General features: G+C 40.0%; 1 protein-coding gene across 1 annotated transcript; it reads left to right on the top strand.

Moving 5' to 3' along the window:
• Positions 1-60,120: 60,120 nt before the first annotated feature.
• gabrr2a (gamma-aminobutyric acid type A receptor subunit rho2a) lies at positions 60,121-132,960 on the top strand. The gene is made up of 9 exons (XM_086160830.1): positions 60,121-60,512; positions 74,492-74,598; positions 86,472-86,539; positions 90,588-90,811; positions 114,453-114,535; positions 124,939-125,079; positions 125,376-125,528; positions 129,152-129,360; positions 131,968-132,960. Exons 1-9 carry the CDS (start codon positions 60,391-60,393, stop codon positions 132,301-132,303), a joined length of 1,443 nt encoding a protein of 480 aa, XP_086016956.1. The 5' UTR covers positions 60,121-60,390; the 3' UTR covers positions 132,304-132,960.
• Positions 132,961-144,179: the final 11,219 nt, after the last annotated feature.

Here is a 144,179-nt window from a genome sequence, read left to right as displayed (position 1 = left end):
ATCTTTCGCTGTACCGCTCCCTGTTTGAGTGCTGTCAAAGTATCGCGACTCTAAAGAAAAGAGCAATTAATCTCCATTTTATCACAGATGAAAATAAAGTCGTTGGGTGACAGGGGATTGATTTGTGCCAAAATACCTAATTGTAGCAATAAAGTTGTATAGCTGGGTGTAAAGTGGTTTTGGGCTGGTCTAATTGATGGATATTGTTACTGTAGGCAGGGGGCATTCAGATCAATATTGCCTTGTCTTAATGTCGCCAGTTTGTTCTCGGTCATTGTATGTTTCAAAATCTCAAAGCTCTTTAAGCAAAGCTCCAACCTCAGGAGACATTAACCAGCTGCGTACAAGGTTCAGATGTTCTAATATTGAATCAACTGAAAAAGTGCAGTTGATGTGTCCTTTGATTCAATTAAATCTCTTGTTGACATATCTTTCCCTTGCCCATTGTGATGTGGTATGTTACCAGAAAGTGAAAATGATATGAATGCAAACAAGCATGCATCCACATATCACATTCCAACAGTACAGTAATCCTGTCATCATGACATGTTGATGGGATGTGTGCCAGCTAAAGATGTATGAGCTGGACAGCTGTCAGACACCACAAGAGTCCATCATGTCAAGTTGGAGCCAGTAAAGTCCATCAATCAGTGTCCAGAGCAGCTTGTGCTGACTTATATACACTGTAAGGATAATCTCACACTCACGTATTCATTCCTTCATGAAAATGTCGCACTTGTTTATGAAGAATTGACATCTTCTGTAAAATGAATGCGAAAGGAAACAGTTTTGAAGTAAACCCATCTTAATAAAACGTGTTTATATATATTTTTAAAATACTGTTTAATCTGAATTTGGTTCAACAGAGCCATTTATGTCGACAGTAACAGATACCGAGTATGAAACATGTTTAATCTGTTGTTTAAACTTAATGTTTGCCAAACCTCGAATAAAAGGTGAGTCTCTCTTGAGCAAAGGTCCCCTGTAAAGGCCAGGGTTTGCAGTCCTTTGCATTTTTTATTTCCTTTACTTTCCTTTTACCTTTTATCTTCCTTTACAAAAGAACATATGCTCTCAAACCTAATCTAAAAGAGGTTAACAGTTTGCTTGGTTTGCAAGTGTCCTGTAATTCAAACGCTCAACCAGACTGCTTGAAAAACACAAAGCGTGAAAGGGTTATTTGCTGTAAGTGGAGACCATTTCTCAGGGATATACAGTCACAGGAACTTATATGCTAAGTTTGAAATCGGTCATCCCGGTGGGGGTGCTCTGAGAATATGGGGTACCGAATCCTGTTATATGGTCTGTTTGGTCCCTGTATGACTGGTTTCCAAGTTTAGTCCACATTGCCGGTTGTAAATCGGATTTGTTTCTGGTAAGAGTTTGGCTCCGCCAGGGCTGCCCTTTGTAACCGATTCTGTTAAGAACTTTTATGCGCAGAAGTTCTGGGCACAGCCAGGCCAGTGAGGGGATCTGGTTTGGTGGCCACAGGATTGAGTCTCTAGTTTTTGTCGATGATGTGGTTCTGTTGGCTTCATCAGTCCATGATCTCCAGCTCTCACTGGAGTGGTTTGCAGCTGAATGTGAAACGGCTAGGATGAAGATCGGCACCTCCAAATCAGAGACCATGGTGCTCAACCGGAAACGGGTGGAGTGCCCATTCCGGGTCCACAAAGAGGCCCTGTCCCAAGTGGAGGAGTTCAAGTATCTCTGGGTCTTGTTCATGAGAGAGGGAAGGATGGGGCGGGGGATCGACAGGCGGATGGGTGCAGAGTCTGTGGTAATGCAAACTCTGGACTTGTCTGTCATGGTGAGCCAGCTGAGCCAGAAGGCAAAGCTCTCAATTTACCAGACGTTCTACCTTCCCACCCTCATCTCTTGTCACGAGCTGCGGGTAGTGACCGAAAGAACGAGATTGCGGGTACAAGTGGCTGGAATTAGTTTTCTGTGCATGGTGGCTGGATTCTACCTTAGAGATAGGTTGAGAAGTTTGGCCATCCGAGAGGGGCTCAGAGTAGATTTGCTGCTCCTCCGCATTGAGAGGAGTTAGATGAGGTGGCTTGGGAATCTGGTCAGGGTGCCTCCTGGACGCCTCCCAGAAGAGCTGCACCATGTGGCCAGGGAGAGGGAAGTCTGGGCCTCTCTGCTCTGGCTGCTGCCCTTGTGCCCCTGGAAGATGGATGGATGGGAGTAAAATGAAGAACCAAAAGGAAACCTAAATCAAATTGATGTTTAATACAACTCACATTGCCTTTTTTTTGCACAAGCACGATTGATCCTTCTACAAATCCAACATTTCCTGAATATAATTACCCCAAAATCCACAAAAATAAAATTTTAATTTGAATGGCTTTTGATTTTAGAAGTTCAAAATGGGATTTTCATACCAGACAAATGTAATTAAACACTCAACTGACTTCACTGGAGAATAAAAAAAAAAATAAAAATAAAAAAGAAAGACTTTTCAACTTCAATAACTGACCAAAACCATATCTCATGTCTTCAGAAGTCTTGTACTAAAATATTGACTACTCATTATAATATTCATACACTGTTACTTACTGACTGCCGAGGTGTGTGTAACCTTTACATTATACACAGTATCAGCAGCAGAGAAATGAAAACTAGTTTGGCAGCAAGAGAGTGAAAGGGTTTGATGCCGTATTAATGATCGTAAATGATGGATGCAGCACTTTATGTTGAGTTCTATTTCTGTGCGAAGCAATTCAACTAAATTCTGCGGGAATAAAAGAAACTTCTGAGCTCAAACTGTTCCTATCAAATACATGTTTATGTGTGTTTAGGTGTGTGTGTGTGCGTGCATGAAAGCAAGAATAGGTTGCTTTTTGATTTTCTTCCAATAATGCTCAGGATTATTTTAACGAATGTGTGTCCGTGGTTGCCAGTTTATGTGGGTTCCTCATAGCTGTTAAGTTTTACCCCAAGTTTTAAAGACACAGAAACTTCGAAATGTATCTTAATCACCTCAAACCTTGTGTTCCTAAAATAATTCCCAATGTTTAATTCACTTAAAGTTCTTCAGAATATTTCCGTATTCTACTGATATATAGCATTGACAAGTAAGAGCAAGGCAGGTGCATAATGTGTCAAACCAGGTTTCTGGTGTAAGTGATGTACAAAAATATGTCATATGTCAACTAAACTTCATTATGCATCATCATGATTTTGCGTGGGTTTGACACAATACCCTGGGGAACGCCATCAAGCCAAAGTTTAAGCATTCATTAACTTTTCATTATTTATCAATTCCGGGGCCCGGTCTTCCTCTCTCTCCTCATCAGCAAACTTTAAATGTGTGTCTTCAAAAGATGAAACAGTGACTGATGTCGCTGAAGTAGTAGAATAAGGAGGAAACAGAACTTTGTATGCAGTCCCCTAACTTTTGATCAGTGTTGCTCTTTTTATTTAGATGTATCTAACATTGGAAGGATAATATAATGATGGCAAAGAAAATCTGTCTCCCAGCAGTGGTTAGCACTTCCACCCCTCGGCAAGAGGGTGCTTGTTTGATTCCACTCATGTTCTCCCCCATGTCTGTGTGGGTTCCCTCCACTTTCTCTGGTTTCCCGCAGACTAAAAGAAAGCTGTTGGTTTATTGGAATCTGCCCAGAAATGTGAATGAGAGAGTTGTATGGTTCAGAGCATACGTGTCAAACTCAAGGCCCAAACTCCAGGTGGGATTATCGTTGGCTTGCAGGATAATATTCAATTATTAAGCTGGCCTGCTGATATTTTGCAAGCACCATTAATCATGCAATAGAACTCTAGTCCCACAACGCACGACGAGTGCTGTGGCGCGTCAATCGAGTAAGGGCAAGCCCGAGCCACACCCGCTTGTCAGCTGGCCTTGATGAGTCACCTGTTGTTAACTGTCAGCTAACCCTCATCCCCCAAAATTGACTAAACGTAAGGTGGACTTTGAAAACACAGGGCTTCAAGACAGGTGGGAAGCAGAGTATATGCTCGCGGAGACGGCAGCAGCACTGAGCAGCTGTCGTGGAGTGGACTTGAAGCGGTATGTGTAAATGAAATGGGCCTGCCGTGGGATAAACTTGTGGAACTAACAAAAGATGGAGCGCCTGTGACGTGCTGTCAAAAGAGTGGACTTGTGGGCTGTCTCTGGGAGAATATGCCCCAGGAATTACTCAGGAAAAGCTGCTTTTTGCAGCTCATTCTCATAACAATGCGTAAACTGCCTGATAAATGTTGAAGGCTTCCTTTTGCACCACATACAGACGCATTAGGAACCTCTTTCTCATAATTTTTCAATGGATCTGGAGCGTCATGTCTACATCAGCACTTGTATTTCTCTCTAATCATAACGAAAATAAAAGCAGTTAGTGTTTTGCACATTTGTGTTTTAAAGGAGAAATCACGTTCCTCCACTTACACAACATCAAACGATAAAGGGGTGCCTAATGCGATGGTATAGATGGTATATCGTGCATTGAAATGTATTGTGGAAAACTGGAAAAAAAATTAGATCCTTCTCCAGGATTGTCGAAAAATGACAAAAAAGGGGCGTCTAATGCGTCGGTATGAGGACACCAAGGGAAACTTCACCATTCATCAGGCGGTTAACACATTGGAATGAGAATGCATTGCTTGTAGAGCCATGAGAAATAAATGCAACTTATTTTCTTGTATTTAATGTTGTTATTTATAGACAACAATGTATACGCTTTGTCAGTTCAAGTTTCTGGTTTAGCATCAAGAGCTGAAAACTGAACTGTAACATGTTTTCTTGTAGTACTTTTTTCTTGCTATCGCAGGGCATGTTGGATTTTTCTTTAAAGGAAATTCATTTTTGGCTGTGGATTTTTTTTCATTAGAAATTACCCAGGAAATTCTGCAGATAGAGCCAAAAGATATTGTTGTGACTGATTTTTAATTTAGTTAATGTTTAATGTTATTTTAATAGGCAATCATTTAAAAGCTTTGTTTCAGGGTCAATTTGTGCAACAAGTTCATTTCAATAATTTTTTCAATGAACATTGAACCACTCCAGCCCATGACATGTACCGATTTTTAAATTTTGGCCCACTGTGTATTTGAGTTTGACACCCCTGGTTTAGAGCTCAAGGGTTGTACGTCTCTACAGTATATGTGGCCCTGTGAATGACTGGCGACGTGTCAAGGGTGAATCCTGACCTTCGCCTGAGGACAGCTGGGATCGGCTCTACTGTTCTCCAGTGAGTACAGAACACCTCTATTATAAGGCTTCTTATTAGTCAGAATGAGACAACATGTTAATGCATGGATGGCAAAGAGCTTAAGAGAATTCTCTCTGTGACTTGAGATGTGAGCAACCTTCTGTCAGGTACATTTTCCAGCTAAACAGAAAGAGTTTTTGCTTCTCAATTTAACGGTCTAAGTGCAAATATACGTCATTTCTTATGTGCACTATAAACGCGGTGTGTCTGTGTGTGTATGAATCAAACTTTGTGGTTGTCCGGACATTCATGTTCAGGAGGTGAGCTTTTCATACTTTTGCAAATAGTGGTCTTGAGTTTTGAAGCTTAATTTCATGAAATAATTATATTGGAAAACCCTGGTGTTAGTTCTTAAGATGCCCCGTGAGCGCAAGAACCAGGTTGAAACAGTCATTAAAACATAAATCGATAACTGTAAAAAATGCAGAATGTTCTTAAAATGACGACACGCTTTAATGATTACGGTGCATATTAGGTTTGAAAAACTCTTTTTTTTGATTTACAGATGTTTTTTTTTCTGTACTTCTTGTTGGACAAATTTAACTACTGATTCAATTTAGAGGATAGACAGGACATCATTATTTTCTTTTAAAATTCTAAGTGTCATTGAAATATTGAATCTGTTCAATACTGATGCAAGCATGCAAAAGGACTTTTTTGTGAAATATTTAATTTGATGTTCCCTTTAAAACAAAGTTGTTGGGCCACAATCGGTGCTTTGTCTTCTGTGTTGACAGATCTTTCTTCATGTCTCTGGAACCTCTGTACCAATTTCCCGAGGCTTCTTGGTCAAGCACACACTTTTTCTTGGCTCACAGTTGACTTGCTTTGTGGGCCAGTGTGTCAGTTCCTCTGGCAAACTGAATCTGACTTTTTTGTGTGTCCACTTGATTTGAAATGTCTTTAAAACAAGATGGATAAACATCTATGTTGGAGATTTCCAATATTTGGAAAAACCTTGATTGCAGTCACCTAATAACTATCATCATTCTCTGCCCTGAGTGTCTCAAAAAAAGGAGTTGTGCAGGATCAAGGTCAAAACAATCCTGGAGTCGGACCACTGTAAGTCACAAAAATCCAGCAAACTAATTTTTGATTGTGAACTCATAACCATCCATTCATCCATGTTCTACCACTTATCCTGCTCTCAGGGTCGCGGGGGATGCTGGAGCCTGTCTCAGCTGTCGGCAGGCGAGAGGCAGGGTACACCCTGGACTGGTCACCAGTAAATCGCTGGACCACATTTATAGACATACAACCATTCACTCACTCATTCATACGGGGCAATTTTCCCTAAGGGTAGCCTCCCTTCACCTCCAGGTGTCGAGACAGGTTATGACTGTTGTTTGTGGCTATTCACCCAACAACAGTTCAGTTTACTCACCCTTCTTGGGGTCCTTAGGGGGGCTGCTAGAGAGCGCTCCTACCGGGGACTCCCTTGTTCTACTGAGAGACTTTAACGCCCATGTGGGCAATGACAGTTCGACTTGGATGGGTGTGAAAAGAGGGGTGGAGCTGTCAACTGACGGTCAGACCTGGTCGACCCAAACGTAACGTGAGGGTCTGCTGGGAACGTCTGGCAGGGTTCCTGGTGAAGAGGGAGCTGAATCAAAAGGGGACGCTCTCAATTTACCGGTTAATCGACGTTCCCACCCTCACCTATGGTCACGAACCGTGGGTAGTGACTGAAGGAACGAGATTGTGAATACAAGCAGCCAAAATGAGTTTACTCTGCAGGGTGGCTAGACCTTCCCTAAGAGATAGGGTTAGAAGTTTGGTCAACCCGGAGGAGCTCAGAGGAGAGCTCTTGTTCCTCTGCTTAGAGAGGAGTCAGATGATGTGGCTCGCGCATCTGGTCAGGATGCCCCCTGGACGTCTCCCGGAGGAGGTATTCCATCTGGAAGGAGACCCCAGGGAAGACCCAGGACATGCTGGAGAGACTATATCTCCAGGCTGGCCTGGGAATGCCTTAGGGTCCCCCCAGAGGAGCTGGACCATGTGGTGGAGGAGAGGGAGGTCTGGGCCTCACTGCACCGGCTGCTGCCCCAACGATCTGACCCTGGATAAGCGGAGGAAGATGGATGGATGGATGGATGGATGTTTTATTCTAATTTATTTTTTTCGTCAACGGCGACAGACTGTAAATTTGAGTATTTGCTCAAAGAAATCTGCGATGTCTGTTTGATTCTCTCTACACGCCGCAAACTTTGAAGATGAGGCATACTGCTTTTTATGTAGATGACCGACATCTTGATTTGATTCAATGAAATACCATCTTGCTCCGATGATCAAACATAACTGTTTGTTTGCCTTGATTACAGGGACTGAAATTCACTGAGCCCGACTAACTTCAGATAGAAGAGAGTGCAATGCACCGAGCTGTCACTTAACATACTTGTCTTAATTTGAAATGCTTACAGACGTTGCTTCCAAGGAAATACACCTGGTCTGTGTAAACTGAAGCACAGTTCAGGCACCTGAAACTCTAATTGCTGGATACAAATGCAAATAAATGTTTCTTTAAGGGATTAGGGAGAAGAGTATTAATCTAGGGAAAAGGAATTCCTTACATAAACTCCTGCACGCATGTGCACACATGCACAAAAAACAAAATATACACTTGCAAGTGTAGAGCAACAAAGACAGAATAAAACCAGTGAGTAGAATTAAGAAGGACACAACTTAATTCCATGAAGGATGTACAAATCTTTTAGCAAGTGTGCAGGCTCAGGACAAGCCAAAGGCACCCATCCTACAAAGCGGAACACAAACTGCCTAATCAGGTAGCTGATTTCAAAGTGTAGATACTTGTTACCAAACGCAATCGTACAGCATGAGAGCATGAAAAATCTCCTCTGGCAGACATTGGCAAAGTATGTGTTCATTATTGTTAATGTATGTGGGCATAGGGATACTAGACTTCAAACAGGGGATATGTTTCGAGTAGCAATTTACCCACTATTGAGTTGAAGAGGGACCATTTATTGTCTTAACTGATAGTAGGGGCAGCCAGAGTCAGGTGTCATCCATTCTATTTCCATCATCAGTAAAAGCCCTTTATCACTTCACAGTTCCAGGATCGACTTTACCTGGTTCTTTTTTTGCATTTCCATTAGGGATAGTACCTGGTTATTCAGAGAGTAAAATGAAGGGTGTATGTATGAGGGAAAAGTTAAAGAATGTATTTGAATAGCAGGAAGAAGTCCATAATGATTTTTAATAGGTGTTTCTTCTGAAAAATGTCAGCATAAAAATAGCAAGGGTCTACAAGGGACAGACTAAATATTTATGCATTTATTAGATGCTTTGGTTACTCTTTATACCATATTTCTTTTAGAAGTGAGTTTTTGAAAGTACAATAGCACAAAAATCCATCAAAAAAGGTCAGACATGTCTGAACTGGGCTAGGAATCATGCAGAAGTACTAAAACAAGGCTTATCTTGTTTGACTTTTTGCACCAGCTTATAATAATCGCTCCGCCCTCCCTGCCTCACATTGATGGGTTGGACCTGCATGTGTTTGATGTGTGGCATCTGCAGATGTGGTGCTGCAGTGGCTTTCATGCACTTTCCGCTTTGAGACACAAAGCAGTAGAAACAACAAAGGCAAATCTGCATTGGTAGAAAAATCTTGAGAGGAGGAGGTACGCTCTGAAAAGGAGTGAAGGTTAGTCGCAGCAAGACAGAATATGTGTGAGAATGAAAGAAACCCAGATGGAACAGGGGGTGTTAAGAGTACTATGTGATAGGAGACTATCAGCCAGAATGAAAGGAAAGGTTTACAAGACAGTGGTGAGTCCAGCGATGCTGTATGGTCTAGAAACAGTAACAATGATGACAAGACAGGAGGCAGAGCTAGAGGTCACAGAGAGGAAGATGTTGAGGTTCTCTGGGAGTGATGAGTATGGATAGGATCAGGAATGAATCTATCAAAGGGACAACACATGTTAGATGTTTTGGAAAGAGGAGGGATAGTGAATATATTGGTAGACGGATGCTGGAATTGGAGCTGCCAGGCAGGAGGTCAAAAGGAAGACCAAAGAGACGATTTATGGACGTAGTGAGAGAGGATATGATGGTAGTTGGTAAGAGAGAAGGAGGATACAGAGAATTGGGTTTGATGGAGGTCGATTGGCTGTGGGGACCCCTGAAGGGAAAAGTCAAAAGGAAAAGAAGTTGTTGCATTCCATATATATATTTTTGTGTGTGTATTATGAGCGTTTTGGATGTTTGTAAGGGAAGGTTGTAGAACAGACGTCCTTCCAATTGAATGGTTGGCGGTTTGAGTCCTAGCTGTGTGCATGCTGCCATTGGTGTGAGTGTTTGTAATCCGATGTAAGGCAAATTTAGACCGCAAGGTGACGACAGTATGATATAAGAAGAGACCATTTACTATTCATGTATGTATGTATGTATGTATGTATGTATGTATGTATGTATGTGTGAATAGATAGATAGATAGATAGATAGATCTTTCTCATTTACAGGAAATTTTCCAAATTGATTAAAATTATAAAAATGAATATTTTCAGTTTGATAAAATATACATTAACTCGGAAAGGATTTCCAAACCAAAAAAAAAACAAACACAGTGAAATAAAAAGAGAAATATATTAGTAAAATAATAAGAAACCAAGTAAACAAGAAAATAATATAACAGTTGAATATCATAAAATTAGAGCTCTGATTGAGCACCAGTGTTGTTAGGATTGTAATTCTGTCAAAAATAACGACATCCACTTCTTTTGTTCTGACCTACCTGACTGTCTAACGTGATCGATATGGTAGTTGTGTCATTGGAGATAAATCAATAAAAAACGACAACATCAACTCCAGATTCTTTTACACCGCAACTGAGCAGATCAAAAGAGAGCTGAGTTGATGCCAGGCATCCTAACCATATTGATTTGATGTCCAGCTTTAGCGAGGAGTTAGATTGGACAAGGTAATGAATACTTGGAGCCTTTTCAAGTTGCCAGCCATCAAAGCGAATTGGAGGCAGAGGATGCCATCCTTCCTGCTTACCAGCAGTGATGTCTCCCCCTGTGAGAATGCTGCCAGCTTTGTAATTTTCTTTCTCAAGTACATTCAATCCTATCCACTATAGTCCACACTCATCCCGACCCGACAGTGTTCAATGCGAAGAAACTGATTGTATAAATATGTGTGCGTTTGCAACACAAACCTGCAACACTTAATGTAAACAATGAGTGTAGCAGCCTTTTTTTTAAAAAAAAAAAAAACAAAAAAAAAACAGAACAAAACAAATCATGAGATATTTATTGAGATTGAGAGGGTTTGGGATTCTGGTCACAATGTAAAGCCTCTGAGGAGTTGAGTGCCAGTTGCTTAATCAATGTTCAGACAGTCAAAGGAAAGTTTAATTTGTTTATGATGTGGACCTTTCTGGAATTTATGTCAGCATTGATCACTTTGAATGTTTTAAAAGTGTTTTAGCCTTGACGCTAATGTATACTTTGTCGATCAATTTGGTTTCCTCCAATCTCATCAAGTATGTCAGGAACAATTGCAGACTAGTATATATTGTATATATATATATCTTCTTCTTCTCCTTTTGGCTTTTCCCTTCTGGGGTCGCCACAGCAAATCAGCCTTCTCCGTCTAACCCTATTCTCTGTATCCTCCTCTCTCACACCAGCTACCTTCTTGTTCTTCCTTTTGACCTCCTGTCTGGCAGCTCCAATTCCAGCATACGTCAACCAATATACTCACTATCCCTCCTCTGTTCATTACCGAATCATCTCCATCTAGCTTCTCTGACCTCCTCTCCAAAACATCTAACATGTGCTGTTCCTCTGATAGACTCATTCCTGATCCTATCCAAAGTGGTCACTCCCAAAGAGAACCTTGGCATCTTCATCTCTGCAACCTCTAACTCTACCTCCTGTCTTTTTATCATTGTAACTGTTTCTAGTCCAGACAGCATCTCTGGTCACACCTCTGTCTTGTACAGCTTTCCTTTCATTCTGGCTGATAGTCTTCTGACACTTTTCTGCACCCATTCTAACCTGTTTGAACCCATCTCTTAACCTCTTTTCCACACTCTCCGTTGCTCTGTACTGTTGAAATCCTGAAATCCTCCAACCTCTTGATCTCCGCTCCCTGTAGCCTCACCGTTCCACCTGGGTTCCTCTCATTCACGAACATATACTTTGTCTTGCTGCGACTAACTTTCATTCCTCTCCTTTCAAACGCATATCTCCACCTGCCTAGATTTTCCTCTACCTGTTTTCTGCTCTCACTACAGATCACAATGTCATCTGCAGACATCATGATCTCTGGAGATTCCTGTCTTACCTCATCTGTCAGCTTGTCCATCACCACTGCAAACAAGAAGGGGGGCAGAGTTGATCCCTGATGGAGTCCCACCTCCACCTTGAACTTCACTGATACCCCTAACACACATCGCACCACTGTCTCACAGCTAGCATACATGTCCTTTACCAGTCTAACATACGTCTTTGCCACTCTAGATTTCCTCATACGATACCAGAGTTCCTCTCTTGTAACCCTGTCATATGAATTTTCTAGGTCTCTAAACTATAGAATGGATGGCTTGGCTTTCTGTGTTTTTGTGATTTTTAACCTTCCCACAAGTATCATTTCATTCAGGTTTTAAAAAATGTTTTTAGCGACAACAGTGGCCCTGTGATCAGCAGCCTATCCAGGGTGGACACCACCTCTTGCCAATTGAGAGTTGGGACTAGCTTCAGCGACCCCACAACCCTGACTGCAGGATAAGTGGAATAGATAATGAATTTTAGCAATGAGTTTGAAATTGTTAATTTTGGTTACTTATACTTGCAATATCTATGTTAAGTGTTTTGTCTTTTTGTCATTTGCCTCAGAGCTGGATAATGGTTTCATCAGAAACCTTAATATTACACAGCGGTATAGAAAGGCTCCATTGACTGAGACTTATGCTCACAATTATCCTTCAAACACTGTTTCTGCAGAGCAGATTAAGCATGTATGATAAACTTAATGTATCATAATAGCAGTGTATGTTCTGTATATTGTACTATAAGGAACTGAAATCTCAAGTGTCTTATACCTAATTAGGTGTAAGCTGCAAATTACAAAACGGCAATCAAGATTAAGAGCATTCAACATAATGGGAATCAAAAGCTTGAAAGAACATATCAGATGAAGCCGCCTGTACTGAAGAATCTGGATAAGACATTTGCCAGAAGAGTTTTGCTATTCAGGCTTTTTGTCAGGCTATTGTTTTTTTTTTTTACAAAAGATTGTGTAGTGAGTGTCTCCTGTCCTCCTCGACAGAATGTAATGTTTGTTCCCTCCACCCATCAGACACAACACATTACACAACAGAACACCTTGTAAAAAAAAAAAAAAAAAGAAAACAGCTGACTTAACTTATGTCGATCTTCCTGCATCCTCTACCAGCTACATTGCGCATAGTATTCCCATATTAAATCTGTAATCATTCTGCTGTCTAAGATCTACTATTTTGTATTATCTCAAAAACATAGATGCTGCTGTTGTAAATCCTCAGTGGATATGAAACAAAAAAGTGAACTTCTCTGTTCCCCCTACAACACATCGCACCACTGTCTCACAGCTAGCATACATGTCCTGCGACCGTCTAACATACTTCTCTGCCACTCCAGATGTCCTCTTACAAAACCCTCCTCTCTTGGCACCATTTATATATGTATATATATATATATATATATTCATATGCGTCTCAGCGGGTGTGCAGAGAGGGTGAACGATCCTCTCGGGGTGACATTCATTGTAGCCTGGGATATCTCGTAAGTGTATTTCCTGACTTTGAATAAACCATTCTTGCTTGATCAGTTCCTGACCATTATGACGTTCTTGCCTGAACGAAATCTGGACACACAGAGACAAAGCTCGGTCCCGTTGCGGGAGCCACAAAAATGGACAGAAGCCACAATAAATGCCTTTATAGCAAACATCTGCGACACATAAAAAACACCAATAATGACCTTCTAAACTTTCAGTATTATCAAGGAAAATAGCAGCATTTTACTCACCAAAATCTGATCATTTGTAGACAAAATCCATCCTCCTTTCTTCCCTCAAAAAGAGTTCAATTTTTCTGTTGTACAGATTATCTGTGCGCTTCGTCTCCAAGCACTCCCAGCAATACAATTTGCAGTGTACCTCGGAGCCTGTGAGCCAGGGGTGCCGGTCATAGTTCGTGGCTTGAAAATGTTGGACAAATCCTTTTCCTGGTTGTGACAGGTTCACTAGCTTAGGAATTACCCGACCTTTCTTTACTATGTCCAGGTTTTCTTCAAAACTCCATCTAGAAAATGGCTTTAACAATATATTAGTAACTAAATCTGGTTTTTCTCCTCCTGCAGCCATTGTGGGTTGACAATACCGATATTAAACAAGCACAACTATATTTCTGTTCGCAGCTGGCTAGTACACTTTTCCTTGCAATTACACTTGTCCCCTCTCTGACTATGCAATCAGAGGGTGTGAATACGCTGACGTTGCTGTAGCATGCTAGAAGGCTTTGATGTCGCCAACTCAAAATCTGATTGGTTGAAACAACAGCATCATCAACACTTATTATTTGCGTAAAGGGCTTGCAAAACTGATTGTGCAGGCCTCCCCCCCACAGGCAGATTCCTTTGACTTTGACCCTGCCTGGCAACAGATTATGGCTGAAGTGTGATTGGTTAATGTGAAAATGTATGTCTGGAAGCAGCACAACCAGGAGAAAAGCTATGTAAGGAAGTGAACAGACTATTTGGAATTATTTAATAAGTATTCATGGACAAAATATAAGTAATGTTTGTGATTCAGATATTTTTTTAGGCCAGTAGAGAAGGCCTTGCAGGCCCTGACGGCCCACTACTGCATTCACAACATGTAAGTACCGGCACTGCAACATGCTTTTCAAAGTGAAAGATATAACCATTGATTAAATGTCATTTATTAGTATTTATTCAAAGGTGGGATGTTGCACTCCTATTATATCACTGTTTTGTTTCAAGGCTGCTGCCACTGCTTCTGTGAGACAAATTTCCCTACAAACACAATCCTTGAAATCAAGGAGGTCTCTTAAGAAGTCTCCCTTCAGTTGGCTTTTATCACTTGTGGATTAAATGATACATAACTGCTGCACTGTGAGGAATCCACACCTTCTTCTTGTGATCCAACTATTTAGACAATGCAAGTTCCTAGAGGAGGAGAAATAAAGCCTTTTGCCGAAGAGGAAGTATATCACCTTGCGTGTGTGTGATACGAACTCTTAAATAAACTAACCATATAATGTAAATCTAAATGTATCTCCTCCTACCGAGCAAAGTTGCACTTTGTCTGTGACTTCTTAGCTGAAATGCAATCTCTGCGTTTATAAAACTCTATACAAGTAGCTATTTCTACTGAAGCATTTTTGAAAATATGTAAAGGCTGCCACAGCTGATTGAACAAAGTCATCATTGCAAATTGCAGGTTGTGATCTAAGCCATCTTTCATTGAGCGGTATCTCTCCTATATGGACCTACAGCGCATAGTCTTATTTCTTATATCCCTATTTTTAAATTGGACTCGGTTTTGATATCTTTCTCAGTAGTTACATTTCCTATCCAATAATGCGGAGCTGCACACCCCATTGTCATTAAATACAGCACTCCAAATGACAAAAATGCATTGTGATTATGAATAATTTTGTCAGCTCACTGGGCCATACAATGAGCTATACAAGTCTTGTCTTCAGTACAATTCGAGAGACTGCTGTCTTTGTTGTATATTAAATATTAAAAACTCCAAGATCATCCAAGTAAAATAGTTGCCAGAGGAGACTCTTTAGTGAAGGGTAATACAATTATGGACTCTGGTGTTATCTGTAATGCCAATCTGTAATGCTGTATAGTAAAACATTATAGTTCTCATAGTTTCTGTTGACCACATATTTAGTCTGCAAATCAGCTGTGTCTAACAGCAAGTGTTTTTTCACAATGTTTTGGTCACAAAACTGCCAAGAAGGTCCAACAATAGCATTCCCATCATGGGATGAGCAGCCAATACTACCATTTCGGCTGCTGAGGTGATTCTATTTTCTCCTGGCAATGCATATTGGAAGAAAACAGTCTAATTGTTTAAATACATGTGTGTGCACATGCGCACAACAAAAACTCAAACACAAACACCTGGTTTGCACTGTTGCCACTACCTACTGGACCACACATTATTGTTGCACTTGTGGTAAATGGGTTTTAATTCAATTTTATGATTTGCGTTGCAATTTAATGTCCAGAAAAATTGATAGCTCAGGATCAATTCTTCTTCAGTTGTTCCTGGACATGCTAAAGATGAATGCCTGACATATAATCCTGAAATATGGTGAACATTTTCCTTTTACCGTGTTTCATGAAATCAGTAATAGCTTTATTTGCATTTCCTGAATGGGCTATCATAATAATGTTGAATTCAATGTGGATTAAGAGACATCTTGCCAGTGGCCTTTCGCTTGATGCAAATCAGGTATGCCTTGAGCATGTGTGTCAGACAGCCCGAATAACTAGATATTACTCCCTTCAACCTTCCTATTACATATAAACTGATTTGTTTTTGCTCTATTAATCCCCAACACACACATCAATATCAATGACCTGCTCTTAAGATTAAATTTCTTACTTGACATCAGATCATACATCATTCAGTATCATCTCATTCAGGTTTTAAATAATGATTTGAGTGATAACAGTAGCCCTGTGATCAGCGGTCCATCCAGGGTGGACACCACCTCTTGCCAATTGAGAGCTGGGATTAGCTCAGCATCCCCACAACTCTGACTGCAGGATAAGTGGAATAGATAATTAATTTTAGCAATGTGTTTAAAATTGTTAATTGTGTTTAAACTTACACTTGCAATATCTATGTTAAGTGTTTTGTCTTTTTGTCATTTGCCTCAGAGCTGGATAATGGTTTCATCAGAAACCTTAATATTACACAGCGGTATAGAAAGGCTCCATTGACTGAGACTTATGCTCACAATTATCCTTCAAACACTGTTTCTGCAGAGCAGATTAAGCATGTATGATAAACTTAATGTATCATAATAGCAGTGTATGTTGTGTATATTGTACTATAAGGAACTGAAATCAAGAGTGTCTTATACCTAATTAGGTGTAAGCTGCAAATTACAAAACGGGGATCAAGATTAAGAGCATTAAACATAATGGGAATCAAAAGCTTGAAAGAACATATCAGATGAAGCCTCCTGTACTGAAGAAACCGGATAAGACGTTTGCCAGAAGAGTTTTGCTATTCAGGCTTTTTGTCAGGCTTTTGTTGTTTTTACAAAAGATTGTGTAGTGAGTGTCTCCTGTCCTCCTCGGCAGAGTGTAGTGTTGGTCCCTCCACCCATCAGACACAACACATTACACAACAAAACACCTTGTAAAACACACACATCACACATCATGCCAGCTGAAGTCAGTTTTAATCTTGGTGTCTTAACCCACTGACAAATGTTGAGAGACCTGAGGATCCATATTAGTTGACATATAGATACCGTAAAATCCCCGCAACTGAAACATGTTTGCTTTGTTGTAACCTTTAACCTGTTGTAACATCAAGAGTAGCTTAACAATTATCCCCTAACGAAATTCCGTCCCCCGAAAATGCCAATGGCAAACATTCTGAGGAGAATCTCGAAGGAGTTTCTCTTCTTTGTTTCAAATGATGCACAGTCCAGACTTTAATCCTTTGCAAAATGTCATATCTGCTTTAGGAATTTCTGTGCTAAAAAGCGAAACAAAACAAACTGAAACAAACCAAACCAAACCAAACCAAACAAAAGCCTCAGGTTATGTCATGAGTTTTTTTTTTTTTTTTTACTACTTTTGATTAAAACAGAAATATGTATCTTCAACGAGCAATCCTAAAAAGGGTTGTTTAATCCGAGTCAGTGGAGTGTCTGTGAACAAGTGAGTGCAATGTAAAGGAGGTTTGAAAAACTTGAAGAAAATCGAACATACCGGTGGGTAGACTAGATATGAAAGGGAGAGAGATGCAGACGTGGCTGGAATTCATTATCCAGGAGAGCTCACACCCAGGTGCTCTTGTTCTGGCTGATTTGGCCGCTGCTCTAAGGATACCATCGTGGAGATCAGGAAACCCACTGACTGAACAGTCCATCTGTACGGCCTACATAGCCATCAGGCAAGACGAAGTGTTGGAACACAATACCCAATCTGCTTGCTTTTGTTGTTGTTGCTGTCTGAAGGCTAGGGAAACAAGGATAAATGGTGTCTGCATTGTTTAGACAGGTTGCAGTAACAACAGGAATAGAATAAAATGATGATATTCCAATATATTTCCGTTGCTGCAGTTGACTGGAACTTCCTTTGGACAGAGTTTCTTTGAGTTAATTTTGGCAAGTTGGTTTTTTGGAAGGAACCGGCCTACTTATCGGGTGCAATGTTAATATGTGACATTATTAAATGTAAAACAGAAGCGAAATTCTTGAAGACAGTCCCTTTTAAGCTAATTATATTCCCTCTGGGACCAGAGGTTTTCAGTCATCAGAATAAATTAAGGTAGAATTAAATGTCGAGCTCTTATACTAACACTAATGGAAAAATGCCTGAATACTGACCTCATGTCTCAAATATAAGTGACTTTCAGGTCTTTACCAGATGGATGTTACAAATCAATTACATGTTCGTGTCTGCATCCCTATTTTAGCGTTTCAATTTTTCCAGTTGAGTTGCAGCCGATCTCCGAATATGAGTTCTGTCATGATCGGGTTCATGGGTCCAATACATTATGGGGGAGTTGATTTGTCAATCACTTCATTGAACGATAGGGGATGTTTCAGATCGACACAGTGAGCAACAGGACAAGTCATACCTTGCCTAAAATCATGGATATTAATGACTTCCCACACCAACCGGACATTCTTTCACATTAACTCAGTTATGTGTCATTGCTTTTATTCAGTGGTTTTCAACGTGCCATGGGTGTTAATTCAGTCAATCACTTGCTCTTGTTTCGCCCTCCTCCCTTGATTTATACCAACCTCTTCCCCATTCTGGTGGGTATATGTATTGTGAAGGCCTCAGCGTCTGTCACTTTGTCTTGATTGCCTTCCTGGCCTGTACTGAATTATTGGTTGTGCCATGTTCACATCCGTCAGGTCTGAAGTTTTTTCATACATTTTGAAAAATTTCATATATTCCCATATATATTTCATACACTTTTTTTTTCTCATTGAGAGACACTTCCTGTGTTCTTTATTAAGTGTGTTTTTTTGTGTGGTTGGGTTCTTGTCTAGTTACCCTTTTGTTCAAGTCATGACACAATACAATATAATATCAGAAGATTTATAAACTCATTAGATTACCTTTTTTACCATGCAGTTTCCTTAAAGAAAAATGTTGAAGAGTACATTTTTAACAATATGGACCAATGCCTACTTTATATTTTGTGCTCTTGTGTCAGGGAAAAACATAGCAGATAAAATCCCAGGCAACTACTCTCAGAGAACTTTTTGACTCGAAAGACAATATACATTCTTGCTGTCAATGACATTTTTTAGGGAAATGCTAATGTATGTCTGTCAACTGATATGGATGTGTGGAGTTCTTTAAGCTACGACACAAGGGGAAAACAAAACAAAAACAATTGTCTTGCTATATTGACAGACAATCCCAGATGAGAGGAAAATGTGATTGACATCCCCACAACCCTGACCAAATCCCTCTGTGCATACATGATAGCGTTTTAACTTCTTAAAACAAAACACTTCTCCAAAACTTGTTTCATGCATACTAGTGTTTAAAGGGTATCAGCTTATTTTTCTTGACAAAGGACAAAATTAAATTCTAAATCTGATCTCACTTCATCCTGATTTTTTTACCCATGGGACTCCTTTGCTGCAGTTATCCAGGGTTTACTGAGGCCTTGCAGCATATTGCCTAAGGTTCCATACAACTAAAATACTGTGCAAAGACTGTCGTTGGCAGAAAGTGCTCTCAAAAGTTTAGAGAGTTGTTCCTCTGTGCTGATGGGTTCATATTGTTCTGAAGCAGTTATATTGGACGAAGTAGTAATTTTCATATATTGAGGCCATGAAGAGTCTGTGGATTCTCTAAGTACCACCTCTCCATTAAACTTTAGATTGGGGGAAACAAAGCTTTTATGCAAATGACCATTTTTTATTTTTGTAGGGTTGGTCCGGAAATCTGCATCTACACAAGAGATTAATTTGCTGGAAAACCAAAGTTGAGAAAAATCTTGGTCTTCCTTGCACCGCAACACAACTATCCTGTGGTTGAGCACAGTGACAGCTGGTGTTGACCCAGGCCCCACATCTGTTTGGGAAGACATGTGTCTCGAGACACTGGATTTTCCAGATCTTTCACTGCATGACCTTTTACAACATGCAAACAAATTTCAAAGCTCTGAAAACCTGGGCTCTCCACTATATTTGACTCCAACCCGATGCTCACCATCTGTCTGGCTGGATATGACTATGACTGTTTCCAGCTGCTGCACAGAGGGCCCTACAGTTATATCCTTCAAGGAAAAGGTTATGGTTAGCTCTCGCGCTTGATCTTTTCTAGGGGAAAAGTTATGGGTGTGCAGATGATTGAAAATGCATGATACAGAAAATCTACATAAAGTAGAATGCTCTGAGAATATGTGATTTTCATTGACAAAACCAGTAAAATCATTTTTTTAGACCGTCTCTTCCTGTATAGACCTCAGGGAGTGATAATTGACCTTTAAAAAAATCACTGTTATCCTGTACCTTAACCCACCTTTCAATTATATTTGCATATTAACACAGCATTTCCGCCTCACAGCAAGACCTATCCTTGATTCAATTCCTGACGGGGCCTTTCTGCATAGAGTTTGCATGTTTTCCCCCTCTTTGTGTGTGTTTCCTTCCACAGACCAAAAACATGCAGAAGGTTTATCAGTGGAGACCCTAAATTGCCCAGAGGTGTGACTGAGAAAGTGAATATTTGCTTGTCTCTAAATGTAGTCCAATGATTGGGTGGCAACTGGTCCAGGGTGAATCCTGCTTCTCGCCCATGACAGTCGGGCCATACCCCTCGCCCCCACAATGACCGTGAGAAAAGGATTAACAATATAGGTAATAGATTATGATTGAACAATATTATTTGAAACACTGTGCTCATACTATACATGAATTCAAAGGCACAGATTTAAAAATTACAATAAATTATTTGGACAACACTTTTTCATCACATAATGTAATACATTACTTGAGTTTTAAGATCATTTTAGGGTTGATTATGTTCTCACAGGCACGACTTAAAAATGCAGTTACCTTGCTGGGTTTATTGTAATAAGATGAACCATCAGAGCCAGGTGCAACTGGGGCAATCATATCCTGTAATCCATTTTTAAGTCTTTTTTTATCCTTCTCACAGGTGTTTCTGGATGCCGGGCAACAAGTAGTGATCCCTTTTGACCCGTCATCGAGCCTGGGGGAGTATGTTATCAATCCGAACACATGATTGGGCAACATGCTACAGCTTTTTCTAAGACTCTGAGACAGCGACACGCCTGGACAAATTGCTGTCACACATGGACGATTTGGAATTGGAAGTGGATACTGAGATGAATGGAACTCACTCATTGATTCAACCTTTCATCAGAAGAGCAGCAACACAAATACAGGTACATTTTGTTAAGAGGAAATGGTTGTCATCTCAGGTTGATGGGCTAGTGGGTATTAGAAGCCAAGATGTTTGGTTAGACAACAGACATATCTGGAATCCCTAAAACTTGCCCAGTGTATACCATTCACCTGGAAATACCCCTCTACCCTTTGCACGTAAACCTGAATCTATAAGCGAATGATATATCATCTCTGCAGATAGCCCAGTCCAAGTTATAGAGGGTTTGTCATTGGTCCTTAAATTAATCATCGGGGTATTGTTAGCGGAACCGGAGTATCTTCTCTCATTTGCATTGTGAGTCATGCAGTATACACCTTGGTGCATTCCAATTCAAAATTATGATTCTGAGAAATGTTTCCTTTCTTCTCGTCTGTAAAGAAATATTCCTCTGAAACAAACCAATCCTAACTAACTCCTGGTGAATTATCTTTCCTGAGAATTGGTTGTATTACTGAAACACAGACATGATTACAATCAATTCTAGTAGCGTTTACAAGATGCTACTTAAAAAAGAAGAAAAATCTTTGAATTGAACACACTCAGATCTTTTTGTTATCCAGAACAACCTGGATTTGATATTGATTTTTTTGAGGAAAAGTAAAAAATTAAAAGAAAAAAAAATATGATTACAGATGAAGCTCAATACCACATCCATATAAATCATAGTGATGGTAAAAAATGTGAAGGAAATATCTTTGTAGTCAATGTTTGTCTCCCCTAACCTATTTAGGCATAGTTCAATACAAACATGGTCAAGAAGGTCTTAAATTCCCATTTACCGTATTTTCACGACTATAAGGCGCACATAAAAGTCTTATATTTTCTTCAAAATGTGCGGCTGTGTGCATAGTAGAGAATACCATGAGAACATTATAGGGGAAATTGTTGGCGTTGATTGTATACAAAAGAACGGGTATGTGTGTTATGCAGAACATCGTTGTTTTAACCCAAAAGCCGGCATCATTTCCAAGGAGCCGCGCGGCACGGAAAGTGACTCTGAGAGTGAAGAAAGTGAATCTGGCATATTTGATGGAAATTTAGTGCAGCTGATCAAATCAGAAACAGAGGATGAGGACTTCGATGGGTTCGAATAATGACGATTACCGGTAAAAAAAAATGTGAATACCAAACTCAGTTTTACTCCCGCTCTATTTTTAAATACACAAACTTTAATGCTTGTGTGTTTGTTGTTATTGTAAGGCGGACTTAGTAGAAGACACCATGAGAAAGTTAAAGGGGGAAGTGTGGGTGTGGATTGTATATAAAACCCACGCCCTATAATCAGGTGCGCCTTATGTGTGTGTTAAATAGAGTAATGGCACACATAACTGAGACTGCGCCTTTTAGTGCGATGCGCCTTATGGTCGTGAAAATACGGTACTCAAAAACAAAGCAGTGTGGAGTTTCCTGCATCGGCCACAATTAATCATGAAGAAGGCCATTGTTTTCAAATGGAATTCAGATATGTGGTATAAGTGAGATGGAAAGGCGCTGCAGAGTCCAGTGACTTCATCGTGGCTCAATCCCTTGCACATTTACCAAGCCTGTGTGTGTATTAGGTACTCAGGATAAGAGCATATTCCCTTTTATGAGTACACCATGAAGTTGATCAAATATTTAGTGATGGGGAAATGGAGGGAATACCCCTCAATTTTCTCCGTAATAGCTTTGGAGGAAAATGGATGAGAAGCTGATTCAAAATATTCTAAAAAACAATGCAGAGAAGATGCTACACCTGGTCGATGGCACTAGTTGTATATAACTGACCATCAAAAGTCATGAATGTAATGGTATTCAATTGCATTTATTCTCATACGAAATTAAGGATATGTGTTATTACCCCATGCGTGTATAATCAACCATGAAGGCTCCTGCATCTTCAATCAAAGGCATTGTTAGTTCAAATAAATGGGAATCTAAAGAAACCTAGACAGGTATATCATTGTGAATGTGTGACTCAGTGGTGTGGTGGTTCATATTTGAACATCATTATATGTATAATATTAAAAAACACATTTGACTCAGAAGAATCAAAGGAACTGTATATGCAGCCAAATCCTGTCTGATCAATGCTAATTTTGTGTGAGCGCTTTGGTCTGCTCTGAAGAGAACACATAGAAGTCTGTTTAGTCACCAGCATCATGTCCATGACCATAAAGAATCGATTCTCAGACTGAAACATTCCTGTATGTAGGTTAGTCGAATTATTTTGGCATCATTATGTGGTTCTAAGTAAAGCAGGGTGGTATTTTGTTGCTAATTGATGGTGTTACTGCTCTAAATGCTCTATAGGGTGTGTTGTCTTCTCTTCTGGTACTCAGAAAAGGCCGTGTTCTAAAAATAATGTTCTAAAATAATGCGTATCTAGTATGTGTGGATGAATTTTATTCCATTTATCAACTTTTTTTTTTTTTTTTTTTTTTTTTTTTAAACCTGAACAGTGGCTGAGCAAATGGGAGATACTAATCAACTAATTTAGTCTATTAGATATTTTGATGTGTAAAGACGAGGTTGTAAAGCTCATATTCAATTATATTTGCTGTTAGGCTACGCTTCTCAACTAACATCGGACATTCAGCACGAGGTATGAATTTAGCTTCTGTTTACAACACCTTCACTGAATAACTTGTTATAATGAGATTCAACGTTCACATGCTTTTGCGGTTGTTCTGAAAACTTACCTCAGCAGTCTGTGTCATTCTCACTTGGAAATGCCAGGAGCTGCTGTCAGTAGTTGGGTTGATAACAGCAATTTTGAAGTAGAAAACAGTATTAACCCCTACTCATTCTGTTTTCCGTGTTTTCATCAAATGTAACAGACTTTTATAATTTGATTTTAACAGATTTTCCCAAACCATCAATGTGACAAACAATCTGGTTCGCTGAAATAAGATGTTTTCTAGTGCAAAAAACTTTTGTGGCCAATGTATACAATATAATTACAGTTTAATGCTAATAAGATCAGCACTTGAATAATTCTAACATTGGCACAGCTTCAGTCATTGACCACAGTCAGTTATTATATGAATATTTTACAAGCTCACATCACCTAAGGAATGCTAAGAAATAAAACTGCACATCCAGCTGATAAAAGTTCAAGTCTCTCCCTTTGAGCAATCATAATTGTTGTCAATGCAGAGGGAGCACAGTGACTTATACATTTTAATCTTGCACTCTACCTGTGACAAATGGTCCTTTGAATGTTGAATGTGTTATAAAATAATGTTTAGTCAGGACGTTTATTGTGTATTAGATCGCTGCTTCACAACACAGGTACACTAGTATGTGGCTGCTGTGAAGACATGGTAAGATATGGAGCCCTGCAGGAGGCTACATGAGCTAGTCAACTTTTTTGGCATGTACCCTGCAGGAGCCTTCATCAGCCAAGGCCACCAGGGCTGTAGTTGTTCTTCAGGCAGAGAGCCACGGCTCAAATCTCTACATATCACAGCTGGAGGTCAGCAGTGACTCTTCTGTTGGCATTGTGTGGAAGCTGAACAACAACTCATCCTTAGTCTGCCATGTTTAATTCCCGGTGATATGATGAAGTGCTGTAATTTCCTTTTTCATTTCACCCACCATTCCTTAACCTTTCCTTATCTGCCTCTTCTTCCACTTCAGGCATCCTCTCAATTGTGACTTAGCTCTGGCTCCGGTGTGTTTTTTTGACAGTGATATGAAGATGTTGTTAAGTTCGAGGATGTGGTAGTAAGGATAGACATGTTCTGTGTTTTTAATTATTTAAAAAAAAGAAGCACTAGAATATTTTCTCTCAATTAAGAAATCTGCTAAGAACAGTATTTTTCTTCCATTTAAATTGACTTATTGCTTGACTAAGCCCATTACTGTCAATTTGCCTATGATTCACAAGCAGGGATATCAACAGCTACACTATGTGCACTATTCTTCTTCTTCTTTTGGCTTTTCCCTTCAGGGGTCGCCACAGCGAATCAACCTTCTCCATCTAACCCTATTCTTTGTATCCTACTCTCTCACGACAACTAACTTCATGTCTTCTCTCAGTACGTCCATAAATCTTCTCTTTGGTCTTCCTCGAGACCTCTTGCCTGGCAGCTCCAATTCCAGCATCCGTCTACCAATATATTCAATATCCCTTCTCTGTACATGACCGAACCATCTCAGTCTGGCTTCTCTGACCTTCTTTCCAAAACATCTAACATGTGTTGTTCCTCTGAGAAACTAATTCCTGATCTTATCTATCCTGGTCACACCCAAAGAGAACCTCAACATCTTCATCTATGCAACCTCTAGTTCTGCCTCCTGTCTTTTTGTCATTGGAACTGTTTCTAGTCCATACAGCATCGCTGGTCTCACCTCTGTCTTGTACATCTTTCCTTTCATTCTGGCCGATACTCTTCTATCACATCGTACCCCTGACACTTTTCTCCACCCATTCCAACCTTTTTGACCCCTATAAACAGAATAAAACAGAGCAGAATTTTGCTTCATGCAAAAATAGATCACACGAATTAAGGTGTCTCAATGGACCTGACATTTTAGCGAAAGAAAGAAGTAAATATTCCTTCTGATCCATAAACAATGTGACATTTATCTCAGATATGCAATTGCTCTTAAAGAAGTTAAATTTTTATTTTCAGTTTCATATTTTTGGGTTGTTTCTCTGTTCGCCAGTGGGATTTTGACTCTCAGGGCCACTGAGGTACAGTGCAGGTGTCATTGCTGCTTCGTAACCAAAGCAATTTTCAATTTCTTACCCTGAAAACTGTGTCAAGACGTATTTTCTCAGAGGGCATAGGATGCTCTCTAGGTGGTTTTGTAATCAGTCATTCATTTATTCTCTATACCACTTATCCTGCAGTCAGTGTCACAGGGGGCTTGCGCTTATCTTGACAGGTTTGATCTGAGACCAGTCGCCAATCAATTACACAGAGACAAACAATTATTCATACATCTGGGCATTTTAGGGCCTACAGTGTTTTTTTGCATTTTGTATAGATTTGAATAATAGTAGGAAGAGTCTGCGTTTTCCTATAGGAAACGCAGAATCTGGGGAGAACATGCAAACTGCTGTGAGGTGGAGATGCTAACCAGCACATTGCTGCCTTGGTTTTGTAATATAACATAATTAATTTGCTTGAGCCTTTTTGTGATCTGAGATGCAGTTGGTGACAAGTAGTATCTGGATACTTTAACTCAAAGTTGTGCCAAAGTCTAAGCCTGAGGGGGTTTCTCAGCAAACTTCTTCTGTCAGACACTGCCACTCGGCCAAAAAAAAACTGGAGAAACTTTTTGTCTTGCGAAAGAGTTTTCAAACTTGTTTTATTTCCAACAAGCCCCGAAAGACAAGAAAAACATAATTCACAGAAATCTAAAATGCCTGCTCCACAGATGATACTCCCATCTGTCAGTGGCATTGGTCGAAAATGCACTTCCAACCATCAATTTTGCACTTAGGTGGAAACCAAGTTTGATCTGCATATGCCAATCTGAATGTGGTGCTTTGCAGTATTTTATAATGCAGTGTAATGCAGTATTTTGAACCCTCCAAATAAACAAACACAATTTGCTGTCTTTAACCTTACCTTCAAATTCCTTGCCTGGTTCACTTGTGCTGACGTCCAGGTTTTTAAATCTTCCCTTTTCTCTGCTTTTTCTCTCATCCTTTACAAATTTGAAATGTCAGTTGGCTGATCTCCAGAGCCTGCTCTGACCTTTCAGGGGCTGTTCTCAAACCATCTTATTCAGATCACATCTCTGGGAGTAAAGTGCTCCAGCAAAACATTTATTTTACTTTTTTTTTCATTTCAAAGTCACCACAGCATTAAAAAGAGAAGATTGGACAAACACTGAACTCTAGACACTGCAGTACAAATGAACTGGAAATTCAAATCAGCCTCAGCCCTGATCTTTCTCCAGCTATCATCAGAAAATAAAGACTGAGATATGAAACAACCCCATGATTGGTAGAGAGACAAGAGATTATATCTGGGGTGTCGTCATCCTGACAGGCTCAGGACAGCAGTATGATTATCAGCCAAGAATCGGCTTCCTGGCTCAAAGCAAGTAAAAAGCAGATTAGGGACCTTACCACATCTCCTAATTGGCTAATCTGGGGTTTCTATTCATAAACCTCCGACAGCAGTTGAGTGTCTAGAGCTCATTCAGGTCATTTCTTTAAGTGATGTATTATTCTTCCTTTTAACGATTCGGATTTAAACAATACAGCGGTTGTCTTCGGATTTATATTATTCCCATATATGCAGTAATACAGTATCTCTGGAGTAAATCTATTGAGGATACTTACAAAATAAAAATAGACCTATTAAATACCAGGCAGGGCTGAAAGTTTGAGAAGGATAAAGGTTTTGATCTTAAAGACAAACAGGTTGCCTCCGTTGAAGCAAACTGTTTCCTGAACATTCCTGAAACACAACAGGAATTCGAAATGATTATTCAGTCATTGAACACCCAGAACGCATCAGCATCCACAATAACCTACACCTTCCATAGGCTTCATAACCAGGCAATTCCTCATTAGATTGATTTGAATGTAATTCAACATTTACCAACACATACCAACCTCATCTCAGCGCAATGTAAAAAATTTCAGTTGGATCATATTTTTGATGAACTCTCCTCATCCAAACCGTAGGAAGCTTTGAGAGATTTTTGAGAGATTAAATCAACTTTGTAGCTCAAGTGTTTTTTCTTTTCTTTTCTTTTCTTTTCTTTTCTTTTGAGATGCACTCAGTATATGATTCTTCTCCTCTTGAACTGACTGAAAGTAACTGAAACCTTATTGAGGTAAAGTGTTTCGGATGGTTTTTGAATGCAAGACAACCTACTTATTTTCACATTCCTATCTACAGGAGGCATGGTTATGTAGTGATTAGTGCTTCCGCTTCTCTGCCAGAAGGTCCCTGGCTCAATTTCAAAATTGGGCCTTTCTGTTGAGTTAACATGTTTTCCGTAACCTAGTCTGCAAGGGTTTCCTGCTGGTTCTCCTGTTTCTTCCCATGATCCAAAATCATGTAGTAGGTTCATTGGAAACCCTAATTTGCCCAGATTTGGGAATCAGAGTGTGAATGGTTTTGTCTCCATATGTTGCCTGGCAGTTGATTGGTAAGGGGTCCAGGATTTTTTGTGTTTTATCTGTTTATTCATGCACAACAGTCAGGAATATTTCTCTTCTGTGATATCTCTCTCTGTTTTGATTTGATTCTACACCCACTTGCATGTTTGTGCTATCCAATTTGGGCCATTTCATCAACATTAAGTTGAGATATTGAGTGTCAAATTACATACATAATTGTATAAAGACCCCTCTCACATGCTCTCTTAAGGGCTCTCCAGAACAGGTATATTATTGTGCAAAGCAGAACCTGATTTGTAACTTTGGATTTGAATGCATGATAAATAAATACAGCTAAATAAATACAGTCTGTATTACTGCAATTATCCCGGCAGTAGAAGCTGCCTAATTAGCAGCTTCACAGTAGTTGTTCTTCCTCCCGTCTGTGTCTCCATGTACTGGCTTGGATGATTCCCAGTGCAGGCTATCCCTTTGAATGCCTTTTGGGTCTCTTTTATTTGCTGGTTTATATTTAAATCAGCTGGTATTTTGGTCACAATAAATAAATAAATAACAGGAGGTCATTTTGCCATGCCTTAACAACAGCTTTTTGATTGTACTCCAGGTTGTTGCAACCAAGCTAAAGGAAAGCTGTACAAAACAGTGGTGAGCCCAGACATGTTGTGTAGTTTAGAGATGGTGGCATTGAGGAAAGAAACGATAAAAGAGCTGGAGGTAACAGAAACGAAAGGAGTGACAAGGTTGGATATTATTAGGAATGAGTTCATCAGAGGAACAGCATGTTAGATGTTTTGGCAGTAAGGTCAGAGAAGCCGCAGTGGTTTGGACATTTATAGGTATCTGGGTAGAGGGAATGCAGAGGCTGGAACTGCCAGACATGCGGCCTTGAAGAGGATTTTCATTGTTGGATTGAGAGAAAAGAATACAGACAGTAGGATTAGATCTATCTAACATTATCTAATCATAATTCTAATTTACGTATTTTAATGATACACAAGTACAAAATCACACTCAAGGAACCAGTATTGATGGGGCGGCCAGTGTGTTTGTAGATATTTTACCCCAGTCAGCTATCAGTTTTCCTCTAATTGGTTGGGATTGGGTAAGGGTCAGCTATTAGACTGATCAAGTTAACCGAGACATACTTTTTGCAAGCAACTAACTCCAGCTCTTTTGGGTAGCCAAGGTGGTTAGAGGCCAAATGAGCTCATTCCTTCAGATTGTTTTACGGCAAATTAACATTACGGCATTGACAATACAACTTATTTGCCAAAAAGTGCGATCACCCAGTTGATGAGTTCTACCGCACTTCGGTGCCTTTAGCTAAGTCAGGTTCCTTTTCTCTTATCGCATCGCCCTGAAAGAAGTGGATAAAAAGTTTAAAGTTTATCTGGTGCAAACATGAGAACAAAGGGAGAGATCTAATTCATCCCAGATACCATAATGTGATGTTTGCCTGATTTGATTTGTGCAACAGCACTGCTGGAAACCCTGTTTCAAAGATCCCAAACATCAAATATCTGACAAAAACAACATAAAGAGATTTTTTTTTTACATCTCCATGTTGACAAATACAAAGTTATGTGCTGACAGTATTTATACTGATCTGGAATACTGAGTCCGCAGGCGATACCTGAAAAAGATCTGACACAGGTTGTTACTGACAGTGAGATAAGATATACTGATTAGTTAAAAAATGGGTGGCATGGTCATGCAGTGATTAGGATTTCTGGTTGTATTCCGACGGGGCTTTTCTGTGTGGAATTTGCACATTCTCCTGTGTGGGATCCCTCTGGGTTCTTTGGCTTATTCCCACAGTCCAAAAACATGCAGTAGATTTTTTGGAGACTCTAACTTGCCCTATAACATATAAATGAAAGTGAATGGTTTCAAGTCTCTATATGTGGCTCCTCTCCCTTCCCCAGCCTTCAGTGTGGGAAAGCAGGATTGATAATGACTGAATGAATAAATAATTAATGGAATAAGCCGCTGAAATACTTTCTGAACTATTTGTTAATTTTCAAAAAAATCAGATTCATTTTTAATATTCTACAGGTGAGTATTTCAGTCTTGTGTGTAGTTGTTTTTTTTATTCTAGCTGCAATGTTCAAAGTAAAATCACTGATGTTTGGCGAGAACCAAAATATTTTCTTTTCTTATTTTCCCTTTTAGTTCCAAAATGTTGAAGTACCAACTCTTGAACAGGATTGAAGCAAAATCTTTATCCGACTACATTAAACTTTATGATGTGTCTCACACCTACCAGTGGTCTCACCATCACCTTCTTCCTCTTCTTCTTCTTCTTCTTCTTTTTCTTCTTCTTCTTCTTCTTCTTCTTCTCCTATACCTTCAGGGTTCTCCATAGTGAATCAAACTTCTCCATCTAACCCTATTCTCTGTATACTCCTCTCTCACACCAGATCCTCTCTCACAACATCCATAAATCTTCTGTTTGGTCTTCCTCGAGACCTCCAGCCTGGCAGATCCAATTCCAGCATCCATCTACCAATATATTCACTATCCGTCCCCTGTAGATGACCCAACCATCTCAGTCTGGCTTCTCTCACCTCTCCAAAACATCAAACATATGTTGTTCCTCTGATAAACTAATTTTTGATCCTATCCATCCCCGTCACTCCCAAAGAAGACCTTTGCATCTTCATCTCTGCGACCTCTAGTTCTGTCTCCTGTCTTTTTGTCATTGGAACTGTTTCTAGTCCATACAGCATCGCTGGTCTCACCACTGTCTTGTACACCTTTCCTTTCATTCTGGCTGATAGTCTTCTATTGCATAGTACCTTGACACTTTTCTCCACCCATTCCAACCTCTTTGAAGCCATATCTTCACCTCTTTTCCACACTCTCCGTTACTCTGGACTGTTGACCCCAGATACCTGAAATCCTCCAACTTCTTGATCTTCACTCCCTGTAGCCTCACTGTTCAACCTGGGTCAACTCCTCCCTGAAAACCATACAACACTCCAACCTTTTCAGCTTCCACTACTTTGTCCTCTGCTCTGTCTTTGTCCTCTTGATCTTCCTTGTCACCAGAGTCATCCTACAAACGACCATCCTATGCTGTCTGGCTACACTCTCACTTACAACTACTTTGCAATCTCTGATCTCTTTCAGGTTTCCTCGTCTACATATGATGTAGTCTACCTGCGTGCTCCTGCCTCCACTCTTATAAGTTACCCTATGTTCCTGCCTTTCTAGAAAAAAAGGGTTCACTACAGCCATTTCCATCCTTTTTGCAAAGTCTACCACTATCTCTTCCTCTGCGTTCTCATCCTGTATACCAAATCTGCCCCTCACCTCTTCATCCCCTCTATTGCCTGCACCAACATGCCTGCTGAAGTCTGCAGTGATTACCACTCTCTCATCCCTGGGGATATTCTGCATCACTTCATCTAGCTCATTCCAGAACTTCTCCTTCTCCTCTAACTTTTCCCCTCCAGAACATTCCTAACAAACTCCTCCTTCAAGATAACTCCTACTCAATTTCTCCTCTTGTCAGTACCATGATAGTACAACTTATAGCCTGCTCCTAAACTTCTAGCCTTACTACCTTTCCACCTGGTCTCCTGGACACACAATATATCCACTTTCCTTTTCTGCATTGTGTAGACCAACTCACTACCTTTTCCTGTCATAGTACCAATCTTCAAAGTCCTTACTCTCAGTCCCAGACTCTTGCCTTTCCTCTCTTCTCTCTTCCTCTCTGTGGCTTGCGAATATCCCTTCTTCCTTTTCTTCTTTGTCTTACAGTAGCCTGGTCATTTGTACCAATGGTGTTCATTGTTTACCCAGGACTTGACCAATTAGGTATGATCTGGTTATTAGGTTTGATTCACATGCTTGTTTTGGCAAAGTTGTATACCGGATACCCTTTCTGATGCAACCCTCTCCATTTATCTGGGCTTCGGACCAGCTCAGGGAGACACTGACCCATGCCCCCTGGAAGCTGGCTCAGCGAGACACCAGGCCTTGCTGCTCTGAGGCTGCATTGGTCTAACCATCATCTCCCAATATCCCAAATGTATCTGTTCTGTCTCTCTTCTATCGGCCACAAAAAAAATTATAGATATGTTTTTGGTATTTTTACAACAATGAAACACATTTTAGAATAACTTCTTTGTTAACTGCATGTGAAACAGGTTCCCATGAAGCATTAATGTAATCTAAAATGTATTTTAGAGAATTGGGTATAAGAAATTAAAAGAAAAAAACGGTCTTGAATTAAAAGAATCAAAAAGGAATAAAAATAAATTAAAACATACAAAAGCCTCTTTTATAGCTTTAGAATATTTCCAAGGTTCACAGTCAGGAAGTCTAATTTACTGGTGGGACGTAGGTTGTTCTGTCCTTGGTGGTCCCATCGACCCCGCCATCTGAACTCTGTCTTTGCAGATCATTGCAACAGATCCCTCAAAGCACTGTTCTTGATTCACCAGCCAGGTTTTTTTTTCCCATGCTTTATAACCTGGGCAGGATTTTTGTTTACAAATCATGCAAGTACTCACAGTAATCACACACAGTTGCATTGGCTGAGTAATAGTAAGCTTGAATGTGAGGTTGATAGTTTAAGTCAGCAATAGCCTTGATTTCAGGAGTCTCCATTATATACATTTTCCTATCTGCTGAAAAAAAAAGAAGAAAGATAAGAAATGTATGTGGTAAGACATAATGTTCTGCTACTTGATATGGATGTCTTAAAGGATAAAGCAAAGTGCATGTTTTTTTTCTGTTGGATTGCTTAATATTATTTCTTCAGTCTTAAACCCTTCTGTCCTGATGTGATCCTCAGATCAAAGATTCACTCTGCTACATGAATCACAACTTAAAATGCACATATTGTGCCATTTTCTAAGTTAAGAAATTAATATTCGTAGTCTTCGAACAAATGCTATCACAGAAAACACATTCAGCCATTTTATCTCTCTCAACCATTACTGATGAAGACATCTTGTGATTGATGTGATCAGTCAGTTTCTTCCATTATTCTTGAAATGTCCTCCCTCTTACCATAATTAGAATCCAAAGTCATGGGTAAATTCTAGCTTGATTCTCTATATGGTCTGAGAGAAACCTATTGGTCACTGAGCTGTAATTTTTCTTTTTTTTTTTCCAGTTTCTTTGCCCATCTAATATATGTTTCACATCAATCATATGGAAAAAAAAAAATCTCGGAAATTTCACATCTGAATTCCTAGAAGAAGTGATATCATTTTTGGTGGACTTCCCACCAGCAGAAAGATAAGTTTGGTCAAAGGTCACCCTTCCCTGTACTCAATTCCTGCATTGCACTTGTCAAGTATTTGTAATTTTAATCGCCATGGGAATATCAATCACTTCCGAGAAACTCTTATGTCTAGATCAAACCCATAATCAACAGTCTTCTTCTTCTTCTTTTGGCTTTTCCCGTTAGGGGTCGCCACAGGGAGTCAACTTTCTCCATCTAACCCTATTCTCTGTATCTTCCTCTCTCACACCAACTACCTTCATATCCTCTCTCACTACATCCATAAATCTTCTCTTTGGTCTTCCTCGAGACCTCTTGCCTGGCAGCTCCAATTCCAGCATCCGTCTACCAATATATTCACTATCTCTTCTCTGTACATGACCGAACCATCTCAGTCTGGCTTCTCTGACCTTCTCTCCAAAACATCGGACATGTGCTGTCCCTCTGATAGACTCATTCCTGATCCTATCCATCCTGGTCACTCCCAGAGAGAACCTCAACATCTTCATCTCTGCAACCCTTAGTTCTGCCTGCTGTCTTTTCGTCATTGTAACAGTTTCTAGTCCATATATCATCGCTGGTCTCACCACTGTCTTGTACACCTTTCCTTTTATTCTGGCCGATAGTCTTCTATCACATAGTACCCCTGACACTTTTCTCCACCCATTCCAACCTGCTTGGACCTGTCTCTTCACCTCTTTTCCGCACTCTCCGTTGCTCTGGACTGTTGACCCTAAGTACCTGAAATCCTCCAGCTTCTTGATCTCCACTCCCTGTAGCCTCACCGCTCCACCCGAGTTCCTCTCATTCACACGCATATATTCTGTCTTGCTGCGACTAACTTTCATTCCTCTCCTTTCCAGAGCATACCTCCACCTCTCTAGATTTTCCTCTACCTGTTGTCTGCTCTCACTACAGATCACAATGTCATCCGCAAACATCATGGTCCATGGGGATTCCTGTCTAACCTCATCTGTCAGCCTATCCATCACCATTGCGAACAAGAAGGGGCTCAGAGCTGATCCCTGATGGAGTCCCACCTCCACCTTGAACTTCTCTGTTACCCCTACAGCACACCGTACCAGTGTCTCACAGCTAGCATACATGTCCTGCACCAGTCTAACATACTTCTCTGCCACTCCAGACTTCCTCATACAATACCAGAGCTCCTCTCTTGGCACCCTGTCATATGCTTTTTCTAGGTCTACAAAAACGCAATGCAACTCCCTCTGGCCTTCTCTGTACTTTTCTATTAGCATTCTCAACGCAAATACTGCATCTGTAGTACTCTTCCTAGGCATGAAGCCATACTGCTGTTCACAAATGCTGACTTCTGCTCTGAGTCTAGTTTCCACTACTCTTTCCCATAACTTCATTGTATGGCTCATCAACTTTATCCCTCTGTAGTTGCCACAATTCTGCACATCCCCTTTATTCTTAAAAATAGGCACATCACACTTTGTCTCCATTCTTCAGGCATCTTCTCACTCTCTAAGATCCTGTTGAATAATCTAGTCAGAAAATCTACCGCTGCCTCTCCTAGACACTTCCACACCTCCACAGGTATATCATCAGGACCAACTGCTTTTCCACTCTTCATCCTCTTCAATGCCTTCCTCACTTCACTTTTACTAATTTTTGCTACTTTGTGGTCTACGATAATCACCTCTTCTACCCTTGCCTCTCTTTCATTTTCCACATTCATCAGTTCTCCAAAGTACTCTTTCCATCTTCCCATCACTCTTCTAGCATCTGTCAATACATTTCCCTCTCTGTCCTTTATCACCCGGACCTGTTGTACATCCTTTCCATCTTTATCTCTCTGTTTCGCCAACCTGTATAGATCATTCTCAAACTCCTTACTATCCAACCGAGCATACAAGTCATCATAAGCCCTTTGTTTTGCCTTTGCCACCTCTATCTTTACCTTTCGCCGCACCTCCCTGAACTCCTGTCTGTTCTCTTCAGTCCTCTCAGTATCCCACTTCTTTTTCGCTAACCGCTTTCTCTGTATACACTCCTGCACTTCCTCATTCCACCACCAAGTCTCCTTATCTACTTTCCTTCCAGATGACACACCAAGTACTCTTCTACCTGTCTCCCTGATAACACTAGCTGTTGTTGTCCAATCATCTGGAAGCTCACCCTGACCACCCAGACCCTTTCTCAATTCCTCCCTGAAAACCATGCAACACTCCTCCCTTTTCAGCTTCCACCATTTTGTCCTCTTCTCTGCCTTTGTCCTCTTCGTCTTCCTTGTCACCAGAGTCATCCTACAAACCACCATCCTATGCTGTCTGGCTACACTCTCACCTACAACTACTTTGCAGTCACTGATCTCTTTCAGGTTACCTCGTCTATACAAGATGTAGTCTACCTGCGTGCTCCTACCTCCGCTCTTATAAGTTACCCTATGTTCCTGTTTTTTCTGGAAAAAGGTGTTCACTACAGCCATTTCCATCCTTTTTGCAAAATCTACCACCATCTGTCCCTCGGCATTCCTATCCTGGATACCAAATCTGCCCATCACTTCTTCATCCCCTCTATTGCCTTCACCGACATGTCCATTGAAGTCTGCACCAATGACCACTCTCTCATTTCTGGGAATATTCTGCATCACTTCATCCAACTCATTCCAGAACTTCTCATTCTCTTCAGATTCACATCCCACCTGCGGGGCATAGCCACTAACAACATTGAGCATCACACCTTCAATTTCCAGTTTCAGACTCATAAGTCTATCTGACATTCTTTTCACCTCTAGGACGTTCCTAACAAACTCCTCCTTCAAGATAACTCCTACTCCATTTCTCTTCTTGTCAGTACCATAATAGTACAACTTAAAGCCTGCTCCTAAGCTTCTAGCCTTACTACCTTTCCACCTGGTCTCCTGGACACACAATATATCCACCTTCCTTCTCTGCATCATGTCCACCAACTCTCTACCTTTTCCTGTCATAGTCCCAACATTCAAAGTCCCTATTCTCAGTCCCAGGCTCTTTTCTTTCCTCCTCTCTCTCTGTTTCCGAACACGCACTCCTCCTCTTCTTCTTGTTCTTGTTCTTCGACCCACGGTAGCCCAGTTTCCATTAGTACCCTGTAGGTCATCAGTACCAATGGCGGTCGTTGTTAACCCGGTCCGCGACCGATCCGGTATGGTATAGTTTTGGTTGTCTCGCATATTTGGTTTTGGCAAAAGTATTACGCCGGATGCCCTTCCTGACGCAACCCTCTGCATTTATCCGGGCTTGGGACCGGCACAGGGAGACACTGCTCCGTGTCCCCCAAGGCAGGCTTGGAGAGACACGGGCCAGTGCCGCCCTGAGGCTGCATTAAACCCATAATCAACAGTGTGATTGTTAATTTTTTTTATAACAATCTGCATCAGTCTCACTGTATATTATTTATTACTCAGATCCAAACACAAACTGTTTCTACCAACTTTGTAGATATGAGTTTGGAGGTTGCAGATATATTATTGTGATATAAAGCATAACAGGATAGTAGGCAATAATTTTGTTGTAATTTTGTTGTGTTGTGTATCTAGCATATAGCCCGACTATATTATGTGCACTGTGACACCCACATTGTAAATTACAATAATGGTCCACCATCTTTGTTTGACATAGATTCCTTCTGCTTGTGCATGGTTCCATTAGTTTCAGATGGGGACAGTTTAACCTTCACTTGACTCCCCATGCATGCAGCTTGATTGACACCAAGAGCACAGACTGAGATGACAGCTTTTTGCCTCACTCTTGGCAGTAAGTTGATAAAAGCTGGGTTTTAGAAAACTCAATTTTTTTTCTTTTTACTTCTTTTGTTCATTGCTGTGACATAAAGGATTGAGCGGGTGCTTGCAAGGCCATTTTATAGGAGAATCCCATTGTGGAATATTATTTGTACTAAGCTTGTTACGTTGTACTGTCGGCCCCACGTGAAATACAAGACTCCACACCAAACAGGGGGGCCACAGTAGTAGCCTGAAACTTGACTTGGTATAAGTTGACAGTTTAGTATTGAAAGGCATGAAGTCTGTGTGCAATTGGCCCTGAAAGCGTGCTGATTCCGAAGCAGGCAAACAGTCCGTCCTCTGCGCTAGGGTGCGGTGTCGGGAGAACATGTGCATCCACTGAGGTTCTGGCAGCAGGTGAGCTCGGGGCAAGGCGGAGAACACTTGCATCCAACTCATAGGAGAGGCCCAGACGGAACCGGTGCTGGCCATCAAGACTTGGTGGACCATGCGGAGAGGCGGTGGCATCTGAAACTCCAGGAGGGGCCCAGTCAGGACTAGGATGGGGCCTGGACAAAGGCCAGGGAGGAAAGTGCAGGTAGTCAACACTCGAGGGGCCAGAGGGCAAGGTGGAAAGGCGTTGGCCTGGTGGGGATCAGGAGGCACAAGGGATGCATCTGAGAGCAGGCCTGAGTGGAGTGGAGGGAAGGCGCCAGAGACACAGAGTGCGTGAGGGCCCATAAGTAGAGAAAGCGAGAGAACACTGGAGACAGACCTGAGAGAAGATGAGGATACATGAGGAATGACCCAGCATCCTGAATGGTCATAGCTGATTTTTTATTTTTCTAAATCAGTCACTTGGCCCATTTTAATCTGACAGCATATTTAACATATTCTATTGCTTGACTAAATTCTTAAATGTATAATGTTATGAATTGTAGTGATCTTGTAGTTATAACCTTTGTGACTGGCAATGCTTGAAGTAGCAAAGCAGAGGATGATGATGATGATGATGATAAGATGAGAACACCATTCCTGGTTATAGTTGAAGATTTTTTATAATTGCAGCCTTTTACATGGTAACTCTTGTAACTCTACCATGTGTATGTGTATGTTGAGACCATTTACCCTTTATTTCTTATGATTTGGGGCTGGACTCAAGTGCCAAGTCAAGACTCAAACAAAGCACTGAATGAGCAGTTACTTGTACAGGTGACAATAGGAACCCGAAAAGCTTAGTCGAGGGGACCCAGGCATTCACTGATAAGAATTATTTGATGCTTAAAACAATTGTGTGTCTGTCTTTTTGCTAAATAAATCAGTAATATCCTGAATTAGACAATGAAGTAATATTTACATATTCTACATTGCTTCACCAATCTGCTCTTCACATTGTCAAACAATGTTAACAAATAATTCATTGAGTTGGATGAGCTTGGACCAAAATATCTTTAGTCAGTTAGATCTTTGGGTTACTGTTAATCAAAAATAAAATGGAAGTATGGCTTAATTGGATGAATTTTAAATTTATTTCAAGCCACCTCATCTGATTCCTCTCAAGGAGCAGCCACTCTACTCTGAGCGCCTGCCGGATGACTGAGCTTCTCACCCCTATCTTTAAGGGAGAGCCCAGACATCCTGCGTAACTCATATTAGCCTCCTGATTCCGTCATCCTGTTCTTTCGGTCACTGCCCACAGCCGGGGACCGTAATTGAGGGTAGGAACGCAGATCGACCGGTAAATCGGGAGCTTCTCCTTTTGCCTCAGCACCTTCTCCATCATGACAGACTGATCCAGAATCTGCATTACTGCTGACACTGCAGCGATCCATTTGCCGATCTTCCACCCCATTTTTCTCTCACTCATGAACAAAACCCAGAGATACTTGTGGTAACACCAGAGAGGGCACTCCATGAGGAGGACTCCAGGAATACTCCAGGAGTACAATGGCCTCAGATATAGAGGTTCTGCTTAATCCCAGTGAGAGCTGAGCACTGTGGGACTCCCCCAGACTTTTCCAACTGACCCATACAAACCCGAACCAGAACCACTGGTACAGGTCCGACCCCCTGGTGCTCTCCATTAGCCCAACCCCTGGGCTTTGCTCTGGATTGGTGTCCTTCATAAGGTGGTCTTATGAGCTGCACTTTATCTGGTCCCTTTACCTACAAACCCCAAATCCAAATGAAGTTGGGACGTTGTGTAAAACGTAAATAAAGATTAAATACAATTATTTGAGAATCATTTTAAACCAGTATTCAGCTGAATACATTAAAAAGAGAATATATTTAATCTTCAAACCGATAACATTTAATGCTGTTTGCAAATATTCACTCATTTTGAATTTGATGCCTGCAACACATTCCAAAAAAGCGGTGATAGGGGCATGTTTACCTCTGTGTTACATAACTTTTTCTTAAAACAACAATCAATATGGCTTTTGGAGCTGGGACACTAAGTGTGTATGCTTTGTAAGTGTTTTATCTCCCATTCCTATTATAGGTACAACTTCAGTTGCGCCTTGTAATGCGCGATCTTTATCGAGACAAGTCTAGACTGCAGGTAGACCAGTACCTGCACTCTTTTACTGTGAAGCCACGCTGCAGTAATGCGTGCGGAATGTGGCTTGGCATCGTCTTGCTGAAATAAGCAGGGGCATCCCTTAAAAAGATGGCGCTTGGATGGCAGCATATCCATCCATCCATCTTCTGCCGCTTATCCTGCACTCAGGGTTACAGGGGATGCTGGAGCCTATATCAGATGTCATCAGGTGAGAGGCGGCATACAGCCTGGACTGGCCGCCAGTCAATTGCAGGGCCACATACAGACAGACAACCATTCACTTACTTATACGGGAAATTTTTCGAAATTTTTTCCAGTTAATCTGCTGCATGCTTTTGGATAGTGGGAGTAAAGTGGAGAATGTGGAGGAAACTCATGCAGACATGGGGAGAACATACAGACTCCAAACAGAAAGGTCCTCATGTCAGAATCGGACAGAAAAGGGTCCTTCATGCTGTGAAGCTGGATGCTACCCACCGTGCCACAGATGGCAGGATATGTTCTTCCAAAACCTGTATGCATCTTTCAGCATTAATGGTACCTTCACAGATATCCAAGTTCCAAATGCTATGAGCACTAACACACCCCCTTACCATCACAAACACTGGCTTTTTAACTTTGAGCTGATAATCTGGATGGTCCTTTTCCTCTTTAGCCTGGGGGACATGATGTCCATTATTTCCAATAAAAATTTGAAATGTAGACTCATCAGATCACAGCACACTTTTTTCCACTTTGCATCAGTCCCTTTCAGATGAGCTTGGGCCCAGAGAAGCCAGTGGCATTTCTTGGTGTTGTTGATGTATAGCTTTCACAAGGTACCTTTTGCAAGGTACAGTTTTAATTTGCATTTGTAGATGTAGCGATTAACTATTTACTGACATTTGTTTTCTGAAGTGTTCCCAAGCCTGCGTGGCAATATCCTTTACACAAAGATGCCGGTTTTTAATGCAGAACCTTCTGAGGGACTGAAGGTCACAGGCATTCAACACTGGATTTTGGCCTTGCCGCTTGTGCACAGACTTCAAATGTTGTTCTTAAAGTGTTGGCCTATTTGCACATGCAGTTGTTCTCAAAGTGGTGAGCCTCGCTCCATCCTTCCTTGTGAAAAACAGCCTTTCGGAGAGATGCACTTTTTATTCCTAATTACGACACTCATCTGTATCAAATTCAATTGTCCAATTGTTAGCATGAACATTAAATATATTGTATTTGGAGCGTATTCAACTGAATGAAGGAATACAGTTATTTGCAAATTATTAGGGGCATGAAGCCCCTAACAACTGAACTCCTGGGACCAGTAGGACACACAAACCCCTCCACATTGGTTAAGTTGCAGCTTAAGGAGGGGATTCTTTTTCTTTTTTTGTCATCATATATTAATTGAATTACAAAAATGTAGCATATTAGTTTTGGCATTTGATGTCTTTGCACACATCAACAAAAGTTTTATTTTCCCCCCTTTTTTTCAATATATACATTTGTACATTGTCCTAACTGTTCTGGAGTCTGGGCTGTAGAAAGCTGTATGTATTGACAATGTGAATCATTTTAGCCTTTTGCTACTTGGAAAATCAATAACCGTAAAAATGAATTTTTGGCTGCTTGATGTTGCTTGCTGTCCCTCTTCATTTTTGGTTTATAGCAATATTCAGTTTTTTCTTTTTTTAAAAAAAACATTGTTTGTTTGACCTCAGATGCCATGAAGAGTTGTAATTTATGGCTGTGATAACTACTCAACAGCAATGTTGCTTTTAGACATTTAGAGACATTCATTTGCCAAAAGAAAAATTAAAAAGGTGTGATTGAACACACATACAGGTGAAACTGACCCATAAAAACACAAGAACTTAGTCAGCATGAGAATCCTCTTATCAAACCCTCCTTAACTACCCATAGCTCTTTTCTAGCTTGTGGGCATAGTAGAATAAATAGGAAATACATTTGTTTTTATGTTCGAAGCTTTTAGTCTTCTGTTAAATCTCTCATATACAAACATTATAGTTTTACTGGAACTAAGTACGCTATTTCAATCATGGAGACCAGAATGTATCATTTGGTGGAGGCTGGACATCCACCTTAAAGGTACAATCAATTCAATAATTTCAACTCTCAACAACACACACTAAGGACAGCAGAGTTCAGTGTATGAGAAGAGACTTGTTCATCTCTATTGTCACAAAGGCAGGTATATTCATCCTTACCTGACACAACACATATGTTGCAGGAGATGAATACACCTGTGCATCAACAGAAAAAAAAAAATGTATATCTAGAATATGTTGATGCCATGCACCCGTCTTTTCCCTCAGTAATCATTTGGCTTATCTTCAATCAAACTTTTGAGTTTCTTGCAAAGTTGTTTGCTCAGACTTCACTCATAACACTTCCCTCTGTCATCTGCACAAGTTCTCTGATGAGTTTGCGATTGAAGGCTTTGTGTCAGAGGGGAGTGAGCTGGTATAAGAAGTCATCATCACAGACTTTGCGGACTGATGTGAGGAGAACCACTTGCTCCAGAATACCAGTAAGGAGATTGTCACTGACTCTCCAAAAACCTACTCCGCACACACCGGGAAAAAAAAAGGGAGGAAATGAATCTATGCATGTATATGGTTCTGAGATGGCTGTTTGGTAGAGTGGTCACTTCTGACTTCCGACTACTGGTACTTCGGATCTTTGGTGACTGAATTGCACTTGCAATGCACTTAATTGAACCGCAAAAGCGTCTGCCAAATTACTGTAATGTAATGTAATGTAATACCATGGTAACAACAAACTTGACCAGACAGACAATACTAATGCTCTGTACAAGAAAAGCCAGTGTTAATGCACTACTAGATGCATATTTTTTGTAAAGCATTATTTTATTGATCTATATGAATTATATGGGTAAATCTTAGTTGTGAATAGTGTTGTATCTGTTCTTGTAAATAGAGTTTGTGTCTTTGTCTGTTACCTGCTATTGCAACATTTTAATTTCTTCATGCTGGGACCAACAAAGTCTTATCTTAAATCTTAAATCACATGCATACACATTCTTCCTATTTATGAGTCTACTCATTCTTATAACTCATGATAGCTGAATTAAAGTTGTGAAGGAGAGAATAGAATTGAACATGTTGGTAGATAAAATCATTATTCTACTTTTATGGCAGTTTTCAGGTTGTAGGATTTTTAGAAAAGACTAACTATTTAGTGCAGCAGTTGAACTGATTCCAAGTCACAAATTTGTGCTTGTGTGAGTATTCCTTCCTGATATAGAGTCAAGTTGGATAAGAAAAATGTGTTTCTTTTTTGTTGAAAGCTTTTAACTTAATGTGTGTTACTTTTAATATGAAAAGGGTATTGCTTTGGGTCCTTGAGCAGGTTGCATCCCTATTGATTGCGGATTTGCACAGGACGTCCATGTGTATTATGTGTTTCTTAGTCTTGGAGTGATGTTTATCAGCAACACCATACTATAGACTGTTTAAAACAAATAGGTTAATATACAAAGTGGTTTTATACCACCCATCATATGGACAAGAATTAAAAAGGCAAAAATGAAGATTTATGCTGTGTTCAAATTTTACTCCCACACCATTTTTCCTAATCTGTTCTTTTCCTTTTGGCTGCTCCTTTCCAGGGTCACCACAGCAAATCAACCACCTCCGCTGAACCCTATTCTCTGTATCCTCTCTCACCAACTAACTTTATGTCACAAAGTTTCTCTCTGGTCTTCCTCTAGGCCTCTTTATCTCCAAAGCATCTAACATTTCAACATTTTTTTCTAATATGTTAACTTCATGAAAGGAGTCGAACAGTCAAATGTTGGTCATCTAAAAAAGGGCAGGAGAATCACCCAGCCTTTTTAACCTCAGTCTGCGGTCTCGGATTGTCATAGGAATTGGTCAAAAAAAAAAAAAGGCCAGATATTGTGGCAATCTTCGGACTGTCTTTGAGTTGTCAGAGCAAAGACATATGATTCTTTAAAACGAAACAATTTACATGTCCCCAAAACTACAGAAACTGTAGCTTTTTATAAAAACCAAGATTATATGTTTGTGTTCGCTGCTTGTAACAATTTGAAAGAACACCATTAAGTTGAACGCTGACAACGTCAGCTCACAGCTTATCGCTCTCTCTTCAGCTCCATTTGAAGAGACAATTACCCAGTGGTGGCTCAAAAAATAAACCACTTCAAGTCAGGAGGGAGAAGCAGACAAGTTCTATAACATACAAGAATGGAGTAGTGTTAACAGAAGCCAAACGTGCATCTCTTCACTTTCCAAAACAATATTGCCAACATATCTCTGTGAGCCGATGTCTTTCAAAGACATGAATCATTTATGTTCATTAGAAAGATTACAATTTCAAATGTGACAATGAGATCCAGATATATGGAAGTCATAAATACAAGTGTCCTATCGATTGGTAAAATAATGCAGACCCAAACACAAAGGAAGACAGGAAATGGAGACGATGATGGCCCTCTTAATTCATACATCACAAAAGAAAAATAAGGAGCACTGCCAAAAAGAACTGAAACCAAACACAGGATTATCAGTTGAAAACAGAATTTAAAACATTTATTCAAAGAAGTCCATTGAGAACTACGTAGTGTATGTCAATTGACAATACTCAAGAGATTGTTACGATACAAGCTCTTACAAATAAACGTACACACACTAGACATCATGGCAGGATCAAAATCGTTAAGAAACAAACTTTCACGAAAAAAAACTATCTAATATGCTGATATCAGACAGGGGAAGTAAGGCACAACACGACATCCAAAGCATTGAAACAAGTAACTGAATGAGGGTTCAACACAAATACTAAAAATAGGATGAAAAACCAACATAAATACATGTATGCCACAAAACGTCAACAAAAGACAAGAACTGACAAAAGCACAATTTGACATAGTGGGAAAGCGGAAAGAAAAATCAAGAAAGGTAATGGGCAAAGCATAAACTAAGTAATGTAAATTAGGCTTAATTGGATACTATACTTGAGAAGTGAAATTGTCATAACATAATTAGTCCAATACAAAAATGTAGCTACCCAATTAGAATATGACTTGGAAAATTTCCTTTTGTCAAAAGCCCAAACGATTTCGATGCATTTTTCTTAGTTATACCATTTGAAGCAAATCAATGACAAAAAAGCTCACAATGACGTAACATGTTCAGGCAGCTCATTCACTCAGTAATATTCCCATAAAAGATTTACTCCCTTTTTTTTCCAAATCATTCAAAGTAATAGAAACACAATTAATCAACAGTCAAAGCACCCTGGCAAAGCTACCATGCTACTCCTTGCCTCCTTGCAAAAATAGAAGTAACAAGGTTAGAATTATTGCACAATTGGAAAGCCCCAGACACCCACTCACTGACAGGCTGAAACTACAAATATTTTAAATCCAAGTGCCTTTTCCCAAGCCACTCTCGGAAATTGTGTTCGCTTCGGTATATTCGACACGTCTCTGCTGCTCAGAGTAATTATTTTGAACATCACCACATAAGTTTTGGTTTTAATTTGATAAATTCCAATTTAAATTTTTTTTTTAGTTCAAACCTCAGATACACTCCCTTTTTGCCAAATTTTTCTTTGCCATTTTGTGACACATTCAGAACCATGTTACTGATGTTCAGTCGTTTTTTTTTTAGTTTCTCATTTATCGTCCTTCACAAACATTGTAGCAGTTTAACAAGGTAAAATTTTCACATGGAAGTTTATTTTGCCAAAATATCCTTCCCCTGGTTTTAGATAGTAGAAAGTCAACCTTCTTTCTTTTGTTCAGCTGCCTGTACAAGAAACATGAGCACTACAGTCAAAAAACGGAACTCCAGCTGACAATTGAATTATAATTTACCATTATCTGTCAGCTGCTTGTATAAGTAATAAGAGGCACAGTATTTCATCACAATACTTTACAGTGAGGTGAAGAAATCTGGGTCTCACTAACACTTTCTACCAAAAAGTTCCCACTGAAATAAATTCCACTTTAAATTTAAAATGTCCATGACTATGAAAAGTATCATATTCTAATTCTAATTTATTGGAATGTGTAATAACAAAAGTCTTATAACAATTTTCCTGCTGAGAAAGATTTACTGTATGGCCTTGGATCTACACCGACTTTCTAATTGTCTAAATGGGCCTGGATTTAACATCATGCAACTTCGAAACCAATTTTTTAGGACCTTCTGCTGGCCATCTTTCATGATTCTGTTCAATCATCTTCTGCTACATAGACTTATTCAAAAATAAATGAATAAATAAAAAGAGCTGTTCAAGACTCGCTCAAGGACAGTGTACTTGTGACTGCATTTCCTACCTGTTGAATTAGAGAGTACATTGTAAATATGTGAAATAGTGCTTGCACTGTGGTTTTCTTCTGCCTCACAGCAACGGATGGCAAAACTATAAATGAAAGTAACTTGGATGTGTTTGGTGATGGAAGCATTGCAGCTAAATTAACCAGAAGGGTTCATCCTATTTTAATATGGACATGCCAGACCAAAGGTTTTACATAATTCATCCCATCCCAAGACAGCACTGGCACCAATCCAGATCATGCAGTGGCTGATTGAGGGGATGCCGTGCTTGGCGATTGGCAGTGAAATCCAGGATAAGCTCCATTTCTCTGAGGTAGCACAGCGGGTGATGGGTGAGTGGGTGATGAAGGAAATTGGATGTTGAGTCAGTGATTGCTATGTGAATCATCAACATCGGGATGGATCTGCATCTTCTGCAGAGCTCGTGGTGAAATATTATCTGGGTGGTTCCTGTGTTTGGGATTTGCATTGGGAATATTTTGATTGAGTAAAAGAGGGTGTTCTGTTTAATAGAAAGGCAAAAAAGATTCAAGTTTATCTGACCCTCAGTTTATCCCTTATTACTTTTTGCAATGTAAAGATCTACCAAAAAAAAATCAAAGTCTAGAACACCAGTTGAATTATTGTCTTGAGATGCCCAACCATGATCAAGAGCATTGTTTTTTTTCCAGATGAGAAGAGTAATTCTTCAACTTAATACCAGTCACATTAATCCATTTATGCTGCACTCAAAATTGAATTTTTAAAATATACTCCAGATCCAGTTAATCAAATCCATCGCTGTAAGAGCCGTAAGAAATACTTTTTGTTATAAGTACGTAAAAATGAATAACCAATGGATTTGTGAAGACGTCCTGCTTTATTATTAAAGAAAGGTAAAACAGAGATTTATTTTAGTTCAATTCAACAAAACTGTCTGGTTTTTTTGCAGCCGTTTTCAGTTTTCTCAAAACAGCCACACTTTCCCCTATTTGAGTTGTACTTTACATCAATGGTGTCCTGTGTTACCACTAAACTGGATCATTTACAAAATCACTACAAACCTTTAATATCCCCTACCAATACTACTCATTTACATCACTGACTTACAGTCTAATACTTTAAGACCTTTTACATCCCAGCCTCCACTAACACATTTCTTCCAGGATGAAACCCAGACACCAGCTAAGATCCTACAAAGTCTCCTTTCCATCTCAGCACTGTTCTGCTGCTCTGCTCCCACAAGCCCATATAAGGTGACTCTCTTTAACTGATTAAAATTACACTTTAGCGCCACATTTAATCTGCCATATTGATTTGGATTCCTTCTGGCTGCTGTTTGTATACTTTTTTGGGGGCATTACAGGGTTACCTTGGGTGTCTTAAAAGGCGTCTATTGATTTATAATGTGCGAAAATGATCATCAGCCCATTTTCAGTCCCTAATTTCCTGATCACAGGATCAGGTAGGATTGGAGTCCCAGCTATCATCAGTCCAGGGTTGGGGTTGTTCTTCTTTGATTGGACTCATGTCAGTCACATCGCCACCAGCAGGATTTATAACCTGCTTCACTCTCAAATGCAGGAAAGAAGTAACAGCACAAAGCACCCCACCTGTAACACACCGAAAACGTGGATATAATCATAATTATCCTTATAATCATCACTCTGCCCAACTATGAAATGTCATGGGAAATTCTTGAAATGACTTGGACCTCAATCATATAAAGCATAAAATGTTATTTATTATATTGAATTACTTGACAGCAACATAATGCAAAGACAATATATACAGATTATCAATAATAGAGTTATCTATATCAGTAATGCCATGTGATGATTGTTATTATTCAAACACAAGTCCTTGCTAGACAGCATATTATGGTTGGTACCAAAAAAATATCAGAATTTTTATTGTGGACAATGGGTCCCTTTTAAGATCCTTTGACAGTGTCACAATATAAAAGAAATTAATATTCTGCATGTCATGTCTTGGAACAGCACTGCCCATTTAGCATTGTTGTTCCTTTGGCCTGTTCTTATTTACAACCTTCCCGAATATGCAAAGCGGTTGTGATTTGCTCACTGTGACAAAGGAGGAGGAAATCAGATGAAATGGGTTGTGGTCCTGGACTGAAATGAAAGTGAGAGCATAATATTCCCCTGGTTCCCAAGCTACACAAAAAATGGTTTATATTACCATGTGTTAATTGACATATCTTTATGATTGTTGTGAAATGATCAAAAGGGTTAATATGGTTTAAAAAACAGCGGAAGAATATCTACAACATCTGAATTTTTTGACATTTTCACAAGGAGTAAAATAGGATATTCCCATCTATCCATTTAATGCATTTATTCAATCTGACGTCATTGTTAAATGTGATTTGACAAATTTAAACTTTTTGTGTGTAGTAAAATATAACATTTTATATCAAGGATTTTTTTTCTCTGCTGTTAGTATTAACATTGATTTGTTTTCAGAGTTTTTAAAGATATGTCTTTGACATCTGACACCTGTAATGGAAGTGGTACACAGGGAGTTACTCTTTTATTGGCATAGATTATTTGAATAAGATTTGAAACATAATTTGCCAAAAAAAGGTCATATTTAACTTATTTCTGACAACTACATGAATATGTCACCACTCCATATTATTCTTCTGGTATTTGGATAATCCAATGCCGTAAGTACTTATATTTCCTAAAGTACTATATTTTCCTAAGTACTATATTTCCTTTTATTACCTCTTGTAGGCTTAGAACACAGCAAATATGCTCTGGCTCCATTTTAGGAGGTGCAAGCATCATAACAGCCTGATATAATATTCTTACTTGCAGGATTATGGGGATATTTTTCAGAACTGATTCCATTTTGATGAAAGCAGGCACATGTGTTACGGCACTGTTTTCTGTTTCTGACAAGCAGGGATCTCTGTTGTCAAAAGTATCGTCTAAGGTGTCGTGCAGTCAGGCTGCAGTATAAGCACCTCATAGTCACATAGTAGATAAAGAAGTCAAACACATTCGAGGGTGCCTTATGATGCTATATAAAACTTTGAAAGAGGTTTTAAAACTTCATAGATATCAATATCTCTCTACCATATGTCAAATGAAAGACTGTTGTGATTTTTATTTTTACCACCAGATATTAGTCTTACGATCCCTGACAAAAGCATTACACCTGCGATTTCAAATTGACAGCACCTTACCGGGACCAATGGGGATATCAGGCAATGTTGTTATTTGAGACCAATGATGCTGTTTTTGTGTGTGTATGCCCTCATTTCAAATAGCTTGAGAGTTGCTTATCGGTCTTTTGCCCAGTATGTACCAAGATTAACTTTTTTACATTTTTTTTAATTGATTGTCTATTACAAATGGGATAATGTGATTTGGCCTTGGAAACCAAGAGCTTCAGAGGTTCTACAATAGTTTAATACTTGACCTTAAACTACAGTATTATAACAACAATACACTGGGGCTTTTTATTTGGAAAAAAATAATAATGGGAAAGTTGTTCAGTCTATGAAAGAAAATGAGCAAATTGACTTTGTCTGCTTTCGATAGTAGTAAAAAGGCTTTAGAATCAAGAATGAAGAATTAAGATTTTTAATTGTCATTGTGCAGGCACAGTGAAATTTTGCGATGAAAGCTTTAGGTTTTGATCTAAAGCTAGTAATATCCATTTCTACAATGGTTAAGCAGTTAATAAATTGATGACAAAAATGAAAAAAATCAAAATTTTGAAGTTAAACTAAGAATCTGCACAGAAGCCTTGAAACAAATAGGCATGTACTTTTGAATAACATCAGGAATTTAACTCCTGGGGTTAGCTGTAGAGTCTGATAATTGTAGGTTCCCATCAAACCTTTATTCCCCATAACGTAACATTCATTTTTGGATATATGAAATATAGCCAGCGTATGATGAAATGGGTGCTGAAAAACCGATTGATGTCTCTATATAATATAAATCAGGGCATGATGATATAAGCCTCACAAGTTAGTTTCAAAGATGGCCAGAAACCATCACGACTAAACTACAGCACCTATGGCATTTAAGACATGCACTTATAAGTGTTTGCATTGCGCTTTTGCTATTATCTTAGAAGGACATTAAGATGTGTTTGTTCTACAAATAATGGTATTATGATAACAAGTATTATTATTATTCATCCTTCCATCCATCATCTACCACTTTTCCTACACTCAGGGTCACAGGGATGCCGGAGGCGGGGCTCCCTGGATTATTATTATCATCATTATGAAGGCACTCGAGGAGCTATACCATAGGCAAAGTATGCTGCAGGAAGAACAACAACGACTGACTTTTATTTTTTACAGACATCCAAATATTCAAATAATGAGTAGGAGTGAACGGACATACTAGCTTTTGACGAGAGAAATGTTCATCAAATGTTGAAAAGAATATCAGTATACATTGCAGAACTGACAGGAATAGTTATTGCATTGTTGTAGGCCGAAGAGGCCAAGCCAATTAAATGTGTAACACTTACACTCTATTGCTTTAACCAGTGTGAACTGTATGCCAAAATTTCTTGGCTGCAGCTGATGTGTTTTTATTCAACCTACATCAATTTAGAAGATAGTCACCTTTGTTTATCTTGGGATAGCCATGATACTAATAATTTGCCAAAAAAAGTGACTTTTTGAACAAGTGCTTTAGGAAACAAGACCAAAATATCTGTTTGGCCCAGCCAACAAGGCTAACATACAAGAATAAAGGGAAAATAATAAGTTGTGTGACAATATGTTGTTTTTCGGAAGAAAAAGATTCTTGAGTCTCATTGCATTCATACACAGTAAAATTTTGTTTGATAGTCCTCCTTTTCTGCTGCTTTCAAAAGGGGAATGGATGTATTATAACGTAAAAAGTATAAATATTTTGATTAATAGCAGCAGATTAAAGCAGTAGCCCAGTTTTTCGGAGGGTCCGCAGGAAAGAGGGTCTCTTCTGTGTCTCCTTCATGAGCTTCATAGGCTGTCTCTCTGTCATCGGTTAGTCCCACCACGGCCGTTGTGTTGTCTACAAACTTGTATAGATAGTTTGTGTTGTGATTTGCTGTGCAGCTGTGTGTGAAGAGCAAATACAGGAATAAAAACATCTTGAAGTAGGATCTAAGTTGAAAGAGTGTGAAATATAGATTTTTTTTTTAAGAATGCTGGCAGAGAAGGTCAGCAGGAACTGTATTGTGCCTTCGTAAAACTAGAAGAAGCATACAACAGGGTTGTTGGTCATAATTTTGCTTAGTGAACAGGTGTATAATTTTTTTTTTTCAAGATGTATTCTGTGAACAAAATCCGTCGTGCCTGAATGTTTGATGGTTGACTTGTGGTTGTTTACGCTATAAAGAAATGAATTTATTCATTTTTTTTTATTCTACAGCATTCGTTTGCCAAGCAAGGTGATCTTTCAATCATCTTTCAGAAATCTGAAAATATTTGCACTGTGTGAATGATCATGGTGTTTGTTTGTTTTCTGTTCTCTTTGCTCTTCAACCACTCTAAAGAGAAGGTCAACATTACAGAGCTCAATTGAAAGGCCAGCAGCACCGGCTGCCTGTCATTTAAATGGCTTTTATTGCTGTGAAATTATTTTGCTGTGATATTTCAGCACTAAGACCAATTCTCACATTTAAATGTATTCATGAAAACGGTAGAAAGTGCAAAACTTGAGTACCTTTTTCCTGTCTTAATGGTATTTGCCGACACTATTTTTTATTTTAATTTGGTCCATTTGTGAAGAGGTTAAGGGAGGGTCAATCTTACGAATTGTGCAGGTTTTTCTTACATTTCAGATTGTTTACGTCTCTGTTACAGTGGCAAATGACCACCCTCGCTTCAACAGAATACTTTTATAGTCCTGCTTTAGAGTAAGAATAATGTCCTAAAGCAGGAATGAAAATGCTGTTCACCAAAACTGCCTGTAAAGCGAAGCAAGCAAAGTCTATTTCTGAGTATCTGTTTCTCCATTCCTTTATTTTGGTGTAGCTTTATATGATAATACAAATCCTCTAAGCGAGGGTTTTCACCAAAGTTAAATTTGAAAATATCCTGTATCATGGAAAGTCACAAAATTTAAGTTGAAACTCTGAACTTTCAAAGAATATTTGGCCAACAAGCAGATTCCTATATTAATTGGACTACTGCTCAAGATTGAGAATATAGAGGGTGGCAGAGTTCAAAGGTCTCTGGTTTAATTCCAACAGGGGACCTCCCTGTGTGGAGTTAACATGTTCACTTCATCTCTGCGTGGGGTTCTGGTTTTCTCCTGCAGTCCAAAAACAAATAGTAGGTTCTTTGGAGACCATAAATTGCTTATACATGTGAATGATGGAGTGAATGTTTGTTGGTCCAATCAACTGACAACCTGTCCCCCTTGAAACTGAGTGCAGGATACCTCCGGTAGATAGTAAATGGAAGAAAATATGGAGATGCATTTTTCCTGAATTAGCATTGCATTCAGTAGGTGTTCATGGGATTATGGTATTGTTTACATCCGTCCATCTGCTAAATATCATATTCAAACACACAAAAAAAGGGGAAAAAAAAAGATAGCTGTTGGTGGTGGCAACACTTGCTCAGTACCTCGTGCTGAGTTGTAACCCAAGGTGTTTTTCAGCATGAAATTAAGCTCCAATGTGTGCATCTCATATGGCAACCTCACCAAGCGTGTGTGTGTATATGGAGCGGCAAATGAAACTACATTTAAACAGTGGTGCTTTAAAAAGAAGCAAAGCACTAAATAAATTCATCACCTTTAACCTCTCTAAACTGAGAAAGACTGAAAAACATTCTCACGCAACTTTTTTCTACCGAGAGCAATATTCGCAGCAACATCACCCATAATTTTATAACCCTTGTGTGTCTATATTTGTCTTGCATTGCAACTTTGGGAGGTTGATTTGAATTTTGCCAGTGTTTACTGACATCTTTTTAGAGGGAAGATAGATCGATTGGGGAACACTTGTGCTGGGTAAAAGAGGGCATACCTTGTCACAAAACAAGGAGCAAAAAGAAAAGAAATATAGCCACGACTTACAAATGCAGCTTGGCATAAATTAACTCATCATTAAATCGTTAAACCTGCATGGTATATCTGTGTGGCTCTGTGGCCCATTTCCTCCAGGGATTTTCCTCCCAGCACCTGATATATTTAGACATTGAGACATGACTCTTTGAACAAAAGCCAGCGGGGAAAACTCATAACTCTCGACTAATGTTCTGTTTTCATTCTCACACCGTTGGTGGCTTTGCTCTTCCACTTAGGTCCAGCCATGAAATAAAAGAATCAATAAGTATTTTGTCTCCTGGGAAGGAAAAGATCACCAAACTATCCAGCCATATTCTTCCCCATGACTGCCTTAAACTCTCTCTCTCATATCCTGTATGTGTGTACATACCTGCCATTGAGGAAAAAGATGGTAAGCATACATATAAACATCTATATATATATATATATATATATATATATAGATATAAATATTACACTCACCGGACACTTTATAAGGTACACCATGCTAGTAACGGGTTGGACCCCCTTTTGCCTTCAGAACTGCCTCAATTATTCGTGGCATAGATTCAACAAGGTGCTGGAAGCATTCCTCAGAGAGTTTGGTCCATATTGACATGATGGCATCACACAGTTGGCGCAACTTTGGCAGATTTGTCGGCTGCACATCCATGATGCGAATCTCCCGTTCCACCACATCCCAAAGATGCTCTATTGGATTGAGATCTGGTGACTGCGGAGGCCATTTGAGTACAGTGAACTCATTGTCATGTTCAAGAAACCAGTCTGAGATGATTCCAGCTTTATGACATGGCGCATTATCCTGCTGAAAGTAGCCATCAGAAGTTAGGTACATTGTGGCCATAAAGGGATGGACATTGTCAGCAACAATACTCAGGTAGGCTGTGGCGTTGCAACGATGCTCAATTGGTACCAAGGGGCCCAAAGAGTGCCAAGAAAATATCCCCCACACCATTACACCACACCCACCAGCCTGAACCGTTGATACAAGGCAGGATGGATCCATGCTTTCATGTTGTTGACGCCAAATTCTGACCCTACCATCCGAATGTCGCAGCAGAAATCGAGACTCATCAGACCAGGCAACGTTTTTCCAAACCTCTGTTGTCCAATTTCGATGAGCTTGTGCAAATTGTAGCCTCAGTTTCCTGTTCTTAGCTGAAAGGAGTGGCACCCGGCGTGGTTTTCTGCTGCTGTAGCCCATCTGCCTCAAAGTTTGACGCACTGTGCGTTCAGAGATGCGCTTCTGCCTACCTTGGTTGTAACGGGTGGTTATTTGAGTCACTGTTGCCTTTTTATCAGCTCGAACCAGTCTGGCCATTCTCCTCTGACCTCTGGCATCAACAAGGCATTTCCGCCCACAGAACTGCCACTCACTGGACATTTTTTCTTTTTTGGACCATTCTCTGTAAACCCTAGAGATGGTTGTGCGTGAAAATCCCAGTAGATCAGCAGTTTCTGAAATACTCAGACCAGCCCTTCTGGCACCAACATCCACGCCACGTTCAAAGTCACTCAAATCACCTTTCTTCCCCATACTGATGCTCGGTTTGAACTGCAGGAGATTGTCTTGACCATGTCTACATGCCTAAATGCACTGAGTTGCCACCATTTGATTGGCTGATTAGAAATTAAGTGTTAACCAGCAGTTGGACAGGTGTACCTAATAAAGTGGCCTAATAAAAAGTGAGTGTATATTCGCCAGAGCAAATCAACCTTCTCCATCTAACTCTATTCTCTGTATCCTCCTCTCTAACACCAACTACCTTCATTTCCTCTCTCACTACGTCCGTTATCTTCTCTTTGGTGTTCCTCGAAACCTCTTGCCTGGCAGCTCCAATTCCAGCATCCGTCTAACAAAATATTCACTATCCCTCCTCTGTACATGACCGAACCATCTCAGTCTCGCTTTTATGACCTTCTCTCCAAAACATCTAACATGTGTTGTTCCTCTGATAGACTCATTCCTGATCCTATTCATCCACGTCACTCCCAAAGAGAACCTTTGCATCTTCTTCTCTGCAACCTCTAGCTCTGCCTCCTGTCTTTTCGTCATTGTAACTGTTTCTAGGCCACACAGTATCGCTGGTCTCACCACTATCTTGTACACCTTTCCTTTCATTCTGGCTGATAGTTTTCTATTGCATAGTACCCTTGACACTTTTCCACCCATTCCAATCTGCATGAACCCGTCTCCACCTTTTTTCCACACTCTGTTTTCCACATGCTACTCTGGACTGTTGACCCCAAGTACTTGAATTCCTCCGACTTCTTGATCTCCACTCCCTGTAGCCTCACCATTCCACCTTGGTGCCTCTTATTCACACACATATACTCAGACTTGCTGTGACTAACTTTCAATCCTCTCCTTTCCAGGCATACCTCCACCTGTCTAGATTTTCCTCAACATGTTCTCTGCTCTCACTTAAGACCACAATATCATCTGCAAACATCATGGTCCATGGAGATTCCTGTCTAACCTCATCTCTCAACCTGTCCAGATGGAGGTGATCCCAGATGGAGTCCCACCTCTACCTTGAACTTCTCAGTTACCACTGCAGCACACAGCACCACTGTCTCACAGCTAACATACATGGCCTGCACCAGCCTAACATACTTCTTTCCCACTCTAGATTTCCTCATATAATACCAGAGTTCCTTTCTTGTAACCCTGTCATATGCTTTTTCTAGGTCTACAAAAACACAATGCAGAAACCCCTGGCCTTCTCTGTACTTTTATATTAGCGTTTTCAAAGCAAGTACTGCATCAGCGGTACTCTTATCAGGCATTCTTCAGGCATCTTCTCACTCTCTAAGATCCTGTTGAATAATCTAGTCAGAACTCTACCGGTGCCTCTCCTTGACACTTCCACACCTCCACAGGTATATCATCAGGACTAACTGCCTTTCCACTCTTCTTCCTCTTCAATGCCTTTCTCACTTCACTTTTACTATCTCTGCTACTTTGTGGTTTACAATAGTCACCTCTACTACCCTTGCCTTTCTTTTATTTTCCTCATTCATCAGCTCTTCAAAGTACTCTTTCCATCTTCCCATCACTCTTCTAGCATCTGTCAATACATATTCCTCTCTATCCTTAATCACCTTGACCTGCTGTACATCCTTTCCAACTCTATCTCTCTGTTTTGTATCTGTATAGATAATTCTCTCCCCCCTTACTGTCCAACCAAGCATACAAGTCATTGTGTGCCCTTTGTTTTGCCTTTGCTACCTTTATCTTTACCTTACACTGTATCTCCCTGTACTGCTGTCTGTTCTCTTCAGTCCTCTCAGTGTCCCACTTCTTCATTGCAAACTGCTTTCACGTTTTCACTCCCGCACTTCCTCATTCCACCACCAAGTCTGCTTATCTATTTTCCTTCCACCACTTTGTCCTCCTGATCTTCCTTGTCACCTGAGTCATCCTACAAACGACCATCCTATGCGGTCTGGCTTCACTCTCACTTACAACTACTTTCCAGTCACTGATCTCTTTCAGGTTACCTGGTCTATACAAGATGTAGTCTACCTGCGTGCTCCTACCTCCGCTCTTATAAGTTACCCTACGTTCCTGTCTTTTCTAGAAAAAAGTGTTCACTACAGCCATTTCCATCCTTTTTGCAAAGTCTACCACTATCCCTCCCTCTGCGTTCCTATCCTGTATACAAAATCTGCCCATCACTTCTTCATCCCCTCTATTGTCTGCACCAACATGCCCATTGACGTCTGCACTAATTACCACCCTCTCATCTCTGCGGATACTCTGCATCATTTCATCTAACTCATTCCAGAACTTCTCCTCCTCAAACTCACATCCCACCTGTGGGGCATAGCAACTAACAACATTGAACGTCAAACCTTCAATTTCCAGTTTCATACTCAAAAGTCTATCGAACATTTTTTTCACCTTCAGAACATTCCCAACAACCTCCGCCTTCGAGATAATTCCTACTCCATTTCTCTTTTTGTTAGTACCATGACAGTACAAGTTCAAGCCTGCTCCTAAGCTTCTAGCCTTACTATCTTTCCACCTGGTCTCCTGGACACACAGTATATCCACCTTCCATCCCATTTTGACTTTCATTTATAATTTTTGTGTGATTTTGTTTTCAGCGCATTCAACTATATAAAGAACAAGGTATTCAGTAAGAATATTTCATTCATTTAGATCTAGGATGTGTTATTTTAGTGTCCCCTTTATTTTTTGAGTAGCATATAAATAAAACACACACACACACACACACATACACACACACACACACACACACACACATATATGTACTATATGGCTGAAAGTATTCGCTCACCCATCACAATAATTGGAATCAGGTGTTCCATTCACTTCCATGGCCATAGGTGTATAAAATCAAGCACTCAGGCATGCAGACTGTTTTTACAAACATTTATGAAGGAATGGTCGCTCTCAGGAGCTCAGTGAATTCCAGTTTGAAACTGTGAAAGGATGTCACCTGTGCAACAAATCCAGTCATGAAATTTCTTCACTCCAAAATATTCCACAATAAACTGTCAGCTGTATTGTAAGACCATGGAAGTGTTTGGGATCGACAGCAACTCAGCCACAAAATGGTAGGCCACGTGAACTGGTGCATAGCGTGAAGTGGTCGCCATCTTTCTGCAGAGTCAATCACTACATACCTCCAAACTTCATGTGACCAACAGATTATCTCAAGAACAGTGTGCAGAGAGCTTAATAGAATGGGCTTCCATGGCCAAGAAGCTGCATCCAAGCCACACTTCAACACGTGCAAAGTGTTCGATGCAGTGGTGTAAAGCACGCCGCCACTGGACTCTAGAGCAGTGGGGACGTGTTCTCTGTAGTGACAAATCGCACTTCTCCATCTGGCAATCTAATGGACGAGGCTGGGTTTGGCGGTTGCCAGGAGAACGGTACTTGTCTGTCTCCATTGTGCCGAGTGTGACGTTTGGTGGAGGGAGGAATTATTGTGTCGGGTTGGTTTTTAGGAGATGGGCTTGGCCCTTTTGCTATAGTGAAGGAACTCTTAACACGCCTGACTCCTACTAATGATTGTCAGCCCTGTCCACTGATAATCGGTGTTCTTTTTGGCCCCAAAGGCCTACGCCTTCCTTCTGCTTTAACTCTGCTTCACCATTACCACAAGAAGCAATTTCAAGGTTCAGAAGTTGGGATATAAGTTTGGCCAAATTTCTATGCCTGGACAAAACAAATTAGAAGGGAAAGGTCTAACTTGTAGACAATGGATAGAATAGCAAGAGAGCAATTTGGACACTTATAAAGGTCACCGTATAGTTTACCATCATAAAAGCATTTCCCTGTTCTCATTTTCAAACTGATGTCATACAATTTTTATTCAAAAATGACAACGGAATTTAACATCACATCACAACAAAAATTGCTAACTAAATACACACCATATTGGTAGTTGAAAAAAGTTGAAAACTTCCTACAGATGATGCAATATCATTCTTTGTATTTTGATGTATATGACCTGATTTGGAAGTATGATTGTGTGCTTAAAATGTGTGCTCCTCTGGGAAAAGTTACATACAATTTTCAAATATATAGGATCGATTCTGTGCTGTGAGGGGTAAAAGCGGGAATAACAAAGTTACAAAGCCAAAGTTTGATTCTCTGCTGTTTTTAGCAGTGAGGCAAACAGTTACCCAGATGACATGGCTTGAATTTTTGCACGTCACCTCGTGCCAAAAAGCCAAAAACTGTCTTCCTCCCCTTGCAAAAGAGGTGCCCTTCAGCAGACCAGGCCCATCCAAAATTAGTGAGTGACACTAATTTTTGTGTTCCATACATTTTATTGTCTTTAGTTTTCCCTATAAAGTAGAGGGACCACAGTGGGAAATGCACTGTATTGTTTTAGTAACAGCTTCTACATTTTAATTGCTGTGTCTTAATTTAACATCGTCATTGAAGAAGCCGTCGCAGGGGCTTTGTCCGAGCGCAAAGGAAGTTAAGGTGATCCCTGCAGATGGTGTCTTATCACCAGCTAGCCGACTCACCCGGGATCAAACAGTGCAGTAGCTCACATCCCAGGAACATGGAAAGCAGATCTGTTGCCAGTGATACTGGTCCAGCCTCTCTCTCTCTTCCTCTTTCACCCACTCTCTCTCTGGGGAAGGGTGTGATTATAAATTAAACCAACAAATAAAAGTACCGGTGATGGAGTGAGCATCATCGGGAAGAGTCAGCCACATTCTATTTTTAATTCATTTTTCACATCCTTTTTGTCCAGCACATCTCTTTAGGGATTAATCTGAATTTAATGTAATGTTACAGTAACAGCTGCTCAAGCGTCATGCGGTTGCTGCTACACCGAGGAACACTAATATTCCCCTGACAATGTAGCTTTCTAACAGATGACAGAGCTCCTTAAAAAAATCATATATTCCGGCAGAAAATGTAAAATAGTAGGCAGCACTTAGGGAAATGGAAGGTTTAAACCAGGACCCAGGTTTGTTTGGGTGAAAATACACATTTTAGATTTGCTAAAATTAGTTTCCTAACTTTATCTTTTCTTTTTCATGCTACCTGAGTTTGATACTCATCTTTGTCATGTTGTTGCCAAAATCCCTGTTTTACTTCTTGAAGCTGTTTTTCCCCACTTTAGAAGATACTTTATGAGAAAGAGGCATCACATAGTAGATGTTCTGGAGATAAAGTCAGACTGAAATGGTTTGGACATGTCCAGAGGAGGGATGGTGAATGTGCTGCTAGAAGGATGCTGAGGCTGGAGCTGCCAGGCAGGAGACCTGGAGCAAGACCAAGAGGAGATTCAGTGATGGAGCAAAAGAGGACATGGAGTTAGTTGATATGAGAGAAGAGGATGGAGAGGAAAGGTTTCGATGGAAACAGATGATTGACCCCTCTGTGGAGCAGCCGAAAGGAAGAGAAGAAGACTTTCAAAGATTTTTTTTTGGGGGGGGGGGCCTGGCTTGGGAACTGTGTCCAGATGCCCACCAGCGCTGTGCAGGAGAGCCTCCATTGTGGCTCCACCACCATGCTCCCCTTGTTGAGTGAAACGTGAATCCTGAGATGAGGTTTATTTACAAGAGAGAGGCATAATCCGCCTCTCTTGTTGTGTCATGCCAGGCTTCAAATAATCCCGTGTGTGTGTGTGTGTGTGTGTGTGTGTGTGTGTGTGTGTGTGTGTGTGTGTGTCACCCTCGGAGTACAGGCTGCAGATGTTCTCTCTCCCTCACTCTCTCCCTCTCTCTTTTTTTTTCTCTCCAGTGGGAAAAGTGCAGACAGAGAGTGGATTCACGCACACTCACTGACTCACGCACACAGAGTCAGGGACCTCCACAGACACGCGCGCTCGCTTCCATCCCTCCAGCCTGGTGCGGCGGTGGACTGTGATGCCATGACCGAGGAGCCGTCCATCCTCCGCCGAGCACCATGCGCTGCCGGCCGGTGAGCGCTGCTGGAATGAGAGGAGCGAGGGGAGCTTTTGAGGGACTCACCTGTGGATTTGTGTCGGCAAGATGCCTTATCTGACTAGAGTTCTGATCTTACTCCTGGGTCTGCTCGTTTCCGGGGAATGCTGTAAGCACGGCCACCGGGTGCGGAGATGGACCGGCGCCGTGGAGAGCCAGAAGCACGGCACGTAAGTGGACTTTTGGAAAATCCCCAAAAAGATAAATAAATAAAAAAACAAACAAAAAACTTCATTAAAATGTATAAAACGGCGTATCGTTGCAGAAACTCAATGCTTAGAAAGATTTACAGATATTTTGCCTTTTTTTTTTCCTTTTTATGACTTGATCCGGGGACGCGCGGCAGCTGAATGATCAAGTGAAGCTGAACTTGCGCACTACGTGCACGAGGTGCGGTCATATGAAATCTTTGCAGGGTGTCACTTTGGTTTACTGACGCGCAACAGTTTGTGCGGAACAACACTCGGGACGCCTGTCGCATGTTGGACTGCCGGTTATTTGGCTGCTGCGGCTGTTCGGTGACTTCAGCCCGACCCTCCTCCTCCTCCCCCTGTCAGTTTAGAGATCAGTGTCTTCGTCGCTGATCCTTCTCTGATTTCATCGCTTATATTTCGGAAAGAGCAGAGGAGTGACATCTGTACAACCGCCCGCGGAATAATCAGCTTTAAAAAAAATGTTTCCAATTTTTTTTTTTGTACCCTAAGACCCTCTAGTGGCCGGTGTTTGTCCTGTGCCTTTGACATTGATAGAATCCCTCCATGCGGGAAGCGGTGTAATCTGTTACTTTGCTGTCTTATATCTTACTCTAAACCACCATCTCTCCCTTTTGAATCGATATCTATTTATCTTCAAGCACCCTCTGTCTTTCAGTGCTCCTCACCTAAGTATTTTCCCGATGCGATTTTAGATAACTGATCCACAAGGCGTTTCCTTCTATACCTGTGCAAAAATGACCTCTAGCTCGTGTCTTTGTTTGGTTTTCTTTGGTTTTTGTGCAGAACTAAGAATGTAAGCAACAAGTCCTCCGACGCTGATGACCGGACACAAAAGAACAGTGATTTTCCTCTTGACGGATTAGTGTGGGGAAATGTTGATGTTGTCTGATGTGTCATCACATTAAGGTCTCTTTATTGAGTCCAAATAACATTGTGTTTAGATGCTGATATTAACATGGCCAATCGATGCTCAAACAACCAACAGAACAATGATATAAATAGATAGTGATATATTTTTTTACACTTAATCCCTCGCGGGAAATTGTTCTCTGCATTTAGCTCATCATGGATGAGCAGTAAACAGCCGCTTGGCGACACTTGGGGAGCAGTTAGTGTCTTGTTAAAGAACACTGAACAGGCCAGGAGGAAGTTGGGAATTGAACCAGCAACCTCGACCGGCTGCGCCACCTTTAACTCAAAATGTTTCACACTGAAAATAAGCAGCATGTGTTTTTACATGATCCCCTGCTCCAAAGTCCAGTGTTGGGATTCATCCACCTGATCAGATGTGGACATCAGACGATTTTACACTCTAGGAACATTTTGCAGTTCCTGGAAACTTTTCACTTTACTTTGTGCACAATTATTAGGCAAATTATTATTTTGACCATGTCATCATTTTAGCCATAATTTCAAACTCTATGCTGTATAAACTTAAATTCTTATTTGATTTAATGGTGATGTTTATTTGTGTAACGAGGGACAGTGTATCCCAAGGAGATCAACACCCTATATCAAGGTGTGCATTATTATTGGGCAGATTCTTCTTAGGAAAAATGGGCCAAAAAAGAGATTTAACTGACTCTGAAAAGTCAAAAATTGTGAAAAGTCTTTTAGAGGGATGCAGCACTCTTGAAATATTTAAGATATTGGGGTGTGATCACAAAACCATCAAAGGTTTTTTTCTTGCAAATAGTCAACAGGGTTGAAAGAAACGTGTCAAAGAAAAGATGCAGAATAACCATCAAAGATTTGAGAAGAATCAAACATGAAGCTACCAGGAACTGATTATCCTCCAGTACTGCCGTATTCAACAACTGCAACCTATCCGGAGTGCCAAGAATTACAAGGTGTTCAGTTCTGAGAGACATGGCCAAAGTAAGAAATACTGAGACCCGACCAGACCTCTGAACAAGACACAAATGTTGAAACGTCAAGAATGGGCCAAGAAATATCTCAAGATTTTTTAAAGGTTTTGTGGACTGATGAGATGAGAGTTACTCTTGGCGGACCAGATGGATGGGCCCTTGGTCGGATCAGTAAAGGACACATAGCTGCACTTCGACTTAGACGCCAGCAAGCGTGGTGAGATACTGGTTGGGCAGGTATTATTAAAGATGAGCTAGTTGGACCTTTTCGGGTTGAAAAAGGACTCAAAATCAACTCTCAGATCTACTGCCAATTTTAGGAGACACTTACTTCAAGCAGCAGTACAGGAAAAAGTCTGCATCTTTCAAGAAGACTTTGATTTTTATGCAAGACAACGCTCCAGCACATGCATCAAAGTAGTCCACTGGCTGGCCAGTAAAAGCCTTAGAGATGAAAAACTAATGACATGGCCCCCTTCTTCACCTGACTTAAACCCTATTGAGGACTTTTGGGCCCTTAAAAAGGAAATTTACGGTGAAGGTAAACAGTACACCTGTCTGAAAAGTGTCTGGGAAGCTGTGGTTGCGGCTGCACAAAAAGTTAATTCTGGCCAGACCAAGAAAATGACTGGCTCCGTGAATGGAAGGCTTGTGATTGTTATTGAAAAGAAGGGTGGCTATATTGGTCACTGAGGATTATTTTTTTTTGAAATTTCAGAATGCTGATATTTAAATTTTGAGTTTGTTTATTATTCTCACTTTCACAGGTGAAAATAAACCCTATTGAGATGGAAAAATCTTAGTTTTTCATGTAGTTGCATCATAATTCTGCACACAAATAGTTGCCTTATAATAGTGTACATATAGATATTCTCTTAAGAGAGTAAAAACTTAACTTTTATTCTTAGATGTTCAGGTTCGAGGTTTATTAACATTTTGGATTGACCATGTGCACTGTAGTAGTACGATAACAAATTGAATCCTAAAAAATACAATTTGCCTAATAGTTGTGCACCAATGTAGACTGTTTTTTGGGACATCCAGAGTGCATAAGAACCAGGGACCTCAGAGCTAAGAACCATTTTAGCTCCTACACAGAGGCAGGGTGTTTTTATGGTTCCATAGGAACTCCTATGACATTGGTAACTGCTGGACCTCATAAGCCTCGCCCATTACCATACACTTCTTAATTAGTTTTTAAAACTATTATGGTCAGTGGTTTTCTCTGGCGAGCGCCGCGGTGGCACAGCGGTTAGCACTTTGGCCTCACAGCACTTGTTCAATTCCGACAAGGGGACCTTCCTGTGTGGAGTTTGCATGTTCCCCCAGTGTCTGCATGGGTTGGATTCCTCTGGGTTCCCTGGTTTCTACCCACAGTCCAAAAACATGCAGCAGGTTAATTGGAAAAAAACTTGGGAAAAACTGCCCTGAATGAGTGAGTAAGTGAATGGTTGTCTTTCTATATATGTGGCCCTGTGATTGACTTGCGACCAGTCCAGGCTGTACCCTACCTCATAGACTCAAGCATCCCCTACGACCCTGAGTGCGGGATAAGTGGCCGACGATGGATGGATGAATAGTACAGTGTTAGCTGATGGCAGGTTTTCCACATGGCGTGCAGGGAGGAAATAAAAACATTACAACCTATTTGATAGTTCATGATTATAATTCCTGCCATACAGAACATGAATGCTATTGAATTCTGAACGCACAGATAACATGCTTTCAATGTTATCCGTCTGGTCTTCCTCTTCATCGCTGTGCTTTTTCATTTTTTTTTGAGTGTGGGGCTTGTGGTACATGTTGCATATGCTTTGAGCGCATCAGTCCTTAGTGTAGTCCCATAATTCCTGTGTGAATGCAAAACAAAAATATCCCCTGGTGAAGCGAGTTCTGAGAAAAAAAAATTGAGCTGAGCAGTTCTTTACCTTGTTCTGTCTGAAAATGTACATTATCTGATTTCCTACATTTCCATGGATACGACTAGGTTGAAATACAAAACATCATCAATCTTTGATTTCATTTTATTTCATTTTGTGGCCCTTCTGTGGGCATCAACATGACAGTACATATGGTCATTTAAAGTTTTTATTTCCAATTGAAATATGCTGCCATATGCTGGAAGAGGTCTCGAGGAAGACCAAAGAGAAGATCTATGGACGTAGTGAGACAGGATACGAAGGTAGTTGGTGTGAGAGAGGAGGATACAGAGAATAGGATGGAGAAAGTTGATTCGCTGTGGTGACTCCTGAAGGGAAAAGCCGAAAGAAGAAGAAGATTTCTGATTGTAATGTCATAATGCCAAACAGTACCGTATTTCATAAATCTGGAGTAGAACCTTGAATGTAGTGTAGCAATTAGCTTTCCATTACATAATATATGACAGCAAGGTTATCTAATCCCTGTCTGTCCTACTCCTTCGTCACTTGCAACAAAGCTCAGACCACAAAGGTTTAGTTATTGACAGTCAGTAAACACTTTTTTTACTGCTCAAGAACCTTTGTTTAGCTAAAAATGTGAACTGGTTATATGATAACATTAAATTGTGAAGCAGATTTCGGGCTTGCTTGTTCATGTGTCTTTGGCACAGTTTGCAATATGAGCTGCTCCCTAATTTGCCAAACCAATAAGGCTGGGAGACAATTCTTGCTCTCATCTTCATTCTTCCCGCTGCTTTTCCTTTACTTTCACCGGTTGTTTCTGTTATTTTGCTCAAACCCCTCAAAATGTTAGACCATTACTCCAGACTGTATAAACAAAGATCACGCTTTTTACAGTTTCATCACGTAAAGCAACCTTTTCAAAATAACACCATACTTGGTTTCCAGACTGAAGACAACCACATTAATGAATGTCTATCAAACATCCATATATGTTTGTGTATCTATGTGAAATTACTTTCAATTAAGATTGTCACAGATGTTTTGTACCTTTGCCCTTTTCAATGCTCCTAATTACAGTGACATTTTCTTGCACTTTTGACCCGGTGATTTTTTTTTTTCCCCAACAGGATTGTCTGAAATTTAAGATAAACTGCCTCATAAAGTGTTTTTAAGAAAAGAAAGAAAACGAGAAAGGCAAAAAAAAAAAACTGTCATTGTGAGTCACTGTGGAAAAAGCCAGGGAAGATGAACTGCATCCTCAGGATCTCTGCCAGTCTGTATCTGGCTGGGTGGGGACATGGTGGCCTATGCAAGTGTTTGGTGGGTTGTGATGTTTGTTTGAAATTATTTTATCGATTACATCTTTGACTTTAGATTCTTAGTGTCTGTCTTCTAATTTATAGTCTATCCATCATAAATCCGTTTTGTGTCATAATTTCACGGGCAAAGGATTTTTCATTTCTCCTTTGCTATGAAAAATGATTGCCAATGCTGGATTTATTCCCTTCAAAGTGGCTATAATTATTTTAATCATTGTTATGTATGAATTTGAAGTATTCATGTGTTTTAATTCGACCCACAAAGACTTTGTGTCTCCAAAGTTGCTCTCACTTAGAGAAGTTCAGATCCACTGTGTCGAGAAACACTCCATATGAGCAATGAATGATGTTACTTCAAAACAACCACAGCTTAACTACAACTTAAAAGCGTTTTGTCAAGGCTGCGTTTGTTTGTGCTGCTTTGAAATGGCCAAAATAGATCTATTAATGTAGCTTTAACTTGTTTGGTTTCGCTTTTAACAGGTTGTTTTGTCTGACTGTTTTGTGCCACAGTACCTGAGCATGAAATGATGAAAAAGAAGGTCTTTTAAACACATTGTAAGGACATTTTGAATATTGGCCTGGTCAAATGTATCAATTTTTACTTGAGATTAAACTGAAAGGATTCTTTTCCCAATTTATGTTAGTCAGATCATCCTTAACTGAGGAGGGTTCAAGCACAATATTCTTTAGAGGTGCTCCGTTTGGTTTTGTCTAACCTCTAGTGTTATTTTTGAAGTAGCTCAAGGTAGTGGTTAATGGACTGTAAAACACAACCCGTAATTTAAAATGTCAACAGACCGTCTCCAGTTGGGTTATTCCTTTTCATCAGGTTTGCTTTGTCAGACAGGTTGAGTGGAGTGCACATTGCGCCATTGTAACGTTAAAGTATTTTTTAGGTCAGTCCTGTAATTCAATTATCCATCAAATAGAACTGGATGCATACAGGCTGCACTTTCTTGTGTGAAAGTCTGGGAAGTCTTTCAGAGAGGATAGACGGATGAACTAAAGTGTTATTCTTGCCAAAGCATCTGCTTGTATCTCCTTGCCATGTAATGATAGATATATGGACCGTGCCCAAGGTATTTTTGCCCCATTCTCTGCTGTGCATTGACTGTTTGGCTTGGATTATTTTATTTTTAATTCCAGATGATTGGCCGCAGTGTGGTGCAGCAGTTAACACTTCTGCCTCACAGCAAGACCCCTGGTTCGATCCCGACGGGGGGCCTTTCAGTGTAGACATTGCATGCTTCCGCTCACAGTCCAAAAACATGCAGTAGGTTAATTTAAGACCCCAACTTGCCAAAACGTGAGAGTGAATGGTTGTATGTGGCTCTGTGATTGACTGGCAACTAGTCCAACCAACTCGACCAGCCGTCACCTTCGAAATATATAAGGAATGAATGAATGGTTGGCGGGCTCACAATACGACAGTGAGTGGCCACAGAAACCTACTGAATGTTTCACATACCTACCAAAGGTCAAGTGTTTTACTTATTTCATTCAACTCAATATCCATCTTCAATATCAATAATGTCACTTTTTTTTTTTGCACAACCACGTCCTAATTTTTTTTCTACTCTCTGCAAGTGAAGGCTGGTGCGACAGAGATCTGTCTTCAGCAGGGATGTCAAACTCACTTTGCTCCGGGGGCCACAAGCGGTCTCATTTGATGTCACGGGGGCCGGACCGGTAAATAGTGTAATTACCAAGAAGTAACACTAAGTACAAATGTTTCCTTTGTTTTGGTGTGAAGGAGAACTGGTACATTACAGAAATCTTCATATGTAATGAACTGTTCCCTAAAAAAATAGATGACAAACAACCTGAGATTCATTAAGAAAAGTGTAATTTCAACAACACTGTGCGTCAATTCTGTCTTCTCAGTTCTCTGTGCATTTTGTTGTATTTTTTAACCATGACTAGTCTCATATTGGCACCGAAACTTGCCGCTTCCACACCCAGCACTAAAATTCTTATCAACCTCAGCAAATGAAAAAGAAGTGGACAATTTTTCTTCGAAAACCCTATACTTCATGTCCACTTTTCTCTTTTTTGACAACAACATCTTGCCGACTAGGGTGTCAGGGCCAATGGAAAAGCACGTAAATTTCTAACGATACGACAAAATGCTATTTACAGACCCGGAATCCGCATTGTTGCCAACTGCTGAAAGTTGTGAGTCCCACAGTGTCGTGCCATGTTGCTAATATTGACTTAACAGTGCAACCTTAGCAGACAATATAGGAACTGCATTTTTATTTAAAAAAATTAGTTCACTTATGTATTTTTTCAAGTTATAAATTTATTCCACGAGCCGAATTGGACCCCCTGGTGGGCCGATACTGGCCCATGGGCCATACGTTTGGCACCTCTGGTCTACAGCATCAAGCTGCAATTGAAAGATTTTTTTCAAAAAGGTTTTATCCAAACAGCACCACAGCAACCACTCTATTCGATATTAAGCACTGCCACAGAATTGGTCGGCACCTGGAAGTGCTACTCTACTCTCTCTTCTCCAGCCATCAGAGCGGAGAAACATTGCTTCCTTTACAACACTGGCATGATTTAATGCCCAGGGATGCGTCAGATCCATTACAATTCTAATCACAGTTTTTCTTTGCAGCCAAGTAGGATGACACCCCCCCCCCCCTCAATTAGAGGAGTAGAATCTTTAAAGGTATCTCTCTGATTCTGCTTCATTTTGTTACTGTGTGCATGTCACTCTTGTTTGGGACTGTGCTGTTTTGCATAGCCTTAATGCAAACAAGATCAGGCACATAATTATTAGTATGACATCAACCGTGAGGGTTAAAGTGATTTTAAACATGACAATGTAATAAATATTTGACTTAGAAGTATAGTATAGATTTATGTGGCAAATAGACAACTGGCAGGTCTTTACTCTTATTGTTGTAAGACTTTACATATGGAAGTGAAACACGTCAGTGACTGGAAAACAAGAAAGGATTAACTATAAAATGTAATGGACTGGATGTATTGTGGGTATGGAATCATTTATGATAACATGGTAAGGATAGATTTAGAATGCAAATTAGTATTGACTGTCAACAACAAAAACAACCATCAATATATACAAATATATGTCTCACAGTTGTTAATGTCAGGTACAGGTATTATTAATACTTGTACTTTGCAATACCATATTACAAATACAACAACACCCCCACAGACAAAAGACTGAGAGGCAAAATGCTGAGGAATTTAAAAATCTAGTCGCTATGATAAGATTTATCAAAAACAGAATCAGACATACCGTCTGTCCATTAAATTTACTCACTACTACACTTCTGTGCTGCTGTTAAAAGCCGCCATGTACATTTTCACTCATAAGCATTAAATTAACCAATGGCCATAAATGCAGGTCAACAGATGAGCTCAGTATTTGTCAGCATTGCTGTTTATTAGTTCTGTTGTCATGCAAACAGAATGCTCTCCCATTGCTCTCCTTCCTGCATAGGAAGGAGAGCAATGGGAAAATGAAACAGTGCATGGGGCTATTATGATGAAGAGATATAGTCTGTTTGATGCCTCAGCATTCAGAACACCAGCAGCTTAAATTTTTTACTGAGGGGAAGAAACCTGCAAGCACCGATGCCACAGGTTGGAAAGGGACACAGAGTCTCTCTAGATTGTGACAGTGTCACATTTCTTGTCAAGATTCACTATGGCACCTCCATATTGCACATCAACTAGGCCAGGGGTTGGCAACTTTTACTACACAAAGAGGCATTTGGACCCATTTCCCACAGTAGAGAAAACACTGGGAGCCGCACAAGTCTTTTGAAATTTAAAATGAATTTTTTGGCTTTATATTATGTATAAACAAAATGTGTGTCATATTTTTTTTATACCCACGGACAACTGCAGAGAAAACGAAATTGGATTTCTGCATGCAACAAAACAGTTTGAAAATTAGACGTTGGGTTGAAGGTTACTTTTAAGCAATATACTCAGTGTCTATTTGAGTTCTTCTCGTATTTAAAAAAAAAAAAAACAAAAAAAAAAACTGAACTTGAATTATCCACCGGCAACAAACAAAAAATGCCGTCCTCTCTCTGTGTGCTGTCATTCCTTTACTGGTGCATACAATCTCTTATGTAGACGTCGCAAGATTGAAATAATCTTCTGATTTAAAATTGCATTTTGAAAATGAACGAACTAAAATAAAATACATTTTAATTAAATTCTCGTTAATTATTCTCAACAGCACAGGGAACCGGGTTGCCGACCCCTGCACTCGGCGCATACCTATAGTTAAACCAAAGAAATGACATCATAGTGTAAATTTATATGTTGTTTTGATATTTTATTGTATCCTTGTTTTGATATAGTACTTTGGTAATCTTGGAGGCAGCTGTAATCGGAAGGTTGACAGTTCAATGCTCGACTCCTCCTGTCTGCATGTTGAAGTGTCCTTGGGCAAAGGATTGAACCCAAGTCTGGTTTGAAGCTCTGCTACCATCCACATTTTTTTGTGGATGGATGAATGTTGTCTTGTCGAAAGCGCTTTTAAACTACAAGGAATTAAATAAGCTATATAAATGTAGACCATTAACCTTAATCTCCCTTTCTTTGTTGGGGCATGATATTGATCGCACGTATTTCTTTCTTCAATTTTGGCTCCTCCCTGTCATTCTGCATCCTAAATGTACTGTATGTGAGGTCCTCATCTTCAGTGTATATTGCAGTTTAAAGATAGCATTCATGTTCTCATGAATCATGGGGAACCACTCGATATATGACTACCCCTCTTGCATTTACTTAATGTAACGAGTCAAATTATAATCATGTTTTTTGTTTTCTTTAATTATTCATTTATTAATTCTTCTCATTTATTTTTTCCCCCCATCTGCATGAGCTCACAATACACTGATTAAACCATAGACTTGCAGTAGATTGCTGATTAATTTGCATCTATTTAGAAATTTTCCCCTGGAGCTGCTATCCACTATTCTTGGCCTGTCAGTCAGCCTGTCGAACATGTCAAGAAGTACTTACTCTTCAATGTAATCCTGATAGTAATTGATTAGACAGTTACCGGATAAGTACTGGTGAAAGTTATGCAGGGAATCACAAGTGAATCGGAATGCTTGAAGAAAGACAGACAAGGTGATTTGGACATAGCAGACTGAGATTTATTCCAGGCAGATTAGAGAACAGAGCTGGAACACATTTCCTGCCAGGTCTACTTTGTATGAATAAGAATAAGAACAACTTTATTTATTCCGAAGGAAATTGTTGTGCCAGAGTTACAAGAAATATATAACAATAATAAATAATAGTAGAAAAATTGTATAAACAGTAAAAAATAAGAGAAAAAGGCAGAATAAGAAATACAAATAAACTATAAAGTGTCTTAAATAACAAGTGAAAACCATAAAGTGTCTTAAGTAACAAGTGAAAGATAAGGAGTGCACAAGAGTATGAAAAAAGTATTGTACATGTAGCTATTATGAAATATTGCACAGTTATGAACAAATATACAGATAAATTATTACAGTTTAAATTATTAGAATTTACAGTAATTGGTGAGGGTTTTTTTTTGTTTTTTTTAAGGTTTTAAGATTTTGAGATTAAGACATTTTAAGATGTCTTGTCTATATCCCCAGTTCTTAGTTTTGCTTGTTCATTGCCCATGATTCACGCTGAAAGGATGTTGCCGGGCATATAAATAAATTCAATGTGTTACTTGACCTCTGTATGTGACGTTTGGAATCTTGAAGAACATTAATCAATATTAGTTTCAGCCTGAATCCTGACTTGAAGCTCAACTGTAAAAATTATCAATTGAACTATTCTACTTTGCCTCATGTTTAAAATTCACATTTTTGAGCCATTTGGATTGCTGCAGGTATGTCTTATAGATGCAATGTATGTTTTTTTTAATCCAAGTTTGAGACAAGTTCATAATGCAGTTTTGGACAAAAGGCGCAGATCTGAAAGTGGTACACAAACAGTAGAAATTATTCTGGGGATATAATAAAAAAAAAGTCTTGCTTTATTATTTTTTGCTATACAGAAGTTTAATCTGTTGTAATAATGTAAATTAAATGCGTGGTGCAGACCGACCTTTGCAGAGAGTGTTGATGTTAAGCTCCTTCTTAAATACAAGTTGAACCAGCTTGGCTTTGTGTATTTTTTTCTCTCTTGGCTTTTTTGAAAGCGGTCAGTAGCCTGGGCAACAGCGTGAGATATTTTTATAGCTGTATAGCCAAAAACCTCTCTATTGTCTATGATTGGTTTTATGAATTGGAAAATATTCTGTATTTCCCGTAGCTGAGTCTATATCAAGATATTTATCACTTTCTGGGTCACAGTGCAAAAAGTGAATTTACCATCTCAGAAAATCTGTAATCTGTCTCCAAGCACATGGCTTGGGATGATGGCTGCTGTCAGATAAAGGTTGTGCTGCGTGTTTTTTTCTGCCTTAGAGTGAGTTAGAGGATGCCTCAAAAACGCAGTGCTCTATAGCCCTTTTAATAAGGACCTGTGTTCATCTTGTCTTTGCTTTCAGTCACTGATACACACCATTCAGTAGCAAATTAAGCACCACATACACATTGTCCATGCTATTTTTTTACTTCCCAACTTTTTTCAGTTTTCAGAAAGAATAACCATATAAATCTATTTCAAAAAGAGATTTATTTCACTAAGTTTGGTTCAAAGCTTTGAGCTAGTTGGGTGTTCATTTTTCAGCACACCGGTCTTCAAGGAGTTCATGATATCTTATGCCTCGGAGCATGGTTTGGTACAGCATGGACTGGAAATACAGCCCAGTTGCTGCCAACTATATTTACTAGTTAGTTTAATGTATCAACTACAACTAGCCCAGTATCTGCTTCTACTGAAGATGGTACTGAGCAGCATCTTCTCAGGTGGTCATGTAAAAAGAATTGAGGTCTTCCTTACAATTGTTTTACAGTATTGATTCTGGCATTCGTTTTTTGTGCTCATGCCAATGAGTTAGGATAGGAAATATCCTTTGGGATTTATAACATCATCCATCTTTTCAGCTTTTCCTAGCCAGCAGATGTGTTCCAATCTGGCTTTGCACAGCTTCCCAGTCCCACGTGCAGGACTGCTGTGTGTATCATCCTTTGAGGGTGTCTAATTTATTTATTTAGTTTTTGTTTTTTGTCTCGTCAACATTGGACTTATAGTGAAACCTGTCATGGTCAGATAAATAGCTTGATGAAATAATTGCCCGTCAAGCTGAAAAGTGTTTGTATATATTCCTTTTTGGGGGGGATATTTATTTTCAATATCATGTTCATTGGCAAAGAGCATGACTTCTTTGTCAATATCATGTTTCTTGTGGCTCTCTTCACTTCTAATTTTACAGTTAAAAATACATTCAAATGAGAACTAAGACTGGATTCAAATCGTCCAATTTCGCTTTCAGTTTTCAACATTAGCAAATTTTATTCTTTATGGAAGAAATTCTACATACTACAAACTTTTCGTTTTTTCACTTGCTTCACTCAGATGAAGCAAAACAATCTAAAACTCAAAAATGTCTTGAAGATCACAAAGATTAAGATGTGGAAACCAAAAGGTTAGTAGCATACCTGTCACAATTCCTCGGGTCCCCGGACCAGTGGCACAGTAATCACAGCGGTTATCCTCCGCACCTGGAGGCCACGCCGCACCTGAGGGGAATCAACTAATCAGCCTGAGTATTTAAGGCCGACCCAACGTTTCAGTGATCGTCCAGTCTCTTTCGAGAACGCTTGAGTAAACCAACCCGCAATTCTACATACCTGTGTCTGGCCTCCTTGGGGAAACCGTAACAGAAGACCGGACCGAACTGCTCGCCCCTGGCCGCAGAGGGCCGCTGCCTCACCCTTGGCCTTCCTAGTTCCAGCGTGTCAACACTTCCCGCGCCACTTCCTGGTTCCAGCGTGCCGACGCCTTCCCGCGCCACTTCCTGGTTCCAGCGTGCCGACGCCTTCCCGCGCCACTTCCTGGTTCCAGCGTGCCGACGCCTTCCCGCGCCACTTCCTGGTTCCAGCGTGCCGACGCCTTCCCGCGCCACTTCCTGGTTCCAGCGTGCCGACGCCCTCCCGGTTCCAGCGTGCAGATGCCCACCGAGCACAGGCCACTACCTATGCCGTGGGGCAGAAGGTGTGGTACTCGACGCAAGCTCTTTGGAGGAAACTAGGGCTGAGATGTATCGGCCCCTTCATGGTCTCCCACGGGATCAGTCCGGCCCTGGGGTTGCTGTGCCTCCGCCATCGCCTCTCCTGGACGAGGGCCCCATCTACACAGTCCACCAGATCCCCTGGTCAGCCTGCTCTGCATCCCCATGGTCGCCCCCTTGTCCATGGAGGAGGAGGCTGGAGGGAGGGGTACTGTCACGATTCCTCGGGTCCCCGGACCAGTGGCACAGTGATCACTGCAGTTATCCTCCGCACCTGGAGGCCACGCCGCACCAGAGGGAATCAGCTAATCAGCCTGAGTATTTAAGGCCGACCCAACGCTTCGGTGCTCGTCCGGTCTCTTTCGAGAACGCTTGAATAAACCAACCTGCAATTCTACGTACCTGTGTCTGTCCTCCTTGGGGAACCCGTAACAATACCATTCAGTAATTGTTGCCCCTCCTGAAAGCTTTGGTTCCAAATCTTATCACTGATCAAGATAATAAATGTAAAACTGTTTAAATTTTTGAAGCAGGCAGAGGACTGCTATCATCCAATTTGACGACAGAGATTTATCTTAAAGATAAGTCAATGGGCATACATATTAGATTCACCTTTACTTCTGATTTATCTAATGAGTTTGGTTCTCGTTTGTTTGGAAATACCTTGTGGCCACTGACCTTGAATGTCCTCCTCCTGTAGCTCCTTGGCCAAAAAGCCTCCAGATGTGACCAAGTCTCGCAAAATGAAGACAGAGCACCTGCTCAAAGTAGATGATCATGACTTCACCATGAGGCCGGCATTTGGGGGTAAGTCCACAATTCTTTTCCTTTCTTGCTTTGCACTGTTATTTTCACAGTGATGCAGTCCAGGAAGAAATACCAGTCTGCTCTAGTATACTGTGAATTCATTTCTGGCTGTTTCTGTTAAGCAAAATCTAGGGAGAACTCAGGAATAAAACAAGTTAGGATTTTACTGGGCTTTTGGTTTGTTTATCTTTGCTACTCCAAAGCCTCAGGTGACCATGATTATACCACCTGAATATAACATTCTTAGACACAGTAAAGATTCTACTGACAAATAAGAGGTCATTTAACACCTGTCTTGTCAGGTGTAGGGGAAAAAAAAAAGCCAGACCTTCACATGAAAGCAGGAGGTGAAACTAAGAGCTTCTATTTTGAACTGATCAGTAGAGAAGTAGAGGTACCTGATTCATTATAAATCAACTTCTGACCTTGTAACTGTAGTTGCTCAAATTTGAAAAGCAAACACAGGCCCACAGGAAGGGCCAAGGGATTCAGGTGCAGTGTGAGCCGGGTGTTGGCTGGAGATTGGGATCTCTGCAACCCGATCCGGAACTACAGAAGCTGGCTCTTGGGACATGAAATGTCACCTCTCTGTAGGGGCCTTATAAACTCTGCCTGAGCTGATGCGAGGCTGAGAGATTCTGACTAGATATAGTCCAACTCACGTCGACACAACGTCTTGAACCCTTGTCGAGAGGGGCTGAACTCTTTATTCCGGAGTTGCCCCCGATGAGAGGTCGGTGTGGGCATATTGATTGCCCTATTTTCTGCACATTGTGGTTCAACCCGGTGGACAAGAAGGTAGCCTCCCCTTTCAGATGGGGGGACAGGTTCTGACTTTTGTTTATGGCTAGTAACAGTTCAGTTTACCCACCCTTCTTTGGGTCCCTCGAGGGGCTGCTAGAGGGCTCCTTCTGGGGATTACCTTATCACACTGGGAGACTTCAACGTTCATGTGGGCAATGGCAGTGCGACTTGAGAGGGTGTGATTACAAGGAATGGCCCTTCTGATCTGAACCCAAGCGATGGTTTGTTGTTGGACTTTTGTGCTAGTCATGGATTGTCCATAACAAACACCAATTTCAGGCACAAAGGTGTCCATATGTGCCCTTGGCACCAACACAACTCAGGGCGCAGTTCTTTGATCAACCTTGTAGTTATATTGTTGGACTTGCTGCCGCATGTACAGGACACTCAGGTAAAGAGAGGGGCGGAGGTGTCAACTGATCCCCACCTGGTGGTGCGCTGGCTCCGATGGTGGGGGAGGATACCGGTCAGACCTGGCAGACCCAAACATAACATGAAGGTCTGCTGGGAATGTCTGGTAGAATCCCCCTTCAGAGGGAGTTTCAACTCCCACCTCTGGCAGAACTACAATAACGTCCTGAGGGAGGTGGACGACAGACATGTTCCGTGCATCCATTGTTGAGGTGGTAGACTGGAACTGCGGCCGTGAGGCAGTCGATGCCTGTCGGGGAGGATACCCTAGACCCTGCTGGTGGACTCAAGCAGTGAGGGATGCCATCCAACTGAAGAAAGAGTCCTATCGGGCCTTTCTGGCCTGTGGGACTCCAGTGGCAGTGTACGGGTACCGGCAGGCCAAGCAGCATGCAAGTTTGGTGGTTGCCGAGGCAAAAACTCGGGCGTGGGAGGAGTTCGGGAGATGGAGAATGACTTAGGGCGTCGAGGAGATTCTGATCCACCATCTGGCAGCTCAGGAGGGCACTGTGTACAGTGGGGAGTGCTCCAGGAGTATGGGGAACCGAACCCCGTCATCCGGGCTGTTTGGTCCCTGTATGATCATGTCGGAGCTTGATCTGTATTGCTGATTGTAAGTCAGACCCATTTCCGGTGAGAGTTGGTCTCCGCCAGGGTTGTGCTTTGTCACCGATTCTATTCATAACTTGGGCAGAATTTCTAGACACAACATTGGCATTGAGGGGATCCGGTTTGGTGGCCGCAGGATCGAGTCTCTGCTTTTTGTAGATGATGTCGTTCTGCTGGCTTCAAAGCTGAGTGTGCCATGGTACTCAACGATCACAGAGTGGAATGCCCACACTGGGTCAGGAAAGAGTTCCTGCCCCAAGTGGAGGAGTTCAAGTATCTTGGGGTCTTGTTCATGAGTGAAGGATGGATGGAGCGGGAGATCGAAAGGCGGATCCATGCGGCGTCTGCAGCAATGCAGACTCTGTACCAGCCTGTTGCGAAAAGGGAGCTGAGCCATAAGGCGAAGCTCTCAATTTCCTGGTCGAGTTATGTTAGCACCTCGCCTATGACCACAAGCTGTGGGTAGGGACCGAAAGAACGAGATCGCTGATACAAGCAGCCGAAATGAGTTTCCACCGCATGGTGGCTGGACTCTCCCTAAGTGATGGGGTGAGAAGTTAGGTCATCCGGGCGGAGCTCGGAGTAGAGCCACTCCTCCTGCGCATAGAGAGGTGTCAGATGAGGTGGCTGGGGCGTCTGGTCAGGATCCCTCCTTGATGCCTCCTGGGGGAGGTATTCCAGGCATGTCCATCTGGGAGGAGACCACAGGAAAGACCAAGGACACGCTGGAGAGACTGTGTCCAGGATGTCCGGGGAACACCTTGGGGTCCCCCAGAGGAGCTGGACCATGTGGCAGAGGAGAGGGAGGTCTGGGCCTGACTGCCTTGGCTGTTGCCCCTGCGACCTGACACTGGATAACCGGGGGAAAAAGGATGGATGGGGTTCATACCCCATGATGTGTAGAGGTGGGGAAAAGAGAGTGGTGTTTTATGTTTGTAATGTTGCATAATGACACACATGTTGATATTACACAAAGCTATATCTACATTTTTGCTTTGGATTAAAGTTCTTCTGGGCCCTGTTAGAGGATGAAACCATCACTGACAGAGGTAAAATCTACCCTATTAAAACGATTCAGAGAAAGGCAGTGCTTGTAGAGCAGGTCATGCTGGAAATGGGACTAAAAATAGCACAAAGTCCCAGCAGAGGATTCCAGGATAAAGAGTCTCATCCTCCCTCATCTTTCCGCACAAAGGGCTGCCCATACAGCTGTGGTTAAACCCTTTCATTCATTTTCTCTTAGCGAATGATATTTTAAGTTGTACTCCATCGTTTAGTTGAATAACATTCAAAAACTGAAAATTAAAAATGCCCCTGCATCCCCCTCCCCTGCTTCAAAGAGCCATGCCAATAACAGTCTGAGCAGCAGCAACTTGTTATCCAAATTATAGGCTTGATGTTGGTGAGTGTAGTTATAAGCTTGCATCGTGTGCCAGTGTTGACTTCCTGTTTTCCTGCCAAAATTTCTGGCATAAATTACTATTTAATTTGTCTGAAGCTTGTGTAGACAATGCTTTACAATTTTTGCATGTTTATGGGAAACAGTATCATAGTCATGGATGGATCTGACAGCATTGAAACATTGCAGTGAAAAATCTTTTCAAGTCATTTTTAAGACACCCTTCTAAGTTCATTGCTGATTTGAATGAGTCTTGGTAATGGTGTACCTAATTGTTTCATAGTGGTGATTTTGAAAAGCTTTAAAGTATCTAAAAGTTGAATGCTAAGAAAATTTTCCTCATCCTAAGGAAACTAAGAGTGTCATCACCCTTAAATAATTAAATGGAGTTAACATTTTCAAATAATGAATTGTCTTCTTTATTGCTACCAAGTAAGTCTAAACTCAGATGATTCTAAATCAATTTTATTTTCAATTAACATTTTGCTTTGTAATTGTAAGGGTGTTTCAAAGGTGTTTAAATTCAAGCAGTGCCTCTGAATTACAGGGTGTGATGGCTCAATGAGCACAATACAGCAAACAAAAATAAACCCTGCTGTTAAGTAAATGCTATGTTTCCCCCAGGTCAGGCATTATTATGTAAGTCTTCAGCGTACTAAATGAATTCCTCCCATGGATCTTTGCATACTAAAAGCCTGAAAAGGTTATCTTCTTTGCAGCATTGAAGTCTGGAGCTAATCTCAAGGGAACACGGCTAATAGATTTTGAAATGTATCTCACTGCGAAGTTGATGAAAGAAGGTGGTTATAGACCGACTCTTCACTGGTTTGGTGGTTTTAAGCAGCTTACAGTAGGAGAATCTGAATATTACAAATATCAAATTGTTTCATTGGATATGTCTATAAAAGACCCTTGCAGCTTGAAATGTTTCCTTACTATCCTCCAGTGATTCAGTGCGGAGACAACTTTGCATTCGAGAAAAAGTCAACAGGAAAAATCCTCCTTACTCTCTCATAACAATGTGAAATTGAAGTTCTCTATATGGAAATGTAAGCATTCTATTTAAGCTTTTTTTCTGAACCCAAAATGTTGACTTAGGGAAAATTATAACCCTGAAAATAGGGGAATCAACCAAATTGTATATTTTTATGGAGACCATGAATAACAATGGAAAATTCCATTACTATGTGGGCAGTGAATGCTCTCTCTGTGTCTATACATGCAATATATCATCATTCCGTGTGCCATCCCTTCGACAGGACCACTCATGATAATGATTGTCCACATGTTTAGAGAGATCTGTCTCAAAGTCAGATGCTGGTCGTTGGTCAGTGGATGGAGGGGAGGGGGAGCGAAGGGGAGTGTGGCTAACATGTGGGGTGTATTATTGCTCTTAATCCACGGTAAGAGACACATTAAGCTCGTTAATCCGTGCAGTAGGGAAAGGGAGAGAAAGCCCTGCAGCAACATCATTTGATGTATGCATTCAGAGCGATGTCATATTTTGATCTGGTTACTGTATACCAAAGCCACGGTGTGCTTTTCAGAAAATGTGATGGCTTAGCGGTGTTGTGGATTTACCAGAGGTCACAAAGTCAAGAGGGTGTGTTGTTTTCATGCACCCTATTACATTTATATATCCTACGTAAAGGCATAAAATACCCGAAATGTTCCTCTTCCTTTCATAATTTGACATTACTGGTTCAAATAAAGATGTTACAGCTACAATATCAAAGGTTATCCATCAGTCTGTGCGGCTAAACTTAATGTTATTTTAAGATTTTTAGATTAAAATGAGTTTGTAAACTGTAAACTACACTCTAGTCATGAACGAAAGCTCTAATAATCCTGCTTGACAGTGAGATGTGAAAATATGAGGCATTTAGCAGCCCAAGTGCTGGGATTCTAAAATACTCAAAAACCCAAAGAGACAATTGTGAAATAGTGAGATGGCCGAAATGTGGAGAGCCACTTCTCTTCTATAGGATATGTGAATAATTTATCAGGTTTATCAAGCCAGGTGAGCCGCTGTTCAACTGCCTTTTAGAACATTATACCGTCCCCAGTCTCTCAGAATGTTAAATCATTGTGACTTCAAGCTTTAAACCATCTCAACAGGCTAAGAGTTTATTGACTGATTTTTCAAACACCCTACCTCTCAACCAACAGTGTGTGGCCTGGCATTAATAATGTTTTTTGAATGGTAGGAGGCAGGTAGAACAGGTTCATGTCTTGACTTAATGTTAAGTACAACATTGGTTGCAGAAACTTAATGAAGCAAAGTGGGCGGGTATCTCTTATCACCTTCTGCATGTGTATCATGTTTAAGCATCCTGTCAACCAGAATTTTCTGCCTATAACTAATGACCAAAAAAAAAGTGAAGAAAAACTGAAAACAAGTTTAAAATGAAAAATGTTGTTTGTCACCACACCCATTGATTTTATGTGCTTCTACAACCAAGTGCATGGATGTAAAGAAATGCCTCCACTGAATAAAGCTCATCAGACACATGAGCAGTATTTCTCATGAATTTGCAAACTGAAATTGGCAGCCAGAAACTTAATGTATGACCTGGAATTAAGAGTATCTGATTGGTTTCCCCCCTACATTCTAAGTGGATAGGGCAAAGCTTAAACATATGGCAAATCTTAAGCGTAACAATAAATAAATTAGAAAAAATCCCAGGTCTCACTAGCATGAACACAGTTGATGACACATCTGGAATATTGAAGAAGAGCACAGAGTATATATCTACTGTATGTTAATGCAGTATATGGATTAATAATCACGCTTACATGAGAGGAGTAAAACTTTATTCATTTTTTTCATATTTGAATTATTTCTATCTATTTTTACTATTTCCAACTTAAAGCTGTAACAAGTGTTCTGTAATGGGTAGAAGGCCCATATAACTTTTGGATTTATTGGCGTGACATGAGATGACTGCAATTTAGCCTTAGCCACTAGCCTTAGTAATGCTGAAAAGACTATAGAGTTAGCATAGCTTCTCCAGTCGGCCTTGCAGTCCACTACTTCCGCAGTGATGAGCAGATTAAGCTGGCAGCTCTTCCTCCTGCTTACAGTTTAGATTAGCACTGGCACCAATCTGTTACGCCATCAGACAGCTGTTATCCCACAACGTCCCAACTGAGGTTGGGAATATAAATAGGAAGATTTCCAAAACTAGCCGTAGAAGTGCGTTCAGCATAAGTGAATTTGCGTAAAAAAATGTACATATTTATAAGAATAAGAACAACTTTATCTATCCCGAAGGAAATTGTTGGGCCAGAGTTTCAAGTAAAAACATAACAATAATAAATAATAGTAGGAAGGAGGGAGAATAAGAAATACAAATAAAACCATAAAGTGTCAAAGTCAATGCTATAAATTGTTGTAAGGTCTTAAAAAGTACAATTTATGAATGAAAATTGATACCGAATGTGAACATTCCTCTTGTTTAAGATTAAATCCGATAAAATGAAGACCTAGAAAGGTGGCACTTTATGGCATTGTACATCTTAACCCTGGTTTGGAATTCCCAAAGGCATACCTGTCCCATCTCATAATTTCTAATGATAAAAAAAATCTTAAATATATATATATATAGAGAGAGAACACTTTGCATCAAAGTGCTGTATAAGTGAGAAGAGACAACTGGGGTAGTCTGGCAAATATAGAATTCTGCCAAGCTCAGATTTAATTTTATCATGCAGAAGCCTTTAGCCCACTTCTAGCCATTTGAATGCCCTGCTGGTCAGCCATTGAGGAGTTGGCGTTTACACCCAAAAGATGTCTGATACTGGTGCCAAAGTAGTGAGAACAAACTGGGTTGTAAATAAAAACACCTTTAAAAATTTGAATGATAGCAGCATTTGTCAGCAACATTTTTGATGGCGGCTACTAAGGAAGACTGCGGCTCCCTCGAGAGGCAGTTCAATTCCTGGCTACTCCTGTCTGCAAGTGTGCTTGGGCTGGAAACTGAACCACAAGTTTCTCCTGACTGAGCAGTTAAGTGCCTTGTATGGCAGCTCCGCCGCCGTCGGTGTGCGAGTGTGAATGCAATGTTGTGTAAAGTGTTTTGATACCGCAAGGTGTCAAAGGGCTTTATAAGTTGAGAGCATTTACCACAATTACCACCTCTGCATTTCAACTTTGTTCAGTTAGATCAAAGTTGTCTTTTCTCTCTGGTATGGACTACACAAAAAGTACGAGGCCTCTTTTAACAAGCTGAACTCATAGTTACACTTCATACTTGACATCAGATGGAATTTTCTATTGTTGTTGTTGAGGTACAAAAACATGGGTGACAGAAGGTAAGGTTTTTAAGTAGAACAGCTGAGTTGAGATGTCTATCAGCTGCCTCTGTCTCTGTGCTTGTCAAAGCCCCTTCTCTAACGTCGTTTTCATGGAAATGCGACTTAAAAAATGCAGATGTGGGACAGAAATTAGAGTGGTAGACTAAATTGAATATCAAACTACAAAACGAATTGTAATGAGGATATTGTTGTTCACAGGTTTGGCCATTGCTCTGTGAGATGATGGCAGGTGGGGGCGAGTTCGCACACACTTCAAACCTAGAGATACAGACAGGCATGGCATAAGAAACAGAAATTTGAAAGTTGAATGGGCGCAGACATTTAGCTGAACAGCAGCCATGGCATGTTTGCAATGGTTAGACAAGCTTTTGTGTGCAGAACCTGTGTTTTAACTGTACTGATGAAAACTCATCCTCTGATATTAGGGAACCATTTAAATTCATGTGTCCATTATAAAAAGGATCAACTTGATCATTTCATGTTGTCGTCATTTTGATACATCTTGTATGAAATCCCCATCTGCAAAGTACTCTGAACCAAATGTAATTACAAAGCGCTAACATAAGTTATCACTAAACTGTTTGGGAAGAAGGCATCTATCTGCCCCAGGCAGTTTAGCCTTCAATGTGTACTGTGTGGGGTGTAACATTGGCATGGACTGCAACTTTATTTGAAGTGACACATTTGTTAAGTCTTAAAAAGTTAAATTTGACATTATCGCAGCCAGGCACGATGCCGTCGCAGGTGACAACGTTTTCGGCAAGAATCCCAGATGCCCAAAATCAGCTTTGAAAACGGAGCAGCATGTAATCCGACTCGGATCTGCATAGCTCGGAGAACACACCAAGTTTATTTGTCAGCTGCTGCCAGCAGTATGACTCATCCTGTTTCCTGTGCTTAAGTAGCTTGTGTTGATGTGCGGTATTTTTATCATGTTGCTTCTTTCATTAGCATACAAATAAAGACAATCTTAACATATACCAGCAGCTGTTATCTGTCCCGGCCATGGCAACTCAGTGGAGCTAAATTGTATCTAAAGACCGCACCTATTCACACCCTCCACCACTGGCTCATTGATTGACACATATTTTTCACACTGTGGGCACCAACTATATCTGAGTATAAATGTTGTCTGTTGCTCTTCATGCTTTTTTTACCGCTGCGATTTTTGCTTTTTATTTTGACAATAAAAATAACAATTTCTTAAATCCCATTTTTAACTGGCATGTGGCACATTATTCTTGGCAAAGAATTTTAGTAATTGGCACTTTTAGTTTTTATTTGTTGCTTCCAAACATTATAAAGATGGGGAAGACATGGAATTTTGCATTCAAGGGCCAATTAGAGGTTTATTGTTATTTAACTATATTTCAGTAAGAAGGGGAACTGGTTTGTATGATTTGTTGAATATACTTTACTGTGACAACAGTTTGACTGAAAGGTATCAATAAGTATGTTTGAGACTTTTCAGAATATTCAAATTCATGTTTCTCTGAAAAGCTGCGTTTGGGAAAAGTCGCATTTCAGCGCATTCCAGATATTCTATTCTCTGACTAAAACTGGGTATAATAATTGCTATCCAGCAACTTTGAAATCCAAGTAATAAATACAATGTTAAGTGTTAACAGGTAAAAGTCATCTCCTACCACAGCTCCTTGTCATCTGTGAAGGCTTGTCTATGGCAATTTCTTCCAACATGTCTTGGTAAAAAAGATTTAAATAAAATATGTAATATATAAAGTGCCCTATTAATTATTCACAAGCTTATTGAGCGCACGCTGCATGCACTGTTTTGGAATAGGCTTTGTGGTAAGATCACCTGTCCTTCATGAGAAGTAATGGGAAATGTGGAATGCTGTCAGATTCAGTGTAGCTCTACGCTAACATTCCTGCTAAACCCGTATTCACACTGTTTCAACTGAACAGTCTCCAACACACAACCTACACACTGAGCTTTTCTTGAAGGAGGTGGTTAATTGAGGTTTAAACACCTCTTAAGCATTCAAAAATTAATCCCAAATCCCTGATGCTTACACTCAGTGGGCAGTGCCTCGGGCCCACACAACCAGTAATATAGCAGTGTTTGCAAACATTCTCGGCTTCATGTTTACGCTTCATGCTTACATTGACAAACTGTTCTTGTGTCATTCCCCCATTTCATTCTATTTTTAACTGCAGCTGTAGATGGTGTGTTCCAAGATCATTATTATGCAATTATCTGCAAGCATGCTTACCTCTATAAATACACAAAAAAAAATATTCAAACTTTGACAGTGCCCACAGAAGCCCCGTAACAACCCACATCTGCTTGAGTAGCACATTTAAATTTTACTCCAATGGCTTGGAGGAAAATGAAACCCTTTCCAATTTTTTTCAAAATTCCAGACAAAATGAGCAATCAGAAATACAGTATTAAGAGGGATCTCTGACCTACATGGGAAAGGAAACCCCCTATCTTGTAAAGCTTAAGTATTTTTTATTGTCGATAAAGGATAATACACTGAAATGTATGAACACTGACCTTAAAATTGCTAACTAACTCAACTAGTCATACAACACTGTTGGATTGCATGTACTGTTTTTGTATAATCCTTGTCCTTGGCAAGGCTTTCCTAATCTCAACAGTACATGAGAAACCAAAACGGTCAACAAACACATTCTAAGTGTACAGGAATGAATATACAAAGGTGATGATTTGGAAAACTCAAAAAAAACACCAATATATAGACTATGCACATACCTAAACTTACCTAAAGGATTTGCCCTTTGAACCAGTTAAGACTACAAGATGCCAAGAATGGAGAAAAATATATGCAGTTTTCACAAATGCCTGATAAATGTACGCTATACACCGAATATAAATCATGGTCAAGGGTCTTAGTGTCAAATCTATGGACTACATCTATTTAGAAAACTTGTATTTTGAAAAGAGTGATTTTGTATTTCTTGTTTGAATTTGTTCCATTCATTTTAAAAGCTTCGCATAGGCACTTATGGTATTTGTATTATTCTTCAATATGTGTTGTCATCTGTGAGCTTTACCCACCATCTGTGTTCGATCTACTCTCATTATGTGCATATTGCATGCTGTTTGTGTGTAAACCGCCGTTGCTCATTTTCGCTGGGAAGAATAGTAAATCACTCTTTCTTAAATGGAGACCTTGTCATGTAAAACCTGGCCCCGAAGCGCCTGACAACCGCTTGAGGCCTTTTGGACATGGCTGGGTTGTATTTCCTCATAGAAGAATACTAATGTACGATGGTATCATGAGGAGCATTTATCTGCACTGTGAGAAGACCAGTGACAGACTTGATGCCATTGTTTCACTAAGTGAGGAGTAATCCGAAACACAGATATCCCACCGCTAACCCCCATCTGAATGGCTTTGGTGACTCTAATCTAGCATTTAGCGTCTCTGCTAATCTCTTTGGATTACTGACTGTATAGACAAGTGATGCAAAGTGGTTCAAGTCGCTTATAAACTGTCCCTTTCACTTTGCTTTTCTTTGTACAGTGCAGGGATGGTGATATGTGAGAGGGTCACGTGTAATGCTGTTATCTGTAAACAGTGGTCATAGGCCATGGCATGAGATAGTAAAGAGATAAAGTATACAGTTATAGTGTGAGAGAACATTAAATGAAAACTAGTGCTTCCACTTGATGGAGTTCTTGCTTTACGTGACCTTTGAAATGAACCTCAGTGATTCAGACACAACTTGACACCAAGTGTTAAAATATCCCATGTGGAGAGAGTCTCAGCCACACCCTCTATTCAGAATCATATTTATCTGAAAAGGCTGGTTTGGATAAGAAATGCTTGCACAGGATGTTCTGTGATTGTTCTATTAAATAGCTTGTATGAAGACTTTTGTCCTATCGCCAGTTGTTTGGCATAGTGTGTCGTGACCCCTCGTTTGTAGTTCCTGGATGCTGCATAAGTTAAATCCGAGAAAGGGAGTGGGAAAAATATCAATATTAGTTCACAAAGATGTGAATTTATTTATGTGAGTCGAAGTAAGAGGAGAATCTTGATTCTAGTATTCTTTTCTTGATAGTGACAGAAAAAAAACCTAGTCTATACTTACAATATAATGTAAATATTATCTATATCTATGTCCTGATTTAATTACAATATGAGCATCAAGTAAAGAAACCATCGGAAGTGTCTTTTTGTCTGCAATAAGGATTATACATATATTTTACTTTGAGGGATGCAAATATAATCCTTGCTAGCTTTATTAATCAAATGGAAAGTCCCAACTGTATTCGAATAGTAAATTTTCCAAGTTCGTGTTGTGCTGGTTTTTGAAATGTCGCTCTTTTTTCCAATAGGTCCTGCCATCCCTGTAGGAGTGGATGTTCAAGTGGAGAGCTTGGACAGCATCTCAGAAGTTGATATGGTAAGCATACTATTTTCCTGTGTATGACTCAAGATGATTTCTATTAATTTGGCATGAGTTAGATGAAAACTTCAAAAGATACAAGTCCATTATTTAAAACATTGAGCAAACAAAAGCATGTATGGAAACACTTATGATTGACTGAATTCTTAACTAAGCCATAAAGAAGCCCATGAAGCCTCCATCAGATACAGTGCTGCCAGAATAAAGCATGATCACAGGCAAATAGAGGAAGAATAAACATAAGGAAGGATATCAATCAACGATGTTGGACACAGACAGCCGAAGATAACCTTCAGATGACACGGGCATAAAACTGCATAATTCTATGAACACATTTTCTAAACCTCCTATATCATTAAGAACGTTGTACTCATGAATGACTGTTTCTGACTGCTGTTTCTGTCCACTCTACCATATCCAGTACTTTCATTTTTCTCACACTGTCAATGTCACAATCCCCACCCTCACCACACATGTAGAGCACAGCTGCCTGCACAGCGGTACTTTTGGGGGGTTTTGTCAACGCACTTGTATGCCTGACCAGTCATCGGTGCAGCAAACAACAGGAAACGGTTATTTGAACTGTCGTGGGTGAGAAGATGATTACGAGCATGATGCTGCAAGATATTTGCACTTCATTTATTTTGCACTGATTAAATAAATATTGAACAATGAAGCAAAAAAAGCAACAATACTACCATACCCATAACGCAGGACTACTCTGGATATATTCTCGATACTTAGTTGTTAAAATGTATCAATTCATGCTTCATTGATGCATCTTGCATTCCATTTCCAATAAAGCTTTAAGTGTACCATCCAATTCCTCTCAAGAATAAACAAAACACATAGTATTTTTCACAAAATGTCTCACACGGGCTCTGCAGATGGCAACCCCTGGACACATTAAATTAAAGCAAATGCCAATCCCTCCTTTCACGGTCTGTGACTCAAGACACTGAGTTTAAGAATCACCGGTCAACCTCAAAACCTAGCCACGCCTTCAAACCTGCTGACTCTAACCGCGAAAACTTCAGATTAACCCCAAAAGACAATATGGCCTTTTTTAATTCCCTATGCTTCATGTCCCATTTCTCTTGACTTCAGCTTCATTGCCCCCTCTCTCCTCCTGTGAAACAGAAATCCATTTCAATCTCCCATCATGTCAAGCATCTCAATTTCCCCAAAATGAATTTAGAGAACAGAAGCGGGAGAAAGTAACTTAAATATTGTTTTACTGAAATCGACCAGAAAAAAGTAGATACTAAGCCAAAAGCACAAAGGCATCTAGTGGGTACGATTGTTTCATCGGCCTACTGGAGTACATGCTGAATAAGTCAAAACTGTCTTTAACATGAAGTGATACATTACAAGGAATAACGACTAGAAACGAAATTATGTTACCAAAACTAGCACTTGTCTTAATGTGTAGTGTTGATCATACAAATTGTTCATGTTGAGTTGTCAAAATATGAGTAGGATGCCGTTGAAAGAAATTATTTCTGTATGAATTGGATATGCTCTGTTATTCAAGCTTCTGAACATCAGTTAACTGAAAGGAACATCTGCGATTTGGTTTCATCATTTTAAATAGATTTGCGTTAATTATAACACCGTTGCATCATTAATGCTATGCTTGTTTCAAAGCAAAATGTCGGCATTTTACCAAATGTGGACCCAACTCTAAAGACTCATGTCTCCTGACCAACCTGAATGTTAACAGGCAATGGCATCCAAATGATTTTACAATACAACAAATAAAACACAACAGTATTTGAATCAACATTACCAACTGAGCAAAGCTACAAATGGAAACCATCTAAAAACATCTAAAATTTATATTTACATCTAAATACATTTTGTGGGATACATGCTCTGTAGTTTAGTGAAGGTAAACCAGCATCATGTAGGACGGACGTCAAACATCAAACTGTATGTTTAGTTCAATACTTGCTCCCGCATTGTTTTGAATTTAAGATTGTCTTTAAATGTTGTTTTGTTTTTTTTGTTTTTTTTCAATTTCCTTGACAAGTAGGCATTGCCAGTGTCTCCCTGTATTGTGGTGGTCACCTTGGTCTAACTTTATCCAAAGTAAAGTGTTGAATCTTCTTTTGCATGATGCCGATTAAATTTCTTTTGCACCCTGAGGTGAACTCAGTTTTGAGGGTGAATGCAATAGAGCTACCTTTGCTTTTGGCGCTGATATCGACTGGTTCGATTTCTTTAGATCTTACACAGTAATGTAAAACACCCAATAAAAAGAAGCAGCTCCCGTGAAGATTGATTTAACATATATGAAAGGAGAGAAATTCTCACAGCAGGGAGATACTTAAGACACAGGCAAACTTATAAGGCAGATGTTGATACAGAAAAGAGAAGATACAGAGCAATAAATTTGCAGATCACACACCAGGGCAAAATGCAAGAATTAGACATCTCAGGTGGAAACAAAAGAAGTATGCAATGGTATATGACAAATATTGGTTTATTGTGACCACTAACTTTCTGGTTTTGTAAAATCCGTCTCTTTAACCAATATTTATGAACCAGTTTATATATTCATGACTCATTTTTACAAGAGCAGCTGCTACAGATAAATATTTGATGGGTTTAGATCGTTGCAATTAAACAATTTCACCTCATTAGAGACATCCCTGATTGCGATTGTCCTTAAATACTTAAGATGTGGCCCAGATTTGACAGTGAATGATGGGGTAAATATGGCCCATTGAAACCATTTAAAATACAATTACAGGCAGATCAAAACCCTTGGGCTAGATTTGTTTACTTGGCCCAAATCCATGCCAGAGGACGTTTACTTTCAGGGATACTGTTTTTGCCTCTTTGCTGTCCCATTCCAGTTTAATCGAATTAAATTGCAGAATTACCAGGCAATTATAGAAAGTTTTATGCGCCATTATTAAAGTTCTGTTCAGGTCTTCTTGTGTACAAAGAGCATCTTGCTTATGTTGCTGTTTGCACACCCATCACCTCAATATTTACACACCCATCACCTCAATAAACGAGTGCTGCAGCATCTTCAAGAAGATTTTCATGTTGTTTTTGTTTCACTGTGGGACTCAAAGTTTAGCATTTAAACCTGCCTCAGGCTTTGTACTTTGTACAAGATTTTTTTTATTCTTTTTTAGCTTCTTTTGTTTGGTTTTTCATTGTCTTTTGAGAATTGTCCCAAAAACCTTACCATCCATTTTGTAAGCTTTAATGTGTGCTATTTGTCTTATGTGATAAAGAGTACTGTTTTCCATTGTGCTTACTTGTTGGGTATTTTTTTGGCAGTTCAGTCTTGTGTTTTAGCCTCAGGTCCCGCTTTATAACACAGGTTGGATTTTATTGTGTATCTCCCTTAATTAGAAGACTGTCAGTGGCTTTGCAGTGAAAGCATTACAAGGTAAGTATGGTAGAACTGCCACAATTTAAAAGTGCTTAAATTTGGTTGTAAGATTTGTACAGGTTAAAGTACAAAATTATATAATACCCAAAAGGGAAATCTGTAAAGAGTTCAAATAGAATTTCTTTCTCACACCCTGTACCAAATACGTGAAAAGATGTTTGCATTGCATATTTGATTTGCTGACCTTATGGTTTCGGGAATTGGCACTTTTCCAATGTACCATAATTTCCGGATGATAAGCCGCGACTTTTTCACATAAACAACGATGTGGCTAATATATGGACTTTTAGGGGTGGGGGGCTAACGAGCTTCACTCCACTAAAACATTTATCCTTGTCACATCAGACCGATGAAATGACCGGGAAATTCTGAGTCTGTTCAACTCCGACACTGAAGAAGACGACTTTAACGGTTTTAGTGCGCAGAAGGAAGCCCAAGATAGCGATTGGCTAGCCGGTGCAGCTTATATCGAGGTGCGCTCAATAGTCCAGAAATTACGGTAGTAAGAGTGTTCCAGGTTAATGTCCAGGGACACAACAGGGACCTTATTTTGCATGCTTGCCCTTTTGGCTCAGTTTTCCGTCTTCCTCCCACCGTCTTAAAACTTGCATTTATGGTACACTCTTCCAACAGGACTTTACCATGACCCTGTACCTGAGGCACTACTGGAAGGATGAGCGCCTGTCTTTCACCAGCAGCACTAACAAGAGCATGACCTTTGATGGTCGTCTTGTGAAGAAGATCTGGGTGCCCGATGTCTTCTTTGTCCACTCTAAAAGGTCCTTTATCCATGACACCACCACCGATAACATCATGCTGCGAGTCTTTCCAGATGGACATGTGCTCTACAGTTTAAGGTCTGTATCATATCCCCTTTTGTTGAACCTTATTTAGCATCCATATATCAATATTGTGCTTTGATGTGAGACCCTCAAAAAATCCAGATCTGCAACTGATTACTTATCTGAGTTGACTTGTAAATGCAAAACGAAGCTCACTATCACAGGTGAATTTTGTACACATAATGTTCAGTTTTAGCTTGGTCACTTTCTCTTGTGTAGATTTCATCTCAACTTTGTAGGGGCTCTGGGGTTCAGGGACTCTGAACAAATGTATAGGGTGGTAGTGGCAGACACTAAGGGGCACGGCCTCTTGGCCCATGGGATTAGGGGCTGGGGGTGTGGTCTAAGTCGGGGGCATTGTGGGCCACAGAAGTTCACTATCAGCTTTGTATTGTTGTTCAAGGAATAAAGTCAGAACTCGCCTTCATCTCCGCCTTCATCTCCGCAGTCTTTCCGTCTCACACCACCTTGGTGACCCCGTTCTTGGCATGTCTGACTCAGACTGAGCGTTCAACCACACTTCAGCCACATCACTCCAACTTCCACAACCGACCATTCTCGCTGCGGCCTTGACGCTGCAGCAGTTTTGGCAGAGTGACCTGGCCTCCTGGCTCTTTTCCACTTGCATAGAACTGCCTCAGACGACGCTAGGTATTTCCTTGTAGTCACTCCGCTGGACCAACAGGCCATAAGGCGAGTTTTGCAGCTTTTGCGCAACCCACTGCAACATGGTAAATACGCCTCCCTCAAACAGCTTCTGCTCCAGAGGCACAGTCTTTCTGCCGTGATGCGGGCCTTGGTTAACTCCAGGTGACTGCCAGGGTTTGGCGGTCTCACACTGCCAGCTACCAGGTGACTAGGATCACCCTCAGCTTTTTCCACCAGCAGTTTGGTGGCAAGGTGTGCAATGTGTCCCACCGTGCATGCTCCTTCAAGGTGCCAAGGAGATCGAGATCTGGCACTCAAGTGGCAGCTGTGGACACCAGTGGACACACCCAGCTGCTGTTCATCATGGACTCAAGGCATGGAATACAGTATCTGATATACTCTTGCTTGCAGAAAAGCCTGCTCCTCCCGATGCATCATACATTCAAGCCAGTGGCAGCGGCTTGAATATGGGTACTGAGTATGGCTAACTGGTTCACAATCGCAACTTTTGACTCTAGGTTTGTGCCTGTTTGTTTCTATTGCTGCCATTCTGAGTGGAATTTCGTGATCCCCCCCATCACTGTACCCATCATCAGCGTGGACTTTCTGTGCGCTAACGGTCTCCTTGTGGATTTCACAAACCCCAGACTGATTGATGCTGTGTCTTTCGCCACCCACTGTATCCATGTGAAACAGGGAGTTGAGCCACAAAGGCACACTAACTTTTGAGCATCGGCGAATGTTAACCAATGTTTGCTGGCGGATTTCCATCACTAATGTCACCCACATTTTCCACAGCATCTTCTAAACATGTTGTGGAGCACCTCATCCCCACAGTTGGCTTGTCAGTTTTTGCGCGGGTGCAACACCTTGACATGGGTAAGCTGGCCACGGCTAAAGAAGAGTTCGCCACCATGGAGTGTCTGAGGATTGTTAGGCCTCCCTGCTCCACATGCTGCCCAAGGCCAATGGGTCGTGGTGTCCTTGCAGTGACTTTCCCTGTTTGAACAACATCACCCCAAATGACCATTACCCTATACCCCGCATTCAGGACTTCTCTGTACAGCTGTCGGTCTCCACCATCTTCTCCAAGGTGGATATGGTGCACGGTTATCACCTCCCGTGTACACGGAGGACATGCCCAAGACCACGGTGATTACCCCATTTGGGCTTTTTGGGTTCCCGTGCAAGCCTTTTCGTTTGAAGGGAGCCACTCAAATCTTTCAGAGGTTCATGGTCGACCATACTCTTGAACGGGTCCAAGCTTTTGACAGGACTAAGCATGCCTTAGTCTAACGCAGCCCTTCTGGCCATTCGGCGTCCATAGCGTTAAAAACTGATGCATCTGTCAATGTCATTGGGGCTGTGGTTGAACAATGTGTGGGGAATGCATGGCAGCCTCTTGTGTTCTTTAGCCGCAAATTGTGGGATAGCGAGCACAAGTGTAGTGTTTTTGACAGGGAGACACATCACTTCCAGTTCCTGCTGGAAGGCCGCTCCTTCAAAGCTTATGTTGATCATAAGCCACTGACTTTCGCCATGTCCAAAATTACTGATTTGAGGTCCGCGGCGTAACTCGATGCTAACCACTCACCTCTTCAACCCTCGTACGATTGGCCATTCCGGATTCTTGAGACAGTTGTTAAAAGTTTTGTGCTGGATATGGGCAGATGTAGGGAACAGGCCACACTGGATTGGCTGAAGCCGGCACACAGGGTGACAGGGGAAGTTGTGGTTCCTTTCCAGGTTCCCCGTCAAGGTTGCCTTTCTTCTAGGACCCCAGCAGTGCCCCCAGAGGTCCAACATTTGGTGCATCCTGTTGTTTTGACCGAGGGGTGGCACAGTAGTTAAGGCAGGCTCCGCAAGCCACCCATGAGACACTAGTTTTCGGTACTGCTCCCAGACCCCCCGGGACTGGGGGCTGGTTTAGGTTGGGCGGATTAGGGTCCACAGAACTTCACTTCTCAGTTTTGTATAGGTGTTAAAGGAATAAAGTTAGACCTTGCCTTCGTCTCTGTATTTCTTCCTTCTCACACAACAGGGTAAAATTTTGTTTAAATGCATCTTATTATTCAATGTTGCTATACCCTACTTGCCAGGTGGAGATTTGTTTAAACAGTAACGCCTGCTAATATTCCTTTCCCAGACATCTGCTGCTCACAGCAGTAAGGGTAATTATCGGCTTTCTGCAGTTGTTCGAATATGTGAACCATAACCTCTTTGTCCAGTCTATGCTCACATGTGGCACAGATTAGATTGGCATTTTATGATCCAAACTTAAGGATTGTTATCAGTATTCTCAATGGCCATGCAGTTGCATGGGAAGAATCTGCATGGTAGCGTTGTATTGCTTTCTCCCTCACAACCCAGGTGATGGAGTTGGAGGTAAGCCTGGCAATATACCTGACTTTTACTGCTAGATCTCATCCTGCTGGTATTTTTTTCTTTAAATCTAGACTTTGAAAGCTGTATTGTTTATTCATGTTTAAACCCCTATTTCTCAGCTCTTACTCTCAGCTCTTTGTTTTTATGCTGCAGCCCTTAAAGTGAGTGATTATAGAAAAAGAATCTGTAGTTTACACAAAGAATACATTTCAAGAGAGGCAAAAAAAAGTTTTCAATGCTTGTAGGAAACAGAGGATGCTGAGTTCATGCACCCAAGTGAATCAAGCCGAGGGAATTAACAAAGTCCAAATCATATTCCAGTATTCCACATTACACAGGATTGGGATAGTCTCTAGAGTTTGATCTGACAGCAAAGAATGTGAGTGTCAAAACAAACTCAGCAGGAATAAATTATGATGTTAGTTTTAGCTTATCTGAAGATGTAGATATCAAATCCTGGACTCACGGCTGTAATGACAGGATCTTATCAGTACCCAACATCTCAATTAATGTTTTCACCACTTTAAATCAGGCCGACTATAATGGGGTTCCTGTCCAAAATACCTTGAATTTGAGCTAGATTTTCCTAAAATTGTGTTTTTATCCACTAAGTTCATAAATCACTCACTTTGGTAAGCATTAGGTAACGAATCTCAACAAGTTGCTGTTGCTTAAAAGAAAATAATCTACATTAACCAATCCCATAGTTATAGTATTTTTTTTTTGCTGTTTCTTGTCGAATCTTGACACTTTGCAGTTTCTTCATCCGTACACATATCTTAGGTTGTCAAATGCCGTTTTTTTTCCATCTCTTATGCAACAGTCAAAGCAATCTCATTTTTGAGTGTACTCAGATTTTCACTGATTCTGTCACCATTGTTGTAACCTGCATTAACCTTGTCAGAATGACTATAATTGAGACCTTGTGCAGGAATAGACCCATTAGTGTTTGCAGGGTCAATTCCCTCCCTCAGAGCCCTCATATTGATTCCAAATACTTTAATTTTCACCAGCCCACTAATCTTTTCCCTGACACAATATAGCAAGGACAAGTTTGTTGAAAAGATGAAGTCCTCATGTAATTCACGTAAATGCTCATCTAGTGCAGCTGAGTGAAGGGCCATATGTTCTGTGCTTCCATTGTCGAGGGGCAGATGAGAGCTGCAGCCGTAAGGCAGCTGGTGCCTGTTGGGGCGGCAGCCCTCAAACCTGCTGTTGGACTCCAGTGGTGAGGGATGCTGTCAAACTGAAGGAGGAGTCCTATCGGGCCTTTCTGGCCGTGGAGCTCCGGAGACAGCTGACAGATACTGGCAGGCCAAGCAGCATGCGACTTTGGTGGGTTCCGAGGCAAAAACTTGGGCGTGTGAAGAGTTTGGGGAGACCAAGGAGAACCCTTTCAGTGGGCATCGTGGAGGTTCTGGTCCACCATCCGATGGCTGACGAGGAGGAAGCAGTGCTCTGTCAACATTGTGTACAGTGGGAGCAGGGCACTGCTGACCTTAACTTAAGTCATTGTAGATCGGTGTCAGGAATACTTCTGAGACCTCCTGTTGAAACGCCTTCCAATGAGGAACCAGAGCCGGTAGAGACTCTGGAGTGAACAAACCTATGCACAGGGCTGAAGTTGCTGAAGCAGTCAAAAAGCTCTTCAGTAGTGGGGCTCTAGGGGTTGATCAGGTCTGCCCTGGGTCCTCAAGGCTCTGAATGCTGTAGGGCTGTCCTGGCTGACATACCTCTGCTGCATGGCATGGATGTTGGGAACAGTCCCACTGGAGTGCAGACCAGGGTGATGATACCACTTTTTAAAACGGGGGATTGGAGGGGTGTTCTGTCCGGCTAAGGGGATCACACGTCTCAGCTTCCCTGGTAAGGTCTATTCAGTGGTGCTGGTGACGAGGGTCTGACAGGTCATTGGACCTCGGAGTCAGTATGGTTTTCGTCCTGGCGGTGGACCAGCTCTATACCCTCAGCAGGATCCTTGAGGGGGCATGGGAGTTTGCCCAACCAGTATACATGTATTTTGTGGATCCGGAGAAGGCATTCGACTGTGTCCTGCGGGTGATCCTGTGGGAGGGTGCTCTGGGAGTATGGAGTACTGAACCCTGTCATACAGGCTGTTCAGCCCCTGCATGATTGGTGCCAGAGTTTGGTCAACATTGCTGATTGTAAATCAGACCCGTTTCTGGTGAGAATTTGACTCCGCCAGGGCTGCCTTTTGTCACTTTTGATCTGTTCATAACTTTTATGGACAGAATTTCTAGGCGCAGCCAGGGCGTCGAGGCATTCCGGTTTGGTGCCTGCAGTATTGAGTCTCTGCTTTTTGCAGATGATGTGGCTCTGTTTGCTTCAGGCCATGATCTCCAGCCCTCACTGGAGCGGTTTGCAGCCAAGTGTGAAGCGGCCAGGATGAAGATCAGCCCCTCCGAATCAGAGACCATGGTGTTCAACCAGAAACGGGTGGAATGCCCACTTCAGGTTGGGGAAGAGGTCCTGGTCCAAGTGGAGGAGTTCAAGTATCTCGGGGTCTTGTTCACGAGTGAGGGAAGGATAGAGTGGATCGGTGCGCCATCTACAGCAAAGCAGACTCTGTATCAGTCTGTCGTGGTGAGGAGGGAGCTGAGCCAAAAGGCAAAGCTCTCAATTTACCGGTAGATCTACATCCCCACCTCACCTACGCTCATGAGCTTTGGGTCTTGACCAAAAGAATGAGATCATGGATACAAGTGGGCAAAATGTTTCCTCCACAGGGTGGCTGGACTCTCCCATAGAGATAGGGTGAGAAGTTTAGCCATCCGGGAGGAGCTCTTAGTACAGCCGGTGGTCTTCCGCATAGAGAGGAGTCAGATGAGGTGGCTCAGGCACTTGGTCAAGATGCCTCCTTGATGCCAGTATTCCAGGCATGTCCATCTGGGAGGAGAATGCGGGGAGGACCCAGGACACGCCGGAGAGACTACGTCTCCAGGCTGGCCTGGGAACGCCTTGGGCTCCCCCCAGAGTTGCTGGACCATGTGGCGGGGGAGAGGGAGGTCTAGGCCTACTGCTCCTGCGACCTGACTCTGGAAACACGGGGTAAGATGGATGGATGGAACATCAAGTTTAAAATGGATTAATCTCCACAAAACAAATTCAACAAAACATTTGAATAAATAAACAATTTTTTTTACTTCATAAGTATTTTCAGCCTCCAGCAGAGATAAATAGTTGCTTTCTTATTTCTCAGCTGGTGCTTGGCATAATTTTTCAAGTTAGTTTCAGTTCCAAAAAATTACAAAAAAGTCTGACTTCAAATCAAACTTTGGTCTCCTAACAAGAAGCGGCATTCATCTTAGACAGCAACAAGGTAGCAAATGATTCTTTGATAGCACAATATGTTGTTCAGAATACAGAAAAAAAAAAACTGTTTAATCAAATAGAACCATTTTCTGTGGTCCACATGCACAATCCCTTGCTTAACATCAATAACCTTTTTCCTTTTTTCCCAGCTACTTTTTGTCCTTAAAAAAAAAAAAAAAAATCAATAGATTGTGTTGAATTTCCCATTACGCTTTTTTAAATTATAAAAAAAATAGGTGATGGAAGAAACAATCAAAATTTGCTCACACCAATTTGTCCACATTACAATAATTATCTGTGAATGCATTGTATTTTTATAACATGGAGGTTATTGTAGCACATCATTGCTCCATTCATGTTCAGTCATATCAACCTCATATAATTTTTTTTTTTTTTTCCCCACAGAAGTTATTTTAAAAAAAACATTTTATCTGATTTAAAAGTCCAACTGATTTTGTTCGCTGTGCTCTGTGCTGCAGTTTCGAACTACAGAGTGTCAGGTCCCCTGTAGCTGTCAGTTGTCCTGGTTTCAGAGCATCACCATTGATTTGGGCTGAATTCAACAGCCAATAGCATATTTCCTCAATGAGTTCACGTTCAATCAGTACAACTCATTCATTTTAGCAGGGGGATGTCTGATTTAGACAGCTGAAATTGGGTACAGTTAAAAGTACCCACTTGTTCAGTGGTAATTATAACCATTTATATTTGAGCCTCTAAGTCACACATTCACCACTGTGGGGGAACTGGGCCAAACACTGTCATTACTTGGGCTTTATCTGGTGCAAACTGCATGTTAACACCTTTTTTTAGCTCAACAGCACATTTATTGGTTCGACTTCAAATTAACATTATTATATTGAGAGTATAATTATCCTCACAGCAGCTTTTAGACATTTACAATGTCTCATAATGTTGAGAATCTAAAATGAAAGAATTTAATGCAATACAGTAACAATTCAGAGTTAATCATGGTCTTCCCCTGATGCGTTTGCAGGGCCCCAGAAGTGCTCTGTCTGTATAGATTGTATAGTTAAAAGATTGCCACTGCTTCTTCTGATATTGGGGGACAGATAAAGTATTTTTAATTCTGATTCTGACCCCACTGAGCATCGCTGTTTTCTACGCTCTGACACGATTGCCATCAGAAGTAGCTCTCCTCTCAGCACAAAATATGTTCCCACTCCACCTTTGGTGAAGTATAGTAACACAAACAACAACAAAAAAAAAAATCACAAAACTATTTAACCAGTTTCTTTCAAAGGAAGCTTTACCTTTAAAGACCAGGTGTATTTTTAAAACCACAAATTACATTGGAATTGGCCTTCCTGCAACCTACACAGCAAAGTAAAAAGAAATCAATTATTTCCATTAAAAAAATGTGCTCACACACACAAACACACATACACACATTATATGGCCAAAAGTATTTGCCTTGACTCACATCCGAACTTCAGTGACATCCCATTCCTTATCCATAGGGTTCAATATGACATTGATCCACCCTTTGCAGCTACAACAGCTTCTTCCGGAAAGGCTGTCCATAAGGTTCAGGGGTGTGTTTATGGCCATCTTTTACCATTCTTCCAGAAGCACGTTTGTGAGGTCACACACTGATGTTGGACAAGGAGGCCTGGCTCTCAGTCGCTGCTCTAATTCATTTCAAAGGTGTTCTGTTTGGTTGAGATCAGGACTCTGTTAGGGCCAGTTAGATTTATCCACACCAGACTCTGTCATCCATGTCTTTATGGACCTTGCTTTGTGCAGTGGTGCACAGTCATGTTGGAAAAGGAAGGGAGCATGGAATTGTCTTGGTATGCTGAAGATTTCAGAGTTCTTTTCAGTGGAACTAAGGGACCAAGCCCAGCACCTGAAAAATGACCCCACACCATAATCTCTCCTCCACCAAACTTCACAATTGGCACAATGCAGTCAGACCAATACCGTTCACCTGGCGACTGCAAGGGCTTGACTCATCGCTCAGGTCGCCAGATGGAGAAGCGCGATTTGTCACTTCAGAGAACACGTCTCCAATGCTCTACAGTCCAGTGGCTGCGTGCTTTACCGCTGCATCCAACACTTGCATTGTACATGGTGATGTGTGGCTTGGATGCAGCTGCTCAGCCATGGAAACCCATTCTATGAAGCTCTCTGCGCACTGTTTTTGAGCTTGTCTGAAGGCCATATGAACTTTGGAGGTCTGTAGTGATTGACTCTGCAGAAATTTTTGTGACCTCTTTGCACTTTGCGCCTCAGCATCCGCTAACCACGCTCAGTCAGTTTATGTAGCCTACCACGTCATGGCTGAGTTGCTGTCGTTCCCAAGCAATTCCATGTTCTTATAACATAGCTGACAGTAGACTGTGGAATATTTAGGCGTGAGGAAATTTCATGTCTGGATTTGTTGCACAGGTGGTATCCTATCACAGTTCCACACTGGAATTCACTGAGCTCCTGAGAGCGACCCATTCCTTCATAAATGTTTGGAAAAAAGAGTCTGCATGCCTAGGTGCTTGATTTTATACACCTTTGGCCATGGAAGTGATTGGAACACCTGATTTCAATCATTTGGATGGGTGAGCAAATACTTTTGGCCACATAGTGTGTGTGTGTGTGTGTGTGTGTATATATATATATATATAAGCTGTTGTCAAAGAGGCTCGTCCAGTTGCTCCCTATCCCAAATTAACCCCCCCCCCCATCATGTTCTGGAGCTGTTGGGTTCTGGTTACATACCCTTTTTTTTACTGCACTTTGTTTTTCTGATCTTTTTGCCTTCTTGTCGATTTTCCCCACTGTTTGCCCAAGGTAATTTGTGGATTGAATGCAAAACACTGCAGAGATGTCAAGGGGCAGATAGATGCTGTAACTGCAGAGATAATACGATGGCAGACACTGAGGGGCATGACTTCTCACTTGCTGCGACTGGGGGCTTGGGGATGGTTTAGGTCCTGGGCATTTTGGTCTACAGAAGTTTGTTAGTTAATTAGTTTTCTGTTGGTGATAGAGAAATAAAGTTGGAAATCATCTTCCTCTCCGCAATCCTTCTTTCTCACACCACAATACCACATTAAAAGAACATATTTTGAAAGGCAGCAGTAGCTGAGATGACAAAAGAAAGTTATTGCAGTGCAGCATTAAGTGTAAATACCTGTCCTTGTAAGATTTCAAACCTAGCCATAAAATCGTTTTAAACTACGTGGCAGAAACGTTTGGATACTCGTTTTCCTTTCTCTGCGATACGATCAGACCGATTCAGGGCTGATCACAACCAGTTGTCTGCACAAGTTTTTGCTGTTTGGCTGTTGTGGCAAATTTATATCTTTTGTCACTTCATGACAATTTAAAGTCCATCTTGAAAACAGCATGCCAGGTATTTCATCCATGATCTACATAGAATCCTCTGTCTGTTTTATTCATACACAGCTATAAGTAAATATAACCCTTCAGATATCTTTTATAGATAAAAAGATATATATATATATGTATATATATTACATGTATGTATACATTGAATAATGTGAGACTCAATAACAAATAACAACTATCATTGGGTGGAAGGCGTGTACTTCATGCCATTTTAATTGAGGGTTTTTGTTTTTTTATATATATATATATCCACTGCCCGTCTTGCAGATGTAAATTACAGTCCCTGTTTATATTTATATCCCATATTTCAGATATGGGATAAAAATCCTGCTGCCTGAAAGGAGAACTGATGTAATAAATTGGTTACAATGGACTACTATAAGTATTCGGCTGCTATTTGCCTGCAATCCCTAAACCTGATGGGATGGATTTATTCCAAAATATGGCTCTGATATGAAGCACTAGCTGTGTGAGTAAGCTGAAATCCAAAGGGCTTTGCCAGCCTTACCTTGCCGAGAGTCATGTCACCGATGCACACCACTTTGTAGTACACAGGAGTCAGCTGTGTCTTTCCAACGAGTGAATACCAGCTATGTATCATCTTGCTTCAAGGTTCCGAGCTAATACTATAAGTGAATGAGATGAATAAAACATCATCCTACTGCTTTATACAAGGATATATTAATACAAAAAAAAAACAATGAAGTACAGTGCAGAGGTGCAGCGGGCAAATGTGGCACACGCAACAAGGAAATAATAATTGATTGTAAACAACTCCAAAACTCAAAGATCAAGGAAAGTAAGTATAGATGTCATAAAAAAAAAGGACTTAGGGAATGTAAGTATTAGTTTGAGGGTCTGGTGTTAATTCTGTTGCAACAAACCTAACCAAAGTGTAGGATGACCAGTTTAGCACAGTAACCTTCCCATTAAAAGCATTTCTCATTTCTGCAATTCGCAAACTTCAGTAATCATTTTATTTATGGAATCTAGTTTTTACAAGCGTATTGAATTTTTGCAAAAGGCTTTAGGGGAAATTACTAAATTGTGCGTATGGGCAAAACTAAACTTACGGTCTTATTCAAATTCCAAATTGGATTTCATTCTGAAATGTAATTGTGAGCTGAAGGCAACAGGAAGCTATTTAACATTGAAATGAAGAACAAAAATTGCTGTTCAGCAGAATTTACTTGTGTGCATTAAGCATGAAAATATTGATAGTCTTTTGGTTATGTACTAATAACCACTCATAGTTATGACTGATTACAAAATGAATCAGTGTCTGATTTTGCCAGATGGAAGACAAAAAAAAATCTCAAGGAGAACTATATGGTAAATTATCCACTACCTAAAATATGCTCATGAAATCACTGAATATATAGAGAAAAGGTCACTTGAAAATATTAAAGCGACTCTCTAAAAATGCGGTTCTAACCCTAATGCGTTGCAGTCTTTTTCCCAAAATCAATTTAGCCATCAAATCAATATGCTTGCATGTTCCTTTATTTGATAATGTTTGCACTTGTGCAGTCTTACTTTGTTCAAGATCTCCATGGTTGACTTCAGATGAGTACTAGCTGGTGTTATGCAGCGGTAGACCTTTCCAGGGAACACAGAAGTCTTCTAGCCATGTTTGAAGTAGTGTTTGTAGTTGAGCTCAGTCTAAATCCATGACATGTAAGCTCATGAATTATTTAAGGGGTATTTCACCCATCTCTTGAGTCATAGTAGAGTCTGACAGATCACTTTAATGAGCATCTCAACACTGTACATACCAACCTGCAGGTTCATTTGTAGCCACAATATTTGCACTTTGATATTCCATCATGTTCTTATTTCCATCACCACCCAGCGAGAGTCTAAAACAGGACCATGAATTATATCATATGACAATTAGGAAACATATATTGAGATAATGTTGTGGCAGACACTGAAGGATGTGGCCTCGGTGCCTGGGGATGCAGATGCAGCCATGGTGGCCAAGGTGTCCACCCTGGGGAGACATCGGCATCTTCTTCTTCTTTCGGCTTTTCCCTTCAGGCGTCGCCACAGCGAATCAACTTTCTCCATCTAACCCTATTCTCCGTATCCTCCTCTTTCACACCAACTACCTTCATATTCTCCCTCACTACGTCCATAAATCTTCTCTTTGGTCTTCCTCGAGACCTCTTGCCTGGCAGCTCCAATTCAAGCATCCGTCTACCCGATATCAGCATGGCATCTGTTTTTTCCACCAGTGGTTTGGCAGCAGGGCTTGGCGTTGTGTCCCCCCTGCTTGTTCGGGGTCCAGGAAACGATGTAGTTAGCGCTCGGTAGCAGCTGTGGGCGCCGGCAGACACACCCATCTGCTGTTCGTCAGTGACACGAGGTATGGACTCAGGTTTCTGGTTGACTCTGAGCCTGCTTCATAGACACTTTCGGTTCTTAGTCGGTGTTTTGCTTTAACCGTCATTTCTAGTGAGGAGTTTGTGATCACCGCCTTTACGGTCCCATTACGGTCATCGACACAGTGTCTCTTGCCACCTATCCAAAGGACGCAATTTCTTTGGTTTGGGGGGATATTTACCAACATTTATTGGCAGATTTTCCTCCGCTTACGTTTTATACCCTGTTTATGAGACATGGTGTGGAGCATTTCATTCCCCCTGTATGGCCACCTGTTTTTGCACAGGCGAGGCACCTGGACACAGCCAAACAAGAGACTGCTAGAGAACAGTTTGCCACCATGGAGTGGCTGGGAGTTGTGGCAGTCTAACAGCCCCTGGATCTCCTCGCTTCACATGGTGCCCAAGGCCAATGGTTCATGGCGTCCATGCAGTGGTTGAACGCCTCACCCATTGAGCTGGTACTTGGTCAGCCATTCCAGAGAACTCTGCTCCACCTTCGCGTCCATTCAGGGCTCTGGTCGCACATCTGGGCTCATATTTTCCAGGCCCCATCCATTATTGTTTCCCGCTGTCTTTTGTGCCGGCGGACTCATGTCGGCTTGTTTCGTGTTCGTTCGGCATGATGCTCACCGCTCACCTCTGCAGCCTCGGTGCGATGGTCCCTTCCGGGTGGTAGAGGCAGGCCCTAAGAGTTTCATGTTGGACACGGGTGGGCGTAGGGAGCGTGTCACATTTGATCAGTTGAAGCCACCACACAGGGTGGCAGGGGAGGTTGTGTCTCCTTTCTCTGCCAGGGTTGCTCTCCATCCAGGCCTCCAGCAGTACCTACACAGGTCTAGTGCGCGGTGCCTCCTGCCGTTGAGACCGAGGGACGCAATAGCCATTTTGGCAACCTGATTAGGACTCCCATGAGGGACTGGTTGTGTTCTTAGCGTCCCTTCCGGGTGTTTTGGGGCTGAGGGAGGTGGTTAAGCCGGGTATATATAGGCGATCCCGGATGCTCAAGTTTAGTGTTGTTTGTTGGCGTTTTTTTATTAAAGTATTAACTCCTCCACGCCTCCGCCATCTTTTGTTAGCAAAACACCACAATGTAAATGATTGGTGCATCGGCCACAAACCATCAGTTCCGGCTGATTATGTGTGAGCAACAAGATTCTGAAACAAGAATGCAAAGACAGAGAAGGGTATTTGAGTGGGATAATAACATTATGATTGATATTGTTTGTATTTTTTTAATTGAAAGATTGGTGGGATGTGTTATTTCAAATGATCTGGTATTTAATTAATGTGCCTCAAAATTGTCAGTGCAGTGATCTTTGTGTAAACAGGTCAGTCAGACAACAATAATATCAAAAATCAATTGTTTTAATAGTTCGATTAGAAACGACAAATCAGTATTAAGACTCTGTATGACAAATGGATCACTTCTCATTTATTAGGTAATTTCACATATTTAAACCTACCATGTAGGTTTATCGGTTTATTCCCATAGAACTGGGAGTTGGAGATTTTTGGGCAACTACAGTATTTATTCAACCTTTGTCAACCTGCAGGCAGTTCTATTATATTCTGCCTTTAAGAGAAATGTTAAACTACATGTAACACTAAACTCAACTGTGTGAAGCATTGCCGGACATATGCATGTACACATGCTTACACTGTAGCTGTCATGGAATCTATGTGATTTGCTTTTGAATTTTGTTTGGAATTATTGTTGTAAAACAAAAACAAACAAACAAAAATAAAATCAAGAGAATAACACAAGGAGACCAGAGCCATGGTTTTAACTGGGTAGTTTAATATTGCTCCAGAGTGGCTGTCTTATCACACAACAGTTGTTAAAATAAAGTGAATGCATTAAAGTGAATTTAGCTGCACTGATCTAACGGACATTTAAATAGCCAATACTTAAAACAGAAAATAAAAGTTTGCGGTCATATCAACCCCATTTTGTCCTGGCATTGATGCATTTCCTTGATACAAGAAATAATTTCATAGACAAATACACTAACAAATATATCAAAGTGTGATTACACTGCAGTCTCGGAAAAAGTACATGGCAAGCAACCATCATTTTTTCATTTTAACATTTTAAACACATTCCTGATCTGCTCATGTGCTACTTAAAACAACTGTTCTTGTTTATAAGGGTTTATTAAATAGTTTCAAAGCTTTTTGCCTCCAAATGTCTTTTTTTATCTGTTTTTGGTTGAGTAGCTGTCACGGGGCTATTCAAGGTGTGACAGCTGTATCGCAGAAAGTATTAGCAATGCATCACAGAACAAGCCACTCAAGTTTTCTGAAATATATTGCACAGTCTCTGAGACTACAAGCTTATCTATCCTTTTAGTCACCCTTATCTTTTCTGCCCCATAATTCCTGAACAGCATCAAGTATATGTGCTGCATACTGTGTAGTTTTGCATTACAAATATTCAGTACTTCTTCTTCTTAGTAGTTTTTGTTAGAAAAAAAAAAAAACCTTTGCCATTTGAATGAAACATCCACAATAATTGATTTGGACACACTTTGCACATTAAACGTTGCCCCATGCAATACATTTCTTTTGATCGGGGGTGGTGCAGCGCGGGGGATATAGCAATCGTCTTTGGAACCGAACAGTCCTGGTTTGATTCCCGGCTCCTCCTAGTGTGTTGAAGTGTTGTTAAGCCAGTTATTAATCCTTAAGTGCACCCCCTGGCTCAACTGCTCATGGTTCATCCATGACGGGTTAAATGCAGAGAACAAATTTCCTGAAAGGGATAAGTATAAATTAATCAATTAATCATTGATTTGTTAGCATAGCTTTGCTATCCTTGCAAAAGCCATGCCTGTTTTCTTCCTCATCCTTGTTATTCATTGAATGTTTAGTCTGCTCCTTCATTTCCTTTTATGCCGGCGCCCACTCTAAGCCTAGGTAATCTGGGGAGACTGTGCTTAAATAAAAGCATCAAGTCTGCTCTCTTTCATGTCATTGTTTGGATGCTAAGTGGGATTGTTACTGAGTCAACACCACGCAAAACTCTCACTGGACTTACTTTGATTACCATTTGTAGGTGTATAATAACTGTTGTCATTCCTGCTGTATAAAGAAACATCTAACCGACTTTTCTCATCCCAATACTAGCTTTGATTTGATAATAAGAACTGAAATTACCCTTGATATCTTTCAACCTGCCTGTATTCATATCTAAGGATGTGTTTATCTTCCAAATATTTAAGGAATTGGGCAGCATTCAAGTTTAATCTGATGTATCCCAACCCATTTACCTTTTATGAGCAATTCAACTAGGGTCGTAACATTGAATTCCTAGAATTCAATCCTAGTCAATGAAGCCTAGTAACAAAGTTAGCTCCAAAATGTTAACACCAGTTTTTCCTCTTGTTAGTTATTGCCATCAGATGGCATACTCATTTCACCGTCTTCTTCCTGTTCATAATGCAAGATAAAGTCTTAAAATGGCCCTGCAAAAATTAACTTTGTACTGGCTTAAGGGAATCATTCATTAGTATGACCAATGACACAAAATATTAAAACTCACCTCTTGCCCTCCTGGAAACAGGTTGGAGACCAGTTCCATGTGTCGAAGTAACGAAAACTGCTCTTACAGATATTGAGCATTTACGAAGCAATTCTTTTTCCAAATTCAGCCTCTTGCAGATGCACAGGCCTTTCTCCTAAAAACAAACCAACATGTTTCTATTTGCTGTGAGACGTGTTAAATTCCCCCCACGGCCCACACTCTAAAAATCCAAACAATACGGAGGGCAGGATGCACCAATTTCCCCACATCTTCATTACTGCAAGTTTCTGCACATCCAGAGTGCAAAGCTCAATTGGATCCAGTTTGATAGTTAATGAGCAGCATTTGCCATTGCTCACATTCAAACTATTCATTAAAACATCAGTTTAACATCACCCATAGCTACATGAAATTAATATCTAAAATAATCACCCCTACTGGCTTGTGGGGGAGCTAATAATAATTTCTGTCACATTCACCTGCCATAACTACATTTGAAATTCAGAGCAGTAAACACCAAGTGGGCTTCTCAAATTATATCTTTTTTGTGATTTCCTTTGACTATCTCAAATAAATATTCAACCTATTCTGATGCTGACATATACTTCGACAAGTAGTTAAAACAGATTAGATTTGTGATTTGTTTTTGACAACCGTAATTTCATAATATCATCATTACATTGAAGTTTGCTAATTAAAAGTCTTTTGCAGGGCAGCACAAAACTGTTCCCATAATAAGCACAGACTCAGGAGAATGGCTATCTTGCAACGTAAAAGTTTTTTTTTGTGTGTGTGAAACACAATTCCCTGTTAGTCAGTTGCTTAAATTATTCAGAACATACAAGAAACATATTGAAATTCTTGTTTATCATTTGTCTCAAATGCAAATTTGGGTTTTTGAGTGAAAGTTCTATTTTCCACAGATTTACTCTATCAATTTCCTGCAGGGATGTAACCAAACAGAAAATGCTAAGAATCACAGTGGGCAGCTGCTCTAATGTTCAGGATAAATATTTTAAGAACTAGGAAGACGTCTATAGGAAACACAAAAAATAAATTGTCAAAAACAACTTATAAGGCTTATCATGATGGAGATCGAGATTCATCAGGAGATCGAGAGTTGTTTCCCCCTGTACACCTGCTCCCTTGGCTAGGTCTTCTCAACCCCATTATGTCAACTGTAAATAATGAAATAATCCAACATATTCTCGTGCAACACTGTCCATCATTACATCCTCACCCAAAAACTTTTCTTCTTTTTGCTTTTTTCTCCCCTGTTCCCATGTTTGTTACATTCACCGAGCAGCTCGTGTGTTCTCTGCGGAACGACTGTCAGCAGTGTTACATAAAAAGATATGAAAATGTTGTGTATGGTACGTGGTATATGGGAAGAACCGCCTACATTTTAAAAGAAGGACCCCACTGCCTTCGCCTTAACTGGAAATGCATGCACCTGAAATCTGTTACTGGGTACAATAATATTGGTCAATTATTAAATGCATTGCATTTGACAAATTTCAGTTGAAATTATGGTAAAAAATGATATTTTCATTTCAATCTGAATGCAGTGTTCCATTGTTGTGGCTTGATTACAGGTAACAACATTAAACAATTATAAATGTATGCAAAATAAGTATGCAAAATTAAAACTTTAATATCCCTTGTTGTGAAATCTCAGTCAGTAAAAAACAACAAAAAGAAGCAAATCCAAATGCAAAAACCCCAAATTAGATAAATCCAAAACCCAAGACAACCAACAGACCGAAGACTTTTCTTTTTGAAGTCTCATTTTTTAAATGTATTTTCTGCATTCAGAAAACTTCAGACAAATTGGGCTAAGGATTAGATTCGTTTGAGGGAGGATGATCTCACTGGCGGATGACTGACCCCTTTGCATCTACTGTGGTCACAGAAGTGAAGCGGGACATCCCATCGACATGACAGTTGAAAGATACCAATGATCTCCTCAGAGCTAGTAGAGCTATTGTTTGAATTAAAAAATCTACTGTTTTCAGTAACTTGTCTCATGATTCTGATTTTCATGTTGGCATGAAACTGACCGGCTGAGAATACAGCTGCAAGAACAAGAACAATTTTATTGCCTTTTCACCTTCATTTAAAATACATTAAACGTACATTTCAATCAGAAAGCATTGGGGGGGATGAGTACAACAACCTTTTCCATCATTCATTCCCAAGGAAAATAATGCACTGACCTCTATGGAAAAGATTTCTGTAACTTTGAAAATATTTTTGTATGTGTGTGTGTGTGGTGGGTTGGGTTGTGGATTTGTATGGAATAGAAGGTGCCTGGTTCAATTGTGATGGGGGTTTTCTCCATGTGGAGTTTGCATATTCTCCCTGTAGGCATCCTCTGGGTTTTCTCATATCCTCCCCTCTTTCCCAAATATACAGTGGGTTCATTGGAGACCCTAAATTGTCCAGATGTCTGAACGAGTGAATGATTGTACATTGTATGTACAGTTAGGCCCAGAAATATTTGGACAGTGACACAATCCTCATGATTTGGGCTCTGCATGACTTTAACGTTTAATTCAAGGGGTTGAACAAAAATATATGATAAAACATGTAGGAGTTGTAGCAATTTTTATACAAACGCTCTTCAGGGGCTCAAAAGTAACTGGACAAATAAATATAAGCCTGAGTAAAATGTTACTTTTCAATATTTTGTGGAGAATCCTTTACAGGAAATGACTGCTTGAAGTCTGGAACCCAGGGGCATTTTGTGTGTCTCTCTGCCTTTAGTTTTGTCTTAAGTGAAATGCATGCCCGATTGGGTTGAGATCTGGTGATTGACTTGCCCATTGCAGAATATTCCACTTCTTTGCTTTAAAAATACTCCCGGGTTGTTTTTGCAGTATGTTTTGGATGATTGTTCATCTGTACTATGAAGCGCTGTCTAATCAACTTTGGTGCATTTGGCTAAATGTGAGCAGAGTATATCCCTATATACTTCAGAATTCATCTGGCTGCTTCTGTCTTTTGTCACATTATCAATAATCACAAGTGACCCAGTGCCATTGGAAGCCATGCATGCACATGCCATCACAGTGCCTCCACCATTTTTTCCAGAAAATGTAGTGAGCTGTTCCAATTCTTCTCTAAACTTTCTTCTTCCCATCATTCTGGTACAGCTTGATCTTATCTGTCCAAATTATACTGTTCCAGAATGGGGCTGACTTAATCAGGTGGTTTTTGGCTGTCAATTCTGGCCTTTCTATTTTTGAGGCTGATTAATGGTTTGCATCTTGTGGTGAATTCTTTGTATTTACTCTCACTATTCTCTTTATGGTTGACTTAGATACTGATTCAACTTCATCCTGGACACTGTTCTTCACTTGAGTGGGTGTTGTGAAAGCTTTTTTCTTCACCGTGGAAAGGATTCTGCGATCATCCATCACTGTTGTCCAGGTCTTTTTGAGTTCCCAAGCTCACCAGTGCACTCTTTTTTTTTCCAGAATGTACAAAAGTGTTGATTTGGCCACTCTTAACAACTCTGCTATCTCTCTGATGGATTGCTTCACTTTTTTCCGCCTCAGGACGGTCTGTTTCACCTCCATTGAGAGCTCCTTTGACCGCATGTTGTGTGTTCACTGCAACAGCTTCCAAATGCAAATACCACTCTTGGACTCAACTCCAGACCTTTTAAGTGCTTCATTGATGACAGGTTACCGAGGAAAGAGCCCATGCAGCCTTATAATTTTTTTGCAGGCTTCTGAGTCAATTATCCTATTTATTTTGGTCCCTTAAAAAAGAGGCGGCTATGTATTAAAGCTTTAATTAAAGCTTGAATTCCTAAACCCTTGCTCCAATTTGGATGTGAATACCCTCAAATGACAGCTGAGAGTCTGCACTTTCAGCTCATATTGACTAGATAATTGTATTCTGAATATGTTTTTGTAAACAGTTAAAATATCAAAACTTGTGTTTTGTGTATTTCTGGGCCTAACTGTACCTGTGCAGTAAGTGGCCCTGTGATCGCCTGGCGACCAAGAAATTATCCATTAAAGCTTTTCCTTGAGAGCCGAAGAGAAAATTTAACGGTTGAGCAGTGGAATTCATTGAAACTTTTCCACAGATTATATATTTTTTTTCTGCAATATTTTATATGAAAGCCATTATCAGACCACATGTAATCAATGTCACGCATTATGTCTAGATGTGTGCAGCATAGTAGTACAGTTGTTAGCATTTCCTCCTCAAAGCAAGAAGGTCCCTGGTTAAATCTCATCAGGGGGCCTTTCTGTGAGTCTCCCCATGTCTGCATGGGTTTTTTCTGCATACACTTGTTTCTTCCCACAGTCCAGACACATGCAGTAGGTCAATTTGAGATCATAACGAATGAATGAAAGTGAATGTGTCTCCATATGTGGCCCTGAAATCGACTACTGACAGGTTCAGGGGGAACTCCATCTCACCCAATGACAGCTGGGATAGACTTCAGTTCCCCGTGAACCTGAGCAAAGGATATTCCTTATCGACAATAAATGAATGAATGAATGAATGAATGAATAAGGTAGGCCTACTGATTTGACCAAAGGTTAATCCATTTTTGCAGCTCCATCTCAATTGTCTAATGTGTGATTCTTTTGGATTTGGAGTTGAAACATGGCAGCAATGTTTGTGTATGTTGGCATAGAGTGCAGGAGATGTTGGTGGTGTCTCACTGCAGAGTTGTCTGCAGGAACCAAAAGCTGCTTCTCTGGCATGCTCATTTGGCTGTCTATTGCTCATGGTTCACCCATGATGGGTTAAATGCATTAGGGATATTGGGCTGTCTGTATTACTGAATGTGACAATAAAGTGCTTTCATCTCTTTATCTTTTAACAAAATAAAATTAAAGTGTAGTGAGAAACATTGTGACTGGCATTCTGATCAACTACAGAAAATATTGATTCGAATAAATTCAAATTCCAGTAAAATTGTGGACAGATCTGAACAATTCCAGTTAGTTAGCCACAGGTGATGGAAAAAAAACACACCTTTATTGCATATGTTGTTTCCATGATGTTTCCTTGAAGTATGTGTAATTTGCCATTTTTCTTAAATATGTTGTGTCAGGCCAAATAATGAAATGAGCATGTATACAGGACTGTCTCAGAAAATTATCATATTGTAATAAAGTTCTTTATCTTCTGTAATGCAATTAAAAAAACGAAAATTACTTTTTCATGATATTCTAATATTCTGAGATAGGATTTTTGAGTTTTCTTAAGATGTAAGCCATAATCAGCAATATTAAAATAATAAAAGGCTTGCAATATTTCAGTTGATTTGTAATGAATCCAGAATGTATGAAATTTTTGTTTTTGTTCAAATTTTTCTAATTTTCTTAGACAGTCCTGTAGAAGTTGCCCATTTTACTAGTCTGTTTTGGATCTTATCTACACAGGACAAAGAGCAAATTCTGCAATTTTTTCTTAGTAAGATTTTTTTGGGAGTGAAAACCAAATTAAACCCATGTTACGAGTATATGTGTATCCAGAATCAAGAAATCCAGTAGAGTTTTTACCTTTGCAGTTCAGGTCATAATGCAATCGTATACCGTGGCAATGTCTGTGCGTTCAGTGTAAAGCGCAAAATTTCAGCCGAGACAAGAATTACAATAGATTCTGAGAATAGACCATCAGCGATGTTATCATACAAAATATTGCCAGAAACACTGTCTCCTTTTTGGCATGGTAATTCATCCGAAGATGCACAGGCGCAAAAGCAAACAAAGATATCCGCTTTATTTACTTACCTCAGCAAATGTGAGTTTGCGGTCATTAATCTCAGTTGGGCTGAAACAGCAAATCTCCTCTGGTCCACAAGTGGACTTCAAGAAAGTGAAATGACAATTAAGGATGAGATTTCAGTAAAAAAATAGAAAGTAATCAAAGAAAAAGCAATACAACGAAAAAAAAAACTTTCATTTTGTGATTTCTTTTTCCGTTTCTCTTCTGTAAAATGTAATTCGTGAAATGATTTCAAAATGCCATCATGCTTTATGAAGTGCAAATATCTAAGTGAAATATGTTTTGGAAATCAGGCCCATTTTAGTTCTTGACCCACAGGAAGAACTCACTAAAACGGTGACAAAAGCTTGCCAACTATATTACACCGACTAATCCACTATCAGTTGTGGAAGTTTGTGCCAGTTTCGTGTCTGATAAGATGAGCATCCACGCTGCAGGAAACCTCCTTTAACAGCTGCCTGACCCACTTGTCAGACGGCCGGATTGATGCAGAAATCCATATCGGTTTGATCGTCGGAGGCTTCCCGGTTGCTCCAGCATACTGTAGAAAAAGAGCAGGAGGAGAAGCACTTTATAAGTGAAGTGATGGACATGGACAACGAGCTAGTCCCTCGTCTTCATCGCTTCTCAAAAAATATGGATCACTTCAGAGTTGACATCCTGTACCGCAGGCCATGTGTTCACCACTGTTGGGAAAATAAGACTACCGGTTGAAATTGCTTGTTCAACCAATGACAAAATGACAGTCAACAGAATGAGAATGATAAGTACAAACCCTTTCAACTCCTTTTTCAGGAATAAAAGAAAGGAGATATTCCAACATCTATTTACTATTTATGACAACTATTTATTTTCTTTATGTTATAAATGTTAAGGCTGAATCTATAGGTGAATCTGCTCTTGGGCCGCCTTTTCAATAGCTCTGGTCCTGTAGATATATTTGATTAGAAATGAATGAATGGGGTCAGGATAAAAACGTATCTTTTTCCCCCGAGATTTTTATGAAAAACCTTGGCAAAGCCTTGGAGGAAGAATTTCTGACGAACTCATGTGCGCATGACCCAACTGCAAAGAGAGCAGGTTGGTAGTTAGAGCCCCAAACGAAGTACTTTGACCTTTATCAATACCAATGTCCCCCAGGCTAGGTGCTTAATAGCCTAAGGCTATTAGGCGTGGGACAGCCAGTTGCAGATGGGGTAGCTACATAGGTTTTCTGGATAACCAGAGTAATTTTGAATATCAAAATTAAATATGCCATAGTGGGGCCTCTAAGGCCAACAACAGTCTGAAATACTTAAAATCATAACCTCCACAGGCAGGGCTGGAGAGAACTTATCACCCGGCTGGTAAAGACAATGAATAGAGGCAAGTGTAACACGCCACAAAAAAGAGATGCAGGATTACTAAAATAATAATTGACATTAACACAGGAATGCATGACAGTAAAACAGAAACTCCATAAAAAATTTCAATTGTCTCTGCTGGGAGCAAGACACAAAACAAAAAACACACTGTAATGCAAAGAATGGCAATGGTATGGAGAGAAAACAAAATATTTTGCACACTTGGATTATTTGAATTTTTACAAATGAAAGTAATGAACTGGATGTGTAGAGAATATTGTGAGGAATTGTTGATGAAGTGTGCTTATCTCTCAGTGAATACTGACCTAACACACCCAATTCCATCTGAGGTAATAAGTCTGAAAAAACATTAGGCACCTAACAAGATGCTGTTGCCTTTGATACAATTGAAATGTATTGTTTGTTTTCTACATCTGGAGTTCTTGAACTAGTGGGGGATGTGTTTGCCCTTAAGGTAATTTCTCCTGCTAAGAATAATTCTGAAAAGGTGCTTTGCTGCCTTGTTTTATACTTTCAACCACCACAGTTCTCACCAACAGAACATAGCTCATATTTGCCTCAGTTGCCATGGTTACATATAAGTCAAATATAAGTCAAATCATCATTCAAAGTTACCTGTTGTACCTGTTGTTGAGACACTTAGCAAAGTGTTTACTGAAAAAATTTTCAGTAAAAAATGAATTCCATCATGAATGTTTGTCTACACCCGCTGTGGACAAACTAATGTACTGTATGCGTCAATGCAATCTACTGCAAAACTCTAGAGGTCTCAGGTACGATTTTACATCATTTATATATAGGAGCCATGGATGAATCTGGATTACTGCAGGAAAAAAATAGCTATCCACATCACATTTTTTGTTTTTCTCTTGTCTTATGTTGAACAGAGTGACGGTTACTGCCGCTTGTAACATGGACTTCAGCCGTTTCCCTCTGGATTCGCAGACCTGTTCACTGGAGCTGGAGAGCTGTGAGTTGCATGTTTTATCTCTGGTTTAAAGAAAATAAGAAAGAAAAGTCTTCCTCCCCCTAAAGGAATAATAATGGAAAGAAAAGATGGAAAGACATTTTTGATGTTATCTGGGACAAATGCCAGTGGTGTGTTGTCTGGACTATGTCATACTGATGCAATGTATTGGGCTAGACTTCAACCGCAGAAGCAAATAACCCCATTAGTATCATACAGACAAACTGCCACATTTCTCATTTATTAAGAACAAATGAATTAATTTCAAAAATGAAAAACAAAAATGAAACTCACTGTCAACTTGACTCATATGCAAGCTTTTGATGCAATTTTCATGCTCTGAAAGTGCACTACACACTTGCTCCCTTCATCTCTCTAAGCCTTCCAACCTCTGCACCCATCTTTGCCAATACACATTTAGCATCACACAACATTATAACACGCAACAAAATAAATTGTTCAAAGAGCTTAAGCGGGTTAACTCAAAATAGCTATTTCTTCTCCAATTAAATTTCTTTAACAATTCACAATTTTTGTAGAAATTTTTAGGCCTGTGTTTTGTGCAGTTATAATTGAGATCCCAGAACACAGAAAGCGGGGGAAAAAGCCCTGACTAACAAAGTGAGTAAACAAAGTTAATCCACTGACTTACTTTATCCACGTGTCTCCTGTGGAATGGCATGGACTGCCAAATAAATTGCATACAAAGTTTGTTTTAAGCTTTAGAATTGAAAAAAAAAATAAAGAATTTAAAGGAGATACGACAATATGTCCAAATATCAGCAGCAAGATATGTGATTTGCACAGCCACTTTTTCAATATGCGAGTGCATTAGTGTCAACATCAATGTAGGCCTTTCCAGTCAGTGACCTTGAATCTCTCTTTTCATACAACCTGTATGGCTGGATTATTCACACTTTTATCACATCAATGTACTGTTTTATAACCTTGCACGCGTTTTTTCGGAAATGACAAACTTAACTCCTCTATAAATATGTTTTGGATATTTTTTTTAAAAGATAGGAAAATCAATGTCATTTAATGAAGAATATTAACAGATAAGTATTTTTATACTTTTTGAAAATAAAATCGCCCCATACTTTGCTTGGGCACAGCACTCACAGCTTCATCCAATACAGACCTTCTTTTTTTTTCTTTTTTTTTACCATAAATTTAACAAATTCATCTTTTGATCGTTTGATTTTCAATAATTTCTATTTCAATTTATACTAAGTTTCTTTATGAAAATACAGCTGAACAATATAAGACATGGCTGGAAGGTCGCCAGGAATTTTGTAACTTAAGTTGAAATGAAGGACAAATCTCAATGACAAATAACTTTGCAAAAAAAGAAATCTATTCAACGGATCCAGGTCAACAACAAAATTATGCCTCCCACCCTCAACCCCCCGCCCACACACACACACACACACATATAAACATACAACTAAGTGTTATGCATTACTGCAATGCTGAGCTAAGGGAAGTCCCAATGAGGCCAGAGAGCAATGATTGTACCCTCTCTTTTTTTTCAAAACACTTTTTCAGCTTATCCTGCTAAAATGTTCCAGAAAATAGCAGATTTATAAAAACCTTGTTGTGGCAGCACTCACTCATTTAACCACTGCAGCCATGAACAAAACCGCTAGAACTCCAGAAATCAAGAGTGCACAAACAAATACTGAAAAGAACAAAGTGTGTCCTACCAAAATCCACAGAATCCTAAAACTGAGTAAAAACATAAAGACAGAGAAAAGTGACACCTAATATTCCAGTAAGAAGTAACTGATTGACAAATGCCCATTGAATATTTTGTAGCACCATAGCAGAAGTAGTCATGATATGTAGCCTGCCAAAAATATGACTTCAACATCAGTTTTATTAAGAGTGAACGTAATCTTTCAAATGAAACACACGTTTTTTTTGTTTTTTTTTTCCATTTTCTTTATGAATTTTATACTCGTTGTCTTGCACTGAGGATCCCCAGGGGGTGATTTGGACCCACCTCACCCTGGACCAATCAGTAGTCGATTAGAGGGCCACTAATAGAGATACAACCACTCTCATACACACGTCTGGGCAAATTAAGATCTCAACTTGACCGATTGCATGTGTTTGGAGAATGTGGAGAAAAAACCCACGCAGGCGTGGGGAGACACACAGAAAGGCCACCTGATGGAATTGAACCATGGACCTTATTGCCGTATTCACATTAGAAGTAATGTGTAACATTCATTACATTTGGTCTGATGAAGGCTTTCATATTACTTTTTGTATAGAAAAGAAAAATTACAATCTGTCAAAAAGTTTCAATGAATTCCAGTGCTCAGCCATTACATTTTACCTTCAGCTCTAGGAAATAGCTTTAACGGGTCATTTTTCTCATTATCAGGGATATTATCAGATTACCTCTGTAGTACCTTGTTATTAATCTGAAAATTACCTTTACCAAGGCAAGAACAAAAACTTTTACATATCAAAGGTCTGAAATCTTACAGATTTTGGGTTTGTGTTTACTTATTTATTTTTTAGGTACAGTTGCTCCGCAGAATCCCTCCTTTATAACTTGGTTCGTTGACATGAGGAAGTATTGCTTAGTTCCTAGGTAGGTTATCTTGGCAGGTTAGATTATGCTTAAACAAATCCTACATGTAAACATATTCTGAATATGCATTCATTTTCATTGGTGGTATTTTTTTTTTTTATTTTCTGGAAGACAAGTCATTTAGAAGTGAGCCCCTTGTCCTGATATCAAAATCAAAATCGGGACTACAGTTTGATAAACATACTACTTAAATCCTGCATATTTACAGGATAGTTTGTCTTGTGTCTTGCAGTTTATGTGAAGTGTATAGAACTCATCGTTGAGATACTATTATATCATGATAACTCACTGCCAAACTAGACATCATTGGAAAATGTTCAAAGGTCTGGCAGGAGTGCCCTGGGTCTCCTTTCACCAACAAGTTAAAAGGTCTGGCCTGATACATCAGGGCAAAGCAATGAATAACTGGGCAAACCAAGGGAATGTGACCGTTTGTTCTTTTTTTTTTTTTCGGGGGGAGATTTTCCCAGGTAGGCCCCTGGCACTCGGGGGCCATTTCACAATTCCAGGGACACTCAGGATTAAAGGTGCATCCTGACATGTTTTCAATTGAACTGTGAGTTGTATGCAGCTTCAAAAAAACATCAACAGTTAGCATTGAAGATGTCGGGGGATTTTGGTGTTGCTATTGAAAAATTGACAGAGAGCAAAAGATAAAAGCTTTACACAAAGCCTCACAAAGCCTTCCAGCTCCTGAGGTGAGGAGCTGCTCCCAGCAGGGGTGCTTGCAGCTATGTAGGACTTCTATGGCAGAGGAGGATCTGGATGCAGGAACAGGTTTATTATATTATTTGTGTGTTCTTATTGTTCTTGCTGTTACATCATCTGGCTGTTTCATTTGATTGCATTGCCAATGAAATTGTCCACCTTATGACTTTGGGTAGTAATAATTGTAGTTGATGTCATCACTGTTGTTTGCAGTTTGATATCTATGGACACCACCAAAAAAAATGAAAAAAATAAAAGGGAATTAGATATCTCCATTAAAAAAAAAGAAAAAAAATTCCAGCAATCCATCCTCTGTCACTTATATGGTGTATAGTTGCAGGGACAGTTGCCAAAGCACAGAGACCCAGAGTCCCTCTTCCCTTCCGCCTGTCCTGGCTCTTCCCAAGGGACTCCTCCCAGTGGCATCCTGACCAGATACCTGAGCCACCTCATCTGGCTTTTCTCGATAGGGAGGAGCAACACCTCTACTCTGAGCCCTTACCGGATGGCCAAGTTTTTCTTAAGGGAGAGCCCACACACTCTGCGGAGGAAACTTATTTTGTCCGCTTCTGATCTTCTTCTTTCATTTACTACAAACAGCTCGCTGCCATAGGAGAGAGTAGGACGGAAGATTATCTGGCAAATCAACCTTCGTTATATCCAACCGATGAGTGGTCCGAACCACTGGAGATTCTGCACCATAACTTAGGACTATGGCCTTGGATTCAGGGCTGATTACATCCGAGCCATTTCACTTTCAGATGTGAACCCCTCGAGTGAAACCTGGGGGTCATGGTTAGACAAAGTGAACTCAACCAAATTATCTGCAAAGACCAGAAATCCAATCCTGAAGCCCACAAACCAGAAAATAGCTTGTTTAAGTACAAAGTACCTGAAAAACTCTGTATCTTTCCTTGAATCTTGATTTGCATGGACCACCTATGTAAGATCAACATCAGCCTCGAAACAAATAGATGTGTGTGTGTGTGTGTGGGGGGGGGGGGGGGTCAAACCAATACGCAGCTAAAACTGATCATGTGCATGAGCCATGTAGAGGCTGAAATAAAGATGCTAATTTTGTATATAACAAATACTATGTGTACAAAAAAAGCAACAGAAAACTGACTTGAACATCTTTCTTCATCTTTTTGGAGAGCTACAACTCTGAAAAATGAAACAGGACAGTGAACTAATGAAAAATGGATTTGAAAAGATGGAAAGGATACAAAAGGGATTAAAATGATGTCGGAAGAGACAACTCAGAATTCATTGATAAGATAATGATATTTACAGAGGTGTTTCCAGACATCAGTTTGTGGGAGTAACTGCTTGCCAATCGGTCCTTAGCTGATGAGGCATGTCTTCTTAAGTCTTTTCATTATTTCATTTACCTTATTTTTTGAATTTCAAATGTTAAAGGAATGGTAAAAGGTCACCATCCATCCCTTTTCAGAAAAGACTTGTTTCGGATAAATGGATTGCTCTTTGTAACACAAACAAGAATGAAGTTTAATGTAGCACTTACTACAAATATAATAGGGTTTAGACCAGGACGAGATTCGGAGGAAGAGCAGTTAAAATGGTTAAAAGATAAAGAGATACCACAGACCAATAGTTAGTTTAAATGCCGGCTTTTTTATTAAAAGAATTTAACTAGTTAGATATGGTAGTAATTACAAATCGGTACCATATAGACATTTACACATTAGTACACAAAACCATTTGCATAGACATACAAATATGAGTTTTAGTTTCAACTCTTGTTTCCCTTAAAGTAAAGAAAAAGAAACAAATATGAATTTCTTATTCTTCCATATATTTAGACTTATTTAGTTTCAGTATCCAGTCTTGAGCTTTGTTAAAATCTGTTTTCAGTCTTTGTCCATCATAGGTTCTTATTCAGTTCCTACTTTTAAATGTTTAAGCAGTAAGTTATTTTGCTTTAACTAGTTATCTTTCTTTTAAATCAACATAGGCCTATTTTACTGTAAAGCACCTCAATTAACCCATTGGAAATGAACAATCATCAGTTGCAATTACACTTCAGATTCACAGGTCAACATACTCAAGATATGCCACATAGAATGAAACATAAAGTGAATATACAGCTCTACATTTATCAAAATCTTGCTACTCAATCAGTCCTTTAGCGAGTAAATGCGAGTTAGCAAGTGAATGCAAAGCTATCTCTTCTTACGACCGTGTTGAGATCTACTCTCGGTGAACAGCTGAAATATCTGTACTCAATCAGCTTTGCAGTTTAAAATCTACGTTTGCCAAAAGCAAGGAGAACAGAAGAGTAGGAAGGTTTTCCAACCGATGTCACATACCGTCTTATTATGGGTGGCTTGCCATCAAGCATTCATGTGCATGTGCGGGATGCATGGGGTCCAACAGTTCACCATTTCTCCAGCAATACAGTTATTAAGCTCAGCAGAAAAATGTTCAAAGTAACCACAGTCTATCAACATAGACAGAACATGAAATAAAAAACTTTGAAAGATAAAATAAAGGTCAGAAATACTAAATATCTGTTCCCTTCTTTGTTCGCTCACTCGATCTACTCGACAGCACGACTTTCTATATCTTGTTTTTTGTTTGTTTTCTTTCCCCATTCTCCCTCACACCCTAAAGCAACAGTACCGTACTATTAAACGAAATGACAATATAATTCACCATCACGATGAAATAATGTTTTTAATCCTGTTTATCTAATTTAGACATTTTTATACCACTAATATGACTTTCTTTTCAAAAAAATGATGAAATCGCACTCAATATTTATTCTTATTTATTCAAGTATGTATTAACTTATGGCTACCTTCACCTGGGTTACATTGAGCCAAAGAAATCCAGATGCATGGTGATCAGGAAAGGTAAACTGACGAACTGGTGCAAGATGAAGTGATTCCATCGATAAAAGAAAATCTAATCAAGTGCCTTGGAAGTGGTTCACTCACTAGACAGGAACAACATCAGCAACAACAACATCAGGGCTCCTGGGAAGTTCAAAGCATGGCTAATGTGGCTTTTGACAGTGTATGAAGTTCCTATGACTAGTGTTGAAGGAGTGGAGAGGAAAATCAACTAGTACCTTCAAAGGTGGCTGGGAATTCCTTCAAGCTTCATATCGGTAGGCCTCTACATAAGATCGGGGCAGCTCCAACTTCCTCTGTCATCCATGGTGGAGGAATTTAAGGTAGCAAAGTGCAGAGTCATAATGGCATACAGAGACTCCCGGGATGAACAAGTCAGAGAAGCAAGCATCTCACAAGATCAGGACGCAAGTGGGCTGCTGACTCATCTGTAGCACAAGTTGAAAGTATGTTGAAGCTAAATAACATCATTGGAAAGGCATGCGCAGCAATGGGGGAAGGCAGGATCCAAGGAGAAAAGGGCCATGATCCAGGAGGAAATATATAACCAGGAGAAGGAAGGACCAAGGAAAAATGCAGTTGAGCTAGCATCCCAGGGAGCATGGCACAAATGGGTCCTACCCAAGATCACGTGGGGAGATCTATGGAGACTGGAGCCTTTCCGCATCTCATTCATGCTAAGGTCAGTGTATGATACACTCCCAACTCTGGCAGATTTTGCACAAATGGGGAATGAGGGTGGACCCATCATGCAAGCTCTGTGGGGAGAGGGGTACCATGGTACACAACCTGTGAAAATGTAAAATAGCACTTGCCCAAGGACGATAAAGGTGGCGCCATGACAAGGTGCTCATGCGACTCGCTGACACCCAGGAGCAGGACAGACGCAAGAAACAACAACCATATGGTTGAGCAATACCATCAGTCAAGTTTGTAAGGGAGTGCAAAAGCCACCAACCACAACAACAACAAGAAGCAATCTGCTGCAAAAAGCTGAATCGTGGGAAATGAAGATAGACCTGGGGGGAAGACTGCAATTCCCCAAGGTTTTCCAGACAACCCTTTGGCCAGACACCGTGCTGTGGTCTGAAGAGGCAAAGAAGATCATCCTCTTTGAACTTACAGCCCCATGGGAAGAGGGTTGTCAGCAGGCGTTTGAGAAAAAGAGCGCCAAAAATCAGTATCTCTTGCATGACTGCAGGGGGAAATGATGGCAGGCATGGCTCTTCTCAGTTGAGGTCGTATGTAGAGGATTCCCTGCCCGGTCAGTGTGGAGAATGACGGGAAGGAAAAGAAGACGACAGCTAGCAGGATGGGGAGGCAGCAGAAATTGCCTCTTGCTGGTTAAGGTGCAAGAGAGAGGAGCTTAGCTGAAAGCCAGGAGGAGTTGATGGGCAGTGATTTGGCCACCACTGCTGACCCACCAATGTTGAGGGTGTTGCAGTTCAGGGTTGAAACACCCAATGATCATTGGATACCACCTGATGACATCAACTCTCCCTGGCCAAGGCTATATTCACTAAAAGTGAATGAAGGTATGAAATGAATATGATTGAAAGTGTATCTTTGCATGTAATTGTAATCAATCATTCTCTAATCAACTATCTTCACAGGATGTCTCTAAATCAGATCAAGATTGTGTCTGATATTTATATTCTCAATCAAAATTATATATATTTACAATTTTTTACGGGTATTTTTAATCGAAACCTATTTTACCCAAATACTTTGTGTTAAACCATGTCTACAAATTTGCTCAGTCATCTAAGTTATGGTTAATTTTCATTGCATCATGTCCTAGCAACTTGGCTTGGTTATTTCTTGAAGAGATTTCAGTCCCATCCAAGAGGCTTCTTCATTTTTATTAAAATTTGGGGAGCTTCCAGTATATAACTGCTGGGATTGGGCGGTCGCCTAGTGAAGAGGGTTAATTATTTTACCAGCCTGTTGGTTTACAGCATCAATATTGAATGGCATTGTTATGTTAATATGTGCATCGTGTGGCACACGCACACACGTAACGATGCACATATTAACATAAACCTACTCAATCTAGCTGCTCGGGAGAGAGACGAAAACGCCATCATAAAAAAAACAAGTCAAGTTGCCCCGACAAGATTTGACAACAATTACTGGTGTTAAATCCAAACCCATGAGTTTTTCTCTCCGAGTGTTTAGGTGTGGTTGAGGTCTGCAGCCATATCAAAATTCTGACAGTGTAGCCACTAGTGCCAATTTAAACAGTTTGTGTACTTCTGCCTCAGGCACTTTTATCCCTGTGGAAAAATACAGTCTATGTCAGTCCTGTGACCCCTTCATGAGCTCCCCCTCATCTCCCCCCCGGCCACTATGACCAGAATCCCCTTTGCCCCAGTTTGCACTCAAGGCCAGATTTTCTGGTTGCAGGAGAGTGACCAGTGCTGAGGTTTGATTAGCTCTCTCGCTGTCAGAGCTGATGGTGATGTTGAAGATGATGACATAGAGATTAAGACTGTTGTATCTATTTCGTTTGATGTGCATAGGGGTTATTTGAGGCATGGAAGCATGGAGCCCCACGGCAAGAAGGTTATCTTGCACACATACTTGTAACCGGTGTTTTTTGTGGTATATTGTTTCCCGGTTTACTGGATATTTTAATCGCATAACAGGGTAACGCCCCAAACAAAAACATATCACAATATGTATTATATTAGGAAGCCCTATGCCATTTAAGTGTTTCAACATGGACTAAAACCATACTTTCAAATACACTCACATCTGTGTACTAATGCATACTCATGCATTGCATTATTTCACCCCAGCAGCATATGAGCTTGGTAGCCGGCCACCTTGTTTGTTAACCTACTGCTTTTCAATCAAGGCCTGGTGTGAATCACTTAGGCGTGTGACTATCTCTGATGCATTTCCTCCCTCATACCACACTGTTCTGTAGCTGCTTTAACACGTGTTATAGCTGGACTTCAATGTCAGTGGTGCAGGCACAGTTAACAGCCAGTTTGTCAAAGAGAATAGGTGCTGGATGCGGATGTATTATTTCAATGGATGGCATTTTGATGCTTTCCAAGTCACTGACTTGGAAACACTTTTTGAAGCGAAGGAACAAAGCTGACTTGCATTGCAACAGAGCTGTTTCAGAGCAATCCAAATGCTGCATCTGTCCCACTAAAACTAGATATTCTTGCATTTTCCTACATTTATCAGTTATCCCTGAATCAACTTATCACTATTATTCATCACCCAACACCTGCCTTTTTACCAATGTTTATGTCACAGGGATATAGATGTATATTTGAAGGATTCTAAAAAAAAATCCAATTGTGTCAGTAATGAAAAATCCTTTTTTCATAGGTTTTTATAGTTCGGTGTATTCTGTTGGAAATATGGCGCAATATATTTGTTGATAGCCAACTTGTGACAGCTGGTTACCTAAAGTCAATCAACAGCCATTTTTGGGGGGGGGGTTAGTTTGAAGGACTTTCAAAATGCATGCAAAATAATGAGATCACGTCCTCTGTTTTTATAATTCTGTCTCAATACACCCTGTGACTGCAATGAATCCTTTATTAGACTAAACCTCAAGAGTTGCATGAATTATTCATGTATTCTTTGTTGTATCTTTTTTTTATTATGAAATTTACCACAACTGTCTCAGTGGCAATCATATTCTGGTGTGTTTTGCCAAACTGTAAACTGTGATATGTTAGATGGCATTTGTATCCAAGGAAAATTGGAAATGTCAAACAGCAGAGACATGCACACATACACATGCATGTAGGCAGGTGTGCACACGCACACATGCATGCATATGTGTTTGCCCTTACAGTATATGTGATGCCCGACATGTAGATTTTTTTTTTCTTGCATTGTAACAACACAGGGGTTAGCGCTTCTGCCTCACAGCAAGAAAGTCCCTACTTTGATTCTGAGTTTCATCCAAAAGACCAAAGAAATAGGTTCACTGGAGACTCAAAACTGGCCAGAGGTGTGAATGAAAGAGTCAATGGTTGTATATCTCTGTATGTGGCCCTGTGATTAACAGCTGGGATAGGCTCCTGCACCTCTATGACCAAAAAATAAACAAAAAAAAACCTTTAAACTCTAATTGTATTTTACTTTCATACATTTAATACAATTGTAAATCACAGAAAAAGGTAAATGAAACCTCCGGAACATGCAAGTTGGGGATCGTAACGCTGACCGTTGGATTTTTTTTGTAGATGCCTACACAGATGAAGATTTGATGCTATACTGGAAGAGCGGCGACGAGTCTCTCAGCACAGACGATCGCATTTCCTTATCGCAGTTCCTCATCCAGAAGTTCCACACCACGTCTCGCTTGGCCTTCTACAGCAGCACAGGTACAATAGGTGTAAAATAAAAAAAAAAATCATCCACTTTGGAATACAGTAGTAAAAAGTCATTGTAACTCTGCCTTCTACTTTTGAAAAAGGTTATATTGTTCAAGGATTTGAGTGCAATATTGTAATTATTACAATATTATAAAAAGCTGTTATAACATCTCCAAATATTTCACTGTTGTCACAATGACAGCTTGTTATACTACTTGTTATAAGCACACTACATCTTCACCCTCAGTATTCATACAGTTTTGTTTTTTGGTTTATTCATTTTTTTTTTTTTATTTATTTTGCAGGCTGGTACAATCGCCTCTACATCAACTTCACATTGAGGCGCCACATCTTCTTCTTCCTGCTGCAGACGTACTTTCCTGCCACGCTCATGGTGATGCTCTCTTGGGTGTCTTTCTGGATTGACCGACGAGCTGTCCCAGCTAGAGTTTCTCTGGGTAAAAAGACAAAAATAAATCTCACAGCCAATGTCTCTGGAGGATATTGTTTTTGTCTGCATGAAATAACAAAGGCCATCAGTGATATGCTTCCATACAGATCCGCCACCGCCTCTTTCCTTCTAAATTATTTTCCGTGTCAGGCCGCTGCTGCTGCTAGAAGGCATCTGTTTTTCCCTGTTAATATCTCTTGTATTAACTTTAGAGATCAGATGTTTTTGCAAGGTCCTTTGAGAAGGGTAACTTAATTGTAGTTTGTTTTTTCAACTCCCTTTTATTCATTTTATCTCTCATGTGCAAAGGTTATTCATAAAGCAAGCTTGAAGGCACCCTTTCTCCTACAATACTTTGTTGCCTGTCACTTGATACGATGATTAATCTTCATGATTGGGAAATTTTGAAAGGGATCTGAACAAATTCAATTTCTTGTCAGGTCCCTAATGGTATTTTTCCCATGCTTTTATAAATTTGTTGAGAACAAAAAAAGGAGAAATCTATCTCACTGAAAAAAAAAGTAGTGAGAAACGATTTATTAACTAGGGGGCGGTGATGCAGTGGTTCCCGCTTCTGCCTCACAGCATGAAGTATCAAGGTTTGAGGCCTTTCTGTTTGGAATTTGCATGCTCTCCCTGTGTTTGGATGGGTTTCCTCCTGGTTCTCTGTTACCTCCCGCAGTCCAAAATCATTCAATACTTGAATTTGAGACGTGTGAACGAGAAAGCTGTCAATTGTACGTCTGTCCATGTGGCCTGGTGACAGCTATAATAGCCACCAGCCCCCAGCTCTTGAGCCAGCAGGAAATGCGGTATTATTCATGAATTAATGAATTAATCTACTACCAATAACCTTAACTGCTAATCCAAAAAAATGATACAACTAAAAAATCTTTAACTTTTGTGTCAAACTGGTCAAAATATGGTTGAGAATGATACTTAAATATATTTGTTCCATGGAATTGTTTATTTTTCTATCACATAAAATCACTATTTATAAGGTCAGTGGTTTGTTGAACTGTCTACTTTTCTGTTCTCAGTTCCCCTTCCAAATGGTACCACAGACCAATCATGCATAGTCATGTAATGGCGCAGTAAAAGTCAAGTACTCAAGCTCATAGGAGGAATAAAAGCAATAGTATTGTTCCAACCCATGAGACGGTGTCTTTTACCAAGAGCCAAAATTACTGCACAAAGTTCAAATATTGTTTTAACACTGGTTCAGGAGAATCTAGAGCTGGTCCCAACTGAAAGTGGGCTAATGGCAGGCTGGTTGTCAGTCTGTATATTTCAATTGCAGCACAAATTATAAAGGAGTGACATTATTTAGTTTTCACAGTATTAAAATTAGTAGATAGCGACCGTATCATGAATAAAAAAGGTGCAATTTTTTTGTTCATGAAAAACAGTGTAATCTGGCCTTGGGACTTGAGTGTCCTGATATTTTGCAGTTTGATGCCTCAGGTGACTACAACCCTTATCCACATGAAATAGAAAAACACTTGTGTGCTGTTAGATGAATACATACAGTACACCTCAAGCTGTTAACTCATGACATGGCTTGTTTTGAGGGATTTGGGCTCTTATTGCACTCTTGTTCTGAAATTGGTTTCTTTTTCGAGGGATGTTTCATATCCTCCTATCATAGAAGACATCATATTGTGTTGTTGGTTGTTATAGGTTCTGCTGCCCGGAATTTCCTCTGTAGCAATCTAGAATCTACCAGTTGGTGTTTATCACCTCTTCTAAGGTCTTGTGTGGCCATAATACCTCAGAGGTGTTCCCAGCTTCTCTAATATTTACACATATCAATGACTTGGGATGATGTTTGGCATGGTGAAGAAAAGAAAAATGTATATCTAATCAGTCCAAAGCCTCCAAAGTAAGCACAAATTTAAGTGGGGAATTGTGAAATTGTTTTACCTCCTAAAAATTAAGGTTCATATAAAGATCAGTGTCAATTCATGTTATCCATGGTTGTCATCCATTTGATTTTACTTCTCCCACGTGCCTCATACTCAAGTGGACCATATATATGGAGATACAATATTTCTGCTCCCTTCATAATCAGATACACACACATACAATGAAAGAATACAAAGAATTACTCTTCCGAAGTACCATCCATTATGATGCATGGGTCCCCGTGATCCTAAAGAGACTCTCAAATCAGTTCCAGCAGATGCTGAGGAAATGACTTGGAACAGAAACCATAGACATACAGGCCCTTTGACTAGTTAAATAAGGAAATAAGGATATGACCCTCTTTCAAAAAGAAGAGAACTGCTAAGGACTGATTACAGACACAGCTGGGTTGCTGGCTGATTAATGGAGTGAAAAACAGAATAAGATAACGTGCATCCCTGGATGTAGAGAACTACATGTCCGGTGGAAATTGTGCCCTAATGAATCCCAAAGTTATTGACCATTTCTCTTTTTCTGGCGTCAGAACAATGTCAGCATCACAAATTGAAAGCCAGCCAGTGGTGACACAAAGAACCGTCTGAGCTGCTGTGTTGCTGAAATAGAGGTACACTGAATGATGAATTCACCAGGTACTGAATCAGGAAATAAATGAATTAAATATCTCATCTTCTAATCTGGAATCTGAAGATCATTTAAAGAACAATTGTTTGGAGAATAATTAGTTTTATAACACAGTTTTATCATGCTATTAGTGACCCATACTGTGGTTCCATCCATTTAGACACAAAAAAAAAAGAATAAAAGATGGGAAGGAAAGGTAAACTTTACTTTGGACTAATGATGAAACAGTTTTGGTTGTTTTCACCTGATTTGGTTGATAATGTTAGACGTTAATATCATGTTGTGATGACCTTTAAAGAGTTGCTGTTGTGACTCTTATTAATTCCAACAGAATGGCTGCTCTTGTGACTAAAATACAGAACAGTTCAAATTGTCTCAGCGGGATTCAACATTTGACAGCAGTCACGCAGTTTCAACATCCACTATGAAAGTTGCTCACTGCAAATGCAGACTGATCTGTAGCCAAGGAGCAGCTCAAATGAAGCAGGAGGGGTCATGGATACCAAGTAGTTTTAATTCAAGAGGGGCAAGAGTTGCCTCTCACGTTTCCCAAAACAGAGTTTCTACTGGTATTAACAAAGCCTTTTAAACTGGACATTTCCATCCGCTAATAGAATTGGTCCAATAGCTTTTTTTCCTCCTCTCTGGTATCAGTACCTGCATATTGATGGGGCCTGTCACATATGTGGGTGGAGGACTCCAGGCAGCCTATTTTGACATGCAAATGTATTAACAGACCAATTCTACCTTACAGAATTATAGTTCAGATGATCCTGTACTTTGATCAAATAGAAAGCTCATGAAGCTAATTTAAGTTATCCTAGATCCCTTCTCATCTGTAACTCCTTGCTGACTGGAGGCTCTGAGGCTTTATTGCATTGCAGTTTGGCCACATTGCATCATCTTCTGTAAGTGTTCATGTTATTGAGCGCAGCTCTATAGTTTAGTTGTCCAGTACCGGGCTCCATTGCTCAAGGCAGCTATGAACTTTATTGTGCCACTTGAAGGAAAAAATATAAACACCAATACGATGAACAACATTGCTTTTTAAACATTAATGAACTCTGTGTTTTTTGAATGCAGGCATCACCACTGTGCTGACCATGTCCACAATCATCACCGGTGTGAACGCCTCCATGCCCCGAGTGTCCTACATCAAGGCAGTTGATATTTACCTCTGGGTCAGCTTCGTCTTTGTCTTCTTGTCTGTGTTGGAGTATGCAGCTGTCAACTACCTGTCCACTGTGCAGGATCGCCGGGAGCGCAAGATGAGAGAGCGGGCACGCTCCCAGGTAGTAATTCCAATTATATTAACTAGAGGCACCCCTCTCTTTCATGGACCTGCCCAACCCTCAGCCCCTCTGTAATTCAGACACACACGCGTCTCTACTAACCTTGGTTTTTTCACTTTATCTCACAAGAGCATTTTGTTATTCTGTCAGGATATGGACAATAAAATAATCGTGGAAAAAAAACCTTTTGGAATCCTGACCACTTCATATTTTATTTAAAACAATACTTGACTGGGTGTCATCACAAAGATTTGAAATATGTTGTATTATTTGTACTGATTGCATTATACATGAATATGTAGTGGAATTTATATATATAAGTATATTCCGCTACAACTAAATTTCCTAGTAGTATAAAAAGCTGAATAACTGATAGAGATCAAAATTCAGTCATGGTGTATTTAGCAATATATCTGATCCGGCACCAGAACCAAGGTTACTGCATAATTACATCAGGAATTTTGACTTGAAGGAAAAAAGGTTTTGATTGTGTGTGTTTTTGTGTGGGTGTGCGTGCCTGTCTGTGTGTTTTTGTGTGTGTGTGTGGGTGGGTGGGTGTGTGTGTCTGTGTGTGTGTGTCCAGGATTTCTTCTATTTGAATTTGAGTTACATTGGTTCAAAATAATCCCTGCGAAAAAAAGATGGTGTTTGAACAGAGCATCAACAAAGTCATCATGTGACTGTAAATTAGTCACAACCTCAGCATTTCCTTATTCACCAAATATACTTGGTGAAAGCTTTGCTTTGCATTTTGTGTCATTTCACTGACACAAGTTTGAGAGGCAAAACATTTTTTTTTTATTTTTGGACAGCGTCATGCTGTTTTGCTCCAAACTTCTACGCTATATCCAGCTTCCTCTACCTCCAAACTCCCCCTGAGATCTGATAGATAGATACTTGAAGGTTCTTTGCAAAGTCTAAGTTGTATTTTTTAATATTTCTGGAGAGAGATATCAGTCTAAATGAAGCATGCAGGGGCATTTCTCCAGGTTTTGGGGCCAGAGTGTCCAGTGCTCCAATTACCACTGTTATCAATGTTGCTTTTATGCTTAGCTACTCTTTCAACCCATCAAATTTTTCATGCTATACCAATGTCTTATATTTCATTACCAGCAGGGTGTAAATGATGTTTACTTTGACCTTGTTTGAGCCATTCGTCAGAAGGGCATATAAAGGCATTCTCTGCAGGAACCACAATGTACAATTGAAGACAAAATATATCTAAAAATAAAGGGGTTTCTGCAGCATGGCAATAGTGATTCAGGATATATTAGCAAAGGGTTAGAGTAATAGATTGTACTTAATACACTGCACAGAACCACCTGAGCCTCTGAAATTGTTTTGGAGATTTTGTTATTTCACATCTATGGCTCTTTTAATAAGCAACAGATAATTAAAGGGAATGCATTTTGGATGACTTTGTAAATACACAGTATTGACTGCTTCATGTCCGCCTGCTTGTCTTCTCAAGCTGTGCTGTTATATTATTTCTTTGGGTAAATTTAACAGACATTGCTGCTGATAGAAAGACTTATCAGATAGTCCAAAGTCCTATTTTTTTTTTGTCAAAGAAACTTGTGTATAAATTTACATTGACCGCTGGATGTTCTGTTGGAAGGTTTATGGCTAAGTGTCTTGGACAGGGTTAATAAGACAAAATTCTGACTAAATAGATTGTTTATGTAAAAAGGTATTCCATCTACTAAAAGCCCCGTTATGCCTTCTTTACATTTGAATAATTAAACAGAAGTCTTGACAGACAGGAGTTCTTGATAAGAGAAATATTTTCTTTTTTTTTGTGCTTGAGTTGTGAAATAGCTGTTCACTGGCACAGAGAGACTATTTACATAATATAGAAACACCGCAACGTTGGGCATTTCAAGTGTCATTACCCTAGTGAAAAAAATGTTTATACTATGCATTTTACAGGGGTTCTGTTCATTTTGTCATAGAATGAATTAACATCTATATATGATGGATCTTGGAGTGTAGAGATGTTGGAACGGTCATTATATATGGTTTCTAAAGACTTTTTTGCAATTCCATATAACTTTCAACACAAGCCGTGTATCCATAAAGCAGCACAAATGACACCACATTATTTACAGTTTGACTTAACAGGAAGTTTACGACAGTCAGTTATCAGTTGTGAGACTGGTGAGAAGCATATTGCGTGTAGTTATATTTACCTACTGAGCACAGAAGGTGACAATTTGCCGGGAAAATTAAATAGCACAGGGCAGAGTTTATTGGTGTCTATGTCTGTCAGTCCCTGCCATGTTGCAATTCACCACAGCACTTTCATATCACGGTCAGTGCAAAGATTTGACAGAAACTGTCATCAAAGCCTTTTTGAAAACCAAATCTTAAAGATCAACATCATGTATGAATTATTCAAGGATATTTTATAGTGTACCATGAAGTGCTCCAGTAGCCCCTCCAGCCATTTATTATTGTGTATCAACAGGTAAATATAGAAGTTGTTAGCTGTTTTAGAGCTTAATACACTACACTATTTCTTTTTTTATACATTTTGTGCATTTAGTAGTAATTCATTTTGGTTTCTGACATGGTAATGGATATATCCTTTTTTTTTTCCCTCTTTAGTCACTGCCTTGCACGTGTGGTATTTCACAAACCAGAACCATGGCCATGCTAGATGGCACCTACAGCGAGGCCGATACAAACAGCCTCGCCGGCTACACCGAGGAGCCAATGGTGCCCGAGGAGGAGCAAGAAGAAATGCACGAGGTTCCAGAGAAACCCGAGCACATGGTGGTGCACCTCTCAGTTAGCAGCGAGTCCACCACCACCAAGAAGAAGAAGAGCCTGCGTGCCCTTAACATAATCCAGAACACACACGCGATTGACAAATATTCCCGGATGATTTTCCCTGGCTCGTACATTTTTTTCAACCTTATCTACTGGTCTGTCTACTGCTGAAGCGCCTCTGATCGGGGCTGAGGCCGCAGAGACTCACACACACACAGCCAGTTGAAACGCTGTATCAAAATGGGACACTGACACTCAGAGATCATGAGGCTTTCGGGTCTTGGACAATAACTGAGCATGAAAAGAGCAAGTGTCTTCAGAAGTTCAGCAATGAGACCGACCCCACCATCTACCCTCTTTATGCAGCAATTTGAATGTCCATCAAGGGTGTTTAAACTAAAAGAAAGAAAATAATCACGTGAATGGTGTTTTTAATCTATTGATTCTTATTTCTCTCCAAGTCTCTTTCAGCTTCATCAATTGTCAACTGCTGTAGCAAAGTTGTTTGTCCTCTCGACTGCCGTCCCTAGAGTTTGTGATAGATGAGGAAAATGTACAATTTGTATGTATTCATGCCGTGGGATTCTAGGGTGACTGCTTTTTGTGGTTATTTTTTTTTTTATTAGCAAGGACCAACCCAGCCGCCACATCCAGCGCAGCTTATATGGGCTTTGCACCAGCTAGGTTAGCATGGTCCGGGCATGTCATCACACTGGGCTTCTTATTTGGTTGCTTCTGGGAGCCATATAGGTTAACCCAAAGAATGTATAAAGATAAGAAAAAAAGCAAACGTCGGTACATGTTAATCAACATTCTCCCCATCCTTTGTGAAGTCCGTCAGGAAACTGAGGACAAGAATAGCAGCACCCCGGTAAAGTATACCCACTGGACACCGCGCAGATTTGCAAGCCCGGATGTTGACAATCATCTTGGTAAGGTTTAATATTTCATAGATTATTAACTTCATTAAGTATTGATACTTTTTAAAGCCTGTTATCTAAATATTAATATTACAGGAGTTTACAGCAACTTTACAGATGTGACGGAGTGTTTTGAGCTAAGTGGTCATGCTAGCATGCTCATATAAACATTCCATCAGCAGCTATAAAATTTCCCATATTGCCCGGTTTTTATTGTTTAGCATGTTCCTGAATAAATTACAGTCCGTGGTAACCCAAATCCGAGGTTGAATTGTTTAATCAAATAAATAAAAATAAACAAATCAACCTGTGAATTGTAAGAAAGGTCATTAAAAAAATCCAACTGTTTAAAAAGCACAAAGGCCTGCACATACTCTGCAAGAAGAAGGGAGAATTTTGTTCTCGCTCTCAGGTCAGCTAGAACAAAACAACATTTTGTTATCTCAGCGCTAGTTCTAGAATTCTCTCACCTTGCCTCTTGACACATCATCTGAACAGAACTAGGGTTCAGAACTGGACAGAACTTTCCATGTGTTGTTTGGGAACTATTGAAGGGGGTATCCGTGGTTATGACAAAAGCAAAAGTGTTGTCATTCCCGCTCCTCTATTGGGGTGAAATGTCGTAATATGAAATGATAAAGTATGAAATTCAGTGAAACACATCTAGTAAGGGATGTCAGGGAAAATAAATGACTATTCTTGGAAAGAGGTAGCCAGGACGTTGTACACAGAAGAGGGTGTCTTTTGCAAAAGATGGTGAAATGTTTTCGCCAAATTTGCACAGGTCAAATTGTGTGTACTCCTCGTGATATACTGTCATGGCCAGAACAAACTTTTTGCTTGTTCTTGAGAAAAAAAAGAACACTTTTGTTGCATTTTTGGGAGCATGTAGAGTACCTGGGACATTTTACTCAACCCAATTCTGAGTTCGGCACTGGTTGAAATTTTAGGGAAAGTCAGCAATTATGCCACGAGACCTGAATGTCTGTAAAAATGTCAAACAAGTCTGAGAGTTGATATATGATTCAAATATCAGCCTGTGCATTGTATTACTGCTGGTTGTTCACTTGAGTCATGAAATATATGTCATGGCTGGTTAAAAAAAAATCACAATATTTCATGACAGTCGTAATATGCCAGACTGGAATATAATTAAGATGGATTTCCAGTCATAGTATGAGCTCCTCTAGGTTTGGATATCAGGACATCTTTCCACTGCACCACACAGAGGATCAGTCATCTGTTGTAACTTTCAATGTGACAATCAATATTGTGGGAAGAAAAAAACAAATTTCATTTAAATAAAAAATAATTTTTGGAAAATGTTGTTGATTACTAATTATTCACTTACTAATTATTCAAGTTTCTCTGAGGGTCACATAATGCCATAGTGCACATAGTCTATTTAAAGACTAGTCTATATATACATCTATTTGAAATACAGTATATAAGTACAGTTTGTGTGAAATATATATACATACATATACATATTTATATACATATGCATATATGTACACACACACACACACACACACACACACACATATATGTATATATATACACACACACACACATTTGTGTTTATTTTTCAGAGGCTGTGGCAAACCAAACCGAACTGAGCTGATAACATGTACAGTGATGTAGCTTTTTATAAACTGGCCTGACAGCCTGGTCAGCATATCAGCCACAAAGCCAGGTTGGCAAACAACTGGACAATCAATTGTATTTGATCAAAACTTTATATGAACACGGCAGGCTTTTATGCATCATGCGATTTCAGGCCAAAATTATTTGTGATAAAAGCTAAGTGTCTGTCCTTAACACTGTAGCCTTTAACTGAAATTTGATAATTATATAATGTTGTTCAAATGTATTTCTAAGGGACTGCAATAGCTGGAAATAATTTGCAAGGTCACATCACAGGATAATTTCAAGAGAAGTATTATTCTCAATAGTTTCAATGTAGTAATTCACGACAGAAGTCAGTTTACTATAGATATCCTTGAAGTTTTGTTACATTTTAAAAGGCTTTTTGATCAAAGGCTTATTTTTATTCCTATCAGGTAAAATGAATTTGCGCAAGCTAATGTAATTCTGTCAGTTGTAAAAGGAAGCATCAATTGACCAATGCAGCCATTTAGCACAGAATCAACTTCCTGTCTACATTGATTGTAATGGACAGAACTTCTGCTTATCGTTTAGCTCAGGCAAACCGATGCAGAGGTTGTAAACTCCTCTGTACTTTCAAGATGTAAGCCACTTTTAATATTATTATTATCATTATTTTATTAATACTACTAATACCAATACTACTGTTAGTACTACTACTAGTGATCCTACTGCAAATAGAGGATCACATTCCCCTTGAATTGACACAGAATCCCCTTTATGCTTCAGTTTGTGAACCCCTGACCTCAAAATGACTGATGCATTGCGACAAAAAGAATGTCTGACTTTAATAAAATTGAATCTGTTCTGCCTGAAATCTTTCATATATATATATCTGAGAAACTGCAACACATTTCATGTCTATGATCCTCCAATTCTTTATCCTTTTAACATTGCATATTTTCTACAAGACTAGAGGAGGGTGACATTTCTGTCACTGTCCAGCACTGTCCAGGCTTTATCCACCAGCAGCCTGACAGATGTGTCATTTATGAAAAATTATGCAATAAATGATTACAATTTCTTTAGAATTTTTTTTATATTTTCAGGGTTTTAACTAACTCAAACCCATAAAATGTAAACAAATTATAAATAATGCTTTACATCTATAGATTGTATGATATGAAAAATATTAATAAATCATATACGGCATTCAAATAAGAGATACAGAACAATTCCTGTTTTTAGTTCAATGAATTCACTTTGCAGATAGAATTATTACTCATACAGCATGGTGTATTTTTCAAAAAAAATCTGAATCACATTAGTTTTACAATTAGAGCAAATAAATGGAATTTACTGTAAAGACAAAAAAGGCTCACACACTGAAACTTGCAAATTAAAAGTGAAATTTTGAAAATGCTACGTAATACATGTTTCATAATAACAAGAAGTAAATAAGTTCTTAGTGAAAAAGACTAATGATCAACTATTAATCTATTGCAAACAGTGGGGAAATTTCACTACCTAATTAACAATTTGTCTATTGTCATATTCTTGAGACATATCAACATTTCTGTTAGCATGAAACAAAAAGCAGACTCAACCATAATATTTTCAATTTTCTCACTGTAAATACATTTTTTTAAGCTTGCCATTTCTAAGTAATCAGTCATATACACTGACTTTTCATGTTTATTTGTTTTTTCCATTTAGGATAATAAGCTCATCATATTGTGGATTTTGACTTATAGAAAAGAAGTACAGTAACACTGATTGGCCAGTAACTTAAATTTTGCAGTTGAAATTGCACAGGATGTGTGTTTAAAGATTAATCCACTGTCACACTTGACTGTTTCTTAATGTATTCCCTTTAGCAATGCTCCGCTACAGATCTGAACAACTTCCAATATATGACAAAGATGAATCGATGTTAAAGGAAGAACAATCAGAATTAAGAATGAAAAAGAAAGCAACTACGTTCAACCCCGACTTAAAGGGTCATGTTTTAAAAGAGTAATGTCATGAGTTCTGGAAGAGTGTCTGCATTTTTGTGATGTCAAGAAACTGTACGGCCGCTTTCATAAATGATGTTGGATCAATGGGGTAAAAGTTCGATTCAACTATGAACAAGAGCAGCCACCATTTAAGAAAAAAATAATAATTTTACATAGTTAAGGTTGTGAGCAAGCCACCCTACCTCCTCATCTGTTTGTTATTAATATTTGATCATGGTTGTTTTTGAAATGCACTAGTTCTGATGCAGAAGCTATGGTAGTCTATAATCTTGATGTTTTTTTAAGGAAATGATTGGTAATTTTATACATCTATTGACATTTCATTCTTTACTCATTTGTATCCTATGTCTAATGAATACAGACATCTGCATGTGAACTACAACTGATATTGCATTTAATATCCTTATTTCTGCTGTAAAGCTTAAGTCATTCACACTGTAACAGAGAGGTAATTTATGACTACTGTGTTTCAGTATTTCATTAAATACGAGAGCTGTGGTTGAAACATTCCCTTCTCCCTCTAAGCATGTATCACTTCATTAAGCATTATTACCATTACAGTTTTTGGGTCACAAGTCACAAGCAGTTATATTACTTTTAGATTTGATTTAGATTACATCTCTACATTTAGTATATATGACAGACGGTCATTTTTAAGAGTTTATTGCTCATTTATTTAATATCAGAAAAATCCTACAATTATTTTAAATCAGTTTTCTTCTTCTCCTTTCGGCTTTTCCCTTCTGGGGTCGCCACGGCAAATCAACATTCTCCATCTAACCCTATTCTCTGTATCCTCCTCTCTCACATCAATGACCTTCATATCCTCTCACTACGTCCATGAATATTCTCCTTGGTCTTCCTCAAGACCTTCTGCCTGGCTGCTAACATTCCAGCATCCGTCTACCAATATATTCACTGTCCCTTCGACTTGACCGAACCATCTCTGTCTGGCTTCTCTGACCCTCTCTCAAAAACATCTAACATGTGCTGTTCCTCTGATAGACTCATTCCTGATCCTATACATCCTTGTCACTCCCAAAGAGAACCTTAGCATCTTCTCATCTGCAACCTCTAGCTCTGCCTCCTGTCTTTTTGTCATTGGAACTGTTTGTAGGCCATAAAGAATCACTGGTCTCACCACTGTCTTGTACACCTTTCCTTTCATTCTGGCCGACTGTCTTCTATCACATAGTACCCCTGACACTTTTCTCCACCCATTCTTCTTTGCTAATCGCTTTGTCTGTATATACTCCTGGTATATACTCCAGTTTGTCTCCAATCTTCAGGCATCTTCTCACTGTCTAAGATCCCGTTGAATAATGTAGTCAGAAACTCTACCACTGCATCAACTAGACATGTCCACACCTCCATGGGTATATCAGGACCAACTGCCTTTCCACACTTCATCCTCTTCAATGTCTTCCTCACTTCCTTTTTACTAAACTTTTACTGCTAATTTGTGGTCTACAATAGTCATCTCTACTACCTTTATCTCTCTTTCATTTTCCTCATTCATCAGCTCTTCAAAGTACTCTTTCCATCTTCCCCTCACTCTTCTAGCATCTGTCAATACATTTCCCTTTCTATCCTCAATCACCCGAACCTGTTGTACGTCCTTTCCATCTTTATCCCTCTTTTTCGCCAACCTGTATAGATCATTCTCTCCCTCTTACTGTCTAACTGAGCATACAAGTCATTGTGCGCCCTTTGTTTTGCCTTTGATACCTCTTTCTTTACCTTATGCTGTATCTTCCTGTACTCCTGTCTGTTCTCTTCAGTCCTCTCAATATCCCACTTCTTTGCTGACCGCTTTCTCTGCACATACTCCTGCACTTCCTCATTCCACCACCGAGTCCAGTGGTCCAGATGATACACCAAGTACTCTCCTACCTGTCTCCCTTTGTCCTTTGTCCTTTGTCCTTTGTAGTTGTCCAATCATCCGGAAGCCCTCCCTTACCACCCAGAGCCTTTCTCAACTCCTCCCTGAAAATCGTACACCACTCCTCCCTTTTCAGCTTCCACCACTTAGTCCACTGCTCTGTCTTCGTCCTCTTGATCTTCCTTGTCACCAGAGTCATCCTATGCTGTCTGGTTACACTCTCACCTACAACTTCTTTGCAGTCACTGTCTCTTTCAGGTTACCTCATCTACACAAGATGTAGTCTACCTGTGTGCTCCAACCTCCACTCTTATAAGTTACCCTGTACTCCTGTCCTTTCTGGTAAAAAGTGATTACACGACCATTTCCATCCTTTTTGCCAAATCTACCACCATCTGTCCCTCTACATTCCTATGCTGCACACCAAATCTGCCCATCACTTCTTCATCCCCTCTATTGCCTGCACCAACATGTCCATCAAAGTCTGCACCAATTACCACTCTCTCATCTCTGGGAATATTCTGCATCATTTCATCTAACTCATTCCAGAACTTCTCCTTCTCCTCAAACTCTCACATCCCACCTGTCGGGCATAGCCACTAACAACATTGAGCATATCACACCTTCCATTTCCAGTTTCAAACGCATAAATATATCTGACATTTTTTTTACCTCACCTCTGTAACATTCCTAACAAACTCCTCCTTCAACTCCAACTCAATTTCTCTTCCTGTCAGTACCATGATAGTACAACTTAATGCCTGCTCCTAAGCTTCTAGCCTTATTACCTTTCCACCTGGTCTCCTGGACACACAGTATATTCACCTTCCTTCTCTGCATTATGTTGACCAACTCTCTACCTTTTCCTGTCACATTCCCGATATTCAAAGTCCCTACCCTCAGTCCCAGACTCTTGCCTTTCCTCCTCTCTCTCTGTTTCTGAAGAAACGTTCCTCCTTCTTTGACCTACAGTAGCCCAGTTTCCATTAGTACCCTGTAGGTCATCTGTACCAATGGCGGTCCTTGTTAACCCAGGTCTCGACTGATTTGGTATGAGATTATTATGTTTGATTCACATGTTTGGTTTTGGCAAAGGTTTTACACTGGATGCCCTTCCTGACACAACCCTCTGCATTTATCCGGGCTTGGGACTGGCTCAGGGAGACACCAGCTCAGCTGAGGCTGCATTATTTATTTTAAATCAGTTTATTATAGACAACTACTTTTATTTGCCCTCTAAAGCCTATTGTAATAATATAGGTTAACCCGTCTTTCATGCAGTTATACAACACTGCCCATTACTAGAGTCGTATCGTCGTTGGTTCCGTGACCAATTGCAACACCATACTCCAGTCGTCGTAAACATCCGCAGCCTGTCCGGGTTCCTACTGGAAATTCATACAGAAACTCATGTATTTCACATATTTGATATTAAGCTGTACATTTTTTTTCTAAATCACAGAATTGAATGTGACGCGTTCCAAGATTACGTCTTCTGTGTGAGGAGGACCTCTTCAACATCATAAGATCAAGACAAGTTCCATCCTGTGAGTTAGTGGTTGTACTACACTGGGGATTTATGTCAATATTGAAAATGGAATAGACCGTGTTAGTTTAAAAAAATAAAGTTATGTACCTTATTATCTCACAACCAAATGTTTATCAGCAAATGGAAATCAAAATTATTGGAACTGTACAAAGCAGGGCTGAGTCAGCTATAACTGATAGATGGCAATTCAATATCAACAGCATTTCTACAAGGTTTTTTTATGAAGTTCCAAATGAAGAAAATTTGTAACAACTCAACAAGATAACACAAGAAAGGTTTCCTTTTTGCAACATGTAACCGCAGAAGTAATTTTTGCCTGTTTAAGTTTAAGTACCACTGGCATCATTCAAATGATGCAGTGTGAAAGAAGGGTATAAATTGGAAGATATGCCTTTTTGGATAGACTACTGAACAAACATTTATCTTAAATGACATTATGAGCAACGTGAAAATGTATTTTGACACCCCATTTAAAAAACAGGGATAAAAGGCTATTTTCAGAAAAGAGAAAAAAAGCAAAGATCAGGGATGAAGTATAAAAGACAGAATGTAGGAAATGACATAATATAAAATCAGTCAAGTGCAAGATGTCAATGAGTGACAGACAGTTTAACAAATGCTCGCTGTAAATGGGAAGTTTTTAAGGTCTGAGATTTCCTGTAGACCAGATCTGATCGTTCACCTGAATGAAAAGATCTGTATGTTGATTCCTCATATGTTATTTTGCCCGCTGGGATGATATGGAAAGCATACCTGCTTCAGAGCCCCAGAGGGAATAATAATTGACATATTGATTTTTTTTTTGGCTTGTAAACACATTCAGACACAGAAAATAAATTATTTGGCCATAGTCTTATCTACTTCTCTTAAAAGTGTGGGTCAGCTGCATCTTGAACTACCTTGCAATACCTGCATGGAAATTGTCCTCTCATATTACTATTGATGGTAAATACAGCCATATGGCGGGATGCCTTAGAGCGGTCATTCATGGAACCGAACATTCTTGGTTTGATTCCCGGTTCCTCCTCACATGTTGAAGTATTGTTGAGCAAGACACCTTACCCTCAACTGCTCCCTTGGCACTGTTCCTTAGCTGTCTTCTACTCATGGTTCATCCATGATGCATTAAGTGGTCAAATTTAGCTGATTGTTGTGTATGTATGACTGAATATGACAATAAAGGCATTTCTAAATGCCCATCTGACATCAGCTTGTCCTGAATACGTAAATAAAGCAAATAAAATCAGTTGTTCGGACATTGGTGAGGATATGACTGAAGGGAGAAGTTAATGGAGTAAAACCGAAGTCATTCATTAATTATGAGCAAGGAAAGTGCCGAAACGAAGACTTTAATCCATAACATTTCACATATATCAGAAGACAATAGTGTTAGGCTGCCCCCTACTGTCACCTGTGAGAAATTGAGCGACAGCGTAGCTTAAATCTGAGATGTTAAATTATTAGTCATGCACATTCATTATTAATTGTTTAAACATTACCTAATAATTAAACACATTTATAGCTTTTTTCATATTGTCTTTGTTGTCCCAAAGGCTTCATCGTTAGTTTGTTGACATAAAATATCAAGCAAATCTATGTACAAACCATTTACTCAATGACAAAATGTATCCAGATTATCTCCAATTAAGTAAGAATATTAGCAGATAGTGGATCAAATCCAACATAATATACAGGCTAATGATATAACCGTCCTCTTCAGAGTAGTAATATACTAGAACACAATTGTTCATTGTTCATTCAGTTCGTGAGTGTCTGACTGTATTTTTCAGCAATAAAAAGATTTATTTATTATGGCTACCTTGCCCGACCTTGTGTTTTGTACTTGTCCCTAGTTCTGATCATTTAGTTTTTTTCTGTCAATGGTTTTTTGCTGTTCTTTCTCTCGTTTGGTCTTTTATTTCACATTTTAAAGTAGAGCCTTATTACTTATTATTGGCCTTATTACAAAACACATAAGGTCTTTGGCTAGATGTTAGACTGTGTGCAGTTTGTGAACAGAAGGAGTCCAAAAATGTCCTTTAGGATTGTATTTCCAGTGGGTTTTATTTTCCTTTGTCTTGAGACAGTATTAAGGTACAATATTATTATTATCATATTAGAGAAATTTGATTCTTCAACATGTAAACTTCAAAGTAAAAATACAGATTGTGTCTATTGTTTAGGAAGGTGACAGTAGTGTTAGCTGTTATTTTTCACTAGATGACAGGCGCAATAAAGTTACCTTGAGAAAACATTTTGTTGTTTAAGGAAAACAGGGGAGCTATGTAGGCAGTTAATTGTCTTTTTTTTTCCCTTTTCTGACAGTTTACCGTGTTTTTGACAAAAACTTGTGATAGCAATTCCTTGGTGCCTTCACATGTGCAAACGCAATTTGCATGGAACAGAACAACCGCTTTTCACAAAGGCAGGTAAATAGCAAGAAAACCGTAAAATGAGCCCGTCTAGGAAGCATGGAGATGAACTAGAGGAGGCATAACCCTTGATCTCAATTGAATTAAAGAGCTCTAGTAGGATAATATAGCCCTCTACCAAGACAAAGTCATTATATGCAAATCCTCAGGTTTTCAGTCTCGGATATTGTACTCACACTCAATAAATCCTTGCTTCATGAGGATTATGATATTCCATTTTTCTTTGGCTGTGTGTCTCAGATTTAATTTTATGTTAGATTTATTTTAACAGCCATTTCAGGGCCTATAATTGTATATGGTGCTATTTAACCAATGTATAATGGCTGACAACCCTGATTCCAACAAAAGAACAAACAAAAATAAGAGAAATCTCCACAAAATCCAATCTAACTGCACCACAACTGACAAGCTGAAGAGATAGTGTGAAAATTGCTCTTCCTTGTTTAATTCAGCTCCCCCACAATCTTTTTTATTCGAAAGGAATGTCTGTTGGGATGATACATATTCATGAGCACCTGTTTGCATAGAGCCAAATATAAACCAATGAGTTGCCATCAGAAGCTGTGTAAAGAAATTTCACACCTTGAAAGATTCACCAAGCCAACAATTTGGCAGCTGTTTTTTTTTTCCTCTCAATGTTTAAAATGCAAAACTTCTGAAAAGAAAAAGATAAATCTGTACCTCCTTGTAACGTGATGTTTGTGTCAAATATCTTCATCACCAGAACTTCATTTTTTCTCAGTCTGTACAAATCCGGGCTTCCTTTCAGCACTTTTTCTGCACCCCTACAAATTAAGGGTTGTTCTGCAAAATGTAAACACAAATCTACAGTACTTGTATGTCTGATATCAACATTAGTTTGCCCATAAAGCATTTGAGAACAAATGTTTGACCTCAGTAGAAGCTGTCTTGGCTGAAGTAAGGGTTCAAATATCCTTCCTGAGATGAGATGATGTACACGTTCTGTATACATCTGTTTACAACCTTTTTGTATGCATCTGTTTATGTCCATTTTTGTTGAAGAAGGAGCTGAGTTGAGAGGCAAAGCTTTTCAGTTTGTAGAAATCTTAACCTGCCACTATCAAGAGCTTGCGATCAGAAGATAAGGGTACTTACATCAAGATGGAAAGCGGGAGCACGAGTAGCTGATATTACTGGAATTAGTCTTAAAGATAAGATTATGACAGGCAGGAACTTTAACATCTGGAAGTGGTTTACGGCATGTATAGCTGGCAGGGGTTTGCCTTTTTGATCAGGTGCAACCACTGGAGGGATTATTGCGTATAGTATGACAGATCTGGGGGAAATGTCCTGGTGTGTTTTGAGGAATGGCTCAGTTCCTTTACAAGGGCCAGAAGCAGGAGTAAAGTGCAAGTCTAATAATTTCAAATTTATATTAGTAAAGAAAAAGGACAAAAATGTTTGTTGCCGCAGTCAAATAGTCTATTTGACTGCAGGAATTATTATTGACCATGGAAAGTACTCAAAAAATGTTTTTCTTTATTTCATCCTATCAAAATGTTTGCAAAATACAGAGAAATAAATTGTGCATTATATTCGAGGACCAAGGAATCTACACAGATAACAACACACATATCCTTGAATTATGATGAGGCAAATTCTAGAAACAAAGTCAGG

This window comes from Fistularia commersonii, chromosome 15, assembly GCF_037954325.1.
Source record: "Fistularia commersonii isolate RoL2024-O1a breed Wild chromosome 15, RoL_Fcom_v1.0, whole genome shotgun sequence".
NCBI lineage: Eukaryota > Metazoa > Chordata > Actinopteri > Syngnathiformes > Fistulariidae > Fistularia > Fistularia commersonii.
The sequence above is the reverse complement of the archived record's forward strand: the minus strand, read 5'-3'. Positions and strand labels throughout refer to the sequence as shown.

Excerpts from the sequence above, each read along its gene's own strand:
- gabrr2a (XM_086160830.1), top strand. The coding sequence starts at position 60,391 with ATGCCTTATCTGACTAGAGTTCTGATCTTACTCCTGGGTCTGCTCGTT. Across the intron at positions 114,536-124,938 it reads TTCACTGGAGCTGGAGAGCT|ATGCCTACACAGATGAAGAT; the intron begins GTGAGTTGCATG and ends TTTTTTTTGTAG. Across the intron at positions 125,080-125,375 it reads GGCCTTCTACAGCAGCACAG|GCTGGTACAATCGCCTCTAC; the intron begins GTACAATAGGTG and ends TTTATTTTGCAG.